Genomic DNA, 130,191 nt, shown 5'->3' with positions numbered 1-130,191 from the left:
TCGTATTTATTTTTTACTAAACTTTAACAAAAAATAAAGGCATATCAAACCTATAAGACGCAAATGCCCTCAAAACTATGACCCTGGCAAAACATTTTATTGTGACCATGAAAAACACGTTCTCTAAGAACTCCTCCATCCTCTGATACCAAACAAACTAAAATTTACAACAATAAAGTGTCATTTTTGAAGGTGGAAAATTTATCACCAGAGTATACGACAATCAGACGTTGTTTCTAGCTTTGGGCGGACAAAACTTTTGAACTTGTTTGCTTTATTACATTATTTAGGACAGTAAAAAAATATGACAAAAATTGTCCTAGATAGCGAAGTTATGTTAGAATATACTACAATAATCAGAAATTACATTCAGTAGCAAAAACAATGAAAATAACGCTTGTGGATGCTAGATTCACGTTCAAACAATTTTCGCATTTTTTTATGGGCCATACTGTAGTATTCTGCCTGTTTACGTATGTCATGGTTTTTTAAGTCACCTTTTTTGACTGTCATATCTCTGTTCTGTTTGTTCTGTCTGTTCTGTCTGTCCTATCTGTCCTATCCGTTCTATCGTTTTGTCTGTTCTTTCTGTTCTATCTATTCTGTCTGTTCTGTCTGGTCTCTCTTATCTGCCTGTTCTGTCTGTTCTATTTGAGCTTTTTGTTCTTTGCATAGGTCGTCGGTATTTGAGTTTTATTCCGTCATTTTTTTATTCTGGCAAACAAAATTCGGACATGTAATACAGAACCGCTAATCAATCGTATCATTTCACAGCATATATTTTATTCTGCTTTCGATATTACAACTCACCTAGTTTTCTCTCTTTCTCTCAAAACGTACATCGCTGAGCGAGCATACCCTTCGCCACATTTGTATGCGACCAATGTTGTGCTGTGGGATTAGCATAGAATGCCACATACCAGCATATGTATGCTCAGTTCAGCCCATATTGGTTGGTTCAGTTCACACTAGCATACCCGTTGCATGAATTGCTCCCACTCTCCAACTCCATTGGCTCTCTTTTCGATTTCGGAGCCAAACAGTTGTATATGGATGATATCGATCTCACGCGGCTGGCGGTTCGTAAATTGGCGGAGCGTGCCACTTCTGCCTGCTGCTTGCTCTTATGCTGATGATGCTGCGCCGAGGGTCGAGCTAACACGGTGGGTGTGTGACCGAGAATGTTGAGGTTATTTTCTTTTGAACCTAAATCAATAAAACTCAAGACTAGTGATTTTTCCGGCTCTATAATGGTACATTTGAGAAGTTTGTTTTGTTATTTCATTTCAAGGAGCACATACTGAAATTAGGGAATTATAGGGTATAAGCCCAAGTTATACACTGTTTTACACAGAAAATTTGCATGAAGTATGACATGTTTAGTAGAACAAATTCACATGAGAGAGCTAAAGTTGTGTTCAAAACAATAGTAGTGAAAGCCGATTTTCATACAAAATGCTCAACTTTGACATGCTGTAACTTTTTTTCCCTATGAGCAATCGGCATAAAATTTTGCCAGAGAACTACAAATAATCTTTCTTGTGGTTTTAACAACCATGCACCTAATTTGGTCACTCTCATAAGAAATCAATGTGATTGGCCCATTTAGGAACCGAAGTTAAGCATGTGGCTGAAACTGGTTCTGGTTGCCTATATCAATCAACGCGATTTTCAATGCAAAATAAAATTTATGCTCAGTTCCAATAATTTTCATACATAATATGGATTGAAAGCTTTTCTTGCGTATTTGCAGTACATGTAGGGTTGAGTGATGCAAATTTTGAAATTTTGGCTCCCCTATGTCCAAACGATTTTTATTATGGTAAATAGCATCCTCCTAGAGTTTGAAATGATTCGGAATAAATTTGACTGTGCACATGACATTTGAAGTATATATGGAAATTACTACGGAAAACGCCAACCTTTTGTGTTCAACCCTCTATCTCTTCGTCATAATATTTTATAAAATGTGTGAACAAACTCATCTCATGTAAAATCCTGTCAGCAACAACATTGGCGAAGTCCACATTTTGATTGGACGTTAGGATAAATTGTTATTCACTTTTGCAACTGTTCGGAAGGCAACATTGGAGCTCCGGCGTAAAAACTAGATCAAAGTAATCCAGGCTACTATGGTCTACAGCAAACAAGCAGTGTTGCTCTGAAAGTAATTGAATGATCATATCAGCATGATTTGGACTTTGTTATCAATAATAACAAATTATCCTTACGTCCTATCAAAATGGGATTTTCAGCAAAGTTGTAGCTGGGAAGATTTCACATAAAAAGAGTTTGTTCACTTTTCCATAGATTATTAAGATGAGCAATTAGAGGACTGAACACAAAAGGTTTGCCTTTCCGTAGTAATTTTTATATGATCTTCAAATGGCGTGTACACAACCAAACTTCTTCCAAACCATTTCAAATTTTGGGAGAATGATTTTGATCATAATTGACGCGTTTAAGCATAGGGGAGCAAAAACTTCAAATTTTGTATTAGTCTAATGTAGGGCTTACCATGTATTTTTAAGGCTGAGTTGCCCGTCATTCGTTTCGGCAGCCATCTTTACATTACATCTCGTAATTTTAAAGTGATAACACTCAGTCCTCATTGTTAGAATTGATCCGGAAAAGTATCACTATATGCGCTAACTTGTATGCTGAATGCTGATACTTTTTCAGCTACGTCAGTGCAATACCAAAGGATTTTTTAACCTTTCGGTCGTCGCGCGAATTTTTGTAACGCGAGTAGTCGCGCGTTGTACTTTGTACAACACCCTTGGTTTTGAGAATATCCCAGGAGTATGAACACTTACAAAGATGACGTCTTCGGCAAAATTGTTCAGTAGCTCAAGGGCTATCATTAATTGAGCCATGAAATTCGGGATTTTGCCGCTAGGCGGCGCTAGTGAGCATGAAACTTTTGTTTCGCAGATGTCAGGATCCTGACCACTTAGAAAGATGGCGTCTTCGGCAAAGTAGTTCGGTAACTCAAGAACTATCATTGTTTGAGCTAATTGATTCAAAATTTCGCCAGCAAGCAGCGCTAGTGAGCATAAACTATTTGTTTCGCAAATATCTCAGGAGCCTGATCACTTAGAAAGATGGCGTCTTCGGCAGAGTTGTTCAGTAGCTCAAATTCATTCTTTGTTCAATCCTTAAAGTTCGAGATTTTGTAAAATAATGATAATCCCTGAGCTTCTGAACAACTTTGCCGAAGGTGCCTGTTCAAAAATTCAAGATCCTGCAGTATCCGTTAAACAAAAATTTCATGCTCACTAGCGCCGCCTGGTGGCAAAATATCCTATTTTTGGTTCAAATAATGATAGCCCTTGAGCCACTGAACTACTTTGCCGAAGACACTATCTTTCTAAGTGGTCAGGTTACTGAGCTATCTGCAAACAAAAGTTTCATGCTTACTAGTGCCGCCTAGTGGCAACATTTTGAATTAACTAGCTTGAACAATGATAATCCTTAACATACTAAACAACTTTGCCGAAGACACCATCTTTCTAAATGGACTGGCTCCTGAGATATCTGCAAAACAAAAGTAAAACTTCCATGCCCTCTAGTGCCATCTAGCAGTCAAATTCCGAATTAAATGATGTACCATCAGATAGCGCTTCAACTTCAGAACAACTTTACTAAAGACCCCAAGTTTCTATATTATCTGGATTTTGAGATATAACGATTTGAAACTGTGGTTTCCTTGAACCGTATGTAGTGCGTTCATTATTATGCGACTTCCATGTACATTTGTTGATTTTACCGTATAATAAAGGGCCATACTGTAAATAAAAACGGTCGAGTATTGTTCTTAAGAAGATTCTTGAGGAATACATTTTGGTTTGGTGTAGATAGATATCTTTGTTGTAAAATGATAGCATATAAATCACAACTGTTGTACAAAGTACAACAGCGCGACAGCCCGAAGGTTAATTCGATATTGTGACATGATTAAGCAACAATCATTAACGACGCATACAAGTTTCAATGATGGCCTACTTTGCCTTAAAGCCTGATTCGCTGCTGACAAGTAATTTATTGGCCTATCTTGATGCATGGAAAGTTCCTGCAAGGAATCTATCAAGGAAGCGTTTTTTTCTGATCAGGGTACGCAGTTGAAAAGAGTTGTCAGTTCAAACGAGAGTCGCTGAAGAAAATTTATACAAGGAATCGGTGAGAAATTTCTTTAGCGATTCCTGTTCAGCAGCAAATCAGGCTTAAACAAATATTTTCTCTTAGGATGGCCAAAACCAGCGATTCAACCCTAAAGACTGGAACGCGCGAAAATTAGTCGACAACAAATCGTATCTTTCAGTCAAAATTCATAACACGAAATCCTTTTTATTTTCTTTTGGTAACTTAATTTATATATATAAAGGAAAAAAGTTCGTTTATCACTTTGGTTTTCCAAATCCGAACTGCCATGCCTTCAGGTTAACCCCTTGCATAAAATTTTGCACAGTGTTCTCATAGGGTAGAAGCGCCGGTTTCGGCCATACGCCAGTTGTAGCCATAGTGGATGTTACACCGTTTTACATAGGCAATCAGCATGAAACCTTTTGCGTTCAGTAGATCACTTACACATGATAGAGCTACATTCATTTACTCGTCCGATTTGATCCAAAATATAAGAAAAACAATTCATTTTCCTTATAATTTTAACTCCCATATACCTAATTTGGCCAGGGTACTCCTAATTTGGCCACTCTCATGAGAAATCAATGTGATTGGCCAATTTAGGAACCGAAGTTAAGTCTCTGGCCAAAACTGGTGCTGGTGGCCTTTTTAATCATTTTTGCAATTTCTCATCGTAATAGGCTGTTTTTCATCACGCCAAACTGTCATGAAACGGCCTACTTTCCTGCACTGAAGTATGCAGTGCGGGAATAGTCATTACGCAACTGAAACCAGTGCTGTAATGCTTCATTACGCAACGCTTTTTCATTACGCAACTGTTTTGAGTTACGTAATGAATCATTTCGAAATAATTTCTGATACCCTCAAGTGTTCTTCTACGAAATTGCAAAAAATGTAGTACGTAACTCGTTGCAGAATGATGATTTTTACAGCACTCGTCGTAATTATCCTACTCGGCAAGCCTCGTAGGATAAATTTACAACTCGTGCCTTAAAAATCATCATTCTGCAACTTGTTCCGTAAACTACTATTTTTGGACCACACGAGCATATGGCAGGCCGAACGAGGTATTGTTTCGGGAATTTAGATTTTTTTTTGTTGACGAATTGATTCTAGTGCACATTTTCAACGTGGAAAAATAAATACTCACACGTCGTTTTGTATGGCACTTTAATAGAAGCACACACCTTGCATTCAATGTACAACAGAATGCGTTACATGTGCGTAACTTGTTGGTTTTGTTAGCTACGACGCCATCCAATATATGGCAAACATGGTGGGAGAATATTTTGGTGTGACAAAATTATTTAGGTGTGAGTCTATTAGAGGGCAAAATCCTCAATAGCTTTGCTCAAAATTTAGGCCACTTGCACCTATAGTAGACCTAGTGTTCTTATAGTAGCACTTATAACAAAAACTGTTTTTAATAAACAAAATAATCAAATAATTAAGAACCCTTTGACGTAATGGATCATTAAAATAACCAAAACGGCCACTATGGAAAGCATAGATAGCGCCACCATAGCCTTGTGTGTTTGACATAACAGCAATGCTGTCGCAATGTTAAATCCCATATACAGTGGCGCCTTTGTTTTGATGCGGTGAGCACTTGCAAAAACGACCTTCAATGATCCATTCGGAAGCTATTAATCGATTCTTTAACCACAGAGAACAGACATTCATCTTTTCTCGTCAGCTTGTGTAAACCATTATACTGGTCATTATGGTGTCGATATCAAAAATTGCCACTTATCTCTAGCGTTGCTTTGTGTGCTAATGCATTTTGACTTTCACTAGTGACATCGTGTTGTCGAAACGAGTTTGTATGTCGGGCTGTCTGCGGTGGCGGCGCTGATGGTTGATTCGAACCTTTACACATGGTTTAGAAGGAATTTTGTTCAAGCCTGCATGTCTGTCCTCTGTGCTTTAACCCTCTAATACTGAAAATTTTGTTTTCGATCTAAATATTGTTTTTCGTTATCTAAAATCATTCTAAACCCGGTTTCTTCGCAAATTTATGAATTTTGATTTTTGATTTTTATTATTTTTATTTTTGAACATCCCTATCCTTTTAATTTTTTTCCTGAAGCCTCTTCTGGTTACTGATTTTTGACAATAATAAAAATTTGAGTTTTTACTATACTTTTGAAAATATTATTATTTTTTTTATTTTTTCTGGAACATTTTTCGTTTTCCGTGTAACTAACGGAAAACAGATTTGAAATTATTCATCAATACCATCAGGCTCTTCTTCTGTGATAGGTTGATCGTAGAAAAATATAAAAGTTACATTTTTTATAATACACGTTAAATGAATCCCAGGCATGTGTAGGTTATATAAGAATACAATTTTTCAAACAATTTTCAATAATACAAATAAGTTTCAAAAATCATAAAAAACTTTTCTTATATGCGTGTTATGAGTCAAGGTTTAAGCCAAAAATAAAATCATTTTAATTTCCGAGCTACGAAAAAATACACAAAATTCCAAAGTGTACCCCGTCTAAAGGCGGGGTTGGGTATTAGAGGGTTAAAGGAAAATCACAAAAGATTAGTAAATAGATTATGTTTTATATTCTAAACTTGTTAGGGTGTTGCAAGTTGTGTAACTCCATACTTTTTTAATAGTGAGTTTATTTGAGGCTCAATCGCGTTTAACGCTTTATGGAGCCGAAATTCGTTTTTTTTATATTAGTATATACAATTAATTGGCTAGGTGGCCATGATGTATGTACACGGGAAAAAATTCTGTGGTAAAAATAACTATTTTAGCTGACTACGCCCATTCTTAAAACTACCATGGAAATTCAGTCCAATTTACTATGTTTTCCGTACACCCCACCGCATTACTGGTACATTTGACAGAACTAATTTACAACAATCTGATTCCAACTACAGACATGGTAAAATCAAGCGCATTTCTGGTCTGCTGAAAATTGCCGGTGCGAGCGCTTAAGTTAACCCCCTAAAATGGTAGTTTTTACCGCAAAATTTTTTTGCGTGTAGTAAGTAACGAAATTTTCAACATTACCCAACATTGTTCAACTGGATGAAATGTTACTCCATATCAGCTCATTTCAAAAACCGCCTAAAACTTTAGGCGAAAAAATATACTATACAGTCACGAGCGAAGGGTTCCAATACCTACCTTAATACTTTGATGGCTACAGCGTTGCGTCACGCTATTCACGAGCGTATGGTAGAGTTTCATCTTCATCGGTCTTGGGCGACACTTCTCCAGTTGCCCATTTTAGGGTCGCCAGATCCTGTTCCACTGCGTCGCGTTCCACTTCCACGAATTCGCCGATTTTTACCTGTTTCCCTACTGAATATTATGTTCGTAATTCTTTCAGCGAATGTTTGCACTAAAGGACCAGCCTACTGAAGTCTGCCGTATTTCGCATGCTTATTAATATTTAGATCTTTATACACTCGATACAACTTGTAATTCATGCGTCTGCGCCACACATCTTTTTCTAGTTTCCGGCCGAGTATTGTCCGCAGCAAAAACATCCGGTCTACCTCTATCAACAACCACGCTTTTTGCTCGTAGAGAGCCACCGAAAGAATCAAAGTTTTTATACAGCTTGAATTTAGTTTCCATTTGCGAGTTGCATGTCATAATTGTTCCATGGCAAAAAAAACTCTTCAACTACTTCAAACACATTCCCATCAAACAACACCTCAGTACCAGCACCTCTAGGCCTACCTCTATATCTACCTGCAACCATGTAGGGCAAACGCTCCCTTAGTGGAGGTAGCTCTAATAGTGGAGGTAGTGTGTTTTGGCATGTTTCGCGCTAATAAATGATTACCGTCAGACGGGGCTACTTTGGACACTCACGTTTTGGATTTATTTCCAGCATAAATATTAATCTGAGCCATTTTGTGTCTTCAGCACTTTTATTAACCAATTTATGTTCAACAATCAGGCATGAATATTTTTTGGAACAACATCAACAATGAGCAATTCTCGCTGAAACCAGGCCGCCATCGGCACCCATCGTTAGAATTCCAATTTTATGTCACTGATCTTTAGTTTTCGATAAAACTTAAGGGTGGTCCTTTCTGTTTTCTCAAATTGGTGGACCCCTCGTACGCCAGCTAGCTGAACAGTTTGCGAAAAAGCCCATTTTTTGATAAATCTTGGGTATTTCTTCACGGGATGTCTCATATTTCGCTTGGAACACATAGCAAACTTAGTGGCATCGTATAGAGAAAGGATATAGCTTTCATTTAAACTTTAAAACATTTTGGCGGCCATTTTGAATTTGACCGCCATCTTGAATTTTGTTAGAAAAATCGATGTTTCACCATTACCGCACCGCTAGTTTTGAATTCTGAGATCATCATCAGAAAGCTGAGGAAAAATTGCGTAAGATAGGCTACAGAAACTAGGTGAGCAATGGTATTTATCCTATCAAATGAACGATTTTCTAAATCATGTTATACGATTTTGACGTATATGGCGAGTGCAATCAATACAAACATCATTTTTTGTACAACAAAGAAACAAGTTTTCAACTTGAAACTTTTTCAAGTTTAAATGAAAGCTATATCCTTTCTCTATACGATGCCACTAAGTTTGCTATGTGTACCAAGCGAAATATGAGACATATCCCGTGAAGAAATACCCTATATTTATCAAAAAATGGGCCTTTTTGGTAAACTGTTCAGCTAGCTGGCGTACCAGGGGTCCACCAATTTGAGAAAACAGAAAGGACCACCCTTAAGTTTTATCGAAAACTAGCGATCAGTGACATAAAATTGGAATTCTAACGATGGGTGCCGATGGCGGCCTGGTTTCAGCGAGAATTGCTCAATAACAGGATAAACAAGATAATATATCAAAAAAGTCCAAACAAATATTCACAAGCTACAAAACATTTGCTATGTAAACATTGTATGAATTTTCCACATATCGTGGAAAGTTGTTGGAAACATCACAAAACTATCGAATCGTCATGATTCAAAGAAATTTGTGATAAATTTATGTTGAAAGTTGTTTTTTTTTTAGAAAAATAAATGATCAAATGTCTTAATTTTACGACTCATATTTAATTATAAAGTGTTGGTTTCTATATTTTACAACACAATAAAAAATAAACAAAGGATTAAGAAAAGTAAATAATTGTAAAACATATATATTTCAACTCGTATTAACAGTAAACTCACAACATAATCCTTAAAAAATATTATTCAGTCATATTTTACATGAATCTGCTATACAAAGCAATGGCATCCTTCAACTGCTAAAATAAACTACTCTTACGCCATCTCAAAACTATTAAGAGCCAAAATTCATCTAACAAAAGCAAACTTTTATTGTTTATGATATTGTGAATCGTTATTCTTATACTTCATGGATTGTATTTGGAATAAAAATTACTTTTAGTTACAGGAATTAATTAGATTCTTCTACATATCGTTCATATAATATTAAGAATCAGAACTAATACTTCTGTACAAAGCTAATTATTCATCGCAGTACTTGGTAGTTACACAATTCGTTTGCATCAACTTGAACAATCAAGCATAAGTCGATATTTATTAGCTGACATTTAAAAGGAAGTAAACATATCATCATGCAAACTAAAAAATATGAATAGTATGTTTTTGTGAAAAGTATTGTATATGTATGTGTAGTTTTTTCAAGCTTTACAATTTTCTAAATTATGTATATCATTGAAAAACATTCGAAAACATTACAATGAACGATAATCAATAGAATCAGTTTGAAATTTATGATTAAAAATCATTTTACTATCAAAACGTATTAATTTCCAAAAGTGTCCAAAGTAGCCCCTTTTTTGTCTTGAAGGACACATATTTTTCGCTATTCAAGCAACTTTTTTATTTATTGATGGATTTGCCTCATATTTTGCACATTGGTTACTTACAAATACAACTTAAATATGCGCAAGAATCATCGAAATCTATCCATTATTCACAGAGCTACAAATGCTCAAAGTTGAAGAATGTGGAAATAATGTCAAAAGAAGCCCCGTTTGACGGTATGTGATATTTTTCTTCTATGTACGATGCGAAAATGATGCAAGTAATCGAATAATATTCATGAAATTTAACCTTAATACTATTTAAAACAATTATTTTGCTTAAAATTTTTGATAAGTACCCATAGTGGAGGGTTCCATGAGAAATCAATAAGCAAAATGTTGCAAATTGTTTATAAAGAAAATAAGCAGGGAGATTGTAAGCTCTGCATTAAATCCAATGATAGAGAGTCAATGATTCAATGCGATGATTGCCTTTTATGGTTTCATCAATCTTGTGTCAAGCTAGCATCTTTACCTACGGAAGAAGATGACTGGCAATGTCCACGCTGTTTAGAGATTTACTCTAAACTAAAAATGGCAGAATGTAATGAATCTAGAGGTCTAGATACATTCTTGAAAATTCATAAAGAGACGAAAGAAGCTCAAAATAAGATGTTTTAAGAATTTTTTAAAGTATGAGTTTGAAAACGGAAAAAAGGGATTCTTCTTCATTTTTATCCCCTTCTTCTTCTTCTTCAAATATGCCGGTTAATTATACAACAGCTTCTTCAAATCAATAACAAATTTATTGGCAAAACAATCTTTAGCTGAACTCCCATAGTTTGATGGTTGTTATAAAGTATGGCCTCGTTTTAAGGCTGCCTTCGAGGCAACTACCGTTGCTGGAGGGTTTTCGAATTTAGACAATCTAAATAGACTTCATAAATATCTTAAAGGGAAAGCTATGGTTTCAGTAGCCCCGCTTATGGTAGATGCGAATAACGTTCCATCTGTTTTAGACCGCCTTGAACAACAATTTGGTAGACCGCAAGTGGTTTATAATGGTTTATTAGACGAATTGATGTCTGCTAAACCTCCTAGGATGGATAATCCTAAAACTATGATTGATTTCATTTCCGCTTTAGAAAACATGGTAACAAACATGAAACTTATAAAGCAAGAAGATTACCTTAAGGTGAAGATGGATCGAAGCCAAAACTCAAATTTTCAAGAGCACAAATCTGGAGAACCAGAAATCCGTTTGAGCTGAAAACTTAATCGATTGGTTACCACCAGCTAGTGACCAATCGATTAAGTTTTCAGCTCAAATGGATGTCTGGTTCTTTAGATCCGTGCTCTTGAAAATTTGAGTTTTGGCTTCGATTCATCTTCACCTTAATGACCAGAGATTGATAAAAGATTAAAGTGGTTGAAGAAAAGAAGAAAAGATTTAAGTTGGTTGAGTCATGTCACAGGACTCCAGGCAGCGGCAAACGCTCATAATCAGGTAGCAGCCAATGCACAAAACCAAATTTAATTTAGGGCTCCGACATTGGAAGTATTTTACAATTGGTTAAAACCGCAAGGGGATTTAGCGGTTATTATGTTGTCGGAGCAACCCAAAAGGTTGAATAAGCCTGTGAATGTACATTCAATTAATAACGATCGAAAGCAGGTTACTGTTAAACCAGGTATTACTTGTTTTGTTTGCAAATTACGTCACAAAACATCAGAATGTGGAGAATTTAAAAATATGGACTTACAATGTAGGTTGAAATTAGTCCAACAAAACAGATTATGTTTTGCATGCTGCAATTCGTCGAGTCATAATGCTTACAATTGCAGATGGGGAAAAATATGTAATGTCGATGGACCCATCACTACCTTTTGCATAGAAGTCAAAAGGAGAATTTAGAGGAAAAGAACGTAAACATGCATTTAAATAAGGGCAGTACATTATATCAGATAATGCCCGTTATAATTGAAAATGGTTCAGTCAGGATTGAAACATACGCTCTTTATGATCCCGGTTCATCTTCAACTTTGATATTAGAGAAGATTAGTAAACAGCTCAATGTTAAAGGGCAAATTAAACCACTTTGTATATCCTGGACAAATGGTAGTACCCAGGATGAAAATCAAAGTTTAGAAATTGAGATGAAAATAAAGGGAACTGGTGGGAAACAGTTTTTCTTAAAAGAGGTAAGGACAGTTAATCAATTGTCATTACCAAAACAAACTGTAGACTTTGGTAAATTGAAACAAAAGTATCCATATTTACAAGATGCAGAAGTTTCAAGCTATAGAAATGCAGTTCCTACAATTTTGTTAGGTTTACCACATGCACACTTGATGCATGGTTTAGAATCTCGCAGTGGAAGATTTAATGAACCCATTGCTATGCGAACAAGGTTAGGTTGGGAGTATATGGTTGCGAAAGCTCAAAATTGATTGATTGATTGATTTGACTTTATTAACGAGATTTTTAGCCCTGGGCTAGTTCATCTCGGGACCAACGGCTTTACTTCCCTTCCGAAGGAAGTCGTCACTATAACTTTTTACGTCATAAGTGACTATGTCGGGGATGGGATTCGATCCCAGATCCTCGGCGTGAGAGGCGAGTGTTCTAACCACTACACCAGGTCCGTCCCCCCTCGAAAGCTCAAAATCTCATTCCAACAACAGGACATTTGTTTTAGCCATTGAAACAAAATCTGAAGAAAAATCCCTTAATGAAATTGTCAAAGGTTTTTTTTTCAACTGAGCAATTTGGTGTTATGGCTCCTGAAAATCCTTTGTTATCGAAAAATATAGTAAGAGCAAATGATATCATGCATAATACTTTAAAATACAATGACGGTAGTTATGAAACTGGTTTATTATGGAAGGATGATGAAGTTCAGTTTCCTGACAGCTATCAACCTGCATTGAGAAGATTAAGTTAAGGAATATGTTGAAAAGGGTTATGCTTGTAAGCTGCATCCGAATGAGATAAAATACGCCGATAAAAAGACTTATTATTTACCATATTTTTTTGTGATTAATCAACATAAAATGCCAAGATTGGTTTTTGATGCCAAGGCAGAGATTCAAGGAGAGTCACTGAATTCAAAACTTTTAACTGGGCCCGATGCTACAGCATCATTGTTTGGTGTTCTCATTAGATTTAGAGAACACGATGTCGCGGTAGTGGGTGATGTTATAACCTGGCAGCACTGGACGCTACCAACCGCAACGAGAACACTTCCGCCGACGATGCGTTCACTCGGCGAACGTGCCAGAATAAGTAGAGCAACCACGAGAGCAACATCGCCATTATTGACTCTCTATTTGGTCAGTGAAAATAAATAAGTTTTATTGTTTAATCGGTGAATTTCAATTGCTTGTCCCCATTCGTGATTCGGACTGTCGTGTCGTTACAATATTTTGGCGACGAGAAGGAGGAAAGGACCATTTTCGGCGTGCAAGGAATTTTCGTTTTGCCAACATGGCGCCTCCCGATCCGCGAGCTGCATCGACTGCTGCTAATGCTGCTGCTGTTGCTGGCAATGCAATGCCGGCATCGTTCACTTTCGAGCCCTTCAATGCGGCAACCGCCAAGTTTGATCGCTGGTTGGAGCGCTTGGAAATTTCGTTCCGGATCTACAAGGTTGCTCCGGAGGACAAGCGGGACTACCTCTTGCACTACATGGGTGGTTCAACGTACGATGTTTTGTGCAACAAATTGAAGAACGAGTCGCCGGACACCAAAACGTACGACGACATCGTTACCCTGCTGAAGTCGCATTACAGTCCGGCTCCACTGGAGATTTTGGAGAATTACAAATTCATCTGCCGGAAGCAGCTGGACCACGAAGCGCTGTGTGACTACATTACGGATCTGGAAAAACTTGCACAGACCTGTAATTTTGGTGCACACCTGGATACTGCCATCCGAAACCAATTTGTGTTTGGTTTGCGGAATCGTACCATCCAATCCCGCTTACTGGAGGTACGCGACTTGACACTAGTCAAGGCGAAGGAAATTGCGTTCGGCATGGAAATGTCCCATAGAGGAACGGATGAAATGCACGGCTCAACGAAAACGGAGATCCAGTATCTGGAACACGGAAGGCTAAAGAAGAAGAAATCCGGTGCGAAGCCTTTTACACCGAAGACGAAACCAAAGCCGGCGGCTGCGAGCCAGGAGCGGGCTTGCTATCGATGTGGTGACGCAGACCATTTTGCCAACAAGTGCAGGCATCAATCAACAGTGTGCAATTTCTGCAAACGGAAGGGGCACCTGGAGAAAGTTTGCCAATCCAAGCTGCGTAGCAACAAGGAGAAGTCGTCGGAGAAGGCTGTTACGCATCATATTGAAGACTCGACCGTGATTAAGGATGTTTTCCACTTGCGAAGCACGCCGGGGTTTGCTGATAAATTCATGCTGGATCTCAAGGTTGATGGGAGGACGCTGACCTTCGAGGTGGATACCGGTTCACCAGTTTCCCTCATCAGTTCCCACGACCAACGACGGTACTTTAAGGACTTCCCTATCCACACGACTGCGACAAAACTGGTGAGTTATTGCGATACTGATATTAACGTTCCCGGTAAAATTTTCGTTAAAGTAATGTCGATCGGTGATGAGCTCACATTACCCTTACATGTGGCGGAGTCTAACAGACATCCAATAATGGGTCGTGATTGGTTGCTTCGATTGAATATCGATTTCAATAGCGTTTTCAAACCCGGTGTACATTCTGTTTCCCATACTGATCTTTCTTGCAAACCGACTCCCAGTACTTTGAAATGCTTGTTGGACAAATACTCTCGTGTTTTCAACGGAAATACTGGTAAAATTATTGGGGTTCAGGCTTCACTCAACCTGCGTGCTGGTACACAGCCAGTGTACATTAAGCATAGACCAGTTGCTTTTGCTGTGTGCAATGCAGTTGAAACCGAAATTGATAAGTTCGTTAAGGATGGTGTTTGGGAGAAAGTTAATCATTCTGATTGGGCTACGCCAGTTGTCCCAGTTCGGAAAGCTGCTGGCAAGGTGAGGTTGTGTGGTGATTATAAGGTTACCATCAATCCCCATTTGCTCGTAGACGAGCATCCACTACCAACTGTTGAGGAATTATTCGCAACTGTTGCGGGGGGAGATAAATTCTCCAAAATTGATTTATCGCAGGCTTATTTACAGCTTGAAGTCCGGAATGAGGACAGAAAGCTACTTACTCTCAGCACACATAAGGGGCTTTATCGGCCAACCAGATTGATGTATGGTGTGGCTTCCGCTCCTGCTGTGTTTCAAAGGCTGATGGAGCAGATCTTGCAGGGCATTCCTGGGGTCACGGTATTCATAGATGACATTCGTATTACAGGGCCTGATGATGAATCTCATTTGCGTAGATTGGAGGAAGTGCTGAGACGATTGGAGGCACATGGAATGCGTGCCAATCGTGATAAGTGTGAGTTTTTCGCGAGTAATATCGAATACTGTGGATACTCGGTGGATAAATGTGGTATCCATAAGCTGCAATCGAAGGTAGATGCTATTCAAAGCATGCCGGTTCCAACCGACAAAGAGCAAGTGCGCTCGTTTGTCGGACTCGTTAGTTACTATGGTCGATTCTTCCCCAATCTGAGTACCATTTTGTATCCACTGAATAATCTCCTCAAAGATGATGTCCCTTTTGCATGGTCAAAAGAGTGCAATAAATCTTTCAATTTCGTAAAGAAGGAAATGCAGTCTGATCGGTTTCTGGTCCATTTTGATACGACGCTCCCTCTTGTGCTTGCGACCGATGCTTCCCCCTACGGCGTCGGTGCTGTACTGAGTCACCGGTTCCCGGATGGAACTGAGCGACCACTGCAGTACGCTTCTCAAACGTTGACTCGCACTCAGCAAAAATACTCGCAGATTGATAAAGAAGCCTATGCCATTGTATTTGGCATTCGCAAGTTTTATCAATATCTTTTCGGACGTAGATTCATTTTGGTGACCGACAATAAGCCAGTTAGCCAGATATTTTCTGAAAGTAAAGGTCTTCCGACGATGACGGCTATGCGTATGCAACATTACGCTGCTTTTCTCCAAAACTTCGATTATTGTATTCGATACCGCCGTTCATCTGACCATTGCAATGCTGATGCCATGTCACGTCTGCCAGTTGCTACAACTGATCCCGAAAACGAAATTGAGGAGCCTGATGCTATCGAGATCAACTCCATTCAAACATTGCCCTTAACTGTGGAAGATTTAGGATCTGCTACTCTTGCTGATAGTAGTGTACGAGAGTTGATTCGCGGTTTGAGATCCGGTAGAACGGTTGACGCCAGGTTTCGCTTCGGCATCAATCAGGAAGAGTTTAATCTGCAAAGAGACTGTATTATGAGAGGTATTCGAGTATACGTTCCCCCGTCCCTCAGGCAGAAAGTGCTCAATGAATTACATTCGACACACTTTGGTGTTTCCAGGATCAAATCCTTAGCGCGAGGCTATTGTTGGTGGGAAGGCATCGACAGAGATGTTGAAAATCTTGTCAACAATTGTGCTTCATGTCAGGCTACTAGATCAAATCCTCCTAAAATTTCGTATCACTGTTGGGAGTCTCCGTCTGAACCATTCCAACGCGTTCACGCGGATTACGCAGGCCCTTTCATGGGGTACTACTATCTTATCATCATAGACGCTTACTCTAAGTGGCCTGAAGTCCATATTGTCAAGAACATGACAACAGAAACTACGATTCGAGCCTGTCGACAATTCTTCAGTACATACGGTCTTCCCTCTGTGTTTGTTAGTGATAATGGTCCACAATTCACATCGTGTGAATTTGCGAAGTTTCTAAAAATGAATGGTGTCGTTCATAAGCTTAGCGCACCCTACCATCCAGCCACAAATGGCCAGGCAGAAAGATTCATTCAAACAATGAAATTAAAGCTGAAGGCCATCGACTGTGATCGATCCCAAATTCATGGCGAGTTGTGTTCTATACTGATGTCGTACAGAAAAATGATTCATCCTGCTACAGGACTTTCCCCTTCAATGATGGTGTACGGTCGTCAAATCCGCTCCCGTATAGATCTGATGATTCCGTCCAGCAATTCGAATGTTCGCGAAGCCCTAGGTCGATTCCGTGAGCTAGAACTAGGTACTAGGGTATCCGCACGTGAGTATGTCCATGACAACAAATGGGAGTTCGGTATTGTTCAGAAACGTCTAGGTAAATTGCATTACCTAATCTTACTAGATGACGGTCGTGTTTGGAAACGCCATATTAACCAGTTACGAAGCATTGGCCAAGGGATTGCGAGCTCTTCAACGTCCGAATTTTCCGCACGCGGTGACCGGTCTGAACATGTGCAAGACCATACTGTCGCAATAACTCCGATTGAGCCTACAGTTTCTGGAACTGGAAGTGCTCAGCATGACTCTGACAATATACATGACGAAAACGTTCCATTATCCTCACCCAACGTTACCGCGAAACCTGCTACTCCTTTCCGATCTTCAACTGCACCGGTATCCATTGCGGCGGATCATGCTGAGACCCAGAGACCAGCGGGTTCAGGTGGTTTGTTGGTGGATCAAGGTTTGCGACGCTCGGGGAGGACTATTCGTCCACCTACTCGGCTTGACCTCTAACGTTGTGGAGAAACTTCTTACCCGAGGGAGAGCTGTTATAACCTGGCAGCACTGGACGCTACCAACCGCAACGAGAACACTTCCGCCGACGATGCGTTCACTCGGCGAACGTGCCAGAATAAGTAGAGCAACCACGAGAGCAACATCGCCATTATTGACTCTCTATTTGGTCAGTGAAAATAAATAAGTTTTATTGTTTAATCGGTGAATTTCAATTGCTTGTCCCCATTCGTGATTCGGACTGTCGTGTCGTTACAATAGGTGATATCAAAGAGATGTTTCACCAGGTTAAAATTAGAGAAGCTGATCAGAAGGCTCAATGTTTTTTATTCCGTGATGACCCGAACAAAAAGCCAGATGTTTATGTCATGCAAGTTATGACATTTGGAGCTACGTATTCTCCCGCATGTGCTCAATTTGTGAAAAATATAAATGCTGCAAAGTTTTCAAAGAATTATCCAGATGCAGTTAACATCATTACGGAAAACCATTATGTTGGTGATTGTCTTGCAAGTTTCCGAACGCCACAGGAGGCTGTTAAGGTAATGAATAAGGTAATAAAAATTCATGATCACGCAAATTTCGAAATTCGAAAGTTTGTATCAAATTCAGATGAGGTTTTGAAAGGTTTACCAATAGATAGAATTGATAATTCGAAACTTATATCCTTGGATATGGATGAGCCATCATATCAAAAAGTTTTAGGAATTTTGTGGAATACTGAAAACGATCAATTGGTGTATAAAGTTGATTGTCCTACATCTTCCGAAACACTAACAAAACGTAACTTGCTATCAATTGTTGCGATAATGTATGACCCACTTGGTTTAATTTCAAATGTCACCATAGAGTGTAGAATTATATTGCAAGATCTATGGAGAAGTGAAATTGGTTGGGATGATGAAGTACCTGAAAACATTAAGGATCGTTTGGATGAATGGTCTGTTAGAGTTAAAGGCTTGGATTCATTTAAGATTCAAAGGTGTTACTCTAAAGCTTTAGAGGTTAAGAAAAGAGAAAGGCATGTCTTTGTAGATGCATCAGATAAGGCATTTGCTGCCGTTATATATTAGAGAACTTTATCAGGAGACGATATTGATGTAAGTATCGTCGCTGCTAAGGCTAGGGTGGCTCCTATGAGGGTGATGACCATTCCAAAATTAGAATTGCAGGCAGCATTATTAGGAACACGGCTGGCTAATACTATCACAAAAGAAATTAGATTAGAAATACATGAAACTGTGTATTGGTCGGATAATAGTACTGTTTTTCATGGATTAAATCGGATCCACGGAACTATAAACAATTTGTTGCTTTTCGAGTTAGTGAAATTCATGATAGTACTACCTCAAACCAATGGAGATGAATTGTTAGTGAAAACAATCCCGCAGATGAAGCTACTAAGGTGATTAAAAGGGAATCCATTTGGTTAGATGGACCAAGTTTTCTAAATCAGCTCGAAGAAACTTGGCCTAAAATGAACGGTTCATTGAGAACAACTGAAGAATTGAGACATGTTAATCTCATAATGAATGCAAAAATACCTGAATTTGAAGGTATTTAAATTAACTGGTGTTCAAACTGGTTACGTTTGAAAAGGTCAGTTTGTATGGCCAAGAAATTCATTGAAAGATTACGCACAACAAAGTGTAGATTACCCATTGATTTATCTTTATGTAAAAGTGATTTTGACTAGGCGGAAATAATTTTCATAAAAAAGCTCAACTTGTTTGGTAACGCGAGCAATACATTAGGGGCTGTCCATTAATAATGTAAGGGTTTATGGGGGGAGGGGGGGTTTGAGATTTCTTACGCGCCATACAATTTATTTTTAATTTTCATACAAAAAATCTTACCATGGGGGGAGGGGGGGGTTGAAAAACCCCGAAAATTGTCTTACGTAATTAATGGATCGCCCCTTTGGAAGTAGCCTTTGATGCAAGTACCGTAATCCGGGGTATCATTGATCAGCGGGGTAACATTGATCGGAATGACTCATCTCGTAAAAAGTTCGTATCATAATTTATTGATGAAATATTTCCATATTACGAATGGTGTTTCTCTTTCTCATATTCATAAGCTAATGTAATTGAGGATTTTTGCGAAAATTGCGTTTACATTATGCGTAAATTTTTTAACTTTTTGAAACAATGATTTCAATGAGTAAGGATGACACTACTGAAGATTCATGCCTCACATAAGTTCAGCAAACGATATGATCAAGGAAAATGCGGTTCTTACTAAAAATGGCATTGCCGAAAACGATTCCGTTGTCAAAACTTTCATAAGTATGCTCAATTAGGCAACATTAACGAATTACTGTAAAAAATATAGAATTCCCTTAGGAAATTGCCTACCTTTAGGCGTATTCCGTTGTTCGAATTGTTTTTAATTTTAAAATAACTCAAAAAGTAAATGACTTGTAAGCGTTTGGCCTTCATATTTGGCTTCGGGGGCCTTGATTTAAGTAAGTAACGATATTTTCAATATTACCGAACGTTGTTTACATAGGTGATCAATGTTACCCCATATCAGCTAAATCAGAAAATCACATAAAACATTTTTTTAAACATGCTTAAATCTTTCAAAAAATAAAATGTAGTATATAGTCACGAGCTATGAGTAGCAGTACTTGTTTTAAAAATATAAAATTTGTAATGTTTGCATTTTCAAACGAAATATTTAAGAAATATGCAAAAATAATAATCAATGTTACCCCGGATTACGGTACTGATTCTTTCTTTCTTTGTCTAATGAATTTTCAACACTTACGCGGAAGAATTGCTGAATTGTATAGTGACAACGGTACAAATTTCATTGGTGCTAATAACGAGCTTAAGAAAATAAAACAAAGGTTGGCGACTAAAGGAATCGATTGGCATTTTAATCCTCCTTTGTCACAACATTTTGGAGGAGCTTGGGAAGTAATGGTTAGAGAAACGAAAAGTTTGATGAAATTCTTTCAGGGTACATATCGTAAACATACGCTTAGAGCCACGTTCAACGAGATTGCATTTATTATTAACTGCAGGCCATTAACACATATTGCTTTAGATTCTGAGGAGGAAGAACCATTAACTCCGAATCATTTTATTTTAGGATGTTCAGGTAAAGCCGAGCTATCTTTTAATGATGTTAGTCAAGCTGAAGCTTTGAAGCAACAATGGAAAAAGGCACAAAACTTGACATCTCACTTTTGGCAACGTTGGAATATTTACCAACCCAAGTTAAAAGAACAAAGTGGCAGAAACTTCAGAAAACCATTGAAGTCGGTGACGTTGTAGTAATGGCGGATGAAAATCGAAAAGGTTTCCATGAAAATGGTATAATAACAGAGGTAAGACCGGGGAAAGATGGCCAAGTAAGATCAGCAGTTGTTAAAACTAATAAAGGTATTTTTATTAGACCTACTGTTAATATGGCGATTTTAGATGTTAAGAAGAGCATCAGCGAAATTCAAGAGGAGCGCCACAATATTGCGAACAATAATTCAAGTAAAAAAAATGCTAACAAGGTTTCACGGTTTGGAATATGTATGTCCGTATTATTGACTATGTTATACATTAATGCGGTGAATGGATTACAAATTAATCCTATTCAGGAGGATGGAATAATATTTGATCATATCGGAAGTTGTTTGATAAAACGAGGCATTTGGAGAACACGGATTACCAGTAACGTTGTTCCATCAGATGATATTTTTCAAATAAATCGTATGCATAGAAATTTAAATGAAGCCTTAAAGTTTATCGGTAATAAAACAAATGATAAATCAATGGAAAACCTAATTTTATCAATTGAGCGACAATGCGATAATGTTCTTCAAGAGGTTAAGATCTTGCACAGAGAAAGAAGAAGTGGTGGAATTCTTGGTTTCTTGAAAAAAATATTATTTGGCGGTAATGACATGGAAGAGGAGTTACAAAATGTCCGAGCACATGAAGAACAAAAGCTTCATGAATTATCTGAAATTACTAAAGCAATTCTCGCATACTCTGAGATAACGCCCTAAAAGCCATTGGTAACCATGTGTGTAGCTCGTTGTTTCTGAGCAAGTGAACGAATAAACATCCAAACCAACTTCACTGGTAGGTAGATAATGATCCTTTCTTCACCATAGAGTTGTTAAACAACGTGTAAATCCATTCAAATGCTCAGAAACAATGAGCTGCATACAGGGTTACCAATGGCTTTTAAGGCGAGATCATAAGTTATGCGAGAATTGATGTCAAAGCAGAAAGGATGGGTAACGAATTTAACAATCGGATTTATAAAACTTTGAAGGGCATACAAGAGAAGATGTCAAATGGTTATTCCGTTTTATCTGATCCACAAGCTATAAAATTTGAAACAAAAATGGAGAATGGAACGATGAATATTTTCATGAACTCGATAATCGTGAATAGAGACAATTTTGAGCTTTTTAACGTGATTCCGGTACCCAATATAGATAACCATGATTGATATAAAAGAATCAGTAATTGCTATCAATCATTTAGAAGAATTCTTTTATTCTAAAGCGAATATGAAGAGTTTCAATAGATCTCAATTTATGATTGATCAACCGGTAGTAACGAGGAATGCTGATTGTGTAGCTGCTGCAATTCTTCATAAAAAACTTAAAATTAAATGTCCATCGAAACGATTTGATAAATTGGATACGCGGTTGTTTTCTTTGAATGAGCAAAACGTTATTTTACATACTATGTACTATACTAGCAATTAGCGTTGGGCAAATTTATCCAGAACATCGATGTTACTCAATCGATTCACATTTGATCCACAGACAAACAGACGTAACACTTAGAACAAATCCTGATCAAAGTCATAGTCACGATGACATGTACGCCCAATGCTAAAATCGGTGTGTTTGGCCGATGGACCAACAGATGGCGGTAGTGTGTAAACAGGTCCGTCCCACTCGGGCTCAGATTGGGTAACACTTCTAGTACTGCATTTGGTCCCTCGGTAGTGCAAAAGGTACCCAAGTTTGACAGATCGCAGTACACTTTGAACGGCATTCTAGATTACCTTATGAGCCATAAAATTTTGGGCAACTTCAAGGGACATGGGGGTCTTTAATTTGTCTTTGGTGTAAACGCGAACAAAAACGATGCGAGCGCTGCGGGTGGTGGATTGGCCACCTACCATATTTTTGAATCGGCCGTTAAAAAGGTGGTCGATGGACATCGGTGAGAGTGTGACGTCTGTTTGTCTGTGTTTGAACTGCCGAATCGATTCACCGATTTAATCGAATCCTTTGAATCGATGTTTTCGAATCGATTCGAATCGGATGAAAATTTACATTTATGAAGCTTGGAATGAGATCAACTGCATTTGCATTCGATTTCAACATCTTTCAATCAAACCAGTTTCGAAAATCAATCGCACAAATTTACTACTGCAAGATTAATTCAAAATATGATTTATTTTCCACAAACTCATTAAAAAATATTTAGGGATAACAACAAAATGAATCGAATCAAAGAATCAAATGAAGAGAATCGATTCACTCGATTTTAGGTGCTCCAAACATCGATTCAAAAAATCGATTAATCGGAAAGCAAACATCGATTCAAAATCACCCAACGCTACTAGCAATGCGAAAGATATAATTATTCATTGTGATAATGTTATTGCGGCGCTTATATTAAATCCACATCCAGCGGCGTCAAACGTCAAAATTCAAGTAGGCTTGGATTTTTTCGTTCTTCAAGGACGCAAATGTTTCAAATTTGCTAAATCTGAAACATTTGGTGATTTTCATTATCATTGCGACGGTATATCGACATTTTCAGATAATCGCATTACGTGGATTTATCTTGCAGAGCACAATATCATCTCCCCTCCATATAAAATTGCGAAAGTAATTTTGAAACCGGACTGCTTCATTAGAACAGAACAGTTAATTTATTATGCAAGAATGTTTGGCGGGACAAGAAGTGCACATACATTTTTTAAAACCAACGATTCAATTACCTTATGAAATAGATTATTCATTAAATAACACAACAAACGGAACAACGGTAGTAAAGAAGCTTAAAAATCCGTATGAAAAGGAAGTTATGGTGTTCACGGATATTCCAATTAAGACAGAAACAGCTCATATTGCCATGATAGGAACAAGATCAATTATAACAATTATCATTACTGTCGGAATTATAATTTTTTATATGTACAAAAATAAAAAAAACGAAATGATAATCAAGTTGAATCAGGAATAGAGACTCTAACTATCGCTCCAACAAACACTCAGAGACGTAGACATCCGCAAGTTTCCCTTAGGTGCACCACTAATGGTACACTTGCCCTATTTCGTTTTAGTAGAATTAATGCACAGGCCTATCCTTGCTGTCTCCCTCTTCAGAGGGCTTCCTAACTAGTCGACATCGTACGCAAAGCTAAGGAGCATGTATGTGACCGTGTGAACTGCGTCTCCTTGTTTCGTTTCGTTTAACGTCACAATAGAAAGTAACACTTCATCTGCAATCCGAACACTTGATTTCGGCCCATCTAGCGTTGCATTTATCCTCCCTGGATCGATGAGTCTGTCCATCTATATGAGATCACGTTTGTTTCCGAAGCTTGGGTGATATTATCAAGTTAGGCGCTGACAAGTCGGCTACTACTGAATACGCGTTTGTATTTCATATCATTGGCTAGTGCCCCGTTATACATATATATTACAATCCGTACAGTAAATGTAGAATAATATGAGCCCGAAGAAATTTATCGCTTTTTCAAGAGTTCTAACTTATGTATTAGACGAATAAATTTGAAATTGCAAACGAAGTAGTAATGAATTGGGTAGATAACTACTTGGGCAACTCTACAATTCATTTGTTCACGTTATCTGAAAAACGGTCATTAGTATCATTTTTATCAAAAGTTCTATCTTCATGATACGTCTCTCTATCTGTGAAAGTGTTCATGAAAGTAAATAAACCAGAATCTTTTAACCAGCTTGAATCCCAGTTGCATTAGAGCTCAACACTCAACCGTCTTCATCGTGATATTTCTTTTGTAATCACGTATGTTCTAGTTAAATTATATGACCAATCGATTAAATAAACCCAAATTTCCAGTGCTGGAAAAAATAGTACTCAGACATAGATATCAGCATACGATTTACAAAGCTTCCTCGGTGGTCGTCATCGTCGGTTCGCAGAGCGATATATCTTCCTCCTCCTCCGCGTCCTCGGCTTCGTTCTCGCCCTCGATGCCATCCAGCCCGATCGATTCATCCTGTTCGGCTTCGATCCCGTCCAGCCCAATCGACTCGTCCTGTTCGTTTTCGTTGGGTAAATTTGGAATGTAGAACTTGCTCCTCGGATTGTAGTGTTTCAGTCTGTGCTTTCGCAGCATGGCCGGGCATATGAAAGCTGTGGAGCAAAGGTCACACACGTGCGATCGCTTACTGTAGTGCAGTCGTCTGTGAACGCGCAAGTTGACGTTCTGGGTGAACGTTTTCCCACAAACGTCGCAGACGAACGATTCCACGTGGGTCTGAAATGGATAACAGTGATGAATTAATCGAAGCACCATAATACCAACCACTGCATTAGAAGGTCCAAACATACCTGCATGTGTTGTTCCAAGTTGTATGTGTTGTTGAATATGCGGCTGCACTTGGTGCACTTGATAGCCGTCGGCAGCTGGTGTTGGATCTCGTGATTGACCAACTGGACGGCATCTTTGAACATTTTCGGACACTGCCGACACATGATTGCTTCTTCCATGTCCACCTCGTGGGTCTCTTTGACGTGTTTGATCAACTCCAGATAGGAAGGATACTCGCCTTGGCAGAAGCGACACGTACACGCTCCCAAATCCTTCGGTATCACGCATTTGCGTTGATGCTTGTTCAGTCCTCCCTTCTTGATGAACGACAATCCGCAGTGACAGACGCATGGTTTTTGCCCGGTGTGGAGATGTCTGAAAGCATTAAAAGGGAAATTAATCATCCAAATGCTTCTACACTAGGGTTTCCCAAAATACCCCATTTGTTCAAGCCCGTTATCAGTTGAACTTTTTATGAAATTGTGAAACTTTAGGACACCCTATTCCTCACCCTTTCGATCCCCAAACATTACCTGTGCTGAACCAGGCGTATCACGTCCTTGAAAGCTTTGTCGCACGTTTCGCATTTGTACGGAGCGAAATCCGAGTGACTTCTCTCGTGCAGCGTCAAGGCCGAGCACTTGCTGAACGATTTGCCGCACGTTTTGCACACGTAAACCTTCTCCAGCGTGTGCTCGTTGACATGTCGCCGAAGGGAAGCCACCAGGGAGTAGTTCTTGTCGCAGTACTCACACTGGTAGCGCTTCAACCCGTCCTTGATGATGATCTTCACATTGAGCCTCTTGCTCTCGATTTCGGCTCGCGCTTTGGCCTCCTCCAAGTCCTCGTCGTTGACGTGCCCTAGAACAAAAAGAATAAGGGACAAATTATACCTAATAAACGAATTAAAAAACCCGTATCAGACCTTTTTCATGTTCCCGACACCCGGCATGGGAATGGAACCGGGCCGCACAGAATCGACACTCGATGATTCCCCCGAGCATTTCTTCGTGCAGCTGCATGTGTCTGTTCATCATACGGACCGAATGCATCCCGGACTGGTCGTCACACTGCGTACAATTGAATGGCAACATGTCCACATGGTTGCACAGATGATCGTTCAATTCTTCCTTGGTCAGGTGCTCCCTCTTGCAGACATAGCAAAAATGTTGCTTCCTGTGGATGCGCTTCTCCGGAGGCATACTTGCTTCGTGCATCTTTTCGTGGCGTTCCTTATTGTACAAAGTGGCAAACTTTGTCGGGCAGTAGTGGCACACAAAGCGCTTGATAACGTGCTGCCTGATGGGAGGATCCCCCGGATATTTCTTCCGTTTGTTGTAGCATATTTTCTTCGCCCTCTTTTTCCGGGGGACCGGATCCGGATCATTCACACCGGAGCTATCCGACGAGTCGTCGTCATCGTCGTTATCTTCTTTCTTTTTCTTGCTTTTCTTTTGAGGAACGTAGGGGTCATCCACCCCGGAACTATCCGAATCAGAATCATCGTCGCGTTTCGACTCTCTAGTCTTTTTATCTTTCCCCTTTGTTTCATCATCATCGCTAACGGAATCATCGGAACTGGACTCTTGTGGTTTATAATCGCTATCCCCGGAATCAGCACTCCCTTCTTCCTCTTCTGCTTTTACAACTTTTTTGACCGCCTTAACTCTTTTCCTGCTGGTACTTGGCTTAACGTTTCCACTTCCATCCAACTCATCCGGCTCCTCCTTTATGATCACATCCAAAATGCTGAAATCCGGATTGAGCGCCAAGGGAATGTCCTCCGGCTGCTCATCGTCGCTCGGTGGTTCCTGCTTGACGTCCACCTCTTCCGGATCCATGGCCAGACTGGCCGGAACTTTTCCATCGGCGGTTTTGCCATCAACTTCTTCGCCATTTTCCGATTTAATTATGTAGATCTGTTCGATCCCGTTTGTTTCGGGCCTGACTTGCCTGCAAACGGGTTTTACACGAATTAGCTTGGTTATGAATCAACAAATTTCAAGAATATACGAACCTGCACAACATTTTGAGGATTTTTGATAAAAATCGATAATATTTTCGCGATTTTTGCTACTTAAAAATAGTAAACAAAAATAATCCGAACTCCGAAACTTTGACAAGCAATAACATTGGGCGATCATCCGATACTCAGTCCGACAACTTCACGATTACACACCCTTGTAAATTTCTACTCATCTACTCAATTTCTTGTTCTTCCGACTTTTTTTCTCAGCTTCACACTTAAATATTAGGTCGTATGAATAAACTGAGCAAAAGCTTTTACTTTACTCAAATCCATCTGTCAAACCAATTTCTTGAGCATTTACTCAAGTTGGTATGATAAAACTGAGCATTTGAGCATTTACTTTTCGAACATCCAAATTCGTATGAATAAAGAAGTAAAACCTGAGTAGATGCTCAGAAAATTCTGAGTCACCTACTGACCATGCTCAGTTGAAATTTTAAAGTACACTGAAATGAATTTTATTGTAGAAACTACTGAATCCATGGTAAAATTAAGAACTGCACCAACGATTTTCAACCGACTATATTAATCTGTTAACTCTACCAAAACATAGTCAACATCACTACACAAGAAAATTTCTTCTGTTGATTTAACCAGAGTTGTAGTATTTTTGACTAGAAACATTCTTGATTTGAGAAGTTTAGCATTATACTTTTGACCACACTGTGTTGTATGGTGGGTGTCACGGATTGAAATACAATGCTTTGTAGTGGATGCTACTATGGACATAGTCAAATTTACTGCACTGCTCAGTGATTTTCACCAGATTATAGTAAACTTAACAGATTTTTGTAGTCGGTTGAAAATCGTTGGTGCAGTTCTTAATTCTACCATGGATTCGGTAGATTATACAACAAAATTTGTTTGCGTGTATGAAAATCAAATTAAAAATTGTAAGAAGGTGCATGTAATCGGCGGTCGTTGCGGACGTGGACAGAATTCAGTTAGTCGGATTTCATAAAGCAAGGCACTACGACAGATAGCTGTGCAGCTACAAAATGTGAATCGATCTGTGTTAAATCTTTGGCTCCGGTGTTATTTACCATGCCAGCATTTGACTGTTGACCGAAATTCGTACTGGCTAGAACAGTCTGCTTCACGCTTTGTGAATTGCATAGCTGGTACCAACAGAACTTATGATCAGCTTAGGGACTGTACATTCATTACGTAAGATAATTTTGGAGGGATGTTGACCCTCCTGTGCCCATGGTTATATATTTTGTATGAAATTTAAAAATTATTCTTATGGTCTGTAAGAAATCTCAAACCTCCCTTCCCTCATAAAACCCCCTCCCGTATTTAATGGACTGCAAATTAGGAACTTAAATAGTGTTGATTGGCGCAGTAAATTCTGCAAGCCGGCTATGTACGAATGAACCCGAAAGAAAATCATCGTTTATAGGATTAGAAATACCCATTTGGATTTCGACAAACTCGGCATTTATAATCAAAGCAAGACTTGGAATCGACGCTGAGACAACACTGACCACAATACGTTTATTTCGCGAGAAAGTAACACTTCTTATACTAATAAAATCAAAATTTCTTCAGAGATTCTTTCAAGTATTTCTCTGAAAAGTTCAATAAAATCTTTGTGTTTCTTTTAGAAATTATTTCGAGTTTACTTTTAGATACTTTTATGGGAATTAATCCCCAGTTTTCATTTTTTCGCTCCAAGAACCAATCCAATCCAAGCCAAGCAATCCGCCAAGAATTCCTTTATTCTTTATTAGTATCTCTAAAAAAATGTACAGGATCCCCATTAGGCTGTACCTTATTTTTCGAAAATGCTATAAGTTCGTCATTGTAAACAGGTAAAAATTTGAAGTCCGTACGTGGACGCTAAGTAGTCCCCCAACGGCCCTGAAAGTATTAGGCGTAGATGACCACGTGCGCAAAATCGAGCTCGCTGCTGTAGTGCACGCAGCTTGAGTACGAAAAGCCACCAGTAACAAATTGTCAGCATAGAATTTTGTTTTCTTTGGGATGGTTCAAATATTACGTAACGAAAAATTTGCCAATTTTAGACTCCCTTCCTTCCACATGTAACAGCTTTTGTATTGAAAATTTTAATTTTTTGTGTGGACCGTAGCACTACGGAAGACCCCCTCCCTTCCCCTGTTACGTTACGTAATATTTGAACGATCCCTTTGTAGTTCTAAATTTTATGTAAGCGTGCAGTGTTATGAAGATATCCACATTGTAAAGTTTGTTTAACTTCAAATTCTATGCTGATTATCGATTTGTTACTAGTGGCTTTTCGTACTCATGTTGCGTACACTAGAACAGCGAGCTGGATTTGGGGCACGGGGGTCATATACACCTAATGCCTTCAGGGTCGTTGGGGGATCACTTAGCGTCCACGTATGGACTTCAAATTTTTACCTGATTTTTTTCTTACCAAAACGAGCACTTTACAATGCCAAACATATTACATTTCACATTTTCGAAAAATAAGGGACGGCCTAATCCCCATACTTTATTTTTTTTCTCTAAAAATTCCTGGAAAGTTTCATTAGAATTTTTTTTAGAAATCCATCTACAATCACTCCAGCCATTTTCCAATTGTTCTATGAATATCCCCACGGTCATGGAATTACAACATTTCTTGGAATTCTAGGGATTCCTACTACACTACAATTCCTGCAGATATCTTTCGATGAATAATTCAGAAAATCTAGAAGGAAATATTTAAGTTTTATAGGTCATAGGCCAAGGCCCCAATTTTTTTGTATCCACGACTCACTCAGTCATCAACAGTATTCTTCGCGATCCATCTATGTAAAATTGTAAAAAATTAAAAGTTTTGTATTTCGTGGTCTTTCATTGAGGTTCATTCACAAATTTCATAGCGTTGAAAGGATGGGTATCATATGATGTTACAGCTCATATAAAATTTGTAGAATATTCATACAAAAAGCGTTACGAGTGTGATTCAAGATGTGATTATTCCGCTACCCACTAAAGACTGGCCCAGGACCTCCTGGGGGTCGCGACCCACAGTTTGGGAAGCTTTGCCATGGGTAATTATTGGAAGATTTTCACGAAGCAACTTTAGAAGACTCCCCAAAAATTTCTAAAGTAGATCCTGAGAATATTCATAGAGAAATTAGACAAATATCTATATGAAAAAAATCGAAATTTTTAAAAAAATATTTGGAGAAATTTTTTATCTCTTGTAGACGTAGTTTTAAAGTAGTTTGTATAAAATTATTTGAAAGAATTCTTGTAACAATATTTGAAATAGTTTTTAGGGAATGTATTTTTCAGAATTCTTGTTGTGCCTTCTAACTTTTCTGTAAACTCTAGAAGCATACATGAATAAATCTTCGGAGGAATTTGTGCGAATTCTTGTAGAAGTGTTAGGAATCTCTAGAGGGATCTTTGAAAGGTTCTCGGACTAATTTTTCGGAGAATGCCCTAGTAAATTTATTTTGAGATAGTTAGCAGTAGAGTTGGCAGGCTCTTGATATTTTCGACAGTCGAACTTTGGAAATTCTTCGATAACTTGGCTACCAACATGGCTATTTGGGGAAGTTTTCAAAAAATAGGCATTCGACTAAGTAGCATAGTTTATTTATTTTGTCCATGACAGAGGGTGGCCGTAGGATTTCACACCAACAGCATATCCGTTTGAGCAATAACTTGTCCTATGGCTTCTCCTTTACTGGTTGCTAATCCGGTCGTATGTGGCGTGTTGATCTCAGTTTATTCTGTTTTTCCTTTGTGGCTTGGTGACTTGAGCGTGAATTAATTTTGCAGAACGAAATCTAGCGTCTTTGTTTTAAAGTTGAGGTGGTAGCTGTTGAAGTTGTTGGCGGTTTGGATTCTGATGCTGTCCGACCCCGTAGCGGACTCAGATCGAGGTTTTCATTTGGTGAAACTCAGGTTTGTACTTGAGCACCTGAGGGATAAAAATAATCAATTTTTTACCGATGCGGACGGCACAGAATTATTTCAGAGTCTTTCACTTACTCACCTATTTCCGGCAGACGTGATGCTAGTTAGCTGTGTTCAATGACTTTGATCGAACTTGCTCGGGGTTGGTTGTACTAGCTCGTATTTTTTGTCAACAAATAACTGTCAAAGCTACTTCGAGCAACTCCAAGCTGCTTTCTCAATGAACGCTCTTTTTCGCTTCGAAATAAAACAATTCCATTTTTTCATGAAAAACTGTCACTCTCCGCACTAATTTACCGGAATTCCACGTGAAAAAAAAATTCGCGCACTTAACAATCCGTATCGCTTCGGAATTTTGCTTTTTTTCTCAATGTTTACGTTTTTAAACGTCAAAAACACGAGCTACTGCGAGCTGGTTAAACTAGCTCGGACTCTAGCTTCCAACCTGTTTCGAGCGACTCGGAGTTGGTTGGACTCGGCTCAATGAACACAAACCCGAGCGACTCGAAGTAGGTTGGAGTGGCTCAATGAACACCAAAAGCTGACTCGCAAGTGGTTGCAACCAAGTTCGAGCAGCTCGTTGAACACAGCTGTTGTTGAGTTTCACCCTTGTGTGTCCCTCCATCAGCAAGCGGCAACAATCTACAAAAACGGGTAAAACCCGATATGGGACTTCTATTTGCAGTTTCCACCGTTGGTCCCGAGACGCTGGACTACTTTTAGCAACTTGCAAAAATCGGATGACCAAAACAAAAACATCATTTTGACAGAGTAAATGCTATGTTCGAATTTCGAACTTACTCTGAGTAAAGTATCGTTTTATTCATACGGTTTCGAGTAAATGCTCAGAGACTTTACTTTTCTTAATTCGGGTTGAGCATGAGCAAGTACTCGGTTTTATTCATACGACCTATTGTATATCCACTTGAATGTTGGATTATCCCGGCTATTTAGAAGACTGTTCGAAACAGTCGTTGAAAATCGAGGGGAATCTCAATGTATTCCATCCAGATGAAACAATGTTGCGAATGTTGTAGAAACACATAATTAGGTTAACTATACATGTGGGACGATTGGCATACCCCCCGGCGAAGAGAGAAGGAAAATCAGTTTTTATAAGTGCTATCGACCGATGCACACGCATCTCCGCGTCAGTGAAATTTGGAAATAAAATAAAGTTCTTTTACGTTTTTCTCAACCACTCCTTTCCCTCTTTTCTACATGGGGGCTCGTCCGGGAAGGAGTTATCGAGAAATTGTCCGGTCGAAACGTGAAATTCGCGAAAAAGTACGCTTCTAATTCGATTCGGTGAAAACGCGGAGTGAATCCAAAATGGCGGAGCAAGTGGACGAATTGTGCAAAATTTTTACCAAAGCCGGAATCGAGCGAGAGTGCGAGAAACGTGGCCTATCTCGCGAAGGATGCAAGAGAGAGATGGCGCAGAGAGTCGTGTACCACGACATAACGATGGTTGCAAACGACGGTCGTTTACGTGCCGATGACGAGGTACGAGACGACATGCAACACAATGACGGTGGCGACGACGCGCTACATGCCGACGGTGGTAATGATCAGCACGAAAGCGACGACGACGAAAATGGAGGCAACAGTGCACGCGACGGTGATCGCTCCAACGACGGCGGCAACGACGATGCCAATCATGACGGTGACGACGACAACGATGATGTAAATGACGGCAGCTCGGACGACGGAGATGGTAGTGGTAGTGAGAACTCCAGTAAATTTCTCACAGCGCTGACGAGAGAACGACGCGCGTCCACTCCGAAAAATCGAGAACGTTTTGCGACTGAACGACGCCAGCCGTATTCGTTCCGAGACGTAGAAGACAGCATCGAAACGTTCGGTGCCGAAGATGGGCAGGATGTGAAGCTATGGATGTCGCAGTTTGAAGAGATGTCCCGAACAGCGTTGTGGAATGACGAACAAAAGTTAATCATGTTATTATTTATTTAGATGGTGTTACATCAATTAATTTGATAAAACCTCGTTAACGATGTTACGCCAATTTACTCGGTCCATGGCTGTGTCTCTCCAACTTCGATTTTGGCCCACGTTCTCCAGATCTTGTTGCACCTGATCAAGCCACCTCGCTCGCTGTGCTCCTCGCCTTCTTGTGCCAACCGGATTCGACGCGAACACCATCTTTGCAGGATTGTTATCCGGTAGTCTTGCAACATGTCCTGCCCAGCGCACCCTTCCGGCTTTCGCAACCTTCTGGATACTGGGTTCGCCGTAGAGCCTAGCGAGCTCGTGGTTCATTCTCCGCCGCCACACACCGTTTTCCTGTACTCCGCCAAAGATCGTCCTAAGCACCCTTCGTTCGAACACTCCAAGTGCTTGCAGGTCCTCTTCCAGCATGGTCCATGCTTCATGTCCATAGAGGACTACCGGTCTTATAAGCGTTTTGTACATGGTACATTTGGTGCGAGGGTGAATCTTTCTCGACCGCAGCTTCTTCTGGAGCCCATAGTAGGCGCGACTTCCACTGATGATGCGTCTCCGTATTTCACGACTAACGTTGTTATCAGCCGTTAACAAGGATCCGAGGTAGACGAACTCATCAACCACCTCGAAAGTATCCCCGTCTATCGTAACACTGCTTCCCAGGCGGGCTCTGTCGCGCTCGGTTCCGCCTATCAGCATGTACTTTGTTTTTGACGCATTCACCACCAGGCCGACTTTTGTCGCTTCACGTTTCAGGCGGGTGTACACGTCTGCCACCGTTCCAAATGATCTGCCGACAATATCCATATCATCCGCGAAGCAAACAAATTGGCTGGATCTTGTGAAAATCGTACCTCGGTTATTGAACCCGGCTCTCCGCATGACACCTTCTAGCGCAATGTTGAACAGCAGGCACGAAAGTCCATCACCCTGTCGAAGTCCCCGGCGGGATTCGAACGAACTGGAATGTTCGCCCGAAATCTTCACGCTATTCTGCACACCGTCCATCGTTGCTCTTATTAGTCTTGTGAGCTTCCCGGGAAAGCTGTACTCGTCCATGATTTTCCATAGCTCTTCGCGGTCGATGCTATCATAAGCCGCTTTGAAATCGATGAACAAGTGATGCGTTGGGACTTGGTATTCACGGCATTTCTGGAGGATTTGCCGTACAGTGAAGATTTGGTCCGTTGTCGAGCGGCCGTTGATGAAACCAGCTTGATAACTTCCCACAAACTCATTTGTTATTGGTGATAGACGACGGAAGATAATCTGGGATAGCACTTTGTAGGCGGCATTCAGGATAGTGATCGCACGATAGTTTTCACATTCCAGTTTGTCGCCCTTCTTGTAGATGGGGCATATGACCCCTTGCTTCCACTCCTCCGGCAGCTGTTCCGTTTCCCAGATTCTGACGATCAGCCGGTGCAGACAGGCTGCCAACCTCTCCGGGCCCATTTTGATGAGTTCAGCTCCGATACCATCCTTACCAGCGGCCTTGTTATTCTTGAGCTGGTTGATGGCATCCTTAACTTCCCTCAATGTGGGGGCAGGTTGGTTTCCTTCATCCGCCGTGCTGACGTAGCCACTTCCTCCGCTGTCGTGACCCTCGGCGCCTGTGTTCTCCGTGCCATTCAGGTGTTCATCGTAGTGCTGCTTCCACCTTTCAATCACCTCACGTCCGTCCGTCAAGATGCTTCCGTCCTTATCCCTACACATTTCGGCTCGCGGCACGAAGCCTTTTCGGGATGCGTTAAGCTTCTCGTAGAACTTTCGCGTTTCTTGTGAACGATGCAGCTGTTCCATTTCTTCACATTCCGCTTCTTCCAGGCGGCGCTTTTTGTCCCGGAATAGGCGGGTTTGCTGCTTTCGTTTTCTTTTATATCGCTCCACGTTTTGTCGCGTTCCTTGCTGCAGCATTGCAGCCCGCGCTGCATCCTTCTCCTCCAAAACCTGCCTGCATTCTTCGTCGAACCAATCGTCACATGTCCTTCTTTCCACGTACCCGACGATGCTCTCGGCTGCGTTGTTGATGGCTGCTTTTATGTTGCTCCAACAGTCCTCAAGAGGGGCTTCGTCAAGCTCGCCCTCTTCCGGCAACGTTACCTCGAGATGCTGCGCGTATGCGGCAGCGACGTTCGGTTGGGCCAGTCGCGCTAGGTTATACTGAGGCGGGCGTCGATACCGTACATTGTTAATGACGGATAGTTTTTGGCGCAGTTTCACCATCACCAGGTAGTGGTCGGAGTCAATGTTAGCGCCACGATAGGTTCTGACGTCGGTAATATCGGAGAAGTGCCGTCCATCGATCAAAACGTGGTCGATTTGTGATTCCGTCTGCAGTGGTGATCTCCAGGTGTATCGATACGGGAGGCTGTGCTGGAAGTAGGTGCTGCGAATGGCCATGTTCTTGGAGGCGGCAAAATCTATGAGTCGTAGGCCGTTCTCGTTCGTCAGCCGGTGGGCGCTGAACTTTCCAATCGTCGGTCTGAACTCCTCCTCCTGGCCAACCTGAGCGTTTAAGTCTCCTATGATGATCTTGACGTCGTGGCTTGGGCAGCGGTCGTACTCGCGTTCGAGCTGCGCGTAAAATGCGTCCTTGTCATCATCAGTGCTTCCGGAGTGAGGGCTATGCACGTTTATGATGCTGAAGTTGAAGAACCGGCCTTTGAGCCTCAACTTGCACATTCTTCCGTTGATCGGCCACCACCCGATCACGCGCCTCTGCATATCACCCATCACTATAAAAGCTGTTCCCAGCTCACGTGTGTTGCCGCAGCTCTGGTAGATGGTATGATTACCTCTAAATGTTCGCACCATCGAACCTGTCCAGCACACCTCCTGCAGCGCTACGATGTCGAAACCGCGGATCTTCAGTACATCGGAGAGTATGCGTGTGCTTCCGATGAAGTTGAGAGATTTGCAGTTCCACGTACCGAGTTTCCAATCGCTAGTCCATTTTCGTCGCTGTGGTCTTTGCCGATTGTTCCGGTCCGTATTCTCTCGTTGACGTTCCTGTGCTGGTGTATTTTTACGGCTGGCTTGCAGGGCCTGACACCAACCCCCTAGATTTCCGGAGGACCATTCCCCCTAAATGTTCGGAGGGCCATAGTGCGCAGTTTAGCTTAGAGTCCTTCTCTGGCACTCGGACGATGATCAGCCGCCCCTGACATGGGGAACAGACGCTGTTGTGAGCCGCTCCTAACATGGAGTACAGACGCTCAAGGTTTGCAGAAGCAAACCCCCCCTTCCCTGTCAGCATACGACCAAAGTTCCCACCGGGGGTTGGTTACCCGATCTTCCCCAAGGTTACTCGTACCCCGGCCAGTACCGCGAGGAGGTAGGGATAGGAGTTGCTGGGCAAGAGGCTAAGGACCACACAAAGGGGTCTATTTTATTCCTGCAGGTACGCGAGGTACCAATGGTACGCCATGCCCAGCCATTTACCGTGCCAATAAGTTAATCATGTGCAGGAAGAAGATGACAGGCACAGCCCGTCGGTTTATGTTTGCGCAACGTAACCTCACATCGTTTGCCAAACTAAAGAGTGCCCTCATCAAGGAGTTTGCTCCTTTCGTTCGTGCGAGTGACGTGCACCGCCAGCTTGCAGCACGAAAGAGAAAGCCGAATGAAGCCATCCGCGACTACATTTACGAGATGCAACGCATAGCTCTTTCCATCGACCTCGACGAACCGAGCATTTGCGAGTACGTTGTTGACGGCATAACCGATGATGAATTCCACCGGTCGTTGCTGTACGAAGCGCAAACCATCCGTCAATTGAAGGAGAAGCTTCTCAATTTCGAGAAAGTACAAAAGAAGTGTGTAGTGAAACAAAAGCCACAAGATGGCCAGTTGAAGAAAAAGGACCAACGTGAAAAAGTGTCGAAAAACCCGTCAGACAAATTTAGTTCGAAGAAGCACTGTTTTAACTGTGGTGATGGCGCTCACGTCGCTGGCGATTGCCCACAGAAGAGCGATGGGCCCAAGTGCTTCAGTTGTAATTCGTTTGGCCATTTGTCGCGAGACTGCCCGAAGTCGGGTGAAAAGTTGAAGCAGCACGACGGCGTTAAGAAAGGTGCATCTAAAGTGAACACATTGAAGAGTGTTACGATTACCAATCCGTCTGTGTTGGTGAAAATCGATGCGTACGAGGTCAGTGCAACAATCGACACGGGAAGCGAGATTTCTCTGGTCCGAAATGATTTCTGGGTGGAATTGGCGAAAACCGGAGCACAGATGAAAAGCTCGACGATGAAAGTGCGCGGATATGGAGGTGCCGTGAAAAATGTTTGCGGGGAATCAGTGCTAAAAATCTCGATCGAGAATGAGGTGTATGAGATCCTTGTTTACGTTGTGCCGCAGCAAGCGATTGATATGAAAATGCTTATCGGCATGGATTTTCTTCGTGTTGTCGATTATTCGATCACTCCGGAAGGCGTTAAAATCAAGAAGATTCCGGCAGTTGAGCCGGTGTGTGAAGCAAAGTGGATCCGAAGGATCGAAGAATACGTCGGGAAAAACGAAATCGTCGTACCGTATCAGTATCGCGAAGAGGTTATGTCTCTCATTGAGAATTACGAACCGAAATCGTCTGTTACGGCGTCGAATAAGTTGAAGATCAAGTTGTGTGACAATGACGTTGTGTGCGTAAATCCGCGACGGTTGGCTTCTCTCGAGCGGGATGTTGTGAAAAGGCAAACCGACGAGTGGTTAGCAAACGGCATTATTCAGCCATCCGAAAGCGAGTACGCGAGTGCCGTTGTGGTAGTGCCGAAAAAAGACGGACGACGTCGGGTGTGTATCGACTATCGCGAAATCAATAAGAAAATGATCCGTGACAAGTTTCCCACACCGAACGTGGAAGAACAGATCGATAAGCTATCTGGTGCGCGAGTGTTCACTACGTTGGATTTAGAGAACTCTTATTTCCACGTACCGGTTGACGAAGAAAGTCGAAAGTACACATCGTTTGTGACAAGTGATGGGCAGTTTGTAAGCCGTGTAGTTCCGGTGTCCAGAATAGAACTACGGACAACCCGTTCCGGTGGTAAGAGTCCACCAAACGGGGTAACCCCAATTCAAGGTGTGATGCGAAAAACCGTGCTGAGGAATGAATGGTCGAAGGGGTGAAAAAGATGTTCGGCCATTAACGGAGCCTGTGGGGCACCTGGGCACCCCTCACAGTATTTGTCCCTTACCGCGTTAATGCAGGGCTCTGGCGTGGTTGACCTCTTTTCCCGTGCTACTCGTGGGATCCAAAATGAGTACAAATTCAAACAACAATCAAATTAGTAGTGGTAGTGCAGGTAGTAGCAGTAGTAGGGAAGCGAACCCCTTCGCAAGAAGTGGGCTAGCTAGATCTCCGTTGAGGAGAGTAGAAGCAGGAGGAGGCAGCAGTGCACGTAGTGCCAGTGCTGGAACCCATATTTCATCCCCGGCTAACGCATCGGGTGAAGTTATGGATGGAGCGTGGTTGATGAGGGCCATCAATAAAAGTAGAGATGGGCTCTCTGCGATGGAAGTGGCTGCACAGCAGCTCGACTCCATAATTGACTTTGCGTCCTCGAAGTCTAACATCAGCAAGGACCTCAAGCAGGCCTTGCTTAGACTTCGTAAGTCAATGTTGGCGGCCAAGCAGAACCATGCTGAACCCATGGTGACTGTGGCTGCGGCAGAACCCGTGGAACTGAAGGTGCCGAAGTCTACCCAGACGGAACCCTTCGTTTTCGCGGGCAGCCCCAAAAGCGTGGAAGCGAATGCTTACAGCAAGCAATCGCAGAAGCGCGCGAGGCAGCCGTCAGGGGAGGAGCTACCCGGCGGCGCTCGTAAGGCCAGGCGGATACTGACCCCGAAAACCGGCAGAAGTGCCGGAAAATCGGACCCCAGCCAGGCGTCCCGGAAAGCCGAGAAGGGTGGGCCCGAAAGGGCTGGCCCCTCACGGAGTGAGGGGAACAGGGGGTTGCGACCTATGAGAGGTCCTCCATCACCACAGGTCAGGGCGGAGCAGGGGGGGGGACGCCCCCTGGACAACCGTAGTGAGGAAGAAGAAGAAGAAGAAACAGGAGAAACAGGAGCGCAGGGATACCAGACCTAAGAAAGGTAGGAGGGTAGGTGCCAAGCGCGAAAAGGGTGATGCGATCATCATCAAGACGGAAGAGTCCAAGTACTCGGAAGTCCTGAAGGCGATGCGCAGTGACGCGAAGCTTGCGGATCTAGGAGCCGACGTACGCAGTGTCAGACGCACTCGTACAGGTGAAATGATCCTCGAGCTTAAGCGCGACAAGGAGCGCAAGGGCGCCGCCTACAAAAGTTTGGCGGAAGAGGTCCTTGGCGCTGGTGTTGAAGTGAGGGCTCTGACGCAGTCAGTGACTCTGAAGGTGATGAACCTTGACGAGATCACTAACGCAGAAGAGCTCGTCACGGCACTGCGGCAACAGTGCGAAGTGCAGGTGCCCACCACCGCCGTTCAGCTACGGAAAGGTCCGGCAGGTACTCAGGTGGCCTTAGTACACCTACCTGTGGCAGACGCAAATAAGTCCGCTAAGGTAGGTAAGATCAAGGTTGGTTGGTCAGTATGTTCACTGAACATACATGAGCAACCAGTGATCTGCTTTAGGTGCAGGGAACCTGGACACAAGTCCTGGGGCTGTAAAGGCCCTGATAGGACTAAGTTGTGCAGGCGTTGTGGTGAGGAAGGTCATAAGGCACTAGGCTGCAAGAACCCTCCCAAGTGCTTGATTTGTTCCGGCAAGTCCGTGAACAACAATCACCCAACGGGAGGCTCAAGGTGCCCGACCTTCAAACGAGCCATCAACGAAAAATCACAGTGCAGGTAACGCAGCTGAACCTGAACCACTGTGACGCAGCTCAGCAACTGCTGTACCAGTCAGTTGCTGAGTGGGGGACGGACATCGCCATCATATCGGACCCATACCGAGTACCCGCCGGCAACGGCAACTGGGTCGTGGATGGATCCGGAAAAATGGCGGCGATATGGACAACGGGTAAATACCCTGTCCAGCAGTTGGTGTCTACTACCTACGAGGGCTTCGTGATCGCCAAAGTAAACGGGGTCCTCTTCTGTAGCTGCTATGCGCCTCCGAGTTGGTCGACCGAGCGGTTCACGCAGATGCTGGACTGTATGACGACCGCGCTGACAGGGCGAAGGCCAGTTGTAATAGCGGGTGACTTCAATGCCTGGGCCGTGGAATGGGGAAGCCGTAACACGAACCAGCGAGGTCAAATCCTGCTAGAGGCACTGGCCGTGCTAGATGTCGATCTGGCTAATGTTGGTGCCAAAAGTACCTTCAGCCGTAACGGAGCGGAGTCGATTATCGACGTTACTTTTTGTAGTCCTGGCCTAACGAGTAGTTCAAACTGGAGGGTAGACGATGCCTACACTCACAGCGACCACCTGGCGGTTCGCTACAGTATCGACTACAACAACAGCAGGCAGCGGGTTGAGGAAGCGGCTAGGTCAAGGCCAAGCCCTCGTAGGTGGAAGACATCGTACTTCAATGATGAAGTACTTAGGGAGGCGCTCCGCCGTGAGCGTAACCTACTCGGACTAAGCGGGGACGAACTGGTAGCGGTGCTTACGCGTGCATGCGATGCGACCATGCCTAGAAAAGTCCACCCTAGGAATGGGAGACCACCGACATACTGGTGGACTCAAGCTATTGCGAACCTGCGCCGTGCCTGCCTACGGGCCAGGAGACGGATGCAGCGAGCACGTACCGAGCAGGAGCGTGAAGAACGACGGGCGGTGTTCACCGCTGCCAAAGTCGCGCTGAAGTCTGAGATAAGGGCAAGCAAAAAGGCCTGCTTCGAGGGACTCTGTCAGAGTGCCAACGCGAACCCGTGGGGTGATGCCTACAGGATCGTAATGGCGAAGACAAGAGGTGCAATTGCTCCTACGGAGCAATCTCCACAGATGCTGGAGGGGATCATCGAGGGGCTCTTCCCGCGCCACAACCCTAGCCCATGGCCTCCTTTTGTAGGACAGCCGGGGATTGGGGCTGGCGATGAGGATAGAGTAACTGATGAGGAACTTGTAGGGATTGCAAAATCCCTAAGCATGGGGAAGGCACCAGGTCCGGACGGAGTTCCAAACCTGGCCCTCAAAGTCGCAATCTTGGAGGCTCCCGGTATGTTCAGATCTGCTATGCAGATATGCCTGGACGAGGGAGTATTTCCAGATGCGTGGAAGAGGCAGAGCCTGGTACTATTGCCAAAGGCGGGGAAACCACCCGGTGACCCGTCGGCGTATAGACCAATTTGCTTGATTGACACGGTGGGGAAAGTGCTCGAGAAGATCATCCTCAACAGACTGTCGAGGTACACCGAGGGTGTAAATGGTCTCTCAGGCAACCAGTTCGGCTTCCGGAAAGGGAGGTCCACTGTAGACGCTATTCTGGCGGTTAAGAAAACCGCTGAGATAGCACTCCAGCGTAAGAGGAGGGGTATTCGCTACTGCGCAGTAGTGACTCTGGATGTAAGGAATGCATTTAATAGTGCCAGTTGGGCGGCTATTGCTGATGCGCTCCTGCGTCTGGGGATACCCGAGTACCTGTACAAGATTCTCGGAAGTTACTTCCAGAATCGGGTATTAGTCTATGACACAGAGGTGGGTCGGAAGTGCTTTCACATAACCTCAGGAGTCCCGCAAGGTTCCATCCTGGGTCCGGTGTTATGGAATGTCATGTACGACGAGGTGTTGAGATTAAAATTCCCGGCGGGTGTGGTCATCGTTGGTTTTGCCGACGATATTACGCTGGAGGTCTACGGTGAATCCATCGAAGAAGTGGAATTGACTGCAGCCCACTCGATCGCAATTGTGGAGGAGTGGATGAGCTCCAGGAAACTGGAATTGGCTCACCACAAAACGAAGGCTGTTGTTATCAACAACCGAAAGTCGGTGCAGCAAGCGGTGATCAGTGTAGGCGACTGCACAATCACTTCGAAGCGCTCCGTTAAACACTTGGGGGTGATGATCGACGACAAGCTTACCTTCGGTAGCCATGTCGATTATGCCTGCAAGAGAGCCTCCACAGCTATTGTGGCACTGTCCCGGATGATGTCCAATAGCTCTGCGGTGTACGCCAGCAAGCGTAAGCTTCTGGCCAGTGTCGCCTCGTCCATACTGAGGTATGGTGGCCCGGCTTGGGGCACGGCTTTGAGTACCGATAGCTACCGTAGCAAGCTAGAGAGTACTTATAGGCTAATGTGCCTGAGGGTTGCGAGCGCGTACCGTACCGTGTCACACGATGCACTTTGTGTCATCACCGGTATGATGCCTATTGGTATCCTTATCATGGAAGACATAGAGTGCTTCGAAATGCGCGGCACAAGAGGCATACGCAGGACTGCCAGACTGGCCTCCATGGTCAAATGGCAGCGTGCGTGGGACAGTTCCACCAAGGGAGTGTGGACTCACAGGTTGATTCCGAGGTTAGATATCTGGGTCAATAGGCGCCATGGGGAACTAACATTCCACCTAACACAGGTCCTTTCGGGTCATGGATGCTTTAGACAATATCTACACCGTTTCGGTCATGCGGGTTCTCCCGAATGTCCAGTTTGTGCAAGTTTAGAGGAAACGGCGGAACACGTTTTGTTCGTGTGCCCGCGTTTCCGCACAATGCGTGACCGCATGTTTGCCACATGCGGTCGGGACACGACTCCGGACAATTTGGTCCAGAGGATGTGTGCAGACGAGTTTGGCTGGAATGCCGTTTCATCGGCTATCACCCACATCGTCTCGGAACTCCAAAGGAGGTGGCGTGTGGACTCGAGGAGTGACTAGTGCAGACGCTAATCAACAGGTGGTCCAAGGGTTCGCAGTCGGCTACGTAGGTCATACCGGTGCCCTACGGTCGAAATCGACCCTTACAGCGATTAAGTGGCCGCGGGGAACATCCTGGTAGCGCTGCTGTCGTGGCGCCGGCCTACTGGGTGGGTACGAGCCTCTGGTTGTTCGGGGCAGGTGGAGGCCCCTTCGTCAGCAATCCCAGCTCGTGCTAGCTGATAGGGCCTGAGCCTTCAGTAGGTCAAATTGCGAAGCCCGCAGTATCAGTTCTTGATACCTGCGGTGCAGCTGGGCGCGGGCTTAGTGGTCGACCCTGCCCGCCTTCAGCGGACAACGGGAGGTGAGGACCACCCGGGAAGCTGGCAATGCGCCAGCATGCTACCTTGGTGGACCCCCATAAGCGTGTCATCGATGTTCGTTGCTGCATGGCTACGCAGCTAACCTGGAGGATGCGATGTGCAATAGCCCCTCTCCGAAGCAATGCCTTCTTGGTGGTCCCGGAGAGACGAAGGGTTTGGCGGCAATGGAAATGGTTTAGTGGGTCGGGGGTGTAGTCCTGTTTACTGCTTGTACGTAGTAAATGGTCCCCAACCCCACACTCCCGGACCTCGGTCCGGAGTCTGTTGAGCAGATTATCCCCCCATTGCTTAGAAGGAAAAAAAAAAAAAAAAGTGATGGGCAGTTTGAATTTCTACGTGCCCCATTCGGTCTGTGTACGAGTGGAAATGCTTTCGGACGTTTCATAAACACTGCGCTGAAAGACTTGATCAACGACGGAACGATTGTCTCGTTTATCGATGACATAATCATCCCGACGGAGAACGAAGAAGAGGGATTGCAGGCCTTGCAAAAAGTGTTGAGTGTGGCCGAGAAAGCAGGCTTGAAGTTCAATTGGGGAAAATGTGTGTTCCTGCAACGACGTGTCGAGTACATTGGCTACATAGTTCACGACGGCCAATTTGAACCGGCACCAGCCAAGATCGAAAAGGTTAAGCAGTTTCCGATGCCGACGACGGTGAAGCAGCTCCAGAGATTCTACGGCCTGGCAAGTTATTTCCGGAAATTTGTACCCTCCTTTGCCAACGTTGCCCGCCCATTATCAGGTATGTTAAAGAAAGATAGCAAATTTCATTTTGACGACGAAGCGATTGCTGCTTTCAATCGTATTAAGGAAATTCTCGCAAGTTACCCTGTGTTGAGAATATTCCAAGCTGATGCCGAAACCGAAGTCCATACCGACGCAAGCAAATACGCTCTGGCCGGAATTTTGATGCAACGCGCGCAGGACGATGGTAAGTTCCACCCTTGTTATTATTATAGCCGTTTGACAAGTGGCGCCGAACAAAATTACCATTCGTTCGAGCAAGAGGCTTTGGCTGTAGTAGAGTTGATCAAGAAGTTCAGATGTTATCTCTTGGGACGTAAGTTCAAGGTCGTCACAGATTGCAGAGCGTTCAAAGATACGTTGGCCAAAAAAAGGATGAACGCTCGCGTGGCCCGATGGATTGTTGATTTGGCCGAGTTCGAATTTGACGTCGAACACCGCCCCGGAGAAAAAATGCCACACGTTGACGCACTATCAAGAGCGAATGTTATGCTGCTCTCAGCTTCGGTAAGCGCGCAAATTGCTGAAGGCCAACGAAACGATGAGAAAGCTAAAGCAATCATAGCGGCACTGGAGCGTAACGGCAATTACGAAGCGTTCAGTATCAGGAACGGCGTTTTGTACGAAGGCGACGGTGAAAATCAACGAGTGTACGTACCTCAAGCGATGGAGTCGACGATCGTACGAGCAGCTCACGAAAAAGGACACTTTGGAGTCAAGAAGACCAAGGAACGGATCGACGGTGATTACTACATTCCAAGATTAGACGAGAAAATCAAGAACTGCATCGCTACGTGTGTTCCTTGTATCATCGGCGAAAAGAAGCGCGGAAAACCAGAAGGAGAACTCAAGCCGATTCCGAAGGGAGATGTACCATTCGACACTCTGCACGTTGACCATCTTGGACCGATGCCATCAACGCGAAAGGCGTACAACTACATCACAGAGAAACAGACGTAACACTTAGAACAAATTTCGATAAAAATCATAGTCGCGAGAACATATACGCCCAATGCTAAAATCGGTGTGTTTGGCCAATCGGCCAACAGGTGGCGGTAGTGTGTAAACGTCAAACACGAACAAAAACGACGCGAGCGCTGCGGGTGGTGAGTTGGCCACCTACCATTTATTCAAATCGACCGTTAAAAAGGTGATCGATGGACATCGATGAGAGTGTGACGTCTGTTTGTCTGTGACTACATCTTGACGGTCATCGACGGATTCACGAAGTTTGTCTGGATATTTCCAATGAAATCTACGGGAGCTGAAGAAACGTTGAAGAAGTTGAGGATTATCTTCGATATTTTCGGGAATCCCCGCCGTCTGATTAGTGATCGTGGTGCAGCCTTTACGTCGAAGATCTTCACTAAGTTTTGTTCTGATGAAGATATCGAGTTACACACGATTGTCACCGGAGTTCCCCGTGGCAATGGGCAGGTGGAACGCGTCCACCGTATCATCATCCCGATGTTGACGAAGTTGTCAATCGACAAGCCAGAAGGATGGTTCAGCCACGTAGCTAGCTTCAGAACAACTTTGAGCATTCACGCAGCGAACTACGAGAAGCCGCTCATCGGAGTATTCAGCAGATTCAGGAAGAGAATAAGAAGTATTATGATCTGCGAAGAAAGGCAGCGAGGAAGTACCAAATCGGCGATGTTGTGGCCATACCGAAGACGCAATTTGGTGTTGGTCAAAAAGTGAAGCCGAAGTACTTTGGACCCTACGAAGTCGTCGGAGTTTGGCCGAATGATCGGTACGAGGTTCAGAAGCTGGATCCGGACAATGAAGGACCACACAAGACATCGACGTCCGGTGATTCCCTGAAACCGTGGTCACTACCGGGCCGGAAGTGATGTCAGGAGTGGCCGTGTGGGACGATTGGCATACCCCCCGGCGAAGAGAGAAGGAAAATCAGTTTTTATAAGTGCTATCGACCGATGCACACGCATCTCCGCGTCAGTGAAATTTGGAAATAAAATAAAGTTCTTTTACGTTTTTCTCAACCACTCCTTTCCCTCTTTTCTACATACATACCTTACGCGCAATAAACTATTGCCAGCTATTGAATTGTTTCATTGAACCTGTATTTTGACCACTAAAAATATTTATTACAAGTTGAATTTTGTTTAGTGAAACATACTTTCATAAACATTCCATCCAACCACCCCTCATTTTCCGAGCCGTGCAGCCGGCAGCCGAGTGTCTACAACAGCTGTTTTGGAAATCTGACTCGACGCCCACTCTGCTGTCCTTGTTGCTCTACTTGAAAGAGTAGGGGTGCTCGTTTGCGCGCGAAAAACTTCTCGTTCGTTGATGCTGCCAAATCTGACAGCGACTGTTTCACCGACCGTTTAGAACGACGACTGTTTCAAACGGTCGCGAACAGTTAGGAACTGAACGGTCAATACAATGGCCATTGTCATTGTCATCATTTTTCGGTGAGTCCTTGTGACTCCGGTGACGGCTTTGGAGCGGGAGCATAAAACCAGCACGCTAAACCAGATTCACACATCGCATGTGTTCAGTCCACACAAAATGAGGCAACGAATGCAAAACTTATTAGGCAGCGTCCATTTATTACGTAACGCTGAAATTGACAATTTTCGACCAAACCCCAAACAAAAGAATTCGATGGATTTTTCAAACTGAAGATTGGACTCGGAAAAAATGCGACACTTTGTTTTGGGTGTAACTTTTTATCGCGTGGGTAAAAGTTAATGAATGTTTGGGTAATACTAGTTTAAAGTGTTTATGTGTGCAAAATCGCGATCTGTCAAGTAGTTTTCAAGATGCATTCGAAACAAGAACAGCCACTTCCGGTTGTGATCGTGCACGAGAACAGAAGTGTTTTAGAGAGTGCTTAGAAAAAATCGAAAGTTTTATTACAAAAACCCTAAAACAAATCCCAATAATTAATCAATAAGCTAAGTGATAGTAATTTCAACATTAGTAGTATAAAAAAAATAAAAAGGCAGCGGAGAGAAATGAGTGATGGTGGCGGTGCCCCTCCGGGGGCACCGGGGTTAGCACAAAATGGCGGGGTTGCAAATATGCAGCACAGCCAAAGCGGAGGAAGCAATAACCAAAATGGCGCAAAAGTGTTCGAAAAGTACTACTACAAACAGTGCGACAGTGGTCCATACAAAGTAGTAGTAGAGAAAATGCAGGAAGAAAAACCAGCTGGAAATGACGAGCGAAACAGTGGAATCAACAAAGTAACAGTGGGACTACTGCTGAAACAAAATGGCCTCTCAAAATCAGTGATTGACATCAAGAAGATTGGAAGAGCAAAAGTGATGGTGTTGTTCAGTGAATGGAAAGAAGCAAATCGGCTAACAACGTGTCAAAATCTGATCCTGAAGCGCTTCAGAGCATTCATTCCGAAGAGCTTTGTGACGGTCAAGGGAGTAATAGCAGGAATACCGGAAGAGCTGCAACCAGAGGAGCTGATCCCGGATATCGAAACGGACAAAGAAATTTTGGAGGTATTTCGACTACAGCGAACGACAGCAGCAGGTAAGAGAGTACCAATCGAGAAGCTAGGAATAGTATTCCGCAGCAACAAGCTACCAAGCCGTGTGAGAGTTTACTCGGTCATAACGAAGGTGGAACCATATGTTACGAAGGCAGTCATGTGTAACTCATGCCTGCGCTACGGACATATTGCCGGGAACTGCAAGAGCCGAAAACGTTGTGGAAACTGTGGTGAGTCACATGAGGAACTGCCGCAGGACCAGGAGTGCCCCAATCAAACAAAGTGTGTTCATTGCAAAAACAACCATAGATCACTTGACATGAAATGCCCGGAACGCAAAAAGCAGAATGACATCAAGAAACTTAACCTACCAGCAAGAACTTAACCTACCAGGAAGCGCGAGATGAATTTAAGATAGTCGTGAGCAATGGATTCTCCCTGCTTGGGACAGCAGATGAGTTCCCGTCGGTCTACGAAAGCTTTTCAAACGTACTGAAAAAATCCAGCATCCAAGGCGGCAAAAATACAACACAGCAGACACCAGCAAGAACAACAGACAATCGCGACGGAGTACCTGAACAGAAGGGAAGGAATCTAGGAGCGGTGAAGAAGCATTCGCATCCGAGGAGCAAAAAGCCAGAAACTAGTTACAGCCAGGAGAAAGAAATCTCCGAAGATGGATTCGAAACGGTAAGATACTCGAACAAGAAGAGGAGGACGGACAACGAAAGCAAGGCGCAGGAAAAAACTCCAGAGAGCTCAAATGTAATGACGATGGAAAAACATCTGGAGCTGAGGAAACGATGGGAAGACAAAATAAAGGAAATCGCGCGACAAAAAGAAGAACTGCAATCCACAGTTGGAAAAACCTACAACACACTCTCCCAAGCCATTGAGGCTAAGGACGAAAACGGATACTATACCGTTCTTGAAGTAGTCAGACAACTATCAGTTCTCATGGGGTGTGCCACCGAGGGTTTACCCGATGCCACTATCGAAGATGGCGACATTCAAGATATTGCAGAGTAACATCCAAAGTCTAACGAAGAATAAAAATGAACTAGCGCATGAGTTACATGCGAAGATAGTAGATGTAGCTTTATTATCAGAGATATGGACTAACGAAAATACTATAGCACAGACAAACAGACGTCACACTCTCATCGATGTCCATCGATCACCTTTTTAACGGTCGATTTGAATAAATGGTAGGTGGCCAACTCACCACCCGCAGCGCTCGCGTCGTTTTTGTTCGTGTTTGACGTTTACACACTACCGCCACCTGTTGGCCGATTGGCCAAACACACCGATTTTAGCATTGGGCGTATATGTTCTCGCGACTATGATTTTTATCGAAATTTGTTCTAAGTGTTACGTCTGTTTCTCTGTGACTATAGCTTCAACAAATATAACAGGTTATCATAAAATTCTCAAATCACGATTGGTAGTAACAGGCCTAGGAACAGGCGGAGGTGTCGGTATATACCTTCGCGAGGTTTACAATTATATACCACTAGAATTGACCACTAGCGAAATGTTCGAGGTTATCGGCATTAACATTCCTAGTAAAAACCTAAATATAGTCTCGGTCTATATAAACCCTAGAATAACAGTATCAGAACTGATGTTAGGTGTAGAAAAACTGTTAGTTGAAACACAGGCACTTAAGAACTTGCTGATAGGAGGAGATTTTAATGCCCACAATGAGGCTTGGGGTTGTGTATCGACGAATAGCAAAGGTAAACTTATACTGGAGGCCATAACACGTACCGAACTGCTGATCTTAAACAATGGCGAAAAGACGTACAGGCCTACGTCCTTAAGAGGTACCCCCAGCGCAATCGATCTAACTCTATGCACACCGGATCTGTTCAACGAGCTGGTCTGGAATGTGAAGGATTCCACATTTGGAGGCTCAGGCCATCTAATTATAGCTATTGAGCTAACAAAGACGCAATCCAAAAAGCAACGGCCAATATACAACCGCAAAAAGATTAACCAGGAGGTATCGCACATCAGCGCAGAGCAACTGGAGTCAATCACGGATCTGGAACGTATAGTCACCGACACTATCAACAGGAATAGCGGATTTAGCGATTTCGTCCCAAAATACTACTGGAGCGATGAACTCTCCCAGCTTTACAAGGAAAAGGAAGAGTGCCGTCGAAGTTTCAACAGGCTTTCCAACGAGGAGAATCTCCTGAAGTTACAAAAGGCCAAAGCGATCTTTCTACGCAAGAAAAAACAACTCATGAAGGAAAATCTTGCCTACATCACAAAATATATTGATCCTAGGGACACGAAGGCAAACTGGGGTCTAGTGAGGAGATTGCGTTACAATCACGACAAGAAGGACAAGAATAACATCATACTTACAGCGAGGGAGAAAGCAGCGGAGTTCCTAGAGGGACACTTCGGGCCAACACAACCAACAACACACCAAGAGAGACCAACAAACGCGCCACCTGCAGAAGAGCTGCTCAACCTGGAACAATGGAACAACATCATTCAGAAAAAGAAGGCCAACTCTGCGCCTGGAACCGACCGCCTGACATATGAAATTCTGAGAAACCTAAACATGCAAACAAAACAAAAAATCGTCCAGGAAATAAACGCCTACTTTGCCGCGGGCAACATCCCAGAAAGGCTTAAAGAGATCAAAATAGTTCCTATCAAAAAACCCGGCCGTGATTCAGCAGAGGTATCATCATACAGACCGATTGCATGTCTATCAACGATCGTTAAATCAGCCAACACCGCAGTACTTCATCGCATACAACAACATGAAAAGGAGAGACAGCTCCTGCCGGAGTTGTCGTTTGGGTTCAGGCCAGGAAAATCAACCGAGGATTGCCTGGAGTTCGTGACTAATCACATAATGGCTGCCAAAAGGAACAACATGATAAGCATAGCTGTATTCTTCGACTTCTCGAACGCATTCAACACTGTGGACGTAGACATCCTTGTTGATATCCTGACCAGAATGCAGTTTGCAGAAGAAATCAAAATATGGGTCGAGAACTTCCTGAAAAATCGAAAGTTGGTAATGCGTACAGAGCAGGGGCTAGTATCAACTATAATCTCAAGAGGACTACCGCAGGGGGACGTTTCATCGCCCACCCTATTCAACCTTTACACCACGGAGTTACACGAAACTGAACCAAACGAAGGAAATGTAGTAACTGTCCAATATGCAGACGATTTCGTAAAGATTATTAGCGGAAAAAACCTTGAAGAGGTCAGAGTGAGGGCTCAACAAGCCATAAATAGTTTTGTGGAATGCAGCGACCGCTTAAGATTACAAATCAACGAAAGTAAGACGAAAGCTATTGTTTTTCAACTAAGGGAGACTACGCTAGATCTCAAAATCAAAAACGTACCAATAGAGTTTGTCAGGTATTACAAACATCTAGGAATCTACGTAGACAGCAATCTGAACTATGGCACGCACGTAAGGGAGCTCAAACACAAAATTAAGGACCGGCAAAATATGCTGAAAATCATCGGTAGCATAAAAAAGGGCGCCACTCCAGAAGTGATGGTACTATTCCATAAAGCACTATACGATAGCTTCCTAATGTATGGAAGTTCAATCTACGGCAGCACATCAAAAACTTACCGGAACGACCTTGACGTAACACACCGACAATGCCAACGAATAGCTACAGGGTGCTCAAAAACAACCCCGATCAACACCCTAGCTGCCCTGGCAAACGAAGAGCCACTAGAACTGCAGCGAACATACTGGACGAAGAAAAGGATAACACTGCACTTCAGAAAACAAGACGCTGTTTATCGCCAATTGAAAGGACTGGAGAATGTCGATCCAGACAACAACAAGAGGTATACTTTTATGGAAAAAGTATACAGGGACAACGCAGAGGAGATCAGCAATGTCTATGAGCAAATATCGCCTGAGAAATCGTTCGACATCACAATCCGGCACCAAATTGAAGGCATGCCAATCAACAAAACAAAAATGGCTCAATCTACAATGCGACAAATAACTCTGGAATATCTGAACAAGGAATATCCTCTATGGAGAAGGGTATATACAGATGCCTCAAGAACAGCGGACGCCTGCGGAATCGGGGTCTACGAATCCGAAAACAACATAGCCATCAGTCTCAAAATGGAACACCATTCCAGCATCATGACGGCGGAACTCATAGCCATACGGATCGGTCTGGAAGAAATCGCAAAATTAACCAAGGAGAACACAGTAATACTCACCGACTCCCAATCAGCATGTTTTCTTTTGGAGAACCACCAGGAATCCAAAACATGGGACAGTCTGACTGGAGAAATTTGTAAGGAATTACAATCTACAGGCACCGTGCTCCAATGGATTCCTGGGCATGTAGGACTGGACGGCAACGAAGCAGCGGATGCTTTGGCCAAAGCAGGAGTAAATAACAATGCAGTTATCGTCAACAAGCTCCTCTGGAACGACGTAGTATTACGATACAAGAAACAGCTTGCAGAAACAACGGATGAATGGTACAACGGTATCGTAATGTTCCAAAATAAAGGGAAGAAGTTCCACGAACTGTTTCCCAGCTTCCCGGAAAAGCCGTGGTACTGGGCCACCAAATTCAATGGGGAGGAGGTCCGAACTCTGAACAGAATACTAGCCGGGCACGATTATTCACAATTCTGGTTGGCTAAAATGCAACTGGCTCATTCGGAAGAATGTGAACTTTGCAATGTAATCAACACGACGGAACATATGTTACTGCACTGCATAAAATACACCCACATCCGAAATCACTTCGATTGGGAAAACCACAGACGCCTACAAGATCTAGTACGTGACAAAGAAGGAGTGAAAATCGACGAGTTGGAAAATATACTGAAATTTATTCGAATGTCAAGACTGAAGGTTTAAGCTAAGTATGCACTTCAACAGAAAAGTAATCGCCTATCTCGATGCGTGGGAAATTTCTTGCAAGAAATGCTCAAGAAAAGGATTTTTCTTTGATCGCAGTACGCAGTTGAAAAGAAATGTCAATTCAAATGGAGCTCACTGTAGGAAATTTCTTGACCATTTCTTGGGCAGAAATTTTTACTTTTCTTGAGCGGAACAGCATACTTAGCTTTAGACGGTAACGTCTAACCGTAACAGCAACTGGCGTTTATGAGGCATAGTCCCCCGGGCCAAACGGAAAACGAAACTCCAACAACAACAACAACAACAACAAGAACAGCCACGCCAGCAAATCTTGGGCGATGGGGTGATCAATAATCCAGGTCAGTCGCACAGATGGATCGGCAAAAGGCTTGGAATCCACCATTCCACCGTGTCCCACACTGGAAGCGACCAAAAACCGAAGCCTGTAATGGATTGATACGAAGCGAAGGGCGTTAATATGGTCCCGAAGGACGCGAACTCGCCAAATACACCAAAACTTAGTCCGATCGAAAAGTGTTGGGCGAAAATAAAGAAGTTGAAGAAAAGCGGAAAAACATTCAAAACCGATGAAGCTTTGAAGAGAAACTGGGAGAAATTGCGTAAGAAAGATGGGCAAAGCCTCGCCCAAGATCGCATGAGCAGTGTTAAGAGAAATGTACAAGCATTCAGCTTGGGGGAGGAAATTCAATAAATAAATAATGCAACAACATAGCTAATATATAGATAATAATCTATGAAAATTTGAGAAGTATCCAGTTTAAAATGAAATTTTGGTGATCATTTTTGTGTCTCATTTTTTCCGTGTCAGGTCATAATTTGTCGACTATTGAACTGTCAAATGTTTAGTGAGGTATGTTCAACTATTTTCTCGATTATGATTACCATTTTATTGGCATGAAATCCATATTAGCCTTCTGCAATCGGCTTTTATTATTTTTCAATGCTTCATAAGTAAACATTTTTGGAATGTAATTATTTGTTGTTTCCAGTAGAAACGACGACTCACCAACATACCACTCTCCTACATAATTCGACAGATGAAGATATGCTTGTTTTGATTTCCGGTTATGCCCTCAAGGACGACCACGCACCTAGTGCACTAGTCACTGCACCAGATCGTTGTTCTACGTGAAGAGCCAGAGGTAGCGTTGCTCGGATCATCATCTGTCCTAAGACAATGAGTGATTTCCTTTCGAAATTGTTCTCAAAAAGTGGCATGATAAACATGAAAGCCTCAAGATGAACAGGACGGCAAACGGGACCAACAGGACATTTCGGATCTTTGTTCTTCTTCCTCAGTAACACATCAATCCAAACGCATATGTAAATAAATCAAGTTTTTTTTATTTTTTCATTCATTTGTTCCCAAATGAATCTGTAATTGCCATTTTCCACGTATTTTTTCTCATCTTTTATGTCATTCTTTCTTTTGTTTTCACATTTTCCATTTTCTTTTCGTCATTTTGCCTTATACGAGATACATAAATCATACAGTAATTATAATTCATCAGAGACACATTTTCATGTTTTTGTTCTCTCTTCACTCTCTCTATCTCTCTCATTGCATGCTTCTGCTCAGACATGAAATAGTTTTTTTTACGGTTCATGATTTCGTGTTAAAATCCGTGCTTTTTTGTGTGTGTATGCGTGTACGCTTCTGAAACTCTCTCTGCTGCGCTCTCCGCTGTTCTGCTCTTTCAAAATAATCATTTATACGCGGAGGCTCTCTCTTCGTAGGTCTCATCTGATAGCTCTTATTACTCTCCTACTTCTCTGCGTTCAGTTTGTTGCTTCTTATCAACTAATTCTAAACAATTGTATATATTAATTACGATGGTGGGGGAGGATGTCGAGGGGTGGTTGGGGGATGTCGACGTAAAAAAACGCAATAGAGATTAGCGCACCGATTCTGCGCACACGGAACTTCCGCCCCAAACCAGTGAAGACGGATTGGTTTCGCCGTGTGGAAAAGTGCGAGGTTAAAACGAACACAAGAGGGGGAATGAGAAGGGGAGTACGGGAGGAGTAAGGAAAATATACGTACACATATTATGTATAAAAAAGATTTGTATTTTTTGGAAGTACGATTACACGATTTACGACAAAAAATAAAAACTATGCGAACGAGAATTATGAAGTGCTTCTACCTCTTCTAATCTGCTTGCTCGGTTTGGATGAGTTTTCTCTTAGTTTAGAAAACAAAACTAACACACGCGCGATGGAATTAGGTGGATAAAAATCTCTTTTTCGGTTTATGCTCAGTTGCTTTCTTCTATATCTCTCTCTTTTTTTCTTTTAGATTTCGCTCTGCGCTGACTGGTAGTCACTTTGCTCTATAAGTTAGTGAGTGTCTCTCTCAGTTTGTTTGCACTTGTTTTTTTCACTTTCTTTTCTTTGTTTCATAAATAAATAATTTGTTTAAAAACAGGAAAATAATTTACAAAAAATGGGAGAAAGGAAGGTACACAAATGTTTATGTATAATAGTGTTTGCCTTGTTTTGCTTTTTTCTAAAAAAATAACAGACTTACACAAAAAAGATATCCTTTTCTGATTCTTTTGTTTCTTTTTTAGCAATCGCTTTCTCTTGTGTAAAGTTTGCTCCGTACCGCCCGCGTTTTGCCTATGAGACGGGTTTTACGTTTTAAATAAATCGAATCACAATAACTTTGCTTTATAAATTAATATTTAATAGTTAAAATACTATATTCTTCAGTTTGCTTTTTAATTTTTTCATCTTTTTTTATACTTTCAGAGACAAGATTTGTTTCATTGTTTCTTCATTTTACTAAAGGTATTTTATGTTAATTTTTCACGAACTGGTGGGGATGAGATGTTTGGGTATCCGAACCGCTCACACGAGGCTTGAACCGACTCGAACGCGCGCCGAAAGTATTCGAGATCAGACAACAGTGAAATAAAAAAATGATAGAACAGAGGTTTTGCTTCCGGAGCGGTCCATCGGTCCATCGATGCCACGGTGAGCTGCGCCTTCGAAACGTTTCCAATCGGAAACCCAACCACCCCATCCCCGCCTTCGTTACGAAGTTTTCTTCTTTCGGCTGTTTCCTCGCGAAGGGCGACTTCCACCGGAGGAAGTCGTCGCTACCGCGAAGACCACGATCAGTACGACGTTCATCGCCATTTGTTCGGTTCGTGGGTTTCTCTCCCCTGCGATTAAGTGGAGGACGCGGAAAAAGAGATTTTCCTGTTTCGTTTTGTTCTTTTTTTTTTGATAATGCGACGACTTGGGGTCTGGACTCCTATCTCACAGTTGCTTCTACTACTACTACAACAACGACGTCAAAAACACAAACGCGCGCTGTGGCCTTTTAAGCTTTGAATTCTGCTTTTTTTCCCTTTTCGGTTTGAATCTGACTTGATTAACTATTTTTTGTAGTTTAATTCTCTACTATTTTTTCTTTTGTTTATGTATTTTTTCAACTGCGTTTATAGCTGTGTGTTTCGATTTCTTTTTTGTTTCGTTTAATAGAAAGCGATTAGACAATTTTCACTACTACACAGATTGAAATGACTTGCTTTTTTTGGCTTGAATTTTTACCTTTTTTCAGTGTTTTTTTGTGTTAGATAATATAACTTGATATTTTTCTTCGTTACTTCCGGATTTGAAGCTCCGGTCGCAACGTGCTTGTATTGTTTCTTTGCGCTTGATTAGAGGAAACTTATCTGTTTACTTGATTTATTACACGTTTGGAATCTAGAAGTGAATTAACGTTTTGCTTTGCAAGAAGAAATGAGAGAAATTCCACTACAAAAATTACACAAGCTTTACAACTGTTCGTTCTCTGTTTTATTATTATAAGGTTTGTTTTGTATGCTTTATTGCGTAAAATATCTAATAACACAATCAGTACTGGCTTTTTTGTGATAAACTGTTTTGCTGTTTTGCTGTCACGATTTTCAACTTCTTTGTGTGAGATTTTCTGTTTTCAATGTCAAGTCCGCTAGTTTTCTTTGTTGTTGTTAAACCTTCTCGAATAATTCTCGTTCTTTTCCTGGATGTTCGCCTGCTTCTGCTTAGGTTGATTTTTACGTTTTCTTTAAACACCTATGTCCTAGATTTTTTTACCTTTTGTATATTTTGTACTTTTTTTGATTTTCTTTTATGCTTTTTCTTTCTGTTTTGTTCTTTTTAGTATGGGATTTTTCAAGAATTTTGTTGAATTTTTTTCTTTGTGGATTTTGCTTTAACTTTTCCTTAGATTAATTAAATGTGTGTATTTAATTAGATCTAGTTAAAATCAAAAAAGTATAATATAATGCTTACTAGCGAACACTCTCGCGTCGACAAGCGACGTGCGATGACGGCCGGTTTCCGGGGAAGGCCTCGACGTGTGATCCGAAGAACTGCTGTCACGATGGTTTTGGTCCGTTCGTTCCTCTCTCGCACTGTCAAACCTCCAGTGCCTACTGCGTCACCGACGTTTCCGCTCTGTCTTCACCAGGGTGCGTGTTTATGTAGTTAAACGTAGATTTTTTTGATGTTTTGTTTTGTTGTTGATTGATGTAATGTTAGTGATTCTCCGTTGAGAATCCAGCATACACACACGGATCTTTCCTGCAAGTTCCGTTTATTCTGCCTCCGCCTCTGCAGCACGTTCTTGTTTGTTGACCAGATAGGGATTGCAGAATACTTGACACACCACACTGTACTATCCGACTGATAGTGATGACTTTCCACGCTCTCAGTAGAATCCACACCACACCAGACCACTGAAACGTGCGAATCTCCGCTGCTTCGCAATTCGCCTCCACTTCTTCTCCGTTAAGTCTTCTTCACACTCTCACTCGATCGGACTTCCGATTATCCGCCACCAAGAGTCCACCTCTCCGCCGGTATTTCGCTTCTCCCGAAAAGAATGTCTTCTTTCAGAAAAGAAACACCGTGCACACAGTTTTTTCTGTTTTCTGTTTCACCGACCCGTCCGCGGGGGGAATCGCTTCCTTTAATCAACGCTCAATTTATAACACTTTTCTAGTCACGATTTGTGTTGTGTTACTTGTTGGGTTTGAAAAAACCAAAAAAATAATTTTCCTAAACTTGTAGTAGCTATCCAAATAATTCCGGTTTTCTTCCTCTATGTGTTTTTTTGCTAGATTTCGTTCGACGACGACGACAACACTCACTAATTAACGATCGAACGATCACTCCGAAACGAATAACTCGCGATCTCGTCGCGAGAGCGTCTCTGTCTATATGTGTACGCGAAAGACTGGGGATCGTTTTACTCGTCAAACTGTTCACAAACTGCAACAATGGGTGAAGTGGGCCAATCTTCGCCGTCATCTTCCGAGCTGACGCTGCCGGTTCTAAAAAGGGATAAAAAGTCCTGAGTTAGTGACGGTTGTTTGCGATTTATATTAGCACGGAGGTCATTCATTGAATTATAGAAACAGTAGTTTAGAATAGTAATCAAGATATGGATAATTCACGGCAATATAAAGTGGGCTGGTTATTCGACCTTTGCTGTCTTACAACGCTAAGTAGGCCGTGCGATTTTGCACGTGTATTACTCGAAATCGTCGGCCACTTTGAGCAAAAAGGAATTTGATTATATCCTGAACAGGATTCCTATTGAATCCTAATCATGATTCCAATCAAATCCTGGACAGGATTCCGATTGAATCCTAAGCTGGATTCCGAATGAATCCTGAATAGGGTTCCAAATGAACCCAGAACAGGATTCCGATTGAAACCTGAATAGGTTTTCGATTGAATCCTGAACAAGATCCCAAATGAACGCTGAATAGGATTCCGACTCAATCCTGAACAGTATTCCGATTGAATCCTAAACAGGACTCCGACTGAATCCTGAACAGGATTTCGATTGGATTCTGAACGGAATTCCGATTGAATACTGAACAGGATTTCAAATAATTCCAGAACATGTTTTCGATTGAATCCTGAACAAAAATTCGACTGAATCTTGAACAGGTTTCGATTGATTCCTGCACTGGATTCCGATTAACTCCTGAACAATATTCTGTTTAGATTTCGAGCATGATCCCAATGAAATTTTTGACAGGATTCCAATTGAATATTGAACGAGATTCTTATTGAATCCTGATCAGGATTCGTTTTGAGTCCTGAACAATACTCCATTTGGATCCCGAACAGGATTTCGATTGAATCCTGAGCAGGATTCTGATTGAATCCTGAACAGGATTCCGATTGAATGCTGAGCTCGATTTTCGATTGAACCCTGAACATGATTTCGATTGAATTATGAACAGGATTTCGACTGAATCCTGAACAGAACTCTAGGTGAATACTAAACAGGATTCTGATTTCACCAGAGAAGGATTAAATCCTGAACAGAATTCTGATTGAATCCTGAACATGATTCCGATTGAATCCTTAACTAGATTCCGATTTAATCCTGAAGAGGATCCTGATTGAATCCTTAACAGGTTTCCGATTGAATCTTGAACAGAATTCCGATTCAATCCTGATAAGGATTCCCATTGAATCCTTAAAACGATTCTCTTTTAATCCTGGAAAAGATTTCGTTTGAATTCTAGAAAAGTTTCTGATCAAATACTGAGGAGAGCTCATTGAATCCTAGAGATACTTACTGAAAACTAATTTATTCTTCGATTCTGATTCTGTTTAAACCCTCTAAAGAATTCCAGTCGAATCTTAGAAAGCATTCTAATGGAATTTTTGAAAATATTCTAATGAATTTATGAAAAGGAATCTGCTGAAATCCATCAGAAGATTTCCATCAAGTCCGCATAGGGAAATCGAACCCTGATCGAAGAGAATTCTGACTAAACCTTGGAATGGTTTAGATTTCTGATCGAATCCTGAAAAGGATTCCAATGGAACTCTGGAATGGATTCTAATCGAATTCTGATTTTGATCTAATCTTAGAAAAAAAAATTGATGGGATCCCCGTTAGCATTCTGATGGAATCCTTAATAGAAAGAATTCTGATGGAATTCTCGAAAGATTTCTGTCTGATAGAATCCTTGAATCGCTTCTGAAATCTCAAATGGGAAGTCTCAAAATGATTCTGACCCTAGGAAAGATTATGAACGTATTCTGAAACATTTCTGAATCAATCAATGGATGGTTTCTTGAAAATATCTACGCCCAACCTTGTATATGTGCTGGGACAAATTGCCGTGAACATTGCTGGAAATAATTCTTATGGAGTCTCTAAAGAGAATTATCAAAAGATTCGTGAATAATATTTGAAAGAAAAAGTTGATCAAACTAAGACCAGTTACATCGTTTTATACACAGTACGAGTGTGATGGTGCTAGCAATTTCTAAACGTGCTATCACTCTTGAATAAATCTATCTAAGCATTGCTACACAAATTAACAGAATTTTTGCTGTTCATCAATTTGTTATCTAGAAATAGATGAGGAAATTTAAACAATTCCACTTCTTGTAAAGGCAAGCAGTTTGGTCTATTTTTGTCGAATTTGTTTAATGAATTGGTTGGATAGGGTTTAAATATAAAGGATACTCTGATTTCTTCCTTATTATGCTCGCATTGAACCTTGATGCAAAATTGTAAGGCTAGAATATAATGGGTTCAAAAACCTCTTCATAAATTTCGTCTAAGATTCCCTCAGGAAAAGCTCCAGGAATTATCATAATGATTTTAAAATTCTTTCATTCTTCTTTATTTTTTCACTGTTCCTTCAACTGAGTTCTCCAGTTGTAACTCTAGATATTCCAAAGATTTCTTCCGAGAAAATCCACGAAGGTTTATATCAGAGTTTTAAAAAAAAATGATTTAGAGATTTTCTCAAGAAACCCTGCAATAATTCGTCCGCCTGTTCAAAGATTTTTTTTCAAGTGTTCATCCATGTTTCCTCCAAGAAATCCAAAATTCCTTAAGGGGTTCTTCGAACAAATCAATTTTTTCTAAGTATTTCTCCTGCATTTTATCAACATTTTTGAAAGAACCGTAGCAGATGCAGTTTCAAAAATTTCTTCAAAAGTTTCTCAAAAAATGCCATGCAATCTTTAAGTTTTTACTTCAGTTAACAGTACAGATTTTTTTCCAATAGTTCCTCCGATCAATCCTGCACAAGTTTCTTTTGTCCAAGCATTTTCGAGAAATTCCTTTAGAAAATCATGCGAAATTCTATCCCGAGATTTGATTGATTTTATCGATGAAAGATTGAAGGATTTTACTTATGAACTCTAGTACGAAGTATTCGTCGAAATCCAGGAGTTGTTTCAGAGATCCTTGTTCAATAAGGATGACTTCAAAACTTATACAGGTTTTACAGATTTTCTTTAGAAATTGCCTACGGATTTATATTTCTGGACAAAATGCCTTGGCATTTCCCTGTAGACATTCGTTAAAAATAAACTTTTAAAACTTTCTTAAGAAAATCTTACAGAATTAGTGGGGAAATTGCTGAAGGTATCTTCAGAGAAATCTTTAATTCAAATCATAGGAAATCCCTAGGAACTTCTGGAGGCGTTTCTGGAGAAGTTACTGATTAAATTTAAGAATATATTTTGCCCAGGAATCTTGGAGGATGTCGCAGGGAAATCGATTTGTGAATCACTGGATAAAACCTTGAGGAATTAAGACTTTTTTCAAAAAAAATCCTAAAGAATTTTTGGAGGAATTCCGAAGTTTTCTGAAATAATCATAGAAGAAACTTCTTTCTGTGTTACTCCTTGAGAAAATCCAGTTTGGATTTTTGAGGTATCCCTGACGAAATTTTCGGAGAAATTTCCTAGGAATATTCGTGGAGAAATTCCTTGGGAAATAATTACAAAATGTACTCCCTTAGAAATTTCCGGAGCAATATCTGAACATATCTGAAATAATTTCTGATGAAATTCCTAGATAAAATCATGATAAAAACACATACACAATACGAGCAGTAATCCTTGTCGTAATGGCACGAGAAATTCTCAAAAAATGTGTCTTACATCTTAGATGAATGTGTGCTCTGATATGAAGAATCAAACTCCTGGCTCCTATTAGGTTTCGTTTTGTTTTGTTTGATTCCTGTTCAGTCCTGTTCAGTTTGTCGGTCTCTTTTCAATTCCCTTAAGGTTTTTTTTTATTCAGGCAAAAGGACACTATTTCCTATTTTTAAGGTGTTCAGTAGTTACTACGCCTGTAGAGACTTCCTTAGTCTGGTGGTAGCGACTGGCAGCCTTTGCGTTTTGGTCCCTTTATCATAGTAACTTTCAATTCTCAGCCTAGGATACCATAGGATTATAGTTTTTGTTTTTCTTTACTTCACTGTGCACAAAATATTTGTTAACATTTGTCCTATCCATGGTTTAGAACGTGGACGCGCCTCTGGATCCTATTGAATCTCGAACATGATTTTGATTGATTCCTAAAATTTGAATCCTCACAAGGCGCCGATTCTGATGAATCTTCAAACGAATTTCAATTGAACCCTTAAAATGATTCTGATTGCATCGTTAAAAGGATTCTGAATGAATCCAAGAAGAGAATCTGATAAGACCATGAACAGGATTCCGATTGAATCCTGAACGTGATGTTGAAAGAATCCTGCAAAGAATTCTGATTGCATCGTGAGCAAAATTTTGATTGAAAACTACTAATTGAATCCTGTGAAAAAGATTCTGATAAAATGCTTAAAAAAATAGCAAATTAAATCCTGAAAGGGATTTTGATTGATTCTGATCGAATCTTTGAAAGTATTCTGACTGAATCTCCGAAAAGTTTCTGATAGAACCCTCTCAGTAAATCAAGACCAACAATTGAAAAGGCCTCAAGTCCAAAATGTAAACAAATCGGGTTTCTGCTGATTTAAGTGTATAAGAGCCTATTCTTACTGTATCATACAATAGTCATGCAAAAATATGCATGAAAGTTGAAAAAATATCATTTTTCTAAAAGGCCCCATCTCATTTCTCGATAATTAGGATATTAATCGCAAATGCGGCCTTTTCCCAAAAAGGCCCCATTTCTATATTTACTTGAAACCGAGTTGAGGCCTATTAAACAAACATCAAAATTGCAACTAAAATTACGAAAAAATGTTTCAAATTTACTAAGCAGATACAAGTTATACTTCAGCCGCTCCGCTCCATGTATTATTTTACACAGCGATAGTCTCAACAGCGAACATAATCAAATTTTTCGTCGGGTTCCTGTGGAGTGATGTATTTTGTATCATACTTCCTAATAATACCTGTGTCAGCATGTCTGTACTTCACGACTTATTGATAACAACACGATTTCGTTACAATTACATGAAACATAACGTTTAACTGAAATATTACTTCAATTGAACAAATATTTTCATATAATTGCTCGACGACACTCTCGCTTAGCACATCCATTATGTTTGTCGATGACGATGATTGAATAAATCACATACTTAATCGACTGCACGAATCTCCTCTTGCTGCAGAGATCCCATGTACCTTGCTTTACCACGTAACACTCTTCTACACTTCAATTATCGTATTTTATCATGAATATTGAATCATTTTCAAAAGGCCACATCTGAGGATGATGAAAAAACAAGCCACAACTAGAAGGCCTCAACACATTTTAGAGTAAACAAAGGCGTCAACTCACAGGCCTCATCAGCGACGCCTGGCGTCTATGGGCACAAATGAAAAGGGCTGCATAGCTTTTGGTGAAATAAAAGCCTCATTTCCTTTGACTCGTTTTTTTAGCAGGATTTTTTGCTAAAATGATAGTAATGAATATTCATAGCTATAAATCAGTTTATCCATCGACTTTCTGGACGATAAAATAACATAAAATGCTTAAGTTCATAATTTAAATTTGATTTATTGTTTGACAAAACAAGATTGGATTTTGATAGAATCCAGAATTGCATCAAGAGGATTTTGATAGAATTCAGAATTGCATCTTCGAGTATTCTGATGGAATCCTGGAAAGGATTCGGATGGTATGAAAAAAATCTGATAGAATCCTCGAAAGGAATCTGATGATATGCACAAAAGAGTCTGATGGAATCCTCGAAAGGATATTGATGAAAACCTTGAAAGCATTCTGTTCAATTTGAATAACTTTGAACAAATTTGAGGAAGGATTCCTGGGAGAATTCTGATCGAGTCCTGGGGAGGATTATGATCGAATCATGGAAAGGATTCGAATCAAACAAGTGATTATCCTGGAAAGAATTGAGATCGAACTGAAAATGATGCTGTTCGAACCATGTAGATAAGTTGAATTCTGTGAGGAATTCTGAACTGCAGGATCAAACATTACTCCGTTCAGTAAAAACTTGTATTCAAAAGGCATAGTTTTAGTTTGTTTAACTGATCAAGACATGATTGATTTTCCGAAAAAAAAGTGGTTTAGTGAGACTCGAACTCTCCACTCCGTTTACGTTAGACCGGCGCTTTTTCCAACTAAGTTACAGAACGCATTATGAATCTGCGGAATAGAAAGTCCAACTGCATCCGAGCGATTTAACACTCTTTCTTTAAGCTTAGATGCCAATCCAAGGATTCGACACTTCTGAACCCTCATTGTACACTTCGAACAAAGCCCAAACTTCTAATCCATGGTACTCACCTAAATCTAAGGTTACTATTGTTAACGTGACTGTTGTGAGCGTGATGTTCCGCGATGGTGGGCAGGTAGGAGGTGAGCTTGTCGGTCGGGCGCAGCACCTTCATCGTGCGGGACGACAACTTCCAGACGAGCCGCTGCTTGTACGGCATCTTGTGCTGGCCGTTGTACTGCGACAGGATCTTGGCGACAATACTGTGACTGTAGAAGAAGCTGCTGTCGGGGATCTGTGAGAAAGAGAATTGAGGATATTGAGTTTGAGTTATGGGGACGATATCGACAGGGGACTTACCCGACAGAACTTTTGCAGCTGGATGGCGTAGTCCACCAGATCGTGGATCTGCTGGTTGTACAGCCCGTGTTCCTTGTTCGCACTGACGTGGGCATCCATCTGGGTGAAGATCATGACCAGGGCCAGCTCCGAGGGGCGGATGCTGGCACAGCTGGCATCGCAGGCCAGAATCTCCAGACGCATTTCCAGGTCGGCCAGCGAGACGGCAGACGCGAAGATGTCCGTCAGCCCGAGGGCGTTCGCGGCGTTCTCGAAGATGTAGTAGAACAGCCGGATGAACGAGAGGGCCGTCACCGGGGCGCTGTTCATCTGGACACCGAGCTTGTTGGCAACAATGTCCGCCATACGCACTAGATCACGTGACGTGCAACGGCACTGAAGGGGAAAGGGAATAGATGCAGATTAGAGAACACGTGCGTTGAGTTGGGTTCTTCCTCGCGCGCGTTGAACACGCGGGAAGTTAATAATGTGATTACGATTTCCGTCATCGTCTGTAGTATCGTGTACAACGTGCTTCACGTTCGTCCAAGTGAGGTTATGTCTTAAAATAGTCGTCAAACACATATGTAAGCATGTAGTCAAACTACGCTGGTAGCCGTTGGAATTTCAAAACCGCCCGCCTATCAACATACATAAAGAAAAGTGAAAATAGAAATCGATGGGCTCGCGCGGATCTACACACGTGTGTATGCGAACGCTATGCTACGCCTCACGATGCCCATCATATCATCAGCACGCACTTTGAACAACACGCTCCCCCATCGTGAACAACTAAACACGATAGATGTGGTGGAGGAATACATTACTGAACACTGAGCCGTACGCTTAGTATTACGCATGTCTCACAAGCTGATACAAACTGAAGATATGGTAGTTCGGCTTACAAACCACCAATCGAACGAAACCACTATACTATAATCTATTACATCGACGTCAACCACCTATCGCCTCTTAATGGCCCCGTTGAGATGAGCTAGAAGGAACACGGCCTATTTTTAAGCTTTGTGGAAGCAATCAAGCAAGCACCCTATCAGGCAATGTCAATTCGAGAGACAAAATTTATTAGCTTGTTTTTCTTTACGCAACGCGCACAGCTACAGTGGATCCGCTGTAACTCGAATGTAAGCTTGGATCACATCTTCACGTTCAGCTCAGAATCCAATGAAAGTCGGAACCGGAAGACCCGACTGTACCGCACGAAATTCGACACCTACGGAATGTATTGTTGTAAGCGCTCAATCATGCATTCCGAAGAGATCGATCCTATCCTTCGGTGGCGAGGCGAAAGAAACAGGTTTTTACGCTACAAATAATCCCGCACAAGGCCTTGGTGGAGGAGCGTTTACGCGAAAACACAATATCTTCGCAAAAAAATACAACACACACTGCTCGTTTGGAGGGTGTACAGTAGGGTGGTTCAAAATATTGTTTTTGCTTTACACAACTCATTCGATTCTTGGTCCAATGAGTAACCACCCAAAATTTCAGCTCATTTGGATGAAAACTGCGAATGAACAAGCCCTTTTGGAAAAACCAAGTAACTTAACAAACGTTTATAGTGTTAACGTCTCAATAACTAGTTCGTCTGCGGATATCACTGGACTATATGCAGTGAAACATAGTAGCCATGATTTTTGTTTGCAATGTTGCCTGTTCAGAAGACTAATGAGACGAAATAAAGACCTCATGTTCCTTGCAGTTGGCCCATTAGGTAATAGAGCAAACTCTAGAATGCCATGAAAAGTGTACCGCGATCTGTCAAACTTGGATACCTTTTACAGTACCAAGAGACCAAATGCAGTACTAGAAGTGCTGCCCAACCTGAACCCGACTACTCTGTTTCTATTCGTCTCTGTGAGCACTGCTGAAGATTTTGCGTTTAGATAGAAATCAATAACTAATAACTGAGACGTCCAATTCGAAAATAGTCTCTAACAAAGTTGTAGTTGAGAAATGGATGCAACATCAGCATATTACTGAGTCTCAAGTGCACAAGGGAATACACCATAACTGATTGAATGAATAACTCGGTTTTCTTATAGTAATTTCCATACCTTTTTTAAAGGCTTGTGCAATTTCAGTTTTCATCCAAATGATCTAAAATTTAGTGAGGGCACTCAGAATTTGGCCAACTATTGAATGAGCGGTATGGAGCAAAAATGTTATTTTGAACCACTCTAGTGTACGAGTTCCCATTGACATCAGTATAGGAAGTTCGCTTCTCCATGTGCGATGATCGTGTATCGCGCAATCGTGTATCCTCATCGCGCAGCACACACAATCCGCAAAAAATTGGCATCTTTTGCGTCGCAATTAATGTATTTACGCTGCTGCACAACGACCGTCGACGACGACGAAACCGGCCCCCATCAGGGACATCTCGGTTTCGGTTTCGGTTCGGTACGGCGCTTGAACGCAATGAAACATGATAACGAAACGAAACGCACGACGACAACGAGGAGCGAGCGCCGGAGCGGATGCAAGAGGCGCATGCATACATTTTTGTCGTGTGTAGGTAATGTATGTCACAAATTTGATCAGCTTGAATTCGCATAATTGAGGGACGAAACGTAGCGTTACGAATTGGGCCATCATCTCATTTCTCGTAACACCACCTAATGAGCTAGAGGAGCTCATAATGATGAATTCAATCGGTGTAGTGATTGAGCTGAGCAGGCGACAGAAAGGGTTTCATCAACCACACCAGTAGGCCTTGGCTTTGGAATCAAGGCAAGAGCTGATTTCCATATTTGAAGCAAGTGAGACTGACGACAATGATCAGTTTTGTTTCATGATCTGGTACTTCCTTCTTGCGGGTTGTGAATGGTTAGAAGGGTTCGATTTGATACTGCCAGAGCCAGTCGGATTTCGATTTGAAGTTAATCCAAGGAGCTCCGGTTTCTGAGTTAAGGGCGTATATCTTCAGGCTAGTTCTATGATAGAAATAACTTGAACTATTCTTGTGTAGTAAAGTGAGAAAGATCAACGCGAGTGTGCAGTGTGTTTAAACGTGAAACTTTTCTCACTTGTACGTCTCGTTCCACTCGACCACTCGTTGAGTTAGCCCCTATACGAAAATAAGCCTGGTCCAAGTTTTATCTTACAAATTATGTCAAACGAGAGGAACCTTGTATGTATGAAACTAATTACTAAGAAGCTTATTATTCAATTAACAGAATTCAGTGAGACGTCTCCGATCTCGCATAAGTAGTGAGAAATCTCGAATGCTTCTCCAATTGGTGTAGCACGCAACTTATTCGACTTGAGTGTTTTTCTTTTCCTGATTTTGATTTATTCCTGGAGCAGATTCAGTTCAAATTATAATAAGGATGCGTAGTAAATCTGGATAGAATTCGGACCAATTGTTGATGGTGATTCCGAATCAACTCCTTTTTGAAATATGAAAACAGTATCTGAGACAACAGTTTGAAGAAAGAGTTCAATGGCGAAATGTCAGAGAATGAAAGAACGAGAAACAACAGATTAAGATTAAAGATAGGTCCAAGGATGATCAAGGTTGACGATCGGAAGGATGGAAAACAACGAATGGCTGAAGGATGAAAGTAATGAAAAGTTGAAGAATGAGTGGATGAACGAAGAGTCGAAGGATGTAAGTTTGAATGATGATAGGCCATGTGATAGGATGGAGAAAAAAAGATTAAAGCGTGAGAGGTCGAATGGTCGAAGAATGAGATATTGAAGAACGAAAGTTTGAAAGGTGAAAGAACGAACGTTTTGAAGATGAAAAGTCGAAGAACGAAGGACAATGAAGGACAACAGCTATAAGAAAATAGTTTTAATGACTAAAATCGAAACAATGGAAGATTGAAGCATCAAAATTGGAATGATGGAAGCTCGAACAAAGAGATGATGAAGGAGAACATTTTGAACAAAATAAAAGGTCACAGGGTTAAAGTTCAAATAACGTAAGGCTTGAGAACGAAAAATTGACGGGTGGAAGGTCAAAGGATAAAATATTGGAGAAAGGAGCGGCAAGAACCAGAAAATGAAGGACAACAAGCTGAGAAAATGAAGGACAATAAGGTAGGTCAAAGAATGAAAAGAACAAAAGCAACATGTTGAAAGAAGAAAGTTCGAAGGATGTAAGTTTGAATGAAGGAAGTTTGAAAAACGAGATGAAGGAACAACCAATAGAATGAAGAGAATTCGAATGATGAAAGTTCGAGTGATGCATCCATGCATGCTGAAGAACGAGAAGACCAAGGTTGACAGAAGAAAGGTCGAAGGACAACAGTTTGAAAAACGAAATGTTGGATAACGAAAAATTGTAGTGCATACTTCGGAAGGATGAACATGATTGAAGAACAAAAGCTCGAAAGACGATAAATCAGTCGAAGAACAATAGGTTGGAGAATGAAAGGTTGAAAGACGAAGGCCGAAGAACAAAAGGTTAAAGAGTAAGAGAATTTGAAAGTTCGAGGGATGAAAGGTCGGAGAAGAAAGGTTGAAGTGTGAAAGGTCGAAAGACGAAAGGCTGAAGAACGAAAGTTTGAAGGATGAAATATAAAAGCGTGAGAGAATAAGGATGTTGAAGAAAATATTCATGTTTTGTTAGGATGTATGTTGAAGACCGATAGATTGAAATGCGAAATGTCGAATGATCGAAGATTGAAGAACTAAAACTCGAAAGTGTTCGAGAAGGAAAGGTAGTAAAACGAAGCGTTAGAGGACAAAAGGTTGGAGTACCGTGAACGTACCATATTTGACGCGGGTCCAAACTTGACGCATTTTCTAATTATTTTTATTATAAATTAATTCTAGTTCAGAATAGCATTGAAAAATATATTCCTTAATCTTCATTTACATGTTATTGTAAGATTTCAATCAAAAAAAGTTTATTTTTGAGTAAAAATAGGCAAACAGAAAAAATAATTTGAAAATGCATCCGACAAGTGCGTCAATTTTTTCATTCCTTAGTGAATGTGCTAAATATTGTTAATCAATTTTCATGAAAATATTGTGCTGTTTTACAGCAATATCATCAACAACAGTCAGTAATATTCTTTTATTCATAAATTGACGTCGAAATTTTTCTATTTTTAAGGGTTAAGACATATTTTTGTATGAAAATCTTGTGCGTCAAATTAGGCACACAATGTTCCTAATTATTTGCTATTTTGTTCAGCATGTTTTGTTGAATCGAAAATAGGAAAATAAATATTTATGGTGATTGCATTCAAAAAATCCGTCCGCAGAACAACCCAATGCTTTATGTAATCACATGTAAAGGGTCATCCATAGATTACGTCACGTTTTTAGGAAGAGGAGAAGGTTCAGGGAAACGCAACGATTCATACAAAATATTTGCACTTTTCATAAAATAAATGTGGCCAAGGTTGAGAGGGGTTGAAAATTGAACAATTTATCGCGCTTTATGGACGTCCCCTAATGTTTCAAGGAAGCTTCTATAAATGCGTCAGGAGCTGAGGTGTAGGTTCAATGGTTTGTTTCGTATAATTTATACAATAGGGGGTGTCCACGAGATACGTGTCACAAAAATACCATTTTCTAGAAAAAACCCGCCCATCCGCCCTACGTCACGCGTTTTATATGGAGCCGATCTCTTCGATCTATTTCGAGGCCCATACTGCCGTTAGTTCTACGCATATTTGTCCCGCGGTCCATAAGGGTGACATAGAACATGGGCCAAGTAGGCGTAGTTCACGTGTTATAAGTAACAAAGATTCTCAAACGGACATTTTTGGAACCGGTTGTTTTCGCTCTAGTTTTTGACCAATGTGTCCTTATTTTAGCAACTACCTTCCCCGTTCCAGCGCAACGTAGTTTTCAAACCTTGCCCTTGTCTGATATCGCGACGAAAATTCATTACTAAACAATAATGCTTAACTATGGATTGAACTCAATCGCCGGTTTTATTTTCTACACTAACTAAACGCATAGCAAAAGTACTACCGGATGACGTCATTCAAAACTTTTTCCAAAGGTTCTAACTTTTATGTTCACTCTAAAGCGCTTTTTCAATTAATTGAACTATTGAATACTGAAACTCTTGCATATTTTAAGCTTTAGCATTTTTTTTTTTTTGTAAGTGCGTCAAATAAGGAACATAGTGCGTCAAATTAGGCACATTGAAGAATTGATGCGTCAATTAAGGAACCTAATGTGTTCCACAAAAAGTCAATCAAACATAAAGAAAAAACGTTTAATATTTTTTACTGATTTTTCCTGAATTCTATAATAGTTGAGCTAGCATATGTTCAAATTTCAACAAAATCGGAAAGATTTAGACGATTTGACAAGTGTTTGAATTTAGAATTTTCTTAACCGCGTCAAATATGGTACGTCCACGGTAAAAAAGTTTGAAGGACGAACGGTCAAGGAACTGGACGACCAAGGACAAGACGTTTAAGAAAGAAAGGTCGAAGGATGATGGGAAATGTCAAAGGATGAAGGGTTGAAGAACGAAAGCTTGTAGAACGAGTTGAAGAATGAAAGAATGAAATGCGAAATGTCAAAGGATGGATAATTGAAGAACAAAAGTTCGAAAGACGAAGATCGAAGAACAAGTGAATGGATGACAAAAGGTTGAAGTGTTGGAAAATGAATGGTTTAGGACTAGTTAAAGGTTGAAAAACAAAGGTTTGTTAGACGAAAGGATAAAGTACGGGATAACAACAACAGGTTCAAGGTAGAACGATCGAAAGATGAATGGAAGTTCTAGTAATGAAAGGTTGGTGGGCAAAAGAATAAAATGCAAGGAAATTGAAAAGACGAAATGATAATTGACGATAATAAGAAAGAAACAGAATGGTAGCCGGATGAATGTTCGAAGGAGGAGTGTTCAAAGGATGAATGTTAAAAAAATGTAAGTTGGCGACCGATGGAATGAAATCTCGATTACTTTTTCAAATCGACGTAAGTAACTTTCATACGGTTTTGAGAAAAACTAATTGAGAAGAATCACAACCTGTCTTCTAAAACTGTTTTAAAATGAATCACCTTTTTAACATTTTTTCGCCGTGTACATTGCTCAAATTTTGCATACAATCAGATCACGTTCAAAAACTAGATAGTTTCTATTATTTTCAACAAAAATAATTATAACAAAATGATAAGCCGTTTCATACAGTTACTTTCGACGTTTTTCTACCATTGTAAAATCGGCTCAAGTAGTGTTTTGTTTTGATTCGTGGTTAAGTCACTTTGTCTCTCTATACAGCGGGGCGGCGAAAGAAGTGGTTAGGTTGCGAAAGTTGAAAATCTTACTTTCGTCGTTTTGTAAATCCGGAAATTAAACGTTCTAAAAGTGAAAAATCTAGTTGGGTAGGAGCGGAACATGTGGAATTTCGCCTGCGACACACGTAGGATCAATAAAGTAAATTCATTCACTTTTTTGACTTGAGACTATTTGAACAAGTTTTCGAGAAATGTCAAACGTCAAAAGATGGAAGATTGAAGAACGAAAATTCGGAAGAAGCAAAGTCGAAAAACGAGAGGACGAACGACAATAGGGTGAATTATTTGAAGAAAGAAAAGTGGTAATGGTAGTCAGTGAGCATTAAATTCTAATCTGGAGAAGATTCGTATATCTCAAAGATAATTTAGATCTAATCCTGGATAGGATTTGCATCGGTTTCTGTAAAGGATTCTGATTGGATTCCATTGTGGAGAAATCTCTGTATCAAATCCTAAGGAACATAGAGAATCACAAAGATGATTAGGATCGAACTCTGTGGGGATTTGCTGGAATAGATTTTGATTCGAGTACGGATTTTTTTTTGCAAAGAACTTGAATCTAATCTCAAGGATTGATTTGAAGTGAATTATAAGAGAAACTGTTACACAACTGAAAATGTTACTTGGGTAGTATTGTTGTGAGAAACTCAAATTCTCATAACTTACGATTGTTTTTTTATGCGTGAGTTGTCAATCATGCAACTCAGCAGTCAAAAAATCATGGATGAGTTGGCTCATCCCTTTGACTCATTGTCTCATATTTCCAATTTTGATTTCTGGTAAGTCTGGTAGAATGATAGTACCTAATCCTTTCTAAAGTAATCAACAACATTCGGTTCTCACGAGTTTGATTCGAGTGATTTTGCACGAAAAACTCAAGCATGATTTTTTTTCCAAAGCAGATCTCTAATGAGTTTGCTCTCGCGGGAGATTGATTGAGATTTGAATGTGAGTCTGTCAACACGGGTAACTAGAACAGGATTCCAATGAAACTTTAAAATGAGTCAGGTTGAGCTTTGTAGAGATTGAGAATCTGATTCTTGTCAATATCAGATCGAAGATAGAATCAAGGAATTGAAAGAAGAACCTGATCATATCCTGAAGAGATCTCGAATGAAATGATGGAACAGTTTGGACTTAGTCCGCAATATAATTTGCATTGAAATATGGTGAGAAGATTTGAATTGATTTCTAAATTGAAGAACATTCAAAATGAATTGTTTAGGTTACGAAATAACTTCTGGAAAGGATAACATTCAAGCCCAAAATGAAAAGCCTTATCGATCGGCATCTTGTTTAGGGATTTAGATTTAATTCTGTGATCGATAAGATCTAATAAGGCTTTATCACCTTTGGCAAATCTGATTGACGAGTCTAATCCGCAGAAAACATGAAATGAATTCTGAGTTGGATAGCATTTTCGTAAGATTTGAATCCGTGAGAGGTTGAGGACCTAATTCTGAACAAGTTTTTCATTTGCGCTCCAGATTTTCATACAATTTTCGGATGTTATGGCAAGAAATATGAAAATACCTTGAATAAATCGAGCGCGCATAGCGATTTAAGTCCGGAGCCGACAATTAGTAAAGATTGATAGTTAAATCTATTGCTAAAACTACGGAATCAGTTTGGCATGAGTCGAGAATGGTTTGTGAGTAAATCGAGATGAGGCCATCAGTAGAAATTTGATAATAAGTCAATCGATCTTTTAATGAGTCGAGAATAATAGAGGATCAATCGAAAGTAAGTGAAGGTTGGAAGGATTTAGAATTCAGAATGAAAGGAGGCTGAATTAAATGTGAGTCGAGAATGTGCTGAGAATGAGTCAAACTGAGACAAACGTCAATAAGTTAAGAATGTGTAATAAATTTGATAATGAACCAAATATAAGTCACACATTAGTTGATAAGTATGTCTCAACTGTGATATGAAATTTTACCGCTTTCATACTGTGTACAATGAGTTACTTAATTACGAATCGCAATCTATCTAATTGCAATGAATGTTAATTGATTACTAAACAAATTTCGCAAGCAAAGATTATAACCACGCATCAATCATGAAAAAACCGTCGCTCGACCAACGGTCGTTGATAACAGCGCGAGTTGCAACGGTTCTAACCGACACTCGAAAACCGTTACATCTCAGTTCCGTCACCGTTTGGGCTCGTGTTACCACCAGCGCCCGTCATGCAGCAATAAGTAAAATATTTCAATACAGAGTCAGAATTAGGGCGAATGTGAACACTAATACATTGTCAGTAAAATCGGTTTGAAGTTTAGCGAATATAATTTCAATTCTATATTATGTTTCCGATCGATTTAATCGCATGATGCATTTTTGTATGATCCATTACAATATTATTTCTGTAACAAACCATTTGATTTATTTTCATACTATGAACAACATGTTTAAATAAATAAAAAAGCATCATGCGCCATTCATCAAAATTGAGGATTGTTGCGCCCCTCGGTTTTTCGTCTCCTTCAGTTTGACAGCCGCGATTGCGCCTTTTGACCTCGTCCTTCTGTTTTGATTATCATCAGCTTCGCCGTTCTGCTACGCTCTTTCACATGAACCTTCTTCACTATCGACCTTCTGCACGCTCAGTTTTAAATGCGCCCTGCTTCCACACTCAATCGCAAATGCGCCCGGTTACCGCAAAGGGGGAAGATGGGCGAAATTGACATCAGAGTTCGTATCGAAAGAGAATATCAAATGCGCCTTTATGTTTTTCTCACTTATTTCGTGAAAAACGTTATTTTTATGAAACAGTTGTGCATTATATGATTGTAATTTATCAAATAAACTGTTAGGTGAATAAACTCAATTTGTTTACATTTGTCAGTTAGGCCGTAAATCTGGTACTGTATTGATTTGCCCTCAAACTGACGAAAGACGATAAGACGGGAGACTCGTCTGTGTTCGAAAAGCGTCAAGTCATGCCCCAATACTCAAGAGCCCCGAATCAAAACTGTGATCTCTCACAAGAGCGCTTACGCTAACTGGAAGTGTAAACAGCGCGCTCTAATCTAAATATAAAATCATTTACGAAGATGACGATCCCCGTTACGTTACACTTACACAATGTGTCGACTTCTGTTCTGCCGGGAAGGTGACAAGTCAAACAACACGCTGCCCGGAACGTGGTCAATACCTCAGCACAACCTTGGTTTGACGGATGGGCAAACGCGTGTGGGTCGCATTCTTGAACGTGGAATATCAATCAGAGTCCGACTCGAAGGGATTTAAATTCAAAAGTTGTCATGTCGTCAAGGTTAGTCGTTAGTCAAATTTTTCAACGAATTAATAATCAGAACTTACCTGTGAAATAGCGACCAAATCTTCGGTGTCAATCTGCGGCAGGTTCAACTGCTGCACCGCCAGGTGGAAGGAGCTGACCGAGATGCAGGCCATGTGCTTCGGACGGACCTTCATCTTGGTCAGGAAGCGGTCGACCAAGTTAATGGCCGCGAACAGGACGTCGTTCGGCAGTTCGTACCAGACCTTGAGGCAACGCAGCACGTGCGCTGCCCCGTCCCGGGTTCCGATGGTGATCTCGCCATTCTGAGAGACGGTTGTCGAATTGTCATCGATGGGGGAGGAAAGAGACGGGAAGAAAGAAAAACAATTTTCGTTAAATTGATGCTTTATGGAAAATTCGTCAACAAATGGCAACTGCCCAAGTGGGATGATGCTATATGCCTTTCAGTGGGACAGGGAAAAGTCGTAAATCAAGGAAAGGAGGTCAGAGGATGAAGTAGTGTGATCATGCGAAATCTGTAAACTGGCAAAAGTGGCGGAAACGTCGCCTGTGCGCATCTTACATGGGGCTGTTTTGCTACTTGCGGGCAACGATCCAAGTAAGCGCGAAGGCGAAACAACAAACTCGTCGGTTTACGCCATCCATCCGAGTTGGCAGGGTATGCAGAGGAGTGGTCAAACCTGTATGCTGTTTTCGCCACCGAACCGTGCGCCTGCTTTGATACGGGGGAGGAGGCGGGCGCAGGTTGCTGAGACGCAAGGTGCGAAAACGACGATGTCGAATGGGGCCCCTGTATGTGTAGTATTTTTGACATTGAATTTCGAAATTTTATTAAATCGCTACCCCAACCACAAACGAAGACTACAGCCGTCAGGTTTACGCGTGTGGTTATTAGCGTGTGCGATGCGAACGAGCGCAAATTCTTTCGTATTTGTTTTGTTATTTTGATCACATCTCGAATTTTTGGCTTTGCCGATGAGCTGTTGGCTCTCGGCGAAGTTGTCAGAAGGGATCGAAGCAAAAAAAATATGTTGAATGTATAAACAGATGTGGTAAAGGCTAAAATAGCGGAACATAGGCGAGTAATGCCTTTGGATATCTTTTTTTGTTGCCTTGATCAAACACGAGTGGTTGTTTTAGCAAGAGTATGGCACAAGAGAGCAATAATGGCTCAAAATAACGATGATGTTCAAGGGTAGTAAAATTTGAAAATGGAACCCTTCGATGGAGATACTGAGGATTTATGAAAGTACTTATTCTATATTCGAGTTAGAGAACCATAGTAAAAGTTGGTTTTCATGGCTAACTCGATGGTTCCTTGGATCGCATCTTGCTCTAGTTTTCTGTTCTATAACTCGATGCTTTGAAAAATTGTCTCAAAGGACCATCAAAGTAACCATGAAATTTTTTTCTAGTATGATTCCATGAGTCGACGTAGAGCTTCATGGAGGTTTGACTGTAGTTCCAAATTGTCGACTGAATTATGAAACATTCGAACCAAAAATGGTTCCAATAACGAAACGACACCAGCTGCTACGGTCGTTCCAGTCAGTTGCCCTCGTCACATGACTAGAAACTCAACTTCAGTTCGCTGCCGAGCGAAGCCTGTCCCGTACGCAGACAAGCATGAATCAACAAACGTCACTGTCGATGCACAATCCGGCATTAGCGAGATCATTAGAATCGAGTCAGAAAAGCGAAACGGAAAACTATAACTAGGAGTAGCGTGATCTCATTCGTATGTAAATTGTTCCACCGTTGACTGCCGCCATCATTATCTCCATTGTGTTCCGGAACTGGAAGCCGGCCAAGGGGCGGGAGGGAAGAAAATCTCAAAATCGAAACAAAAGGGGTGCATTTTAACAGCGCGTAGTGAAATTTCATTTCATTTTCATTTTGCAGCGTTTGGTGGGGCAATGAGAGCGCAAGTCAGTCCAAAGCCGGGGGAAGGGATAGGTAATGGCCGTAATAGTCTATGCGGACCACTTGAACACCATCGGAAAGGATAAGAAGGGTTGGGGTAGGGTATAGGGAATTGGAGAAGACTTGACACAGTAATGCGATTAATGCTGCAAAATGTAAATGTGCTGAAAGCAATTTAATTTTAGTTTTGAAGTTTGATTTGTCTTATTAAAATTCCAGATAGATCGGCCATTGTACAAGTAAGAAAGAGTATGCTGATCGCTTTCTAGAAATTTTATAAACAACAAAATAATAACAATATGAGAGTGATGCTAAGGGCTGCTGATGGCACGATGCGGCGCTTTAGGAGATTTTGATACTGATTGAACATTACTATAAAGAGCGCAATTCAATCGATAGTGATAACTTTACAAACTTTATCTGTTTTGCACTGATTGACGATGCTGATTTATATAAAAATATTTGATATTATTAGTTCATTTGTTTGTGTGATCTATTAGTAAATAATGGAAAAATTTTACATACCCTTGATGATGATACTTCCCTGACCAGAAATATTCTATTTTGAGCATCCTTTTCGAAGTTATTCTATCCAGGTATCCATGTACTGCTTTCAATCCTGAAATTATTCTTATTGTGCATGCTCATGCATTATATTAGTGATGCTCATAATCATGCAACAGATAAGAAGGAGAGAAAAAGAGAATATAGGAACAGTGATTAGTAATGAGTTAATTATGTAGTTTTGTTAGAATTATAAACAATTAAACAGTAGTAATGAATAGCTTACAAAAACTTTGCAGCATAGCTGAGCCTTTCGGATCGTAAGACCGATGTATGAAAATAATTTGTTTCGAAATTGTCCGCGTGGTCTTCTAGTGCCCCTATTAGATAAGAATCAGTCATAGACATACATACCGAATGCTCGCCATGACCCTATGACCAACATTTGTATATGTATAGCCTTAGCTGATGTGGCTTTTCTAATAGGTAGTTCTTTCACTCATTGATTGTCTTCAAAACCTTGTCAAGTATAGAAAATTGATTTTATTTTATTTATTACTACATTGAAGCTACATTGTACTTATTAAATATTAGGTATTATTTTATGTTTTTATCACTATTGATATTATCAAGGCCAGAATTCCCAGTGAGTGAAGGATTTTATAGTACTAGAACACCATAGAAGATCGCTAAACATTACCTAATCATGGAACGGCTTTTTGCTCTATTATTTTAAGTAGATGCTATTGATCTCCCTTTGCTCCTATCCGCAACCCGGTGCACGCGCCCTGTTGGTTTTCGAAAACCTCGTAGAAGATTACAAACCGTCAATGGCATTCCCAATTACTACCCCACATTGCACATTCAAGGGTCTGATTGTGCTCCTAACCCACCCTCAGTCTGTAATCTTCTCGCCAGTTTGAAATTATATTTTCCCGAAGTGAAAGTAATTTTGATGAGTGATAGCGTAGTGCAGCCCAACTGCATAGTACAGTAGTTTAACCAGAATCTTTAGGTCAGAAGATAAAATTTAAATTTTGTAATAAAGAGGTTGCCATTGCTTTGAAATTCACCCAACATCTAATCAAAACTACTAACAACAGCGATCAATTATCAAAATTCATCGCTCCCTGGAAAATATAATTCCAAGCCCAGGGATTTTAACAGCGCGTAGTGAAATTGAATAAATAAATTGTACTGCCATCACTACCGTCGTCCGCAACACGCGCATCTATTGTTTAGGCGAGCAACGCCAATTATACGCAAAGACCGCTCTCACAGCAGACGGGGATTGCTTTGATGGGCGAAATAATAAAAAAACAGCAAAACCAACGGTACTGACGCGAATCCAAGTAGGTGTTTGCACAATTTAAATACAATGCCCAGCCTACTAGTGCCAATGTTGCTGATGACCATTGCACGTCTCGAATGGGGGTACTGTAAATAGGGTCATTCAACTCGAAAAAAAGGCTCAATATTTTGATAATCTATGTTTACTCCGCGCTTCAGCGGTTGGGCAAAACAATCATTTTAAGCACCTTAACTTCCATTCTTCTCCTCCTCCCCGTCCACAAGATACGACACGCCAATGACGATAACGGACAGAATGACTGTCGGTTCTGGTGGTTGGGACTATTTTTAAAAACACGGCCGCCTCTCTTTGTTTATTATCAACAGCGTGAACAAGAAAAACAAAGCAAGCGAACCATCATCCGTTGGACACGGCAATGTCACAATCGCCCAACCCCGCCTTTCAAGACCCAGTGGCGCGATAAGCGTTGGCGCGCGGTTTGTTTTTCGAAACGCCAGACGATACTTGAAACGGTAAATACCTATCTGAGCGCAAAGTATTGATTAGCACGGAATCGCAGTAGCCTGGATTACCTACCCCATCTTGCCAAGAGAAGGAAGGAGCAAAGGGGTGTCATGCGATGACGAACGGTGAACCACGGGACCAGCGATAGCTGAACGAACGGGGTGTAATTGGTATTGGGCCTGTTCTACGAGTCTTGCCTCGCTAGACAAGACCGAGTTTTCTCACTTCACTCCACTCGTAGCACCTAGCATGAGTCTAAATGAGAAAGTTTGAGTTTGTTCTACGAGTGAAGTGAGGTGAGAGATCTCGATACTACTCGTCTCGAATGAGGTGTTTTACTTTGTAAGGGGACTATCTTATAAATCGAGTAGATTCATGTGATTTGTCTATAGGCGGTGTCGATCAAAGTAAGCATACTACAAACTGTCGACAGAACTCGAGTGAGTCATTTTGATGGACTCGGCTTATAGCTTGGGCTTATTCTACACTGAGGCAAAAATACCTAACAATTGCAGAAGAAATAATTATGATTTGTCGCTACAACAATTATTGTTGAAACTTGTTTGACCTATGGAGAATTTTGTAACTACAATCAACTCTCCCTAACTCGATATTGAAGGGACTATCGAGTTAGGGAGGTATCGAGTTATAGAACACAAAACTAGTGCAACTGCGATTCATGGGACTATCGTTCTATGGTTCTCTAACTCGATATCGAGATACGGAATATCGTGTAAGGGAGAGTTAACTGTAATTTGCATTGCAAGTCATTCAATGAATTTCTCTCACCAACGCTTTGAAAATATCGGAATAATAATTATAAAAATGTGAGTACCAATTTCAGGCAAATCCAAAAACTGACATGTCCAAAATATATGTTTTCAAAATTCACTGAACTCGTTTCCATCATCGATACCGGAGCAGTTATTTAGGTGATTGCTATGAATATAATTTCAAATAATATTTCTTAAATAATTCATACATCTCACTTGTGACATATACCAGTTTCAAAATGGTTAAGTGTACAATTAAAACATAATTTGACTCTCTCAGGATCATGATTTATGGAAAAGCTAAGTATTTTTGGCTCAGTGTACGAGTAGAGTGAGGTAACAAATTTCGTGAACGTACTCCACGTGGTGGTGAGGTGAGGAATCTAGCTCTCGAATAACGAGATGACAGAACTAGACTCGAGTGAAGTGACTCGTCGTGTAAATCAAATGGGGACTGACTTCATTTGAATCGAGTATAGTCACCTTGCTATACGAGACCAAAATCTTCAAACTCACCTCTTCTATTAGAATAAGGGCAAATACTCGATACGAATGAAGTGACTTCATTCTAGACGAGTTGTGTCATCTCGCTATACGAAACCGATATCTCTCATCTCACTCCACTCGTAGGATAAACCTAATTATTCTCTCGTTATACGAAATTAAGGTCTCTCACTCCACACTTCACTCGCAGAATAAGTCTGCTCAATTCATATGAAGTGAGTACTTCGGGCTTATTCTACGAATTGAGTGAGATGAGAAATTCCGACCTCTGCAGGTGCTATACAAGGTCGATATTTGTCATCTCACTCAATTCTTAAAATAAGTCCAAATAACTCAATTCAAATGGATTAAACTGGATTATTCAATAAGTATAGTGAAGTAAAAAAGATCCTAGTCTCTTATGACGAGGTGATACTTGGGCTTTTCGGTGACAATACTCTAAACTAGCCGACTGTTGTTTCAAAAAACCTGAGGTCCCTAGCGACAAACACCACCAAACGGGCAATGACCTGATATCCAAGTCGGTCACGACCAGACGTTTACACTTAGGGTTTGTTCATAAATTTCATAACGCTAAAAATGGCCATTTTCGACACCCACCCACCCCCTCGTAACGCTTTTTGTAAGAATATTTTACAAATTTTGTATGAGCCGTAACAGCACGAGGACACCCACCCACCCCCTTCAGCGTTATGAAATTTGTGAATGAGCCCTTAGGTGTATTCGACGAGTAGAATGAGATGGCAAATTTCGATCTCACACAACAAATGGCAAAACTCGACTCGAATGAGATGAGTCACCGATCGATTAACACAGAGATTCTTTTAACTGAGTCGAGTTTTCTCACTTCGTTACCCAAGAAATATTAATAGCTGAGTAACAGGTTAGTCAGCTGAAATGAGTATACTTTATCGGAATACTGTTATACAGCGGAAAATGTTACTTGGGTATACAACAATCAGATTTCTAACCTCACTCAACTTGTAGAATAAGCCCATGTGCAGTGTTGACAGAGCAACACTCAAATCTCAGTGAACTCTCCGGTGAGAGCAAACTTATTAGAGATCAGCTTCGCAAATCTTCTGCTTGAGTTTTTCGTGCAAAATCACTCAATCAAATGATTCAGTCATAAAGCCCTGTTTGACGGCTTATTCTGGGCGGCGTGTGAGTCGAGACGACTCGCTCTCACCGCGAGTGATGTGAGACGACGACACACGCCGCGCAGGAAAAGCACGAAAAACTGGGAGCGGGCCATTTGGCATAAAGCCATTTGGCATAAGGTCATTTGGCATAACGCCATTTGGCATAAAGGACATTTGGCATAACGGTCATTTGGCATAACGGACATTTGGCATAATTTTTAACTAAGTGGAAGATGAGGGTCATTTGGCATAACGGACATTTGGCATAATTTCAATATATTTTCTGTATATACTTAAATTGAAGATTTTAGCATTTTATTACTGTTTTATTTTAGTAACAGCTGAAACTGTTTTATAATAATTTATTTATTCTCTTTTCTGGCAAGCCGCCGAAGAAGCACAATAAGTACGGTATGAATCCAGCACAAGATTCCGGTTAAATCATACCACCGAATTCAATCGGACTGTAAACTTTGTAGATGTATCTTATACGACTTATGTTGACTTCCAATCCGGTGATCTCGCTTACTAATGGACGAAATACCGGTGAAGGAAAAGATGATGAATTTATTTCAGAAGCTTCCAAGTTAATCGAAAACAACTGAAAAACGATGTACTTTTTCTTTCTATATAAATACACGTTTTATATTTGATTTTATATGCGCAGGTGATGACTTTTGTGAGTTGAGCATGTGTGAATATTCAATAAATATGGATTTATCTCATATCGTCTATTAGTAAAATCAATTTTGAACGAGATAGAAAATATCATTTTCTTCAGGCGCTCATGGTTGAGATACAAGGCACACAAAATATTAAATTTTAAGATGAAAAACTCAAATAACATGCAAACCATAAGAAATACAACTATGGCAAAGTTGTAGCAAATGATAAGTATTAAAACTTTGTAGAACTTAGTAGGCCAATAAATTTAAAAAATAAAACACATAAGAGCGACAATTTTTTTGTATTAAAAATACTCAATTATCGCGGCTCTTAAGCTAATCGTTTGCAGAGTTGCTCGCTGTCACTATCAACGCCCAAAACTTGCTAATTTGTACAGGCTGACTGCGATACAATACGGATCATTCTATATCACATCAACATCATACTGTCTACTTCTGTGCCACCACCAATGCATTAGTAGTGATAGACTATTGATATCACTGATGGGTTGAGTTCAATTTTAAATTAAGCAAATGAAACTTATCAATACGATATGTTTGATAATGCTGCAGATGAATTGAAACTATGTGTTGGTCACAGAAGATCAATAATAGCTTGGAGAATTGTCACTACTTCTTCTTGACATTACGTCCTCACTGGGACAGAGCCTGCTTCTAAGCTTAGTGTTCTTATCAGCAGTTCTACAGTTATTAACTGAAAGGTTTCTTTTCCAAAGTTACCATTTTTGCATTCGTATGTCGCATGGCAGGTACGATGATACTCTATGCCCAAGGAAGTCAAGGAAATTCCATTACGAAAAGATCCTGAACCGACAGGGTTTTGGGATTCAGCATGGCTTTGCTTTGTAGCCGCGGACTCTAGCCACTCGGCTAAGGAAGGCCCCAGGGAGAAGGAGAACTGTCACGTATTCACTCATGCTAAATTGATTATAATTTAAAGTGCGATGTCGCTGCTTTTGGTCATTTGTCCAAATGCCGTTTGGCCGAATCATGAACATAAATATCAAATTACAACACCGCTGATGTGTTGCCCAATAACTGATAAGCTAATTAATTTGTTGATTTTCATGATGTGACGGGACGTAATTTTTTGTCCCTCTATAAGAGCTCTAAGGGAATGATAAAATCGACCCGTTAATTCAGGACGAAGTTGTGAACTCCTCACATCGCGTCAAGACTCTGAGGTGACGGTTAATGCGCCTCTGGATTACCAAAGGTGTAACAAGGTTTCAAGTGTTATATTGATTTCATCAGATTTTTTCCTTCTTTTGCACATAGGCTATACGAGTTAGGCGGCATCCACAAATTACGTAGCGCTCTAGGGGGAGGGGGGAGTAGGCTAAAGCGTTACGACTCATACAAAAATTTGAAATTTTCCGTACAAAAAGCGTTATGGAGGGGGGAGGGGTCCAAAATTTCCAATTTTTGCGTTAAATGGACGCTGCCTTATACTGATTTCATTACTATTGAAAATAGTTCAACTTATATTTTAATTGGGAATTTTACCTTCTTTAAACCATCGGAAGTTCTTTGTAGTTGTACTGATAAATCTATTATATGCATTACACTTGCCTAAATTTTCATAAGAGATTTTTCCTTCTTTTGATCATAGGCTTTCAAGGATCTTTCAAGAGTGAAGTATTTCTCATAGTTATTCATATTAGAGCTTATAATAAGGGTATCAGGGGTTATATGCACCCCAGGAATAAAACGACTTTTTGGTGATTCTATAAATATTTTAGAAAAATTTAGACATTTTTCTGTAAGTTGGATTTGTAAAATCGCATGTTGTGGATCACTCCTATCCGCCCTTGACGAATATTTTCCAATTTTTTTACAAATACTCATAAAAGGCACCATGGGGTTGTTTTGCCTCAATGTTACTGCATTTTTTCTTCTGATTTCCAAAGTCATGACCTTGTTTTCAATTTTTAATTTCAAATTAAGAAATATTGCGTCACTGATTGACACCCTAGTTCATCTTCTGTTATCCTGTTTAGTCATGATATTTATCTAGAGATTTACCCTTCTTTTAAGCATAAGGTATTCTTTCGAGGGTTATTGCTATAGCGATTCGACGCGTTTTTTTTATTATATAGGAATTTGCCTTTCTTTTTAACATGATTTTTTCTTTTGCGTAATATTATAACAGTTTTTTCACATAGAAAAAGGAGTATCTGTATTATTATACCAAATAACCCTTACTTTTCAGATGGTTTGATATTATGCCAAATGTCCGTTATGCCAAATGACCCTTTATTTTCACATTGTTCAAAATTATGCCAAATGACCGTTATGCCAAATGGCTGTTATGCCATGTGTCCTTTATGCCAAATGGCGTTATGCCAAATGACCTTATGCCAAATGGCTTTATGCCAAATGACCCAGACCCCGAAAAACTCGAGAAAACCAAATCTTGGTGTTTACGTTAGAAAGGATTACTAAAATACTACCAGACTAACAAGAAATCATTGTTTTATGATAGTAAACTGTTGAAATACGAGACAATGAGTCAAACAGATGAGCCAACTCATCCGTGATTTTTTGCCTGCTGAGTTGCGTGATTGACAACTCACGCATGAAAAATTTCAATCGTGAGTTATGAGAATTTGAGTTTCTCACAACACTGCTGCTCATGTGACTTATTTGAATCGACTTCTCTCACTTCTCCATTGGAGGTCAAGATGTCTCATCAGACTCTACTTGCGGAATAAAATCAATTCAGCTGTGAAAAGCTGGACCAAGTTGGGCCTAAGTTCGATCTGATATAATAAATCAAGGGCTTATTCTGACAAATTCTTTCGATCGAAATTTTCTCGTTTCGCTCTCCGATTCCAAGAAATCTCGCATCACTCCAATCGTGAAATAAACCAAATTTCAAAAAGAAGTCTAATAGTGTAAATTAAGCCAAATTAATTTAACAGTTCCCACCTTATGGTGAGACAAAGTTTGACAAACGAATGATTATTACCACAATCTGAAGGAAAGGAAGAGTTGGCCTTCCATTCGATTTAGGTCTAATTCCGTACTATAATCGAGCAAGAGTTTTTAGAAGAGGTTCAGGCTAAAATGGAAATCATCAATGAAAATGCAATTCAATGTTCCAGCCCATCGCAAAATAATTCGCCCGACGCTCGGTTCGACTTTGCACAAGGTGCTGTTGGGACGCTCGCGAGCATGAAGTGATCGTTCTAAAAATAGCTTCATGATACTCGTCTCTGTCCGACACGCAGCAGAAACCCGTCGAACCAAACCCGACCAAAGTTGAAGGTTGTCGCAGCGGACTTGCAGCAGCAGTTCAATTTTCCTATGCGCGCGATAAAATCGGTTCCAGTTTTTTTTCTCTGTTCTCGTTTACTTCCAACTTAAAACCCGACTTCAAGCGCACGTAGGTGAGAGACGACGGGAAGCAGCTAGGTACATACGGCGCTAGAAGTGGCTCGAATAAAATCAGGTTCCATTATTGCGCTGTGTATGCTACACTGAGAAAATGGAACGTATTAGGTACATAAGATTTCCTTGTGGAATAACGACATTGGAAGTATTTTGTTTTTCAATTCGAGAATTTTATAAAAATCCACAACAGTCTTACGGAATTGAAATAAGGCTCATAACATAATCAGAAATCACTACACTTTTTATATTAAATTTAGGGGAGGGATTATTAGAGTATGTTTAAAACTACAAATTAAACTTTAACACTTCACTTTTTGCAAAAAAAAAATAAAATAAAATACTAAAATCACTAGTAAGGCGAGCAAATACCTTTAAACTCTAATATGTATTGCTTATCTTGACAGATAGGCCTATTTCGTGTGCGACTTACAGACTCACAGACTTAAGTCTGTAAGTCGCAGACGAAATAGGCCTATCTGTCAAGATAAGCAACACATATTAGAGTCTAAAGGTATTTGCCCGCCTTACTAGTGATTTTAGTATTTTATTTTTTTGCAAAAAGTGAAGTGTTAAAGTTCAATTTGTAGTTTTATAATCAGAAATAATTTCACAAGAAACTCTTATTGGTAATCATACCCATCGATCATTGGCTTTCAAGACAATCTAATGGAATACGATTTTCGTAGCAATTGCATACGAAAAACTAATAAATTAAGGATCGATGTTAATGCGTATGACAATGATTAGTAACACTTGTTAAAATGAGTCGCCTTCATAGTTCATACATAAAACACGTAGATTTCTAATAGAATTGAGACATAAGAAGTAGCCAATGAAACTCACAAGAAAAACTTGTGAACTACAAGCGATCATTGGGTTCATACTATGAATTGAAGATATTCTTATGAAGGATCGTAGATATCAGTTATGGAATTCTTTGAGACCATCATGTATTTAAAAAATCGCACTTTGAATTTGAGAAAAGAAGGATATTCATAACACCTATTGATAATGACAAGAATTTCTTGCAAATGTCGGACGTTGTGTGTTTTATAAGAATCTTATGAAATCGTATGTAAATTTTGGCTCAGTGTATGGCTATCACACCACCAAAGAAGCGTGCCCGAGCGTAATTGAGCGCAAAGTGGAACAGAGCAGAAAAAAATATGAGGGGACGAACGGATTACAATTATCCCTGTCTGACATTGATTGTCCCCGCAAGGGGAACGACCATGGTGCACCCTTATGCACAGAAAAAAAATGGGGAGGGAATACGTGACTGGAGAGCCGTTTGCCCTGCAGGTGCGATGAGTTTGCAACTGCAACGGATGCAATTCTAGGGGGACGTTCTGAGGACATTGCGATAGGGCACCAAGATAGGATTAGTATGGAAGGCTTTTCCCCTATCAGGATATAATTCCAACTGCACAAGCTGGATTAGTTGAAAATTAACTTATCGCTCGATAACGGAGGGCATGGATTTTGCAATGGAACTTTTTCAGTGCAAATGTTCCTGGACCTTGGGAAATTGATGTTTCGGCTTCCCTGGGAATATTGAGCTTGCATCAAATACTATAGGGACCCACAGTGATCTGTAGTTATCCTGCAAAAAATGAACATTTGTAGGATTCCCCGGAGGATAACTACAGATCCTTATCCTCCAAAGGTTATAGACTTTTCGAAGAAAAACTAATGACGGTGAAATAGATCGTTTTAGTACCAATCAAAACATAAAGAAAATGCTGAAAATTGATGAAAATTTTGGGATTTCAGAAAAAAAACTAACTTTTTCGCTGATTAAGAGAACGGTACGGATATTGACAGGACTTGATTCTCGAAGGAGTAACTCATGAACTTATCAACAACTAGAAAGTTCAAAACAAGTTCAAATGGAACTATTTTCTAACAACTTGATGATAAACATTTGGACTTTAAAAATCCTTTAGATGACAAGGAACCCTACAAATGTTCATTTTTATCATCCAATAAAATGAGCATTTGTAGGATTCCCTTAAGGATAACTACAGATTACACTGAAATCCACCATAAATAAAGAAGGCAGACAAAGTCCTCGACGGGTAACCAAGCGACCAATGGATCGGAATGTACTGAAGCAGTAAACTCCAAAGTTCTTTTTTGGTATAAATGAAGGTTCAGTGAAACTTTTTCGCAGATTAAGAGAACGTAGGTAACGGATATTGACAGGACCTTGATTCTTGAAAGAAAAACTCATGAACTTAACAAAAACTAGAAAGTTCAAAACAAGTTAGAATGAAACTATTTTTTTTACTTGAACAACATCATTCTCTATTAGAAATTTAGACAAACTTCATTGTGGTTCCAGCACTATATTGAAGTTGTTGGTCAAATAATTTACTTAACCATAAACATAAACGGCTCTTACGACAAATGATTTTACATAGCCAATGTAAGGCCGGTAATGAAATATAGTACTTATTGGATATCGATAGAAGATGAATAACTCAAAACTAAGGTCGTCTGCCATGTAAGCAAAAAGATTTCATTTTTTTACATCTCAAGCAAATCAACCTGAGATTAAAACAGCCCTTATCTCTCAAAACATTATCATCCTTCTCGCGTATCGTTCCCAACAAAGAGGGTAACGACATTTTATCACAAAACACGATGATTGTACCGAACCCTAATCATCATTCAAGACGTCACAGGCGAACATCAATTTTGTCCGAAAACGCAACTAATCATGAGACCCGCAGAAGACTCGCTTCACTCGGTAAATGGGACTTGAAGCTCCTCTAGCTAGAGATAAGATAACAACAGCGCAGTGATAAGCAGACATCGGAAAAACTTCGTTCATCATCATTGATGGTCCGGGACCGAAACAGCTACGACTCAACATTTGAAAATTAGGCAAATAAAGCAATTCGTAAACTGATAATTTTCGGAACACAGCTCGAAAAAGCGAATTTGCGTCGCTCGTGGTCGGTCGTGGTTGGAAAATTGTCGTCCCTGTCAAGGGCGCGCAAACACAGCTACCTATACACATCTGCTTTCCGGTGGATTCTAGCTGCGAGAACAAACCCCATTTGTCATCCGTTATCTGCGCCATACACTATTTGGTGATATTTATAGCTAATAGCTGCTCGTATCGAGCAGTTGAGAACGTGCTCTATTGTCATCCAGTTTGATTTCGCATAACTACTCGAATGGAATGATTTCAAATGGATAGGACTCAGGACACGGAATCAAGATCTATAAAACAATCAGTAATACTTACGCATGACTGCTGTGGCAGGTAGAGGTTCGGCTGGTACTTGGGCTCCAAGGCGAGCAGTTCGCTCAGCTTGGCCATCATCTGCTCGAACGACATGGCTGGCTGCTGTGGGGCTTGGGGCTGCTGATGCAGGGGCGACGTCGAATGAGACTGTTTCTGTGGGGATAGCGACTTGGCTCCGGCCAAGTCCTGTGGGCCACCTCCGGCGAGGTGGCTGCCATTGCTGGTGGTCGCTCCGGTCGTCAGGCCGTAGCCGTTGCCGGTGGCCTGAGCGCCCTCCTGCGACTCCATAAGAACTGCATCAGCAGCATCCGGTGTCCCAAGCCGGCCCTCTAACAACATCCGCTGATTATGTTGCATCTCCTCTGATACATGAACCTTGCGCAGCATCATCGGCTCGTCGTCATCCATACGGGCGTTGCCACCACAGCCGATGCCGACGTGCTGTTGCTGGTCGATGGTATTGTTCATAGTATCGACAGAATAGCAGCGTACAGGGACAGACATACTGAGGGCTGGCCTAGTACCTATTATGCGGCGCAACAAGTTGCGTTAAAAGATGTAGGAAATCAGTAAAACTGGATCTCACGCCACAACCCTTTCAGGTTGTGAAACTCGCGGGAGGTCGCGTCGAGCAGGACCAGAAGGCGTAACTTAGTGCTCTGCTGGCTGACCAGGCAAAACTTTAAATTCGCACCTTGCCTGTTTGCTTTTTCCCAGACTCTCCACGCTCCAGCGAGCTCTATAGGTACTATCAACTTCACGCTCAAAGCGCACCACTCGGGTTTCGTTATCAATGAACCGTGAACCCGGTTCAGCGGATAGCGAAAGCGAAAGCGTACGGTTTGAGGAAGGGCCTCGTTTGTTTTGTTCGGTATTACTCAAGAGAGAAAAGCTCAATGAAATATCTTCTTCTGAAATGTGACACTCAGAAAGAAACCCTCAACTACACACACGCGAACCACAGTTTCCGTTTAGGATTTGAGGTATACACCAGTTCCAAGGCAGGCCCCACTGGAGGAGTGGCACCCGGCGAACTTTAATACCTTTTTTATCGTTAGTAGTAACGTGGGTAACGCGCAACGCGCGACGCGCGATTTCAACTATTCGCTGCTTCGTCGTCGTGTGTGCACCGACTACTAGTCCTTCTAGTCTATCGAGTCTTCGTACACACCGGTCAACTGCTGTATTTTACTACGCAGCAACCTTAGTACGCCTTTACGGTTAGCCTTGATCAATTTGGAAGAAAAACAACGCACTAATACACACAATCACACCCGCGAGATCGCTACTCGCAAAGGGGAAGGGGTGTCGTTTCTTTCGAGATGATTGTATTGTCACAAGGACCGAAGATTACTTGCTTGGGAAGATTTAGCAGAATCCACCGACTGGTATCGATCGACGACCTCTGGCCGACTACTAGATCAAAACAAGCAATCTACACCCTGCGCAAGACAATTTTGCTCGAAGCGGAAACGAATGTGGCAGTAGGCGCGCTTTCACTCTCAAACAGGCTAGATCAATGTCTGTCAACCTTTTTTATTTTTGTCTAATTGTCTTTGCTTCTATAGCGAATCGATTGGGATTGGACTTCTCCGCTTTCCACACCAGGTAAGGAAGAATCACCACCGCAAAACTTACTTCTCTCTGTACGATCTGTGAAAATTAGGGTACATAGTTTAATAAAGATGTTCGAAACACAGTTGCAAAGAAATGGAAAATGGTACGAAAAGAAGACGAGAATGAATGAAAATGCGAATAATGTGTGTACGAATTGAGGAGAAATGAAATCAGAAAACGAATACGTATGCGTGTGTGGGTGCAAATGTGAGTGAGTGTTTGTAAACAAAGTGCGCCATCAAAGCAACACTCGTCGGGTCCAATCCAGTGAACCTTCTCTATTTCCAAATTCAAATCTCGTTCTACTTTTTTGTTATGTTGTTTGCGTTGTTTGCAAATCAGGGGTCACGTGCGAGAATGTGTGCGAGGCGAACCACTTTTTGTACGTGAGACAAGGCGGAAGCACAAGGGTTGCCTAATCGGTCAGTATTGGAATAGTTACCCCGCACAACACATCCGCAGGCCACGCGCATGCCATCCCAATGTGATATGTTTATGTAGCGCTACACACAGACACAACGGGTGGATGGAAGTGTGGCACGGTTTCGGGCGGCTTTCCTTTGTTTGATTAGCCTACGGTTGCGAGTCCACTATGCGAAAAATTAGGACGCGACGAGGCTGCTGATAACAAAGTAACTGGTCGACGGCGTAAACAGGCGCAATGGTCTTCCAATCATTGTAAGGTGATTGTTTGCGTATCATCTTTCCATATTACGCCGGAGGTGCAAAATTCAAACCGCAATGGTAATCAGAAATCTTATCGAATTTGGGTCATAATCGAAGCAATCTTTTGCGCTTCTTGTTTTCATCAACTCGGCTACTTTGATTTTGTTTTCATTTGCAAGATCTTGTAGATTCAAATGTAGTGTTGCTCTTTCGATTCCATATCAGCAATGTTTTTCCGTGGAGGACAATCTTTCTCGGTAAACAGTGAGTCAAAAAGAATCCCGGAACTACCCAATGAAGTTAGTTACGCAAAAGGGTTGAATCATTATGACAGATTCAGACGACAGCTGTCGTCATCCCCTCATCGTCCAATAATGATCAATCGAACATATAGGACTTCCAGCTGGTTGCTATTTGAGGCTCGAATCGAAAGTATGTGCCATTACGAGTTTGAAGCCGGAACAAAGCAACACCCCATCCCGAAAATTTAAACCAAGCAACCGTTGGAACTTAGCTCGCATGTCGCTGCTCTGGCAGCTGCGCGCCTACCCCGATCAAATGTGTCTATGCCTGTGTATATCATCGCAGTAGGCCCGCGCATATGTGCCAATTGCCCAACATTTTCGTTCCCTCCACTCACTCTCTTCGCTCGATACACAATCCACAAAAAGGAAAGCGCAAACTTTAGACGAGCCAAAAGTCTCAACCGAAAGTGGAAGGACGCAACGGAAGGAGGGCAATCAGTCGTTATCGCTTATACCCCGAGGCATGTAAATTTTATAATTGCCTCGCGGTTAAACTTTTCTAGGTTACACCATCATTGCGGCGAGGTCGTAACTTTAGAGGTCGAACAGTAACCGATGGGTTACTTCCAATTCCCAAACATTGGCGAGAACGAAAAATATCACGACTCGACACGATAGGTCACGCACAAACACCCACGAGCCGTGATCAAGTTCAACCATCATCATCATCGGATCCGTGCAAACGACAAGCACCAACGCGACACATACATCTCGTTGATGAGCGAAGATGTGTAAGCGTGTGACGCACGACGCTTGCTTGACTTGACATTATGTAAGCACTCGTAGTCAGGAAACGCAAACGCTTTGTTGTGTCGTCGGTCGCTTGGACTTACAAATTCACGTCGGAAGCACGTCTCACCCTGCCAGATCCACACGACTCTGACCAGCGTAATGCCTCTTTCCGCGATTTAGTCGGTCGGTCAGTGGTGGCATATGGGTGATTAGATTAACGAATGCGAGCGTATGCCTGATAGCACTGCTAGAACCGCAAACGCTTGCTAGGATCTGGCACAGTCGCCCCACAGTTATGGATAATCCACAGATAGGGATCAGTTTTGGCTTAAATTTTGAATCTTAACATGAAATAGAATTTCAAACACGCAAGAACATAGACCCTACGTGAACTGTTAATATATACAGTTGCGCCAGAGACAAACAGATACATAGTAGTTCAGAATGAGTATCACTTCTAGTACTGCATTCAGTTTCTTGGTACACAGATCGCAGTACACTTTACAGGGCATTCTAGATTTAGCTGTGTTACCTTATGTGCCATAAAATTTTGAGCAACTGCAAGGAACATGGAGGAATGGAATTTAATACATTTTTTTCTGTTACATTACTCCTAAAATCGTTGATTCATAATTGTAGAGTACATCAAACCGTACCACAGTTATAAATCAACGATTCCAAATGAAACGCCAGTTTGTTTGGTTCCACTTAAACACCATTCATTGACTTTGGAGATGAAATGCTGTTGTAGTGTTCCGGTTCATAATACGACTGGATGATTCATAATAAATAAGGATCCTCCTCTCACACTGATCCATATCTGCTGTGGGATGTAACATATTGGAAATTTCTACCGTAATCGACACATTTTCGTAAATAATCGTGAAATTCGAGGTATATTTATAAAAATAATTATATTCTGCAGTGTCAGGGTAATTATTTGGTCTTGTACAGCGTCACCATGATTTTAATGGTCTCTGTCTTCTAGACAGAGACCCTTAGTTGATCCATACTGCTGTAGTGTCCGGAGGGAGGAACCGATATATGCAAAGTTAATGGGTCAATCAGCCGAATTGCAACAGAAGCCATTCCAACGCAATTTCATCGCTCGGAACACTTTACAAGACTGACGTGTCATTCGTCTCTTCCCTTTTGATTAGGTTTTCATTGTAACTCAAACTATATGCCCTTCTGCTTAGTTTATATCTTTTCTAGTACCCCTATCAATCCTGTGAATCCGTTTCATCTGAAGTTGTGCTCCCTCGTTGATCCGCCTCTATGGGGACATCTCCAGGAATCGTTACTTTTTCGTAAATAATCGTGAAATACGAGGTATATTCATGAAAACAATTATATTCTGCAGTGTCAGGGAGGTAATTTGGTTTTGTACAGCGTCACTATGATTTTTAATCATGCTTTCTTCTAGAAAGTGACCCTTAAGTTGATCCATAACTGTGCGACGACTGTATGATCTCGCCCGGATACACATTGTATGTAAATTTTTAGGCTACCGTTGGTTGGTTATTGTTGTGGCTCGTTCCGCCCATTGCTCTTCAAAAATGATTTTATATAGAAAAAAAAAAGTTTGTGCTTCCAATCAATCTACTTCACAGGCCTTCGCGAAGAAGCGAACGCTTTGCGCTGTTGCTAGTTTCATCTACATACAAACTCGTCGATCGGTTCGGAAGACACAAATATTCCAAGCCGCTGAATGACGAAATTTACGGACATACCAAATACGCCATGTGAGGAAGCGGGACAGACAAAACACCCCGTTATGGAACCGAAGCGCGGTAGTGCGAAAGAGAAGGCACTCCTCGACTTAGAGATCCCAACGCAATCCACGGTTGCTTTGCCCTACGCTCCCGTCCCGGGAAGTACTAGAACAGCGAAAAACTGTCAACCAAAAAGTGGACCGTGCGAAGTCGTGAAATTTACACAACAATTGCGAAATCACAAAATTTGAAGATGATTTCACACATAACAGTCGAGCACTGAACGAAACAACCGTAGCCCACCAACACAAACAATGCACACCGAAGTAGTTGTGTACTCTTCTCTCGTACGATTTACCAAATAATTTCTCGTCTATCTCTAAACAGATGATTTTCCATTGCTCACTACCTGGCCCTCCCTCTCGCACTCTCCCTACCCACGGCCACCCATGGTGAGTAATTGGCGAAAACTTGTCCAATCGCGTCCGTTCATGCAAGACAAATCCGAACACATTCGGGAACATTCTGCAGCACCAACATGAATGGTTCTAGGAAGGACATTGCCGTAACCGAGACTTGCTATTGCACACAGATCACACTGGATCACGAGGGTCACGGAACGGAATCTCTGGCGTCTCTTGACATCTGGGCAAGGGGGTTAGCTTACAACTTTTATAAAACCCTCTTACAGCCTGCCAGATATTACACTCAGAAAAATTTCACTGTGATTTGAAGCAAACAATTGCTTTAAAACCGTGATAAAACCTAGTGTTACTAGATGGAGTTTTACCCCTCTAGCCTTCCCCTTATTTACACCAATCTAACCGAGCACTGCACAAACTGGACGAGATTTACAATTCGATTTCGGTTCACTTTGCACAACACTGTTTCACATACCTTGCACCATGTAAAAACCCACTACCTAAGGTCTCCAAAACCATCCGAATCCACGGTCCCTAGCAACATCCCATAGTTATTCCATATTCCCCGAGTGTCAATTACAAATTTACACGAATCCCAATCATCGCAGCAGCACAGCTCTACCACCGAAGGCACTGCGAAGCTGAAATTCAAAATGGCCGCCGCAATGGCTGCCTCTGGTGCTTCTACCAGGCGTACACACTTCACCCATCGTGAGATGGACAGAAGTAGAAATTTCATTCGGAATTTCTCGCCTACCGAGGTTGCCGGGGTCATTCCCGAGACCCCCGTTCAATTACCGGACACTAGGGGTACATTTTGCAGCGATTACTTACCCGGATGCTTCCGTGATTGTGGCTCTCACTTTTGTTTCACCACCCCAATATCAGTAACAAAGAACTATTCGATTCGATATTAGATTCTACAATGACGGGCCCAGTGAGGTTTCGCAGAGCTCGGGGTTCCGATGGATCTAGTACGTCATGGAATGTGCACGAGTGTGCGTAGTAGGTCTGGAGTGCACACACACTCTCTACAGTGGCGTTTGTAATTGTACTAACTGTACACTCAGCTGATGTACGACGAACAGCTTTCCTTCGTGTGTTGTTTCATACCCTGTTCAGCTGGTAAAGCTGTATATTGACATTACTACTACCGATTATGGGCCCAGTTTTGTACTTTGGTGCAGTAACAAAACAACCGACTGTGTTTGTTTGTCACCACCAGTCGTGGTTTGGGGGCGAGATTTTCCGAGTTATGTTTTCCCCTGGCTTCGGCGTTTCGTTCCGTTCGTCGACCGAACCGATATGACCGTTAAAACGCAGGTCACACAATGGGCTGTTTTTTTTTTGCACGGGCTCCTAGGATGATGAGCTTTTTTTCTTTTCCTCGGGTATGGTGTTTTCAGCTTACTTTGTTTAGAGATGGCAACGGGTTTGTTGTTACAAATAACAGCTAGTAGGAAAATATCTGCAAAAAAAGAAAGAAGAAATCTTGTCAGAAACATTGTATCTCATTGTAAGGTGTATTTTCAATGGGTTTAAAAGTCTGAGCAATCCTATAAGATGATGCAATGAAAAGGCTATTCTAGTATACTATGACAACGATCTGTATCATCTAATCAACTGATTTAGTTCAGAAAATCAATCATGTATCCGAGAGAATCATCGCACTGTCATCCATTTCCATTTGCGATAGCAAACATCAATAACCTTCCCGATGCACTCAAATTGCACCTTTGCTGAAAAACAACCATCACGTCAGCCTTGCCTTCTGGACAACTAACCGATGCATCCATATCTGTAGAAGCACATTGATGATAATCACCACCGCAGAGTGCAGTGGATCAACTCCAAGGTGTAAAATAATTAGATTGCGATAGCTGACCGATGCACAACACAGAACTCGTCTCCTATCATGCGATGCATAAGAAAAACAACACCTCGCGCGCGTCGCAGCTGATTATGACCTTTTCCTCTTTTGTCCATTCTGTTGTGCGCTGTACTGACTGACTCGATTACCATCACCGCTGGACGTTTTGTAGGAGGATCGTGATTCGCATCCAAATAAGGTATAAATGCGCGACAACGGCTATAAAATGCTTCACATGCAGTCAGGCAATTCGACGCGATGGGTATATCGGGTTTCATTGAGGATTTTTTAAGGCCGAAATTCATTGAACGCCACTGCTGCGATGCACATTCAAGGAAGGCTTTAATGATGATCGTTGATTTCTTGACGAATTGTCGATGGTCGATGGTATGATGTCCTCACAGCCCGAGGAAATTACCTTTCGCCATGACATACTCAAAAGATCAACAATTGAATTTACGCAAATAGGTATGTTAAGAACAGTGATCTATATTCAGATCCGATCAAATTCATCAACTCAGCAACACAGATTGCTGAAACTTTTTTAGGGCATCCATCTAGTGAACTACGTCTTCCGAAAATGTGGGACAACTGGCGACTCCAACCACTCGGCTAATGAAGGTCCCTTGAATTAATTCATGGTTTGCTGTTTCACGCAATTCAATGGTTACTTAGCCTGAAACATTCCCAACCAATCTTAAGCGTCAGAACTTCAGGTGTCTATGGTTGTCTTAAAGTTTCTCTCTTGAGATTACAATGTCGATTTAAAATGATCGGCTACGAAGTGAAGAACGTCCCACCTTCATCTCATCAAATACGCGCAGCACTGAGATTATCCCAACGAATTTGATCCGCATCGTATCCCAGTCATCCAGTTCTATATTTTCTTTATAGTTCTTTGTCCAACGATTCAAAACAAATTGATATCGATCGTTATCGAAAACCATTTGCTGGTTGATGGGGTTGATCCCCTAGTCTGCACCATTATAAGGCTTCTTCAATCACTCAATCGCACCAATTGGAAGAAATAGCCAATCGATAAATAGGATCACTTCATTCGAATACTCGACCCGCGTTGCAGCAAATAACGTAATGCGTAACTAATGTGTAACAGCTATCATTGTAAGAGGAACAAAAATTGATAGCACCACAATTGATAATTGATTCAGAAAATTGAAGAAAATTTGTTACTAGCGCCTCCATGCGGATAAATTCCGAATCAGGTTCGTCACTGTCAGATAGCCCTTGATTGGCTGAACAACTTTGTCGAAAATACCAACCTTCTAGCCCAGGGGTTCTCAACCGGTGGTCCGCGGACCCCTAGGGGGCCGTGAGGAGCTTTCAGGGGGTCCGCGAAGCCATAAGCTATAATTACTATAATCAAATTATATCCAGTGAGATCTTGAAAAATAAAAACAATGAATTCAATAAGAAATTTATGATATATTTGTGGCATAATCCTTGGTAGATTATGCCAGCTCACTGACGAGATCCAAGGTTTTCGGAAATTCCCTGACATTTTTTTTTTGTTAATTCTCCCAACGGCAGATAGTTGGCTTCTAAGCAACCAACAAAATCTGCAGTTAACTCCTGGGAATATTCTTGACGAGTTATTAGCGGAATTAGAAATTTTTGCTTGTGATGTATTTAATTCTGTGCACTTCTGATTCACTGCGAGGATTCTTTTTGGTCACAAAATTGGATGTTTTCAAGTGCTTCAAGTGCTGCCAAGTTTCACACGATTCGGCCAAGAAAATTCCTCCTGTCAAAGTAGATCCGGAAAATACCAAAGTTCTTAACTTTATTCTGAACCGTACATAAATGCGGCTTTCTGTTGTTCCTACTTGCCTTGCATGAATTGTTGAATTTTGTCAAGAACCTTTATGGAAGTTCGTTGTCGTATTATTGGAAAAATACTAGGTAGATTCCTGACTCAATTCAAAATGGACTCCTCAGAAGGATAACAGCAGGATTCTTGCATTGACGATTTCTTAAGATCTGTTGTGGATTACAGGCATGATTTGTAGGAGTGCCTGCTCAGTACATCAGATAACACTTCAATATTCGTATTGTGTATTTTGTAAAACACAGTTGAAAAAACCTCTCTTTTCGTTCTCATGTTGTTGTTGTTGTTTGAGAGGGACTTTAACCCGAGGGTCAATTTTCGTTCTCAGCAATAACGTGGTGCTTCTGGCGATGGTCAACCGCGTGACGACCCGAAAGATAAATCATTTTGAGAGATTTGGTTTTTCCATAAACATTGGTTTTAAGAACATCCATCTCTAGGGGTCATCTAGATGTTTGTAAAGACTCAAAGGGGGTCGCGGCTCCGAAAAGGTTGAGAACCACTGTTCTAGCCCATCAGATTCTTGAGATATAGAAGATTGAAGAAAACTTGTTACTTATGCTGCCTAGCGGATGAACTCTCAGGCTGGTTTGTCACTGCCAGATAGCCTTTGAACTAATGAATAATTTTGCAGAAGACACCAACCTTCTATCTCGTCAGGTTCTCGAGATATCCGTTGAATGGATGATATGGCTTATTTTGGTATTCCAAGACAATCTGAAAGACCGACGGAACCGCCTGGACCATATTCCAAACTTATTCGGAATATTTTTTCGATAAGTTCTGAAAATTTCAACAATATCCATCAAGAAACAAAAAAGTTATGCACATTTTAGTGTGTTTTTCAATATGTATGTCAAAAGTATATTGACTTGAAGGTAAAGGTTAAGGACTGTTGTAGAACTACTTTTGAAAAATCTCACTTCTACATATGTGAAAATTCATCATTAAAATTATGAAAATTCAATATTGTAATGCATAGCTGTATCAGTTATCAGTTTGGTGTTTGTAGAATATGCATGAGATATGATTTGAAATATATTACGTCATATGGATGGTTTTTTCATATCTTATTCAGTTAGTAAGTATTGAAATGTATCTCTTATGCACAGGGCTGGTAGCGATCAGGCAGCAAAATAATAGTGACTTAAGTTACTAAAATTATCAAAAAAGTGATCAAATAGTGACTGAAAAGTGACTTCATAATTACACACATTGATCCAAGCCAGTGCTGTGAACATTCACACACAGCACGTGCGATAGAATGAACATAGAGAAGCTCAAAAAAAAAACTGTGAATTGAATATCGTCTGACACGATGACAATGACCCTAAAGCCATGTCCCATTTTTAGTATCAAACGGAATTTTTAAATGATTTTCGTTGGTTTACGGTAAAAAAAAAACATTTTTTCCTTATTTTTGAGGTTTTGTCATACCCCTTGGTTTAAAGTCAAATTTCGGGTATATATTATTTTCCGTGTTCCTTTCGAAATGTCAGATAGGAACAACCCCAGTGTTAAAACTAAAACCCCTGTAGCATTTTTGTCGACAAAGTGAACGTCAAACATGATCAAAACTGTCAAGGTTCATATTTGAAATCATTTTCAAAATTCAAGTTAAAATATGTTATAGCCATTGTTTGAGCTGAAAAAATTACTGAAGTAGTTGCAAGAACATGCTTTTTTATATTATTAAAAAAAAAACAAGAATTCATTAAAAATGTTTAGACCCAATAAAAAAAGGTTTAAATTTAAACAAAATATGAATGGTAAATTCTTGTACGGGGCGGATAAAAGCTAGGCATACGCTCCAACTTAAACCCTTGAATTCCTTTCAGTAGAGATAAGCTCCTGGAAATTCAAAATTCATCAACTCTGAAGAAGGAAATTGTGGAAAAAAATCCTTGTCATTAATGGCGAACTTGGGGCCCAGATAGCCGTAGCGCTAAACGCGCAGCTATTCAGCAAGACCAAGCTGAGGGTCGTGGGTTCGAATCCCACCGGTCGAGGATCTTTTCGGGTTGGAAATTTTCTCGACTTCCCAGGGCATAGAGTATCTTCGTACCTGCCACACGATATACGCATGTAAAAATGGTCATGGCATAGTAAGCTCTCAGTTAATAACTGTGGAAGTGCTCATAAGAACACTAAGCTGAGAAGCAGGCTCTGTCCAGTGGGGACGTAACGCCAGAAAGAAGAAGAAGTAATGGCGAACTTAATCGCCAAAATTCATTAGAGCTTTCTCACATTCCATATTTGTTTTAAACTTAAGTTTTAATCTTGAAAGACTTTTGTAAAGCTTCTTTCAAAATGTAAGTCAAAGAAGAACCCGTCAGAATATTCACCGTTAGGAAAATGAAAACCGAATTTAGTACTATTGTAGTGGTTAAAAATAGTAGATTTCGATTGTTTATTTTTTTGCATTTGATTGTAAATTTGCCAAAATATCTATTTTTAGTATCGCAGAACAAGTAAAAAGTGCACGGAGACGGAATTCAACTCAATTTTAGGTTGTTTCAACGCAATTCCGTAATTGAGCCCAATAACTCAATTTTGGCTAAATTTCCAAGGTCCCCGCTAGGTAGTTTGGCTTTAATTCCATTAGAAAAATATACTCAATTTTGAGTTGATTTAACGCAAAATTGAGTTCTTTCGACCCAAACATAAGAAAAGTTACTTGTTTTTAATTATGAATCGTGGTTTACGGCCAACCAGCCGAGTGGAAGTTTAACAACTACCGAAAAGCTAAACATTACATATAATTTGCAATTGGATTAGATGGACAAATTGATGTGAAGATTTGCGAAAAAGTTACACGTCTTCTCAGTGAGAATCGAACTCACGACTCCCCGATCTCTAGTTGGGGCGCGTTAACCACTACGCCATGATATTAAATTAATTAAAAACAAGTATTTATCGAGCAACGGACTCATGTTCCGTAACCGGTCGTTTGAGAACGTCGCGACCCATTGGAAGCCCACACAATAGAAACCTCAGCCAGCGCAATTGCTGGCTAGTGTAGTGTGCTATTCCTATATCTAAAAAACAATGCGCTCTCGGGCTAGGCATTGGATATATATAGAAAGCGTTGTGTTTGGATGGGCATCTAATTCTTCCGAAAGAGGTGCACTTTGCGAAAGAGGACCACGTGATTATTGAGCTGAAATCGAATTCAGGTTAACTTCTGCGTTCATGAGTCCTCTCATGGCGTAGTGGTTAACGCGCCCCAACTAGAGATCGGGGAGTCGTGAGTTCGATTCTCACTGAGAAGACGTGTAACTTTTTCGCAAATCTTCACATCAATTTGTCCATCTAATCCAATTGCAAATTATATGTAATGTTTAGCTTTTCGGTAGTTGATAAGAAAAGTTGCATTTACCCAAATTTGGCTTATTGGGCCAAAGTACCCCCATTGGGTAGATGCAGCTTTTTCTATTTTTGCCAACATTCGTGTGGGAGAAAGAGAAAACCGAAAGATTTTGGGTTGAAACTATAATCGATATACTTAACCCAAAAAGTAAACTCAAAAATTAGGTAAAAATATTTCTCCGTGTGAGGTTATGAGTCGCCCCTGTACTGTACAATTTATTTCCACAAACTCAAGTGGAATTAAATGGTATAGTACTAATTTCGGTTTTCATTTTCTTATACTGCCCATAAATGCATATCAGTTTCATGTTTGCTGGATTTCCTATTCACATGGGACAATTATGCGTTTATGGGCAGTATAGGTATTCCACTGAATAGCTCGAAGATTTATTATTCTTCGTTGATTCCTGTAGAGATTTCTTCAAAATAAACTCAGCAGGACTGTTAGGAATTATGTCGACCTTAAAATTCCAAAACTTTACCAGAACTTTTATCACAAAATCCAACAAATAAATTTCAGATATTCTGTCAGAAATAACTGCGTAATATTCACCTGAATTCTTCTAAAATGTTAGCAAGACATCCTTTCGTTTCTAGACACTCTAATATGCTGATCAAAAAAACAAAGATTTCGTCAGAACAATAAAATCTGGTAAATATTACTGTCCTACTATTTAAGTTTAAGAAGCTGATCCAGATTATCGTTGATTTATCATCAGATCACAAAACAATAGTGACTTTAGTGATCATATTAATGAAATAAGAGACTTTTTAGATCGAAAAGAGTGACCAAGTAACTGAAAAGTGACTCGCTACCGCAATAACTTAGCTTGCTTTTCAGCAGCAACTTTCTTCGGCTCGGTTGTAAAAATGTGTCTTTGAAAGCTTTTGAAAACTAATCAAAAGTACATTGTTCAGTATGTGTTCTAATTATATTAATCCTTCAAGTTATTGTAAGAAATCATTAGAAAATCATGCCATGAATATGACAAAAATCACGTTGGGATTGCGGTGAGCCAGCCTCGGGCTGCAAATTTCGTTAATAAATCTTGTAAGACACTTGCAAATATTGACAGGAAACATGAACCTGTATGAAATTTCATCTGCAATCCGTGAAGGATCTTATCAAAATTCCTGTTAAAAATCTTTCCAAAATTCCTACAAGGATTGCTGCAGATAATCGATAAGGATGAATCAAAAAATCTACAAAGAAAATAGACAAACCTATTTTGAACGAAGCCAGCAAATAGTTGCAAAAGGGCAAGAAGAACATTAGTTTACCAAGGAACTCTCCAGAAATTTTGCATAGGTGAAGATAAGTTTCAGCCAAACCTCATATATAAGAACACAATTCTTAAAAACCAGACATCTCGTTTGGCCCGCAGGCCGCACTTTGGTGACCACGGATTCTAAATTAATACAAATGGAGTGGTGCTCGTATGTCACGAATTGACTTGAGAACGGGTAAACGGATTTTCATAATTCTTCCACAGGTGGAATGGTAAAAACGTGCAACGTGTTCGTGTGAAATAAGATAATGGAGAAATTTATGAAAAGGTAGGAATAAGCGCTAAATACGAACCTGACTAATGACAATAGAAAAGATATAGATTTAAGATTTAAGTCCCGCATTTTAAGCATTTGTCCCGCGCTACGTCCCTCATTTATAAAAAAGTTTCGCTATTTCGCATTTAGTTTAAAAAAGTTACCCAATATTGAAAATCCTAAATTTTCGCGATATCTTTCATCAAATACAATTTTATCCTTTCGGTCGTCGCGCGAATGTTTGTAACGCGAGTAGTCGCGCATTGTATTTTGTACAACACCCTTGGTTTTGCGAATATCTCAGGAGTCTGACCACTTAGAAAGATGATGTCTTCGGCAAAATTGTTCAGTAGCTCAAGGGCTATCATTATTATAGCCAAGAAATTCGGGATTTTGCCACTAGGCGACGCTAGTGAGCATTAAACTTTTGTTTTTCAGATCTCATGATCCTGACCACTTAGAAAGATGGCGTCTTCGGCAAAGTTGTTCGGTAGCTCAAGGACTATTATTGTTTGAGCTGTTTGATTCAAAATTTTGCCACTAGGCGGCGCTAGTGAGCATAAAATATTTGTTTCGCAAATATCTCAGGAGCCTGATCACTTAGAAAGATGGTGTCATCGGCAGTGTTGTTCAGTAGCTCAAATTCTTTCTTTGTTTAAGTTCGAGATTTTGTAAAATAATGATAGTCCCTGAGCTTCTGAACAACTTTGCCGAAAGTCCCTGTCTAAAAAGTCAAGATCCTGCAGTATCCGCAAAGCAAAAATTTCATGTTTACTAGCGCCGCCTGGTGGCAAAATATCCTATTTCTTGGCTCAAATAATGATAGCCATTGAGCTACCAAACTGCTTTGCCAAATACACTATCTTTCTAAGTGGTTAGGCTCCTGAGATATCTGCAAACAAAAGTTTCATGCTCACTAGACAACTTTGCCGAAGACGACATCCTTCTAAATGGTCAGGATCCTGAAATATCTGCAAAACAAAAGTAAAACTTCCATGCCCACTAGTGCCACCTAGTGGTCAAATTCCGAACTAAATTAGGTACCATCAGATAGCGCTTCACCTCCAGAACAGCTTTACTGAAAACCCCTAGTTTCTATATTATCATCTATTTTGAGATATGACGATTTCAAACTGTGGTTTCCTCGAACCGTACACAGTGCGTTCATTATTATGCGACTTCCATGTACATTTGTTGATTTTACCGTATAATAAAGGGCCATACTGTAAATAAAAACTGTCGAGTATTGTTCTCAAGAAGATTCTTGAGGAATACATTTTGGTTTGGTGTCGATAGATATCTTTGTTGCAAAATGATAGCATATAAATCACAACTGTTGTACAAAGTACAACAGCGCGACATTGTGGCTGCTTGGGCACGTCAGGAGTTAATCATCAATATTAACCTCCTTTTCCCGAGCAGCCTAGATAGCCGCGTAGTGTCGGTAGCGGTTGTTTCAACTGGCTAAGAATTAACACTACGGACTGCCTGTTCCGGTGGTAAAAGTCCATCTCACAGGTGACCCCTAATTTATGGTGTGATGCGTACCGTGCCTAAGAATGAATGGTTAGGGGGGTCTAAATAAAACCTAACCGCAAACGGAGCCTGTGGGGTACCAGGGCGCCCTCCACAGTATTGAGTCCTTCCTGTGCTACCCGGAGCAATGGTGCAGGTGACCTTGTGTTTCTCCGAGATAATCGGCTGCCCTTCTTCAGTCTCTATCTTGAGGCTTAATAAGGGTGGGATTATGAATATGTTGACATTTAATTTAAATTATCACCTATATGGATTCGCATTATGCGTTTTACACAGTGTATTCTGTGCTCTTTCGCCTTTGGAGACTTTAAATAGATACCGATCTGGTTTTTTCGTTGCTGGTCTTTTTCGTGCTGAGATTGCAAAAAGCTTAATCCTGCCTAGTTTGGGTAGTGGCTACGGTTAGGTTAGCTCAGATCAATCTTCAGCATAAAAGAACAGCAACGATCAATCTTTGCAGACTCATGCAAAATGGTGCAGCCCAAGTGGCGCTAGTTCAAGAACCCTACTTTCGTAGAGGGAACTTCTATCTAGGTAACCTTGTGGACCCAGTTTTTGCTACTTTTAGCAAGCTTGAAATGGCAAACTCGCGCTCCATGCCCCGCGCATGCGTGCTCGTTAATAAAGCAATTGTTGCTACACTCATTTCTGAGTTAACTACCAGAGATGTATGTGCTGTCACAATCGATGTTTCTGTTGGTGACCTCAACAGGAAATACGTCTATTGTTCGGTATATTTACCACATGATGAACCATCCCCAACGGATGACTTCAAACGAGTTGTCGTACACTGCGTAACAAAAGGCCTTCCGCTGATTGTGGGCAGTGATGCCAATGCTCATCACATCATCTGGGGCAGCTCGGATATCAATTTGAGAGGCTCCAGTCTGATGGAATACTTAAGTAGTACAGACCTTGGATTACTTAACATAGGCAATCGCCCAACCTTCATGGTTTCTAATAGAGAAGAAGTGTTAGACATAACGCTCTGCTCGAATAGAATCAGTCACGAGTTGACGAATTGGCATGTATCAGATGAGGAATCATTATCTGATCATCGCTACATCTTCTTTGAACATTCAAATGTAACTGCGCAGACTTTGCGTTTTAGGAATCCCCGGTCAACAAACTGGGAACTCTACATTGAATTGGTTGCGACCAAATTTCATGGATATTCTCCGTCCATTGAAAATCCAAGTGATCTGGATGATGCCGTTGATACTACAACATCCTACATTACGGAAGCTTTTGAAGAAGCATGTCCTCTGCGGTCTGTAAAGACTACAAGAGGGACCCCATGGTGGAATTCCGATCTGACTAGACTCAGGAAACAATGTAGAAGGAGTTGGAACAGACGCCGTTCAACTGGATCAGAGTCGTTCAAGTCAGCTCGCAAGGCTTACAAGAAGGCTCTTCGTTCTGCTGAACGATCCGGCTGGAAAAACCTTTGTACAAATGTTTCCAGTTTGAGTGAAGTCAGTCGGTTGAACAAAATTCTTGCAAAATCTAAGGATTTCCAAGTGAACGAAATTCGCTTACCTAATGGTGACTTTACTTCTTCCGATGAAGAAGTTTTAGAATGTTTATTCAATACACACTTCCCCGGATGTGTGGACATAGCATCTACGGATGAACCAAATGTCTTTTCATGTAGTTACGAGTCTCTGGCCTCGGCTCGCAGTATCGTAACTACTGAATCGATTCAATGGGCACTTAATAGTTTTGCTCCTTTCAAATCTCCAGGAGCGGATGGGATTTATCCTGTTCTGCTCCAAAAGGGATTTGAGTCTATCAAACATGTTTTGAAAAAGCTACTTGTAAGCAGTTTTGCTACCGGGTACATTCCCAAATCCTGGCGTGATATTACTGTAAAGTTTATCCCAAAAGGAGGACGTGCGTCGTATGAGGAAGCGAAGAGTTTTAGACCAATCAGTCTGACCTCTTTTCTTCTGAAATGTCTGGAACGCATTATCGATCATCACATCCGTGATGTTTATTTGGCAAACATGCCTCTTCATGTGAATCAACATGCTTACCAATCTGGAAAGTCCACTGTGACTCTTTTACACAAAGTTGTATACGATATCGAGAAAGCATTCGCTCAGAAGCAATCGTGCTTGGGTGTTTTCTTGGATATTGAGGGTGCCTTTGATAACGTGTCTTTCGATGCCATATTGGAAGCCGCACGAAACCATGGGCTACCTACAATGATTACCAATTGGATTCATCAAATGCTCAAAAACCGACATCTCTTCTCGACATTGCGTCAAGCAGCGATTCGAAAATTGAGTGTTTGCGGATGCCCCCAAGGGGGAGTCTTGTCACCACTTTTGTGGAATCTCGTAGCAGATACGCTATTGAGGCAACTCAATAATTGCGGTTTTCCAACTTATGGATTTGCCGACGACTATCTAGCTCTGATAGTTGGTATGTGCATAAGCACCCTATTCGACCTGATGCAAAGTGCTCTTCAGGTAGTCGAGAGTTGGTGTCGCCAATATGGCCTTTCGGTTAACCCGAATAAAACATCTATTGTTCTTTTTACGGAAAGACGAAACCGCGATGGAATTCGACCTTTACGTCTTTTTGGCACTGAGATTAATGTGACTGATCAAGTAAAGTATGTCGGAGTCATTCTAGATTCCAAACTTTTATGGACAGCTCACATTGATTTCAGAGTCAAAAAAGCTTGTATGGCCTTCGGTCAATGCCGGCGAACCTTTGGTAAAACTTGGGGCCTCAAACCCAAATATATCAAATGGATTTACACAACAGTTGTTCGACCAATATTGGCATATGGATGTCTTGTGTGGTGGCAAAAGGGCGAAGTGAGAACAATCCAATCAAAATTGGGCCATCTCCAAAGAATGTGCTTGATGGCGATGTCTGGTGCGTTCTCTACAACTCCCACAGCAGCGCTCGAGGCCCTTTTCGACGTTGCGCCACTACACATATATCTTAAACAAGAAGCACTTTCTTGCTCTTACCGTTTATGGGTACTGGATCTACTGGAGAAAAATCCAGTGAATCGTAGATCTACACACACTTCGTTGTTTCCACTTTTGGTGAATTGGGACAAAATTGTCCTTGCTCCAAGTGATCTCACAATTGCCTGTAACTTTCCTTACAGGACATTTACCACACAATTCCCTTCACGGGAAGAGTGGACGTCTGGCTATTTGGAAAGAAGTATATCAAACAATATAGTATGTTACACTGATGGCTCCCTTCTTGAAGGTAGAGCTGGTGCAGGAGTATATTCTCGTGAGCTAAGGCTGAATCAGTTTTACTCACTTGGTAGAAACTGCACCGTTTTTCAGGCGGAAATATTTGCTCTCATGTGTGGAGTGCAATCAGCACTTCAACAGCGCGTAATGGGTAAAGTCATATACTTCTGTTCAGATAGTCAGGCTGCTATAAAAGCTCTCGCTTCGGCCAACTCAAGGTCGAAGCTTGTTATCGCATGTCGAACTCAAATTGAGGAACTGAATTCAGTCAACTCTGTAAACCTTGTATGGGTACCTGGCCATTCTTCCATCGCTGGAAATGAATTGGCTGATGAGCTAGCTCGCGATGGAGCATCGCATGACTTCATTGGCCCTGAGCCGGCTATTCCAATTTCGAAGTGCTGGGTGAAGCTTCAGATAAACTCTTGGGCGGCAACTCAGCACAAGCAATATTGGAATAGTTTGGAGTCGTGTCGTCAAACAAAATTGTATATTACTGAGCCATCTCCAAAGGTGGCGAAGTATTTAACAAATCTGTCAAAGCAGAATAGCAGTCTCTTGGTCAGAGCGTTGACAGACCACTGCCGACTCAACTATCACATGGCAAATATTCAGCGTGCTGACTCATTTGTGTGTGATAGTTGTGACTCCGATTATGGAACTTCGTATCACCTGATATGTAACTGTCCAGTTTTTGCGCAAATGCGATTCCAATTACTTGGTAAACACTTATTAAGTGAAACTGAATACAGAAGCCTGAATCTTCAGGACATTCTGTTATTCTTAACCCGCTGTGGTAATGAGCTATAGGCTCTCTTTACGCTCATGCGTTTTGCAGTGCCCTTTTTAGGGCGCTGTTCGAACCCATTGTGGTATGGAGCTACATGCTCTCATTTCGCTTATGCGATTTTCCCTCTTCAAGGGACCCCACTCCTATTTCCTCCCATCTTTCCCTTCCCTTTCCTCTCCCATCGGGTAGATGATGAAATAGGCTCAAATATGGCGATGGCACAAATCTCCCAACTGGTGGGGAACGTGCCTTTGGAGCCGGCCTTCTGATACCTGATACCTTCATGCTCACTAGACAACTTTGCCGAAGACGACATCCTTCTAAATGGTCAGGATCCTGAAATATCTGCAAAACAAAAGTAAAACTTCCATGCCCACTAGTGCCACCTAGTGGTCAAATTCCGAACTAAATTAGGTACCATCAGATAGCGCTTCACCTCCAGAACAGCTTTACTGAAAACCCCTAGTTTCTATATTATCATCTATTTTGAGATATGACGATTTCAAACTGTGGTTTCCTCGAACCGTACAAAGTGCGTTCATTATTATGCGACTTCCATGTACATTTGTTGATTTTACCGTATAATAAAGGGCCATACTGTAAATAAAAACTGTCGAGTATTGTTCTCAAGAAGATTCTTGAGGAATACATTTTGGTTTGGTGTCGATAGATATCTTTGTTGCAAAATGATAGCATATAAATCACAACTGTTGTACAAAGTACAACAGCGCGACAGCCCGAAGGTTAAAAAAACTTAAAAAGGCTTTGCATTTCTGATACTTGTAATAATACTCTAGATTGTGTCTCCATGACTTCACTGTTGCATCAGAGCTCAGAATTATGAAAAAAAAATTCTCATGTTTCTGTCACAATCTAATTTAAAATTCAGTGAGATAAGCCCCAAGATTCCGTCAGAATCGCACCCGGAACAATTTTAAAATCTTGCAACAGACTATGCGAGAAAACTGTCCAGCAGCTTAAAAAAATAAAAACACTCCATACTATTTACCAAAATTCCATAAAATTGTAGGGAAGATTCGCACGTTTTATTTTCTCGATTTCTTGCGCTTTTTGAATAGCGCCCAAACCGTTGATTTTAGCGATATAGTTTGTTCGGAGAAGTTTCTTGGAATATTAAAGCGCGACTTTTGACGAAAAAAGTTTTGTGATCAATCCACTAAGCAGAGAGATAGAAAAACTATTTTTTAAAACATTTAGATAGACATATGGTGTCTTCGGCAAAGTTGTAGATTTGGCAGTTTGAAACAACTTTGTCGAAGACACGATTTTTCTATCTCTTTTACTTTTCGAGATATATGCCGTTGTATGTGAATGGCCCCTAAAAATCATAGTTTTCATCATAACTTTTTTCCAAGAATAAATCACAGTGGAATGCAGGGACATAATTCTCGAAGACTTATTCAAACAGACTCAAATCATAAAAGTTAGCAAACTTACTTTATCAATCCTACGTGTTTCGAAGACGAAATTCTACACGTTCCGCTCTAAACAAACTCGATTTATAACTTCTAGAACGTTTAATTTCCGGATTTACAAAAAGACAAGTGTGAGATTCTCCACTTTCGCAACATAACCGCTACTTTCGCCGCTCCGTTGTATGGGAGACAAAGTGACTTAACCACGAATCAAAACAAAACACTACTTGAGTCGATTTTACACTGGTACAAAAACGTCGTAACTGATTGAAACGGTTTGTCATTCTGTCATACATTTTTTCGGGGAAATGATAGGAACTACCTAGTGTTTTAACGCGAGCTGATTGCATGCAAAATTTAAGCGATATACACGGTAAAAAATGTTCAAAAGGGGATTCATTTTAAAACAGTTTTAGAAGAAAGGTTGGAATTATTCTTAATTAACTTTCTCAAAACCGTATGAAAGTTACTTACGTCGATTTGATACTGAAAAGCTGGGGCACAACATTAAAAAGAAGTCTCGCATAACTTATGATCTCGCCGTCAAAACCATTGGTAACCGAGTGTGAAGCTCGTTGTTTTTCGGCAAAAGAATAGACCAATATAAAAACTGATGATGATTGTCAAAAGAATTGAGATCGCCTACATATTATTTAACAATGCTACGATGAAAATAAGATCCTCTTCTATCCCCCAGTGGTGATAGTTTATAGCTTGATTCATTCATTTTCTTAGAAACAACTTTCAGGGTGAGATAATAAGTTATGCGAGAGTTATACTCCGTCGATCCGCAATTGAGTGACTGACGACCCATCGTTTGAGAAACTCTGCTTTGGCATCAAATCAACCAGCGATAATGGCGAAGATGACTCATGGTTCCTTCAGCTGCGTCTTCTGCTGCAGCAACAGCAAGCACCACCACTACGCTTCTACCCACACATAAGCCCCAGTCCTTTTCGGCAATGTCTTTTCTTGTTTTCGTCTATACGAAGCCCGTACCTCATCCGAATATAATTTCGACGGGCAACACCTACTTCCTGAAAACCTCGATCGTTTGACTTCATGCTCAGCGAACAATCTACCAAAAGCAGACGACCTTGCTTGCGGTACATAGATTGTAGCGAAGAGAAATCCTAGTTCTTTCGACCATCATCATCTGATGGTCATTACTCTCGGATCTCTGCATGCGATCCAGAGAACAACCAATTGGCTGGACCAGGAACAGAACTAGGTGGCTGCCCTGGGATGACTTCCAACTAGCTGCTATAGTTACACTACACGAGAGCAGAAGTTAGTGAACTGTGCTTGCGAAAGTCCTTCAAAGCGCAATTGAACAAACGAAACGAATTCGATGAACGTTCGAAACGCAGCAATGCGCGGTTAATTGACGGCAATAACAACAAAAACAGTAGCAGAAGCAGCGTCGATGGCGACGACGACGACTTGCAGTCCGTCCTTCAGGCCACTGCGACTCTTCAACTCGTATTTACCTTCCTACACTACCATTTTTACCAAGTGTGAGGCGAGGAGGGGATATATTCAAGATCCAGTTTGGTTCCGATAGCATAAATGACGCATATCGAAACAAATTTGGATGATCTGTTGTGGAAACCCAATATTGTGTGAATTTCAAACTCAGAAATTCGATGTCACCCAAATGACGGTCACCAATCATGCGATGCACGTATACCTGCGAAAGGTGATTCATGTGGGTGATAAGACTTATGCCCTTCAAAATTGAGACGGCTCATAGCTTGCGCCAATGCAGAGAACAGGAACCAACTAGTTGCCAATGTCGATGAGCTCATCCCTCATCGTTCGAATCGTATGTATGTAGTTGCACTTTGGGTTAGCAATGTTGCATCATGCTGAACAGTATCGTTTTTGAAATCATCACATCATGTTTCGAATACATTTCTCGCATAACTTATGATCTCGCCCTAAGAGCCATTGGTAATCGAGTGTGTAGCTTGTTTTTTTTTTTAGGAAAATGTATCAATCAAGATAACAACTATCACCACTGGGATATAGAATGGGATTTGTTAATCTTCGTTGCATTGTTAAATAACGTGTCAATCGATTCGTGTGCTCATTAACAACAAGCTACACACTTGGTTACCAATGGCTCATAGAGCAGGATAAAAAATAAGCCAGATTTCTTCTTTTATGATCGATGTTCCATAAATTTATATCAACAAATATTTGTATTTATAGCTAGTTTATCCAGCAAACGCTTTACTGCCCAGTAGGCTATGCAAAAATTGCCATAAAAAACACTAATCTTGTATTACTCCTTTATTCAACTTTTCCAGTGGATTTCCATCAAAATTATGCTTTACTAGTGGTCCCGGCAAACTTCGTCTTGCCATCAAGTAGGCTGTTGAAAAACGCTATGGATCGTCCCATACAAAATGACAGTTCCGTTCACGCCCGTTTTTTCGACTTTTCCGGTGAAAATCCTGGGATTTTTATGCACACAAACACGTCGGAACACTTGACGAACAAAACAGAAAAGTAATCATTCAAATCGGTTGACCCGTTTGGAAGCCATTTCGTGACATACAAACACCACTCCATTTTTATATAGATAAATACGTCGCATTCCTTGTCGAGAACAGTAAAAGCATTACTGAAATCCTTACTTTTTAAAACTAGAGAACCAAATAAAAGATTGAAGAACAAATTATTGAATTCGACTATTTTTTTTCCTTGTCATTCTCGGCAACTGAAAATACCGAGACCTATCACTTTTCACAACTTTTAATATGTAACAAGGACCAGGGATTGAATCCTGAGAAAATTGAGAGAATCTCTCACGTATCGCTCTCGGTAACTATCATAACATGCTGCACATTATGAGAGACTGTTTATCGTATACTGCTACAAGTTTGATCAGATTGGGGGGATAGTAGTGCATGATAAAACCCCTTTAACATGCTCCAAGCCTGGGGGGCACTATTGCTATTGGAAGTTCGTAGATTGTTTATCGTGTCAGTAAAGAAAAACCCCTATCCCCAACGGTAAACAAGCGAGAAAAATGGATTTTATCATAGCTCTCTCTTTGGGGCTCTCGCTCGCTGCTTCCATTTATCGGACTTGTTACACCTTGCGATACAATGACGATCGTAGACCGCAACAGATGGGATGTTTTTCTTTGCTTGCTTTGATCGTGCTTCATACTCAAATGAGAGCGAATTCTGCAATGCCTGACAAGGACTGAAAAATATTCCTCTGATTACTATAACATCCTGGATTGACACGTTTTTAACAATTATTATTTCTAGGTTGATAACGGCGCCGACACTACCTTTGATAGTGATGGATGACGTACTCGACCGTAAGGATACCACTGTGATAAGCGGTTAAGTCGGTTTGTTCAATTCTAGCACTATATACAGGGTGTCTACTCATTTACAGAAATGAAATTCCCTGATTTTTCCACGTTTTCCAGGTTTAAACAATAATTCCAGATTTGAAAAAATCCCATAATATACGAATGATTAATTTTGGAACAATAAAAACTTTTGTTTTAAATGATAGGTATCCTTGAAAATAAATTGATCTAACAATAACTTCAAAGTATTATTTACTTCAATAAAAAATCTGTTTTGTTCTTAATGTGAAACAAAATCAACAAAATTGGTTATTTATAATAAATTGCTACGAAAATCAAGAATGTTTATCAAAATTAAACATTCAAAATTTGATTTGATATAATTATCTGAAAGTGTCATCAATCATCAAAGTTAGATATGAAAAAAATAATCTATTGGATCTTAAGGAGAAAATAGATTATTATATTAGGGAAATCAGGGCTGGTAGCGAATGGTTAAATTAGAAATAAGAAGTTTAGATACCTCTAGCTTGAAAAAAATATATGACTGCTGAAAGAAACCTAACAGGAATCATGAGATGAGAGTTTAATGCCAATGTTGAACATACCTAAGTATATTTCTAAGGATTTTTTGGAATTTCTCGTGACATCTCTTAAGAGTTTGTTTTGGGATTTTTCACTAGCTTTCTAAGTAATTCTTCGAAGAATTTCGCCTTAGATACCTTCAACAGTTCAGTCTAGTTTTTTCTATGGATAACCGCATCAGGAATCATCTATCCAAAAATGATTTCATGGATTTTCCTAGGACTTCCTACAGCATTCCCATTTAGAGCATCTTCAAGAATTTGAAATTTCTTCAGGAATTCTTTCAATTTTTTTTTTAATAAATTTTTCAATGAAATCTTTAAATATTTTTGCGGCCATTCAAGGAAATTTTAAGGAAATCTTTCAGATTGTTTTGAAGATTTTTTTTACATCTGGAATTCGGAAATAAAACCCTAGAGTAACCTCAGATGAAATTTGTGTAAGTTCTATGAACGCCTTGATGAATTCATACGAGGATCACTGAAAGATCTCCCAATTTTCTTCCTAGAATATTCTTGATAAATTGCTAAGAAAAAACATTAGAATCTCTAAATAATGCCCTACAAGACGTTTAGAAGAAATTACTTGAAATAATTCGAACAAAAACTCTGATTTTTTATTAAAGATTTGAACAATTCATGGAGATCAGGCAATTTTATTTGAAAGTTTATTAGAGATATGATCGAAACGCAACAAAAGTATTTTGATGGAATGCTATAAAAATTTCAGGAGGAACTTATTGAGGAATACTATAGGTCAAATTTATCGAGGAATTCTTAGAAACGTTTATAACAGATATCATCGAATAATGCCTGAAGGGTTTTTGGAGTTATTCCTAAGAGAATAAATATTTGAAAAAAATCTTAGAAAAATGCCTGGAATAAATGAAAAAATCGGCTTAGGAATTATTGAAGGGTTTCGTGAAAAAATGACGATACGATTTTTTTTCGAAAACTCTCAAATAAGCAAATTAAAAAAGTTACTTTAACGATATTTTTTATTAAAATAGGTACTTCAAAGACCTTTACCAAAAATACAGACTTGCATTAAAGTAGTGATCAAGACTCTAAACAAATTTGCTAACATGAGAAATGTTCTATTTTTCGTACCTGTTATATTTGTTGCTCTTTTCCGACGAAGTTTAGTATTCTTGCATAACAGGCAAAACAAACATTGTTTATAAATAAATTTGAATATTTTCAACGAATCAACTGCTCATGCATGAACGACACCCAACTGAAACTGTACTTGCCTTTACCAATATTACAATCTAAAGTTCTAATTCCTTGTCCAAACATGTTTTATGCTGATTAACTAAGGACTGAACATGTCAACTGGCAGTTTGATAGCGGCGCAGCCGAAAATTTTTTTGGTTGAGAAGATTTTGTGTCCCAAAAACGACATAGTCTACTGTATTACTGTTCAAAAAAAAATTCCCTGAGTGTATCCGAAATTCCCTGAGAATTCCAGATTTTTTCCAGATTAAACAAAATTCCCTGATAATTCCAGGTTTTCCAGATTTTTCCAGGTAGTAGACACCCTGTATATAGAATTGATGATGTAGAAATTATGTTACAACTATGCGAAAGGGACGTGTCTGAGATGAAACCCACGGCCTCCTGCCTGGGAAGCAGAAGCGATAGGCATTTAACTATCAACCCACCCAATTTCTTTATCTTGGTCCATTCAAATTTCAAGAAACAAATGTTATATGTTTGCCACATAGTAAAAGATATATTAAAAAACATTAATCAGAACTACTTTTCGGTACCTCCTTATTGATTCTCGATACTGTGATATAAAATATCTAGTTATGGATTGTAACTGAGATCTCGCTATCCATTCGAATCTCCGCTATCCAAAATAGAAAGTCTGCTAAAAGTTTGCTGAAAATACAATTTGCCGATAACAGAATTTAGTATATGTTTCATTCTATGAATTTCATAGGGTATAAAAAAGTGGTTTTTTGAACATCTTGCTTTAAAACACGCCATTTACAATTCAAATTGGCATGTCACTAGCTGATGAACGTGTAGTCATTTACGCAACGTTGACCCCTTTTCCAGGAAGTCTTGAGGGTTTCTATGTCCAGTTACACTGTTACAATATTTAATGAAAAAAAAAACAAAGCCTGCAGTAATTCTAAAAACACTTCGGATGGAATCTCTGGACAAATTTATATAGGAATAATTTGAAGAATTGTAGCATTATCTGGTGGAAGACAACACAGAAAATTTACTTGAGAAATGTTTCGAAGAGTCTGCTGGAGTTGTCTCTGGATACTAGAGAAATCTATGGAGAAAATGTGTGAAGGAAATTCATCCTCGCTTCTATCAGTGCTTTTTTAAAAAACCGATAGAGAAATTTCTGAAGCGGAATAATCTTCAAACGAATTCATAGAACAATTACTGGAAAAATGTGTGTGATTCTCGCAGGATTTCTTGGAAACCTGTAGGAATCTATTGGAGAACCTCCACGTAGGAATCATTTTCTGGACGAGTCTCTAGGAAAATTGCTACTAGAACGAGAAATCCAGTAGCTTGTTTTGCAATCGAAAGACCAAGCCAATAACATGTGCATTTATGCAGACGGGAAATCGAACAATTTTAAACTTTTCTTCGTTCATAGTGCGAGAAACGAAAAGCATCATTCGTACTAAAGTCAGGGGGTCGACTACCTGTCCCTTCTTTTTGTTCTTCGACCTTTTTTCATAGATTCGAAATGGACAGGATATTTCCTGAATTTGCTTCAGGTTGAAAGCAGTAATGTGTAGTATGATTTTCATAGTGGGCATTACACTACTCAATACTAAAAAAATACCAATGACTTCAATTTTAAACTTGCAAGACGTTTTTGAAAATGTGCTGAATAAGGGTCCAAGCGTTATTCCAGGTTTTTACCATGCCATTTGTTATAAATGTGCCCAGTTGTTTTCCTAAGTATATACTCAGACAATTCTATAGAAATTGTGACGACGCCTCATTAAATTAATTGAAAACAACAAATTCTTCGGGAATCCAGAAAATCAGAATCCCTTAATTCAATTTCCTTTTCTATCATTTACTGTCAACAAATATTTAAACTAGTTCCGAATTATTTTCATACAAACAACGGTTGTTCCATCTCAGATCCCGTATTCACTTCTTGAAAACGAATAGAGACTGTGCTTGACCTACCACATTGAATGAAATTGCTCGAATAGTCAACATAATGCCGCTTTCTGTTCTTTTTTTTTTGTTTGCATTTTGCACTTTAAATTACAGAATATCCTCTAAATCATTTACATTCACAACATTAAGGCCGCACGGGACGTCATCATAATCACCCTATCCATTTGAAGAAGCAAATCCCAAGAACCACTCCATATATCGATGCAAAAAATGTATCACTATGATTCTATATATGTAGTGCACAACCCAATAGATTTTCAGCTTCATCGATTCACTAGAATTCGAGATTTGCTTTAACAAAGTTTTGATGATGTTTGTTAGAGTGAGACAAAAGATAGGGAAAATAACACGGTCTCCCGTGTCGCCTTAATCTGTTATGGATAACATGGCTACATCAATTCCATTCTTTTTTGGCTTCTTTGCATGATTTTATGCGCTGTAAATTAGAACCTGTTTCTCCACATTTAACACAATCCGATGTTTCGAGGTTCCCTATATTGTATGCTTTCAGTTTTTCTCGGTTGCTAATTATATCATTCAAGAAATTGGTCTTTGGAAACCAGAAATTCTAAAAAATTTGTTTAAAGGAATCTGCTCTGAAATCCATTGACATTTTGTTAGATTACTTGGAGTTATTTGAAGAAAAAATCTTACAGGAGATTGCTGAAGGTACGAAAATTCAAGGGAACATTAGAAAACATCAATTCCTAAATACATTTCGTTAAGAATATTTTGATATTCCTCGATAAGAACAGCTAGGTAAAATTTATATAAACTAAAATAAATAACCTATAAAGTATCATCGTGAAGAATTATTGGAAGTATTCTAAGAAAAAAAAAATCTATGTGATACCTGAAAAAAATCTATCGAAGTGTTCCTGAAACATTCCTAGGAATTCAAAATGCTATTCTTGGAGAAATTCCCAATAAACATTTTGGTTTAACAAGAGTTGAACAAATCACTCTCAAGCAGATTCCTACAATTTTAAGGGAAACCTGTAAGTGTGATAAGTAGAATTCTTAGAGGGATCTTTGGATTAGTTTATGGAAGAACAATATATGATTTCTTGGAACAGTCAATGAATCCCTTGGTGTATTAACGCATATTTGTTTCTTCAAATATTTGGGAGCTTCTCAGGGAAATCTTAGTTCCTTGAGAAATATTAGAGGAATTCCTGAAAATATATGTTTATAGACAAAATCGGGTCATTACTGTATTGTGTTTTTAGAGCAAATAAATTATATTCAAAACAAAGTGATCATTTTCCTAGTTTTTTATTGTATCGAAACCTCGGCTCTCGCAGAGCTAAGCGAATCGCGTTCGGAAGTAGGTAGATGCGAAACCAGTCAGCTCTGTGCGCGATAAGCAAACAAAGAGCCCCAATCAGGCTTTGACGGCGATTGACGAGGGGTGTTTTGTTGCAGCAAAAAGCTACTGTTTTGATATGCAAATTGGTTGACCAAAGCCAATCCGAAGTGACCTGATTCGACATACGTATACGACGTAAACTTCCCTAACTGGCAAATTACAATTACAAAATGGAAAATTGCATCAGCATTAGAAAAAAATGATGGACGATTGTGTTATCGATGGGTGACTAATGGATATAAATAGGTACTCACCTTTGGAATCAAGTTATGAGTCGTTCTCCGTACTTTTCGCTTTTTTGTGTATGTAAAGTTACGATAATTTGAACTCTGATGATTTTTCGTGGAGGCGAGTTGTTGTTCGTCCTCACGAAGATGGTGTGGCGGTGGTTGCGATGTGTGTTGTATATTATATATTTTTGTAAAATAAATTAAAATAATATCTACACATATATCACAGATGTTTGTTGGATGTGTTTCTCAACTTTCACCTCCGGTTGACCATCATCATCATTCGTCGGCTCTCGCGTCACTCTCTTCACTTCGGCTCCTCACACTTCTCTGATGCACTCTTTTATTGCTGGCTTTTCGGGGATCGATTTAGCAGTCTTTTTCCAAGCGATTCGCGTTTGCGTTCGGCTCTTCTTCTGTTTACTGACTGTCGAACAAAACAGAGAAAAACGGTATTGTGAAACAGCCCCTTGGCTCAAGGCGTCGCGATTCTCCCGTTCGTCACCCCCAGGGACGTCGCTCTCTCCCACTATTCGCGTTCGTTCGATTAAACCCACGGTGCTCCCCAGACCGTTAGTATAAGAAAAAAATCTCCATCAGATCTGTTGCCAAAAATTGTGTGGTTCTTTTTGGAGTTAAGCCCTCTACATGAATAAGGCTACATTTTCAAATAAAATCAGAGATTGATAAAGTATCTAAAAGTATTACCAATATCTTTTTGAGACATCTAAAAGCATAAATTTTATATACAGTACACTACGGAACATTGCCGTTTTCAATCATATTATTACCCGTCTTGTTTTCTAGATATTGACAGTTGGAAATGCAAGTTTACCAGCTTGTATGGCAATTTATTTGCTTAATTTGCAACAAAATTCAATCTATACATCAAGCGTGTGTTAGTATAAGGGCGTAAGTCGCATGATCGATTTCTCTTCATCGATCCTCTCTTCCGTTAATAAAGACGACAAAACGCAAGTTTGTCAGCAGTTTTCCACCTCAGGAGGCAAGATTGCATTGCTGCCTAGCGTCCTGAAGTGAAAAAATGCCAACAAACCCGCATCTTGTCACCTTTATTCACAGAAGAGAGGATCGATGAAGAGAAATCGATCATGCGACTTACGCCCTTATTCTAGCACACGCTTGACATGTTAAACAATACTTATCAACAAAGTATAGTGATCTCTCCCTTACTCGATATTGAAGGGACCATCGAGTTATGGAGGTATCGACTTACAGAACACAAAACCAGTGCAACTGCGATCTAAGGGACCATCGAGTTAGCCATGAAAACCAACTTTTACTATGGTTCTCTAACTCGATATCGAGATACGGAATATCGAGTAAGGAAGAGTTAACTGTGCATACAATTTTCGATGCTCGAAAGGTGTTTTTTGATGACTTTGAAAAGTATTGTATTTTGCCATATAAAAAAAAACGAATTGTTTTGTATGCAGATTTTGAGCATGTTGAAAAAGTCTATTTGCCCTCAAATTAATCGTTAAATTTGAAATAAAATACATCTTATATTAAAGTTGAAGTCCTATTTTGCATTCTTGGTGAATTAGATCATCAAAAAATTTGATGAATCATACTTTAAATTTTATGTGAACATTAATGGAACGAGTGTTTTATATCATGTAGCTCTAAGTTGTGACGTGCTGGAGTATTTCTGAGAATTGCATAAACTCAGCAACCCAAAACGAAAGAAACATAATTTGCTCCTTGAGACACGCAAAAATGCCATTTTTGTTACGCTGTGTTATTGATGCATCTCATATCGTTAATGCAATCACATGCCGCAAATGTTTTTTTTTTTCACGATTAACTTCCCAATTAACCATGCAGCATTGTATCACTGCTCATATAAAGCAGCTGGATTGCCGTAAGCCTTATAAAACAACCAAGTGATTCATAAAGTAATATTAGTGCATTGATACATTTGTAATGTAGCGTTAATGCTCTAATGCAGTAGAATACGTGCAATGTTATAATGCTTGTGGTTACTTGGGTTATTTTTCGTAAGCTCAGCTCAAACCAAGAAAGAAATAAAGACCTACATGCTGCAATTGTCCAAAATTGTATGGTACCTACATCAAGTTTTTTTTTTTCAGTCAATTAATTTTAAAAAATTAACTGAACGGCACTGCCATCAAAACAACTAGGTATACTTAACGACACACATAGGCGTTTTTGAACCATTGCCTAGAAAGTTTTCTAGCTGAACCTATTTTAATTTTCCCAGGAATCAATTATGTTTTTCTTGTTACGCGTTATATGCTAACCAGCGCACACTTGCAACTTTTAAGATTTTACGTACAGTCAATTATAGAAACTTAGATATCAGTTATTTATAGACCGTTTTGAATGGAATTTTCACAGCTCTTCGGACTAACCTGATTTTCAACATATTCTTTTGAGCCATTTTTGCCAATCACGAGTACAAAAGCAATAACGATTTGACTAAAGTGAATTTTTTGACAAACTTTATATAATGGACGTTGATGCAATACTTTTACGATATCTTAAGCAAAGTTGTAGATTTGGACAAAATGAACAAGTTTTTGAGGGATAATTTTTGTGTAGGTAGGACTTTCCTATTTTTAGTTAAATCCTTTTTTAATTTAATTATTAAATTACTTAAACCAAACCGTTATTAGGGTGCAAAACTACTTAGGCAATTCCATGATTCACTTGGGCATGGGCTGCCGAATTATTTCAAACTTTCAATGTTTAACATTGCAATAATAAGCCTTTCAGTACGACGAATATTGCTGCGAAATATGAGCCCTGTAGCTTCCAATAATCCCCACTGCCCAACTGAATCAAAAGTGCCAATAATAGGCTCCGGGTCCTTTTGAAGTAGTAATTGCAAAAATCATTTAAAAACATATGCTAAAATTTAAGTTATGTCTGACGTACTATAAAAATTTCATTACAACCGGTCTTTAAATAACTGAAATCTAGCCTATCAGGCTGCAAAATGGTGAGTCGACAATCAGGAAGGAGCGTCCAACACAGCTCTGGTCCTCACAAGTTCCTACCTCGCGCTTCCACGGGTCAAATGATGACAAAGACCGCCAGCTAAGGGTTGCGTACTTAGCTGGTAGTGCAGCCTGGGCACTGTTGTCCTTCTGACATCAGCTAGAGTGAGGATGTGCGTTCTGAGCGTCTGTACACCAGGAAGTGCGGCTCAAACAGCGTCTGTTCTGGTATCCAGCGGCTGAGTACGAAACGCTGTATCACGTCAGCTACACCTAAGATGGCAGTCCCATCAACGTGATGTAGGTAGCGCGACCCCGGTAAGGTAGCATACCGAATTCATTATCCACCACGAAAAATGGAGAAAGAAGAAGAAACGAACGTTATTTTCGGCAACCGACCTGGCAACGAAATAAGGACTATGATTGGAAACTCGGTACCTGGAACGTCAGGACCTTAAATGAACCTGGACGAGTGAGCCTTTTGGCTCGTGAATTGCGAAAAGTTGGCGTGTGCGTGGCTGCTATTCAGGAAGTGCGTTGGCTAAGATCTGGAGAACGTGAATTCAGAGCGGTAGATCCCGTCGCTAACACCGCTTTCAAATACAACATCTATTACAGCGGTGGCGATAAAGCTGAACACGGAGTCGGTTTCATAGTGATCGGGAAGCAGATGAAGCGCGTTATTAGGTGGAGGCCGATCAACGAGCGGATCTGCGTATTGAGGATTCGGGGCAAGTTCTTCAACTACAGCCTGATCAACGTATATGCACCGACTAACGACAAACCCGATGACGTGAAGGACGCGTTTTACGAATGTCTAGACAAGACCTATGGAGAATGCCCAAAACACGACGTGAAAATTGTCATCGGCGACGCTAATGCGCAGGTCGGAAAAGAGGACTTCTTCCGCCCTATCATTGGTAAAGAGAGCCTTCACTCTGTTACCAACGACAACGGCCTACGTTTAGTGAACTTTGCTGCCACCAGGGGGATGGCCATCAGTAGCACTTACTTCGCACGCAAGGATATCCGCAAGCACACTTGGCAACACCCAAATGGCGAACTTTGCAACCAAATCGACCATGTTCTGGTAGACGGCCGACATTTTTCCGACGTCATCGATGTTAGAACTTTCAGGGGTCCTAATATCGACTCAGACCACTATCTCGTTGTAAGCAAAATTCGAGCGCGATTATCAACCGTCTCGAGTTCTAGAAATCGACAATCGTTGCGTTTCAATATCCAACGCCTGTCAGCAGATGGTGTAGCAGCGGACTACCATCAAAAGCTCGACGAGCGGATTAGCGAAATCGACGAAAGCGTCAACCTCAGCGATCTGTGGGAGTCAGTCCACGGAGCAGTGAGCACAGTAGCGCGAGAAGTGGTAGGTACTGCTCAACGAAGACCAAGGAACGGTTGGTTCGACGAGGAGTGCCAGAGAATGACGAACGAGAAGAACATGGCTAGAAGCCGGATGCTGGTGTCTGGTACCCGTCAGAGCAGAGAGCGGTACAAGGAAGCAAGGGCAGCCGAAAAACGGATCCATCGCAGAAAGAAAAAGGAGCATGAAGAGGCAGTAATTGCTCAGGCGCAAGAAGCTATGGAAGAGAACAACATGCGACGGTTCTACGAGTCCGTAAATGGTGTGCGGAGAAAAACAGCGCCGTCTCCCGCCATGTGCAACGACCGCGAAGGAAACTTGCTGACGGATAAGACAATGGTGGCCGCCAGGTGGAAAGAGTACTTTGAGTCATTGTTGAATGGAAATAATGGAAGTGGATCTGGTAGCAGAATTCAAATCGATGACGATGGACAGGCTGTGGAACCTCCAACGCTAGATGAGGTAAAAAAAGCTATCAATGGGCTGAAGAACAACAAGGCTGCTGGGAAGGACGAGCTCCCGGCCGAACTTCTCAAACACGGAAGCGAGCAGCTGCACGAACTCCTTCACCGTATCATATCGAGGATATGGGAGGAAGAACAAATGCCTACTAGTTGGTTGGAAGGTCTCATTTCCCCTTTGTACAAGAAAGGGCATCGACTGGAGTGCGCCAATTACCGAGGGATAACACTCCTTAATTCGGCGTACAAAATCATGTCTGGAGTTCTGTTCAACAGATTGAGACCGTATGAGGAGTCCTTTGTCGGCGAATACCAAGCTGGTTTTCGAGAGGGCCGATCAACGACGGATCAAATGTTTACCCTGCGTCAAATCCTAGATAAATTCCGGGAGTACAACTTGCAGACTCATCATCTGTTTGTAGATTTCAAAGCAGCGTACGATTCAGTGAAGAGAAACGAGTTGTGGCAAATTATGTCCGAACATGGCTTTCCGGCGAAGCTGATTAGACTGATTCGTGCAACGCTTGATGGATCAAAATCAAGTGTGCGGGTGGTGGACGAGATTTCATCATCGTTCGTAACCTTAGATGGATTGAAACAGGGTGACGCTCTTTCTAACTTGCTGTTTAACATAGCGCTCGAAGGTGCTATCAGGAGAGCCGGTGTGCAGAGAAGCGGTACCATTATCACACTTCTCATATGCTCCTTGGCTTCGCGGACGATATCGACATCATCGGGATTGACCGTCGGGCAGTGGAAGAGGTGTTCGTGCCTTTCAAGAGGGAGACAGCGAGAATCGGGCTCACGATCAACACCACAAAAACGAAGTACATGATAGCTGGTGGTCAACGTGGGTCCGGACGTGTTAGTGGTAGCGAAATGGTGCTAGGTGGTGATAAGTTTGAAGTGGTGGAAGAATTTGTGTATCTTGGAACACTAGTGACATGCGATAATGATGTTACCCGCGAGGTGAAAAGACGTATTGCAGCTGCGAGTCGGGCTTTCTACGGGCTCCGTAACCAGCTGAAGTCCCGTAGCCTGCAAACGAAAACAAAACTCGCGTTATACAAGACACTGATCCTTCCGGTTGTCCTTTATGGCCATGAATCATGGACATTGAAGGAAGTCGACCGGAGAGCTTTCGGGGTGTTTGAACGTAAAGTGCTGCGAACAATACTCGGCGGTAAACTAGAAAACGGCATCTGGCGGCGTCGCATGAATCACGAGTTGTACCAAGTGTATAAAGAGGTGGATATTGTCAAGCGCATAAAACACGGCAGGCTGCGTTGGGCTGGTCACGTTGCCCGTATGCCGGAAGAACGACAAGCAAAGATAATATTCAACAGAGAACCCGGACGAGGCCGCCGACTTCGTGGTAGGCCGCGCACACGATGGCTTTTTGCGGTTGAGGAGGACTTAAGGGCACTTAACGTTCAGGGCGACTGGAAGCGATTGGCCCAGGACCGAGCCCAGTGGAGAAGACTCATCCATTCGGCGCAGATTCATCGTAGCGAATTGTAGCCCATCAAGTATCAAGTAAGTAAGCCTATCAAAGTTAATCATTTTGTAAGGAAAATCGGTAAAGTTGCATTTTTTGCCCAATACTTATTTGGATTTGTATTTCTTTCATAGTCCAACAGACTCAAAAGGTCTCAAGGAAAAATTAAAACTAATTCAAAAACATTACATGACATTATATGCATACTCATCGAAACATCAATGATTAATTATTAGAACAATCATCATTATTGAAGTCTCACTGGAACAACAATGCACATACAACTGAACGATTGAACGCGATAATTATACAAATTTACGGCGTCCATGTATTATTAAGTCGATTAACAAATTCTTTGAATTACTTAGCAATACTTCTTTTCAACGTTGGATTCTACACGTCGATAGTCGATTTACTCAACACGAAAAAACACACGATCAACAGGATTTGAATGCCTCAATAATCTATTTGGTATTTTTTTCTTTTTTGCTTCTGATGGATACGCCGCAAAACGGAATAAAATGTCAACCATATTTTTTGAAGCATTGATTAATAACTGTGGGGCATTTAAAGCCATACCACCATGAATCCAAGTTGACTTGATTCCGACATGCTTTCATTAAAGTTAGGCAGCGTCCATTTATTACGTAACGCAAAAATTGGAAATTTTCGACACCTCCCCCCCCTCCGTAACGCTTTTTGTATGAGCCGTAACGCTTGAGTCTACTCCCCCCTCCCCATAGAGCGTTACGTAATTTGTGGATGCTGCCTTATCAGGCTTGGAAAAATACAGAGCCAAACAAATGTTTGACATCGTAAATATTTGCCCAAGCAAAGCGTGTAGGGAAAGACGGGGTGAGAGCGCCCGCCGGTGCAAGACAGACCACCTTCAGTTGGACATGAAAATAGCGGTTTCTTGAAAGCAAACCAAGTACTATCCATAAACACAAGATTTTTGACATTCCGAACCATTAATGGGATATTTACATTAAATTTTTCATAACAAATATCAAAAACAAAGTTTCTACTCGTCGATATTCAGGTTGATCTAAATCGAAAATTTCTTGTAGGAAATTGTAATTGTAATTGCTCAATCCACACCCTGGCAGACAATTATCCGCCCATCTAGACACGGGCTGGGTGAGGACCTACCAAGCCTCCCCCGTTAACATGTCCTATACCGTTTAGCACACCGGGATCTTCCACAAGCAGGCGCCGGAATTAAAGCGGTCCCACAAGCTTCAGATACATTAAATAGATATAGTCCCTCTGGCACTAAACCGAATAGCGGCCTTCATATCATCACTAGCACTGCCCATCCCGCACGCCAAACAAAATGCCGGAAGTAGCGTGCCGTGTAGAACATCCGATGTTCTACACAGCACATCACCTCCGACACCATGCTCAACGTACAGCAAAGACATCGCCAATAAAATGCGGAATGCGTCATACGATTCAGTGCCAGAGGGACTATAAATGTAACGAAGAGGAAATGAAAAGATAGTAGAGATGGTTTGGTTGTTGGATTGCTGAAACGAGAAGAAATAAAGTCATTACGTTAAAACGTGGTTTTTATAGTTGAATAAATGTATCGATAGTTTCTCATCTGTTTCTTTTCCGTGTCGTAGTTGCGTCGATTCTATCCACCTCGAGTTTTGTCGTCTCCGCTCGAGCAATGAGGACCGCGATGAAATGAAAATATAAAAATATGACCATTAGTGTTTATCTATTATTTAATGTGGTTCTCATTTGCTTTTAAATACCTAAGTAACATGTGAACTCTGCCTCTATCAGAAAATTCCAATGAATTATATTTTATTCTCCTGCACTTTCCCTAACACAAAGTATTCCTATTTAGTAAGACATTTACAAGTGCAAAAGCGCAAATAAAAGTGTGGGACCTCATCGAATCATGTTGATGCCCTCAGAGCACTCATTCTTCGATTTGCGAAAAATGAGTCCGCTGAAAACACCGACCCGACTCGACGCAATCGCGCACCTCTACCAACGCCTCCGCACATGTAAAAACTTCTGCGATAAACCTGTGGTGTGAAAGAAATGCGCAATATTATTTTAATTTCAATCCTAACTGCATGACCCGTAGGCTCTATGCGTATGATTGTTCATTATTTTAGCTAAATATACCAGTTATTTCTGTACATCAGAAGAAAAGAAAAACGATTAAGAATATCTTGCAGCGTAAAGTTTAAGTGATCAAATATTAATCCTTTCTTCGAACCTAATTTCATTATACATTGGGTTAAATTTTATCAATTTATACATGTGTATTCGAAGAAAACAAATCACGAGCATTTATTACCTCGCAACACATTCCTAAGTGATCAGATATTTATCATTTTCTACAGCCTAATTTAATAATACCTAACCTACATTGGGTTGTAACAAAAATTTGATCTTGGGATGTTGATTTGCCTCCTAATCATTGTTTCGACAATAGTCACATGCTTACTATCCCTTATGGCAGTGTTGTTGATTCTATTGTCTATCGCTCATCAGTTTCGCGCTACCCGGCAGGGACTTGGTCCTATGTACCCAATACTCTGCTGTGTCTTAACTTCACGCAATACATTATGTAGATGTGTGATACAGTTTGCGGAATATTATGATTTATCACTTCATCCAGATGAAAAATTCTGTTATGGTACCATATTCACATATCAGATAACTCCCACCTGGAACGATGTAATACATCGGAGACATGTAGATTCAGATGTATGTAGACGATCTATGCCTAGTTCGGCTCTGATCGACAGGCAATCAGTGTATTCAGTTTTTCAACTAGCTTGAAGCGATGAACGTATCAAGACAAGCTCTCCACTATATCTGCTAGCAATCACCGGTCGTCGATAGACATTTCGGTTCTTTTCTGCTAAAGAAAGACCCGATTGTATGCCAAAGACTATGGCTCATGCTTTTCAATACAGCTGGAAAAACAAGAACTACACCCAGCACCAAATAGTACGTAACTATGAGGCGGACCGGAAGGTTTGATGAGCAATCCCCACCTAAATCGAAAATTTCTTGTAGGAAATTGTCAAGAAAGGCATTTTTCTTTGATCGCAGTACGCAGTTGAAAATAAATGTCATTTCAAATGGAGCTCACTGTAGAAAATTTCTTGACCATTTCTTCCGCAGAAATTTTTAATTTTCTTGAGCGGAACAGCATACTAGCAAAATGTGAAATATGGATTGTAAGCATTAAGCTTTGAAATAAGGTCCTAATTATAAAAATTGCGCAAGCGGCGCAAAACCGGCCACCCCTAATTTATACCATAAAATATCTAAGCTATTTTCAAAGTTGTAACTACCTGATAAATTACTAATCAAAATGATTCAATATCCACGTTAATCAATGTAGAATTCATAAAACATTATACTTCATAGAATCACAGGGAACTGATATATATTTTTTCGCAAAATTATACAGTTAAACCTCCATGAATCGATGTTCTATGACTCGATATCGACTCATGGAAACAAACTTAATACCGAATTTCGTGGCTATGATGGTCCCACGAAACAGCTTTCCAAAGGATTTCTTTTCCATGACTCGATATTTCCATGAGTCGATGGTCCCTTCAATATCGACTCATGGAGGTTTGACTGTATACGAAAATCATGGTGGTCGTTTTTACCCCGAGGGAGGTCATGCGCAAATTATGTCACGCTCTAAGGGGGAGGGGGAGGAGGTCAAGCCAAGCGTGACAAGCCTTACAACACTTGTGAATTTTTTTTTATCATGCCTAAGGCTTCAAAAAACAACATGCTGCGTCGAAATACAATTTATTGGTTCTTGATTTTGACATATGAAATAAATTGCTTAGGCGGGCGGTCTTACCACGTCTTCCCCTACTGATAGCTCAACACACCATTCATTTACCTCGTAGATAAATTGCTGTTATAGTGTTCTGATCCAAAATATGAGTCGATTTTATCCATAATAAATATTCTCCTCTCCCACTGATCCACATCTGTAGGATGGACTTCGAAATGTCTATAGAAATCGATACTTAACTAGGTACTTCTAAACGTAAATAACCGCGAATTTTGAGGTGTATTCCCGAAAACAATTATATTCTGCAGTTTCAGGGAGGTAATGTAGTTTTGTACAGGGTCACTATGATTTTTAATCAAATTTTATTCTGAAAAATACCTCTAGGTGATCCATAACTGTGGAATGTCTGTACGAATATTATTTTAAAATTTTGCAAAGAAATGCAACTTAGCCATAGAAACCGACTGCTGAGCGCGAATTTAAAGATTTTTTTTTTCTGTTAAAAACGGTCTGTGGAGCACTGTGACACCCTTTGCTTGTAGTGGTGTCCGCAAGCTCAGCTTTTCATCGTAAACAAAAAATTTCTTCTTTTTCAGTTACAGTCTTTGAGACTCTGAGCTTGGGCTTGTTTATCGAATGGGGGGACGCTACATTGAGTGTAAGTACTTACTGCTGTTTGAAAAAACCGACCGACTAGTAGATAGAAACTCTTGTCGCTGGGGTAGCTTTGCTCTCTGTCCCTTCCTAAGATTGCGATTTTTGTTTTAAAAATGGCTTCTTTTTTGTACACAAAAGGATCACAATTATTGAAAAAACGGATTGATTTCACATTCACTTCCCGATTGCACACTGTCGACGAAAGACGATGAAAACTCACGCTCAACGCTAGGACATTATTAACTTAAAAACACGGATTACGGATCTAGCTTCCAATCTAGAAGGCGTTACTTCTTCGGAGTGTCGCCTACTATTGCATCACTATTTCGCTAATTTCCTCCAAACGAATGCCTTTCCGGAAGATCGGAAGCACTTCGATGGGTTCTTTTTCTAGGTGGCACTTGAGCACTGCGTCAACGACGACACAAAAGCCTATTCCATATTGATGGCGTTTTTTTCTATTCCTTCACAATGGTTGAAATTTAAACTGGCGTTTTGTCACACAGGACGCTGGACAGCACTTTCGCTCTGATCGAGGTTTAAACAAAGAATAGTTTCCTCGGCTTGGTTCGAACGACTTCGGACCCGAGTGTGTAGAGAAAAGCGTTTGTAAACAGGGGGCCACTGCGGTGGTGTTGGTGAAAGCTCGACCCCACCGCACCCACACTGGCACGATTTTTATGTGTGCACACACAACAGGGAGGGGAAATTGTGTGTTTTCCACCATCACATTTTATTAAATCTAGTACTGCACGGGGTGAAAATTTTTCTTGAGAGATGTCACCACCACAAGCAAGCCGGATGATGGTGTGCGTGATGCAAGTTTGTAGAGATTGTGCAACTAGTTTGGGAGAGTGAGAGCGAAATGTAATGTAGAGTTATGCTGAGCGATGGTGAAGAGTTCAAGGCAAATTTTGAACTGCGGCGGCGGTGATTGACTTTCTCGGTGCGCTTTGATTGGATTGTAATTAAAATTGAAAGTTCCAGTTAGAACGCAAGATATTGCAGTTTGTTGGTTTAAGACACTGG

The 130,191-nt window shown here is 40.8% G+C and overlaps 2 protein-coding genes and 1 long non-coding RNA gene across 3 annotated transcripts; all 3 read right to left on the bottom strand.

Annotated features, from left to right (window-relative positions):
* Window positions 1-24,176: 24,176 nt before the first annotated feature.
* Window positions 24,177-27,251, bottom strand: LOC5565590 (gastrula zinc finger protein 5-1). Its single transcript, XM_001649917.2, has 5 exons — window positions 27,131-27,251; window positions 26,039-27,066; window positions 25,647-25,974; window positions 25,134-25,488; window positions 24,177-25,059 (listed from the first exon to the last, which is right to left on the bottom strand). Exons 1-5 carry the CDS (start codon window positions 27,139-27,141, stop codon window positions 24,682-24,684), a joined length of 2,100 nt encoding a protein of 699 aa, XP_001649967.2. The 5' UTR covers window positions 27,142-27,251; the 3' UTR covers window positions 24,177-24,681.
* Window positions 27,252-30,876: 3,625 nt separating this feature from the next.
* Window positions 30,877-31,445, bottom strand: LOC110674173. The gene is made up of 2 exons (XR_002498711.1): window positions 31,122-31,445; window positions 30,877-31,046 (listed from the first exon to the last, which is right to left on the bottom strand). It is a non-coding gene; the product is annotated as an uncharacterized LOC110674173 (long non-coding RNA).
* Window positions 31,446-54,070: 22,625 nt separating this feature from the next.
* LOC5565589 (cyclin G) lies at window positions 54,071-129,712 on the bottom strand. Its single transcript, XM_001649915.2, has 8 exons — window positions 129,176-129,712; window positions 118,410-118,812; window positions 94,913-95,546; window positions 88,622-89,145; window positions 74,681-74,923; window positions 64,139-64,513; window positions 63,850-64,073; window positions 54,071-57,640 (listed from the first exon to the last, which is right to left on the bottom strand). The coding sequence occupies exons 4-8, from the start codon at window positions 89,123-89,125 to the stop codon at window positions 57,556-57,558; spliced, it is 1,431 nt and encodes a 476-aa protein (XP_001649965.1). The 5' UTR covers window positions 89,126-89,145; window positions 94,913-95,546; window positions 118,410-118,812; window positions 129,176-129,712; the 3' UTR covers window positions 54,071-57,555.
* Window positions 129,713-130,191: the final 479 nt, after the last annotated feature.

This window comes from Aedes aegypti, chromosome 1 (assembly GCF_002204515.2).
Source record: "Aedes aegypti strain LVP_AGWG chromosome 1, AaegL5.0 Primary Assembly, whole genome shotgun sequence".
Lineage (NCBI taxonomy): Eukaryota > Metazoa > Arthropoda > Insecta > Diptera > Culicidae > Aedes > Aedes aegypti.
This window is presented reverse-complemented; position numbering and strand designations above follow the sequence as displayed.

Excerpts from the sequence above, each read along its gene's own strand:
- LOC5565590 (XM_001649917.2), bottom strand. Across the intron at positions 25,975-26,038 it reads GTGTCGGGAACATGAAAAAG|GGCACGTCAACGACGAGGAC; the intron begins GTCTGATACGGG and ends TTTTTGTTCTAG. Across the intron at positions 25,060-25,133 it reads ACTTGGAACAACACATGCAG|ACCCACGTGGAATCGTTCGT; the intron begins GTATGTTTGGAC and ends TATCCATTTCAG.
- LOC5565589 (XM_001649915.2), bottom strand. The coding sequence starts at position 89,125 with ATGTCTGTCCCTGTACGCTGCTATTCTGTCGATACTATGAACAATACC. Across the intron at positions 74,924-88,621 it reads ACCTGCCACAGCAGTCATGC|AATGGCGAGATCACCATCGG; the intron begins GTAAGTATTACT and ends ACCGTCTCTCAG. Across the intron at positions 64,074-64,138 it reads AGCTGCAAAAGTTCTGTCGG|ATCCCCGACAGCAGCTTCTT; the intron begins GTAAGTCCCCTG and ends TCTTTCTCACAG.